This window comes from Sceloporus occidentalis, unplaced genomic scaffold, assembly GCF_023333645.1.
Source record: "Sceloporus occidentalis isolate IW3139 unplaced genomic scaffold, rSceOcc1.0.p SCAF_1, whole genome shotgun sequence".
Lineage (NCBI taxonomy): Eukaryota > Metazoa > Chordata > Lepidosauria > Squamata > Phrynosomatidae > Sceloporus > Sceloporus occidentalis.
The window spans coordinates 250161049-250300068 of NW_028316981.1; the positions used below are offsets into that span (position 1 = coordinate 250161049).

Consider the following 139020-nt stretch of genomic DNA (forward strand, 5'->3'; position numbering starts at 1 on the left):
AATTACAGTAGTTTGACATCACTTTAAGTGTCATGGCTCTAATCTACAAAATCCTGGGATTTGTAATTTGGTGTGGTGCTTAGAATTCTCAGCTACTGAGCTCTTCTTCATTCCCCTAAAATGTAGTTAGAGCTCTGGAAATTCTAACTACTTTCCAAAACAGAGATAGGAATTAACTAGTGAAAAACAAACCAATGAAGTTGGTGGACTTTCCAAGAAAACCATGGGTACCCAGACTTACCTGGGGATCCTCATTTGCAACTGAGTGACAGAGGCAATGAGCTGCAGGGAATTAAGGAGGGAGCGAGCCAGGACCTCTTAGCTAAGCAATGGGCTTCTCCTTACCAGGAGATGTCATGGTTTTGTGGGCTCCAGGGAAAGATGTGAAGAGACAGACAGATTGACTGGCTGCTGCAGAGATGGGTTTTCAGTCCAGCCTGATTGACAAAGGCTTCAGTCAGATCTGCTAGGGGAGATTAAAACCATCAGCCTAATCTAAGCATCGTTATTCCTTTCAGAAGCAGCTTCCCCTTCTGCCTCCCCTCTATCACAGTTTAGTTTCCTTGATGGTTTGTTGTGTGATAAATATTTTGCACGTTGTTGCATTTATATTTCTGTCACATGTTTTGGGTGGATGGGGCATGAGCCCAGATAAATAGGTGAAGATGGGTCTGTGCACCATCATCCAAAGTGATGAGGGGCCTTGGACTGAGGCGCTATGAGATGCAGCCAGCTCTGGCTTCAGACCCAAGTGATAGGAGAGCCACATACTGGCTTCCCGTTTCACCCTTTGAGCATTTAGGCTGAGATAGAAGTGGTTAACTTGTCAACAGACATGTTGTTCATTGAATGGATCTGTGCCTCAAGCCAAGGAAACCCTTTCAACTGTAATCTATAAATGTTGTGGATAATTTTATTCCATGTTGGAGTGTCTGGGTCTTCATTGGCTTTTGCTACCCCTAGTTACCACCAAGGCTGCAAAAGAACAACTTTTTTCTCCAAATTTTTATTCATCAATATAGTCATCCACATCCATCATTTTCCCTATATCAGTCATCTCCATAAAACGTTTTATTAATTACAGTATTTACAAATCCCCTTATTCCACCCACCCTTATTTCACACAATATTGGGCTTATTCTTATGGGCTAATCTATCTCTGGTACAACATTTAACAAGTATCCTTATACATTATTCTACCTTTCTACAACCAATAAAGTTCTTTCATGTAAATAATACTGTGTATCATTAAGTAATTAATAATTCACAGTTTCTACACCTCTTTCTTTTCCACATCTCACACCAGCTTATTATTTAATAACATGTTCTTAGTCAATTTTTTATACTTTATATATAATTGCCTTATACCAAATGTGCCTTTTACATTATTTTTCTACACTTCATGGCTTAATTACCAAAAAATTCAATTAGTCTGTGTGGGTTGTATCTCCTCATTTTTGTTTCCAAAGGTTTATTTAAACTGTAAACAGAATGATTGATTGAAGTAGGAATGTAAACATTAATGTCTTAATTCTGCAATTTACCATTAATTAATTAAATTATTTATTTATTATATTTATTTATATCTGCCCTTGCCCCCAAACTGGGAAAAGAGCAGCTTACAATGAGAGCCACTTTTAAAGAACAACAATCTTTTTAGTAACTAATGCAAAGGTTTTTTATAAAGTTTTCAAGAAGGAAGATCAGCTTGGAAGACTGTCATCTTCTTTCCATGTAAGCAGTTTTCCACAGCAGATACACCTAAATAATAAATAAATAATAAAACTTTAATTTTTATCCCACTTTTCTGTGACGGGACAATCAAAGTGGCTCACAACACATTAAAATATCCATATTCAATATTATATCTCAGATTCCCCCTCTTAAAACTGAATTAAACATAATACAATTAAAATTAAATATTAAAATATCTATTAATATAAAAATGTATAACAACAAAAATATAACGAGGGCAGAGTGGTGGGCTAACACATGATGTGGGGGACAATCATTCTGTGGCTGAGTGCTTTTATTCAGGAAAGGCCTGCCGGAAGAGATCCGTCTTAACAGCTTTTTTGAAGCTATCTAAACTGGCAATTTGACGGATCTCATCCGGCAAGCCATTCCATAGTCTGGGAGCAGTTAATCTGGTTTTTAAAGGCTGCAGTAGGTTTCCTCCCAGAGGACCTGAGTGTGCGTGGTGGATTATATGGAAGTGAGCGAACCCTCAAATAGGTTGGACCCGAGCCATGTAGGGCTTTAAAGGTGATAACCAACACCTTGTACTGTGCCCTGTAGGCAGCCAATGAAGAGATTTTAGAACTGGTGTTATTCAGTCCTAAAGACTTCATCCATCCCATGGCACTAAATTTTGAGACTTGTAAATGTTGAACTTTTGCTGGGATGTCAAAAATCATTAACAAAGTAATAAATCAATACAGTGGGCCTCTGGTATCCACTGGGGTTTGTTCCCAGGGTTCCCCATGGATACTAAAATCCGTGGATGCTCAAATATTAAATATAGCGGTGTAGTAAAATAGTGTCCCTTATATAAAATGGCAAAATCAAGTTTTGCTTTTTGGAATTTAGATATTTTTTTAATATTTTCAAGCTGTGGATGGTTGAATCTACAGACATGAAGAGCTGACAATAATAACCATAGATGACATTTTTCAGCTTCTGTGTGGGAAGTGCAGCCATTTAGCATAAGTTTAAATGACAGATTAGTATGAACTTAACTATTTCCCCTTGAAACATAAATATAACAGAAGTTAGCTTATCAACAATTGACTAACCATATTAATCTTTTCCTCTTAACTTTCCTATCCCTGTTCCTAAACTACAAATCCCAGCATTCCATAGGATAGAGCCAAGGCAATTAAAGTAGTTTCAAACTGCCCTCACGGTCTGGTGTAGATACACTCTTGGGTGGGAAGAACAGACACCATGACAGTTCAGTACCATCATTCTTTCCAGAGTCTCCTCAATAGTGACAAGTTCCAGTTAGGAACAATGCTACCTGAATTTGGTCTCTTTTGGATCAGAGAGCACTGAAGGCTTATGGTGTTGAGTGTAGAATCTATGGCAGCAGTTGTAGCTAATTTTCCCCCTCCCAATATATTTAAACCACTCTGCAATTTACCTTTTACAGTGAGGCTACTATGTAAATAAATAGTATGCCTAATCTCTTATTATTCTTACTTGTCTTTTCCAGTACATTTTGTGTTGTGTCATTCATTTCTTTTTCAGTAAGTGCTGGTGAAAACAGATCTCTCTGTAATACTTGACAAACTAAAATCCTGGGTGTTCTAGAAATTATAAATGGGAAGTAAGGATAAAGTTACATCAAAGAACATTACAGCCTATTTGTGAAAAATTCAGTGACTAGGTTTCTCACGTACTGTGCTTGGTTTTAACAAAAGCCTTTCTTGCAATAGAAGCATCTGTAGAATAAAGCCATGCCGACATCACTGTTAGAATCAGATGGTGCTGAAGAAAACAAACACACCTTGCTTCAGCAGTTGTGATGTCCAAATGAACATCTGTGTTTAGTGCCAGAAAGGGAAGGGGAATTACTATGGAACAAAGGCATCATATGTAAGACACATGTGCTAGGTCAAAGATGCAGGGCGTGTAGCCATTAAGATGCTGTTGGCCTATAGTTCCCATCCACCTTAGCCAATACAGTCAATGGTGTGGGATGACAGAAGTTACAGTCCAACAATATCTGGACAGCCACAGGTTTCCTGTCCTTTGTGGTTGGCTACTGACCTAAATACAATTTTTATTCCTTACTGGAGTGCAAAATCATAAAAGCAGACGTATAATGCAATTAAACTTTGTATGTGTTTATGTACACATGTAATAAAGAAACATACATGACACATCTGGCTCAATATGTATCAACAAATAACTGGGGCTAATAATTGGATTTGGACCAAGGTCTAATACCAGAGTTCTCAGAGACTGGGGCATGTCAAATGAAATTAGAGGCAAATCACTGTTTGTTTCCTCATTCCTTTTGAAAGCAATATTGTTAAAAGGTGAACGATTTATACAATCTGAAATAAAACCAAAGGCCATAAAGTACTGGATAAATGAGATCAGCAATATTAAAGCTATTACAGCCTATGACCTACAGCTAAATCAACTTGCTGGGCTATGCTCAAAATCAGATTCCTAATGATGCCAAAACAAAGAATTGCTATATTGTAACAGCCTTTGTTTTACTGTCTAAATGCCTGCTAACTCACTAGATGCCATCAACAGAGCAATGGAGGAAAAAATATGGTCCTATACATTTATGAATAAAGTATCTAGTTATAAGGCAATGTGGGAAAGTTGTTGGGTTTCTACTCAGGTTTGGGGATGGTTGGGGGAAATGGCAACTCTTTCTTTCTTTTATGAAATTACAAAAATACATATACAGTGGTACCTCGGGATACGAAATACCCAGGTTACGAAATTTTCAGGATACGAAAAAAACCCATAGGAAATTATTGTTCCGGGTTGCGAAAGTTTTTTCGGGTTACGAAAAAACTTTTGGTGCTTTTCTGCGCGATTTCACACGGAATCGCGGCTTTTCCCCATTAGCGCCTATGGCGATTCGGCTTGCGAAGGCTTTTCGGGTTACGAACGGCGCCCCGGAACGAATTAATTTCGTAACCCGGGGCACCACTGTAATTACATTGACATACTTACAGGTAACAAGGGGGGAAAAGAACAAAAAGAGAACAAAACAAAGAAAGAAGACACAATGACAATGACAACAACGACGACGACATCAACAACATAGGAATGCTTAAAAGTAGTCTATAATTTTACTATCGAAATACTTCCACAGTAAACTGTGTAGATTTACAGCATAATTAACTTGTGAGCTGTTCCACAATTATTCTGTACTCTGAAAACCTCCAATAAACAAGATCAATAATAATTGTTTGTGTAATAATAATAATAATAGGATTTATTTATATGCCGCCTAATCACTAGGAATCCAGGCAGCTTACAATAGAGGGGATAATAGACGGTTCCCTACAATCTAAAAAGACACGACACAAAAGGAGAAGGGAATGGTGGGGGGAGGGGATGAGGTCCAGCATTCTTCTCTCCCTCTGAGGCCTGGACCAAGGCAGATGGACTGGAGGGAGGGCTCTTCTTCTTCAGGCTGCCTGCCTGGTCAACTCCCTCATAGGCCGGAAGATGACAGTTATGGAGGGAGGAGTCTCTTCCTCCAGGCTAGCTCTGATGGAACTGGGCCTGCCTGGTCAACTCCCTCATAGGCCGGAGGATGGCAATTATGGATGGAGGAGTCTCTTCTTCCAGGCTAACTCTGATGGAGCTGGGCCTGCCTGGTCAACTCCCTCATAGGCCGGAGGATGGCAGTTATGGAGGGAAATGTCTCTTCTTCCAGGCTAGCTCTGATGGAGCTGGGCCTGCCTGGTCAACTCCCTCATAGGCCAGAGGATGGCAGTTATGGATGGAGGAGTCTCTTCTTCCAGGCTAACTCTGATGGAGCTGGGCCTGCCTGGTCAACTCCCTCATAGGCCGGAGGATGGCAGTTATGGAGGGAGGAGTCTCTTCTTCCAGGCTAGCTCTGATGGAGCTGGGCCTGCCTGGTCAACTCCCTCATAGGCCAGAGGATGGCAATTATGGATGGAGGAGTCTCTTCTTCCAGGCTAACTCTGATGGAGCTGGGCCTGCCTGGTCAACTCCCTCATAGGCCAGAGGATGGCAGTTATGGAGGGAGGAGTCTCTTCTTCCAGGCTAGCTCTGATGGAACTGGGCCTGCCTGGTCAATTCCCTCATAGGCCAGAGGATGGCAATTATGGATGGAGGAGTCTCTTCTTCCAGGCTAAGTCTGATGGAGCTGGGCCTGCCTGGTCAACTCCCTCATAGGCCGGAGGATGGCAGTTATGGAGGGAAGTGTCTCTTCTTCCAGGCTAGCTCTGATGGAGCTGGGCCTGCCTGGTCAACTCCCTCATAGGCCGGAGGATGGCAATTATGGAAGGAGGAATCTCTTCTTCCAGGCTAGCTCTGGTGGAGCTGGGCCTGCCTGGACAACTCCCTCATAGGCCGGAGGATGGCAATTATGGATGGAGGAGTCTCTTCTTCCAGGCCAGCTCTGATGGAGCTGGGCCTGCCTGGTCAATTCCCTCATAGGCCAGAGGATGGCAGTTATGGAGAGAGGAGTCTCTTCTTCCAGGCTAGCTCTGATGGAGCTGGGCCTGCCTGGTCAACTCCCTCATAGGCCAGAGGATGGCAATTATGGATGGAGGAGTCTCTTCTTCCAGGCTAGCTCTGATGGAGCTGGGCCTGCCTGGACAACTCCCTCATAGGCCGGAGGATGGCAATTATGGATGGAGGAGTCTCTTCTTCCAGCCTAGCTCTGATGGAGCTGGGCCTGCCTGGTCAACTCCCTCATAGGCCGGAGGATGGCAGTTATGGAGGGAGGAGTCTCTTCTTCGAGGATAGCCTATGTTCTAGAAGAGTTTCTTCCTGCCTTTTCGCCAGCATCTGTGCCTGGCATCTTCAGAGAATGCTTGCCTGGAAAGGACTTGGGTCTATACATTGTGTATATATTTCCAGGCAAGCATTCTCTGAAGATGCCAGGCACAGATGCTGGCGAAACGTCAGGAAGAAACTCTTCTAGAACATGGCCACATAGCCTGGAAAAAAAACCCAAATTATGGATGCCGGCCATTAAAGCCTTTGACTTCACATATCTCTATTTTGACTCAGAGAATAGATAAAAAGGTCAGATTCTTGCTTTTAATTTCTACTGCAATAAAGGTTCCGTTATCATCTTTAAAAATTTCCTTAGAGCTCAAATTATTCTTCACATAGATCGCTACTCCTCCCCCCCCCCCCCCTTATCTGCTGAGGAGTTGTAGCAATTCCCCAACTTGGGATTCCTCAGAAATTTTTCATCACTTGCCTTGATTTTTGTCTCTTGGATACAGGTGATATCACTTTTAAGTTTTTCAAGAGAGTGGAAGATGGTGTTACATTTATATTTAGAGTTTAAACCTTTGGTGTTCCATGAGGTAATCTTCATTGTTGTAGTTATAAATTATTCACACTACTTGTTGATAGTTTTTAATGAACTGCCCCAACCTCCCCTATCTTTATTAGTAACTTTATTGTAGTATTTATAAATTTAAAAATTTCAATAAATGTCCAAAAATCCTGGAGGGTCTTTTAGAACTTGATGTCTGAATCGTTTTCAGGATATCTTACAGAGTTTTTCCTTTTGACCAAGCTTCTATCCATTAATAGATTCTCTTCTCTTTAGCTGTTTGTATTTCCGTTCAACCCTAAGTTTAAATCTTCATTTTCCTCTTCTTCATTCCTATCAGATTTGTCCTTTGTTTCACAATCCTTTGATTCAGAAGGGGTATCTTTTCTTTTATCATTCTTTACATTGTTTTCCCTTCTTAGTTTTTCTTCCATATTTTTAGCCTTATCTACATTGTCAATTCTGTATCTTTTTTTGGAGGTAAGAAAAAGAGTCCTTCCAATCTCCCATCTATAATCAATTTTTAAGTATTTCAGCACATTGGTCAAAGATTTATATTTCTGTCTCCCTAATAAAATTTGCGGTGGAACACCCTTAAAGATCTTAGCTTCACAACTATTTCTTAATTGAGTATATATACAACAACTGGCTGGAGATGAATGTGTTAATAACTACATACAGAAATGTATATTAAATAAAGGTACTAAAGATAAAAAGGAAGACACTGTTATGAATTTCTCATCGCATTTCAGTGGGCAGTTATGCAGCAATAATACACAGGTATAACAATACAGAGTGGATAACCTATGATATTTCTGTGATATCTGTCCATTAGAATTAAGAGGGCTAGTTGATGGTTAGAAGGGATGGCTTTTTTCTCCTGTAGCCAGAAGAAAGTGCTGGGTGTCAATGTGGAAAGAGCAATATAATCTGAGTGAGACCGAGAAAGACATAGACACAAAGAGACGAGTTTGGCCTTTATAAGCATTTTAGAAAGCTTCCAAGGGATATGATGTGGGAGCAATGGACTTTGGCTGCCAATCAAAACATAGGTGCTTTCCACCTATGCTGAATCTTTATAATGCAATAATGAAACCAAACCTACCTATGTGCTGCACCTTCTACCGCTAACTTGTTAAGGCCCTCTTTGTGCATTTTATGTGTCTTTAGTGTTATTGCTCCATTAGAAACATTCTCCATTCACAACTAACTGAGCTCAACTGAGTCCAGTTAATGAAACATGAAACAATGGCGGGATACAAACCACCGCTTTGCGGCGGTCTGCCGCCGCCGCCGGTTAGTCCGCAGGGGAGCCGGAGCCTCCACACGGCGCGGCTCCCGTGCAGACTGAAAAAGAAGCTCCAAAATGGAGCTTCTTTTAGAGTCGCGTTTGTGACGTACGAGGCGCCAGGGGCGCACTCGCTACGTCACAAAGGACGCGACACGTCTGGACGCTATGCGTCCAGTACGTAAAGATGGCGGCGCCCATGTGGAAGGGGCGCCGCCATCTTGTACGTATAGGATACGTACTAGGGTTAGGGGGGTGCGGAAGCACCGCCCCTTCCTAACCCTAGTACGTATCCTATACGTACTATATGGCGGTTTGTATCCCGCCAATCTGTTCAAAATAGCACTTTTTTCTGGGGACGCTTCCAGATCAAGCTACTATTTTGCTGTTTCTCAGTCTCATTTGCTCACTGATACTGGGGGAGGGGGCAGGCTCTAGATTTTACCTCTTGTGCTTGTAACCTTCCTGTGTTTTCACTGTTTCTTCCATCTTTTTATCTTTCTACAAAGAGATTAGTTATAGAGAGAGAAAAAATTGAAAACAGCATAACAGTCTTTTGACTGGTAGCCCTAGGAATTCTCTGGTTTTTGCAAAGTCATTATGAATAAATCTGTTTTATCAGGGCTAAATGGATCTTCTGAAATGGGAGAAAGGAAAATGGGTAAAGACAAAGTTGATGATAAGAGAAAAATTAGTCCATCCATTGCCATGGATAATTATATCTGTCATATTTGAAAATCTTACACAAGAAGCTTGTAGAGAAACTCCCCTGAAGCTGATATTTGGATCATGTACTGCTTAAAATACCATATTCCTGGAAAAAGAATGTTAATATCTGCTAAAACGCAGCATGCCCTTGTACGATTGCCCATGAAAACAGGATAATAGTAGTTAGCAGCCCAGTTACCGTAAGTGAAAGTTGTCTCGTTCACTGAATAATGAGTTCTGAAGAGTAGGCATCCAGCTTTTATTCTTACATCTAGCAGACTAGTTATTACAAATAAGGGTTGACAGCAGTGGAACTAAGAGTGCTCTGTTCCCTGCAAATCTAATATCCATGTCAGATGTATTTGGCATACATAGGTACAATAAAATCAGCATCGAGTCATCATAATTCATAATTCTTTCTTTACAATTTAACTGCACGTGACAAGTGAGTTCTACAAGGTCAGCTGCTACAGAAAACTACAGAATTTGTAGACCACAGTAATATATAGTTCAGCATATGGCTTTTAAAAAAATGTTTTTCTATAGCGGTACACTATAAACCTGTGCTTGAATTGAAAAATAATAATAAAACCAGCCTACTGGAATATATTTCAGTGAAACATACCTGCAAAACCTATCTCTGTATTCTGTGAAACTCAAGACATAGCAAGGAGGCAGCCACATGTGATGCAGGAAATCCATGCTTAAGACTTCCTGTGGTTTTTAAAAAACTTAATAGATGCTGTGCATTAGATTTTGACTATGACACTAGAGAAGAGAGCTCAGCTTTTTGTCCCATGGTGTTTTACAAATTTGATTCTCACATGCTCTTTGTGTCACATTTTAACCCTCTCCTCAACTGCATTGTACGGGTAATACTCTCGATTTGGTCTTCTGTTCTGATGCGGAAAATCCGTGGGTGGAAATATCTGACATTTCCCCCCTGCCATGGACGGATCATTTCCTGGTTGAGGTGAAAATCAAGGACTCTACCCATATCCCCCCCGGGGGTGGTGGACCTATTAGAATGGTCCACCCTCGAAGGCTAATGGAACCTGACCGGTTCCAGGAAGCCCTAGAGGGACACATGGTTGGAAGTGACGGCGATTCTGTTGATGCCCTGACTGGTATCTGGAATACCGGTCTCTCGAGGGCTATACACAGTATCGCTCCCAAGCGCCCTCTCAGACCCGCTTCCAAACGTAAGCCCTGGTATACGGAAGATCTCCGGGCAAGGAAGCGGGAGCTGCGACGGCTAGAGTACTGTTGGCGGAAACACCTCCGCTTAGACGACAAGACTCTCCTAGCCCAACGGTTAGAGGACTACGGAGAGGCGATACGAGCAGCAAAGAACTCGTTCTATGGTGCTCGTATCGCGTCCGCGGAGTCGCGTCCAGCAGAGTTGTTCAGGGTAGTTAGGGAGCTAACTCAGCTCCCTCCTACCCTGAACCAGATCCTTGAACCTTCTAAGACCTGCTGTGACTTATTTAATGACTTCTTCGTGGATAAAACTTCTCGGATAAGCGAGGGTCTTAACGCCGACATTCAGGCAGAACCTAGCGTAGAGGTGTCCAGGGCCTCCGTGGACTTTATTAAGCTGGATCGGTTTGAGTTGGTAATTACCGATGATGTGGACAAGATCCTCGGAAGTGTTCGGAAGACAACCTGCTCTCTCGATCCCTGTCCCTCGTGGCTAGCAGCCCAGGGGGGACCGGCTGTAACTTCATTGTTACGCCGGATAATTAACACATCTCTGAGGGAAGGGCAATTTCCATCTGTTCTTAAATTGGCCCTAGTAAAACCTTTATTAAAAAAGCCCTCCCTCGACCCCCTGGTGTATAATAATTATCGGCCAGTTTCACTGCTGCCATTTTTGGGGAAGGTGATCGAGAGGGCGGTTGCAATCCAGCTTCAGGGGGTCTTGGATGAAACGGATTATCTGGACCCATTTCAAACTGGCTTTCGGGCGGGTTATGGGGTTGAGTTGGCCATGGTCGCCTTGGTCGATGATCTCCGTCTGGGCATCGACAGGGGAAGCGTGTCCCTGTTGGTGCTCTTGGACATCTCAGCGGCTTTCGATACCATAGACCATGGTATCCTTCTGGGGCGCCTGGCAGAGGTGGGAATCGGGGGCACTGCGCTCCAGTGGTTCCGGTCCTACCTCTCCGGGAGGTCCCAGATGGTGCAGCTGGGAGACGTGTGCTCCGACGAGAGGCCCCTTAAAACTGGGGTCCCTCAAGGAGCCATTCTGTCTCCCATGCTATTTAACATCTACATGAAACCGCTGGGAGAGATCATCCGGAGACATGGGGCGCGGGGTTATCAGTACGCTGATGACACCCAGATTATTTTCTCTATGTCTCCGACTGATGCAGTGACTGAGGATGGCGTCTCTCCTCTCGTGGCCTGTCTGGAGTCAGTAATGGGCTGGATGAGGGAAAACCGACTCAAGCTGAATCCAGAGAAAACGGAGGTACTTGTGATAGGTTCCCCTGGTCCAGGAATGACGGTGGTTCCACCTGTCCTGAACGGGGTCACGCTCTCTGTGAAGGACTCCGTGCGCAGTCTGGGGGTGCTTCTTGACTCGTCCCTTCACCTGACTGCTCAGGTGAATGCAACGGTCAAGAGCACCTGTTATCAGCTTCGGCTCATTCGCCAGCTGCGCCCATACCTGGCCCAGAGGGACCTTGAAACTGTGGTACATGCCCTGGTAACCTCGAGACTGGATTTCTGCAATGGACTCTACATGGGACAGCCCTTATACCAAACCCGGAAGCTTCAAATGGTGCAGAACATGGCAGCAAGGCTGGTTACTGGTACGTCCAGGGCCAGCCATATAACACCGGTTTTAAAAGACCTCCATTGGCTGCCCATTCGCTTCCGGGCGCAATATAAGGTGTTGGTAATGACCTATAAAGTCCTAAATGGCTTGGGCCCAGGATACCTGAAGGACCGCCTCTCCCCGTACATTCCGCCCCGCACCCTCAGAACATCTGGGCAGCAACTACTTAGGGTTCCCGGGGCGAGATTATCCTCCACCTCTAGGAGGTCCTTTTCCATCGCCGCCCCGGCCCTTTGGAATACGCTGCCCATAGAGCTCCGCTCAGCTACCTCCCTGGCCCAATTTAAACGGGATTTGAAGACCTACCTGTTTCAAATAGCATTCCCCGATTAAGGCCCTATAGGCCCCCCCCCCCCGCCGCACAGGCAATGGATTGGTTAACCCGGGGGCTTTTGCTTTGTTTTGTTTTTGTTTTTGCTTTTGCTTTTGTCCTGATTTTGTTTTTTGTATAATTGATGTAATTTTGGTATGTTTATTTGAATATTGTGTATTTTAACTGCTGTAAACCGCCCTGATCCTATGGAAGGGCGGTATACAAATAAAATTTTTATTATTATTATTTATTAACTGCACAGCTTTAACTGGTTTGAGAGTCTCTTGCAGCTGCTAATCATATATATTTTTAAAAGACCCATAATAGTTCCATTTTCCAAATGCTGCACAAGTATAGCAGGAGTTCGAACAATGGACACCATACAGGCAACTTCAGCATCACCACCACTTTTAAACTGCAGTGGCAGAGGATTTCAAAAAGAAAGTTGCTAGAGAGAAAAAACATTAAACTACACCTCCCCATGCACAGTGGTTCTAATCCAAAGAGGCCCTCTAGATTGCAACTCCCAGCATTCCTTACCACTATTAGCAGAGATTGTTAGATGCTGCAGCAGGGCAACAACATCTGGAAGACCACATAATTCACATCCTAGTGAATGAACCAGCATACTGTAGTCAGCATGGTGTAGTAATTTGGGTCTTGCAGTAGCACTCTGGACAACAAGGTTAAAATTTCTTCTCAGAGTTGGAAACCAGTGGGTGACCTTGGGCAAGTCAAACACATTCAGAGTCAGAGTCAGGCAAAGGCAACCCACTCTCTACACAAATATTGTCAATAAAACCCTGTAATAGGTTTGCCTTAGGATTGCCAAAAGTAAAAAATGATTTAAAGGCAAACACCAACAACCAAATGAATGAGAGACCTCCAAGATCCTCAGTCATCAACTGCCCTGCTGAGATTTTGCAAACTCAGAGCCATGACTTTCTTATTTGAGTCAGGGGCCTTCCTCTTTCCTTACTGCCTTCTACCTTATGTGTATGTATGTGGGCCTTCAAGTCACCTGTCGACTTATGGAGATACCATGAATTTCATAGGGTTTTCTTAGGCAAGGAATACTCAGAAGTGATTTTGCCAGTTCCTTTGTCTGAAATATAGTCTACAGCACTTGGTATTCATTGGAGGTCTCCCATATAAGTACTTATCAGGGATGACCTTGTTTAGATTCCAAGATCAAACAAAATCTGGTGCCTGTAGGGTATTTAGATGCCCACCTTCTACTTATTAAGCATTATTATCTTGAGTCATCTCTTCTCATGAGATGTCCAAAGTACAACAGTCTCAGTTTAGTCATCCTCATTTCTAGGGAGAATTCTGGATTGATTCGTTCTTCTTGTTGTTAGCTGCCCTCAAGTTGACCCTGGCTCATGGCAACCCTGTGGAGGAGAGATATTCAAGACCCCCTGTCCTCAACTTCTCTGCTCAGGGCCTGTAGGCTCAGGCCTATGCCCTCCCTCATTGAATCTATCCAGCTAGCATGCAGTCTTCCTCTCTTTCTGCTGCCTTCTACGTTTCCTAACATCATTGTCTTTTTTAATTATTGGTTTTCCCTCATGATGTGGCCAAAGAATGACAGCCTCAGTTTAGTCATCTTGGCTTCCAGAGAGAATTCAGGGCTGATCTGTTCTAGAACCCAATTGTTTGTCTTCTTGGACATCCATGATATCCTCAGAACTCTTCTCCAGCATAACTCAGATGAGCTGATTTTCTTCCTACTGGCTGTTTTTATTAACAGTTCAGCTCTCACATCTGTACTTGAAGATGAGGAATACAGTGGTTTAGATGATCCTCACTTTAGGGTTCAGAGTTATGTTTTACTTGATCTTGTCCAGTTTTTCCGTTGTGGCCCTTCCCAATCCTAGTCTTCTCCTGATTTCTTGACTGCTGTCTCCATTCTGATCAATATTTGAACCAAGGTATGGGAACTCTTTAACTATTTCAATTTTTTCATTGTCTAGTCTGAATTCTTGTAGATCTTCCATGGTCATTTTTAAAATGTTCAGCATTCATCTAACCATGGCATTTTCCAACAATAGAAAAGTGGCTCAGAAAATGTTTGGAGATGATTAAATTGGATAGGTTGATTTAATCAACCTACAGGATAGGTAATTTAAAGGAAGGATGGAACAAAGTCTAGGAATCGTTAAACTTTTGTAAATCAAAATGGTTTATCTGAAAATTGGTAGTATAATTTAATAAATGACTAATGTGTAATAGTTTAATAAATGAATCAAATATAAGATATGGTAGCAGTAATGAATCATGGACTCTTTAAATCTTTGAATAAGCATACGGGTCAATGAATAAAATGCCTGATTAACAGGCATAGATAGAGAATATATACAAAGTGGATAAAATGTTTTGTAAGAATACAACTTAACGTTGGTGTATAAATATTATACAAGCACAGATATATTCTATAGACAATATTTTTAGTTGGAATACTCAGATATTGACAGTAACAAATCAGCTTAAGAAAGAATATAGAATTAATACTGCTCTAACTGGAACCAAACATAAGTTTTAATAGGATATAAGGGGGAGGGGGGTTATTATATAAGTAAGATTAAAAGATAACATGTTAAAAAGCATGAAATATGAAATGTATATACTTATAATTTTCCTTTTTTATTTTTTTCATTTACTACACATTGTTTAATGTTTACTCACTGTTGTTAATAAAATTTTATTTTAAAAAAATCGATAGTCCTGACTTTGATATTCCTGGATAATTCTGACTTTGTTATTCAATTCTTTATCTTTACACTTGAGGATCTTATCTAGTTCCTTCATACCTGCCCTTTTAGATTCTAGTCTTCTAATTTCTTGACTGTAGTCTCCGTTCTGATTAATGAGTGAGCCATGATAAGGAAAATCTTGAGCAATTGGAATGTCTTTATCATCTGCTTTAAAGTTATGTAAATAATTTGTGGTTATTATTTTTGTTTTGTTTTTTAAATTTCCAGCTGTAAACCTGTCTTTGCACCTTCCTCCTTTACTTTCTTCCGCAATTGTTCTAAGTCTTTGCTATCTTGTGCTAATAATATAGTGTCATCTGCATATCTTCAGTTGTTTATATTCCAGTTTTCATGCCTCCCTCCTCTGAGTCTAATCCTGCTTTGTTCAGTCTATATTTTAAATAAATAGAGTGATAATATGCAGCCTTGCCTGACCCTCTTGCCAACTGGAAATCATTGTTTCTCTTTGTTTTTTCCTGACAATGAGCCAAAACAGACTGGCTCTAAAAGTCGTTGTCTGGGAGGCTTGGGAGTGTAACGTTTATACAGTACATGAGTTTTCAGCCTTTGTGGCTCTTAAACAAACTGCCTGGATGATTACTGTAAAGATTTTTGAATCAACTTTAAAAAAAACCATATTGCTTAACTAATTATCACGATCCTAAGTGACTGGATGTTACACAATCAATAAGGTTATGAGATGCAGTAGAAGTTCACGACCCAAAATGTTAATTACCTTGGCCCTTGAATGCAGCAATGCAAAGTCCTATTAGTCAATTTGAACACTTCTATTGCTGCTGTTGTCATTTTGTAGAACTGGTAATTGCTTTAGATCAAAGGTGGGCAAGTGTGCATTGGACTGACTATAATACAAAATGGACCAGATTCCACAGTTTGGCAGTGAAGTCCTGGCTTTCATGCCTGCCAAACAGGTTTCTGTAGTTAACTGAATCATCAAGAAAATATTCCTGTAGATTTTAATGACTGGAAAGCTTCAAAATAGAACAGGTAATAGACAGTTATAAAAGATGGCCTAAATCCTACGGCTGGTACCAGCAGAATAAAGCCATCAAATTATTTGGTGAATAGTACCTCCATACATACATAAACCCCATTGATTCAATGGAGTAACTCTAGCTGGGACTACCAATTGGATTTTAATTGAAATTTTAAAATGTTTAACAACTCTATTGTTCTACACCTAATTAGTGCACACCCATAGTCTTTAGCTGATAAGCTGCATTTAAATGCCTAAAAACTTGAAATGAAATGCTCAAAACAGTGCCTTTAATTGTCCCACCATCCTCTGTCATTACACATCTGACAAACTGGGCTTTTCCTCAAGAATGTCCATATCACATTGTGTTTCAGGTACCACAGAACTCTTCCTTCCTTAGCACTGTCATATTTAAGAGCTCCCGGATATTATTTTTACCTTTACAAAATTCATGGTTTCCTCATTTATCCGTAAACAAATGTGTAAACTATTTAATTGAGATTTTAATTTTTATTGAGGGCTGTACCTAAGCAGAGAGGTACTGGATTTTCAAGTCCATCCAGTGAGTTCATTAATGTCTCAGGCTGCATCTACACTGCAGAATTAATGCAGTTTGATATCTCTTTAAATGCCATGGCTCAATGCAATGGAATTCTAGGATTTGTAGTTTTATTAGCTATTTAGCCTTCTCTGTCAGAGAGCTCTGGTGCCACAACAAACTCCAAATCCCAGGATGCCATAAGATGGAGCCATGACAATTAGTGGTGGCAAACTGCATTAATTCTGCAATGTGGCATGAAAAGTTGTTACTTGTTACTGGATATTAAAAAGTAATTCATTGCCATTACCCACTGCAAGAGTCAAAAGGCATCTCATTGCACTACTCCTTGTGTGGTTCACACCTTTTTTAAAATTAATTTTTGTTATGGTAAAAACGCCCTATAATAAGGGTTGCATTACCCACAATGGCTTTGTTGGACAGTAAAAGAGTAAATGATGGAATCAAGCAAGTAATTAGTCAATTTATTATACCATGCCCTTCTCCTCCCCAAACAGAGACTCAAGGCAGCCCACAAGATCAAAGGAAATACAAATAACCAGATGTAATTAAAAACATACAATAAAGATTAACATTATATTAAACAAAAGCTTGATTTCTAGGTGCATATAAGATTACTGTGGGAGAGAATATGGAAAATGGGTATGGCAAACAAGTTAGTCAAGGATTCCTAATTATCACAGTTAGCCACAGGAGCTTTACCAAGCAGGGAAAAACAGAGTGAATTAAAGTCTTTAATAACATGTCAGTTGTAGTTTGCATATTTATGGCACAATTAATTCCACAAAGGAATGCATGAAGTGTGCTAGGCAAAAGATAGGTTTTGAATATTTCATTTAACATTTACTGTTAAATCTACTACTTTTAATGTGACTGATAATTTGAATATATGAAAATTTTAAAAGCCTTTACTCTCTTTTTGGTCTCTGTGTTGAGTTAAAGCGAAATGAAGCTTAGAGTAGTGGGTGAGTTATATTATATGCTACCAGCAAATTTGATTTTTACATGATAGATGCATAAAGGAACTGCTGTAATTCCAATTCTACTGCTAAATGGATAACTTAGTGTTATTAATTTGTACAAAGTGTGCACTAAAAAAAGAATTAAGCCAATTAAGTAGAAAGTTTTTAATGCTGTGTTGCAGACATAATGGTGCTGTGGAAGAAAAGAGACACAAATGAAATTGGATGGGGATTGATTCATTGTTCACTAAAAAGAAAAAAGAAGAAACAAGCAAAACGTTTAGGGATGTGAGTGCTGAATTCAATTTCCAATCTTATAATAAATATTTGTTACTGTTAATAATACCGTATTTGCTGTGTGAAAGTGATGCAGTTTGGATGATGATGGCCACTTGATCCAAATGCTCCTATCTCTGCAGTGTGAAAAAAATTGCCCTTTTTTCTATATAAAGAGGGTAAACAAAGTGTAACAGTGAGATGTGTGCAGGATAGGGTTGCCATAAGTCAGGACCTCCCAACCGGGACAAATGTAGGACAAATTTTTCAAATGTAGGACAAAATTTTTAAAAATGGAGGACATGCGAAAAAATTGGATGGGTTTTTAAAAAATGTTAATATAAATGCATGCTTCTTAGGCATGATCAAAATGGAGGACATTTGGGCATTATTCCTAGACAGATGACACAAATGTACTTCCCTTTCTGGCCAAACCATCCCCCTCCCCATTCCAAAACACACAACAGCACATTTGGGCATTGAACATGGCTTTACTTAACATGGCAATCTCTTGCATATTTTTCAGAGGCTTATTGCATAACCAAACTCTTTGGGTTTCACGCTGAACATAGGTTCACATAGCTATGCATACTGAATATGTCAAGGTGGTTTAACAAGAAGTGATTTGCCCTTGGGTTCAGGTGTCTTGCACCAACTATACTTCTCAGAAGTGTGTCTTTGGTCAAGGGACTTTGGTTTTTCTTCATTGTGCATGAGTTTGTAAAAATCACCTCAGAGGCTTGTTGATATCAATATCACCACCACCACCACCATCATCATCATCACCTGTATCATTGTTAAAGCAAACCTGTACAAATGGAATAGAAATCCTCTTCCTCCTCCTTCCTCCTCTTCTTCCTCTTCCTTCCTCCCTCCTCCTCCTCCTCCTCTTCCGCCTTGGCGCACTCCCCCTCCGCGCACTCCAGCGTCAGAGGCAGGCAGCCACCTCCGCCTCCTCCTCCTTTGCCGCCTCTATAGCCCCATGCACAAGCAGGGGCGAGTGTGCACTGCCGCCGGCCGAGGCCAAGGCAAGCGCCTAGCACGGTCGCATAGAAGCGCGCGAGGCGGAGGCGGAAGAGGAGGTAGGTGGCTGCCTGCCTGCTGCCGGTGCGCGTGGACGGGGAGCGCACCAAGGCAGGCAGAGGCGGAGGCAGAGGAGGAGCAGGAGGAGGAGGTGCCTGCCTTGGCGCGCTCCCCGTCCGCGCGCACCGGCAGCAGGCAGGCAGCCACCCACCTCCTCTTCCGCCTCCGCCTCGCGCGCTTCTATGCGACCGTGCTGGGCGCTTGCCTTGGCCCTGGCCAGCGGCAGCGCACACTCGCCCCTGCTTGTGCGCGGGGCTATAGAGGCGGAGGCGAAGGCAGAAGTGAATGGCCGGCCGGCTGCATGAGCAGCCACGGCCATACACAGGGCACGCACGGGGGCAGAGGAGGCGGAGGAGGAGGAGGAGGAGGAGGAGGGTAGCCACGGATGGGGCAGTCCCGCTTGTGGCTGGAAACCGGACCGGGACCGGGCCAGGACCGCCAAAAGCGGGATTGCCCCGCCTGCAGGCGGGATATGGCATCCCTAGTGCAGGAGCTCTTTCCCTCTGTTTGAAAGTGAGACCTTGGAACATAATTGTACCCTCTGGAGAGCAAGATTTCAGGATGGTGCCCAGGCATGATAAGCTCTCAAAAGAGAACTCAGTGTTGTGGGACATGGCAGAAAGATTTAAGCAAATGGCTTTGGACACTGAAGGATTGAAAAAGTTTAAACACTTGTTTTTTTTTGGGGGGGGGGGAATCCCAGTATCTTTGTTGCTTATATTTTTGCAGTATCAATATATGATCTGTGTTCAAATAATAATGTACATTATAACTTGTCTGTCAGTTTTAAAATATTGTTTATTACATTATTATAAATATATTCAAGGCAGTGTATGATCACCGTAATTAGAAGTGGTTCAACAAGCTTTGCTTAGCAATACCTTGGATCCTGAGCAGTCCTTCCTGTCAAAGAGGGAGTTACAGTTGGACCTCCACATCTGCGGCTTTGACATTTGCAGATTTGATTATTTATAGATTTGTTTAATATGTTTGCTTTTAGGAATCTCTAGTTCCTCCAACATGACTCTGCCGGAAGTTGGCCATAGATCACATTGGAGGACCTAGAGATTCTTAGAGAAAACACTTTTCTAGGCATTTGGATGTCCTCCAATGAAATTCTGTGATCACCTTCTGCCAGATGTTGGCTACAGAGTTGTGCTGGAGGACCTAGAGATTCCCAGAAAGGTATTGTTAAAGGTTTTCTTTTAATTTGCATTTTTTTCACTTTTATAGGGAGCCCTGCACCACTGATCCCAATGAATGTGGAGGGCCTTCTGTACAGCCCCATAAAACATAAAGGCTGTTCCAATCTTCTGGAGCAATTTTTTGAAGAGCCAAAGGAACAGTAGGGAGCAATAGGTTAACATTTGCCCCTATACCTACCTTCCACCCATAGACGTATGAGTGCAGTTCTGCCCATAGGAAATTAGATTTCAAGACAACAAATTTAATTTTCATATTTTCATCATTTTAGCTTTCTCTTCCTGGCCATGTTGGCTGGGATACTATGGGAATTTGAACTTTTAAATTTTTTGGTATCTGTCATTCAAGAAAGAAACAAACAAAGAAAGAAAGAGCGGCTAGGCTATAATCCTGAAACACTTAACTTCAAATACTGCATAAAGAAGTCAATATTAATCTACAGTAAGTGTTTCCCTGATGGTAACCTATAGCAATTAACATCCGGCAATGAGCCCATTAAAACCTTAGTCAGGCATTTGTGTTCTTTACATTGACCTTTCAGACACTGTGATTTCATAAACTTTTCAAAGTTAGGGCTTGTTCCAAACAAGGCATTTGTTGTGGAATTTCTATAGCTCCTTCACTCACATTGAGTGTGTGTGTGTGTGTGTGTGTGTGTGTGTTCCATTTAATATTGTCATCCATGTAAAAATTTCCTATATATTCCAATGCTGCTTACTTCTCCCCCCCAACCCCTACTATATGAAGTTTAGCTTTCTTGAGACATTTAAGACGACCCTTTCATCCTTTTTACAAAGAGTACTTTTGTCAGGCCAGTGACCTATTGGGCAGGTGAACTTATCATAGCTCAGCACATATTCAATATAACCTTTGTGGTGAACACCATTTATATCTCCAGTTTATTTTGGGGTGCTTCCAGATAGTCTGTTCAGGTAGACTAGATTAATTTGCTCTACCGCATAGTAATAATAAATCAGTATTCTTCTGCTGCAAGCTACAAGTGGAATTGCAATTCCACACAATCAAGGGATAATGTGCATTTTCTATGGGTACTATATTCTGCCCACACCACTATCCTTGGCTCTACTTAAATGAGTTTGGTTTTGACATGGATACAGGCTTATCAAACAGCTTAGCCTAATTACAATTCAGTGTATATTCACTATACCCCCTTTGAATGAGAGCTATTGTTATCACTCATTTATTTATTCATTTGATGAAATGTTCAAGTAGTTTATTTGGTACATACCCAAAAACATCAATGGGCTCATCTTTGTTTATTTTTAATCAGTCTTTTATGTTGTGTATTTCTCTCTCCCTTTATCTCTGGTTAATTTCAAATTTACAGTATTCTACACAGTGTGGAAACTAAGCTACAACTCCACTTGTAATGTACAAGGTTAGCAATTATTTATTAATAGTGGAGGTGTAGCCACACTATAGAATTCAAGTAGTTTGATACCACTGTAACTGCCATGACTCTGTCCTACAGAATCCTGGGATTTGTAGTTGGGGAACTAGAGCTCCCTGACAGACCAGGCTGAATACCTCACTGAACTACAAATCCTAGGATTCCATAGGATAGAGTCATGGCAGTTAAAGTGGTGTCAGACTGTTTTAATCCTGCAGTGTGGCTACACCCCTAGAGCCAACTGCCTGGAAATACTTGTCACGGTGCTTCCCACTCATCAAACTATTTTCCTATTGTGGCAGCCCCATGAGTTTTGTCACCCCACCGCTGCCACCAAATTATGTGACGAGAGACACCAAAACCGCTTATTTTCCTTTTTAGAATTCACTTTCAGATGTTATCAAGTTAGCATGGTTACTTATTTCAGATCTGGACAAGCTTGTAAGTAATTAACAATAAAACTTTATTTGAAAAACAGTTTAACAAGGGCGTGTTACAGACCGCCCAAAATGGGCGGTCTGCCGCCGCTGCCATTTGCAGCGAGGAGGAGCCCCAGCATCCAAACTGTGCAGCTCCTCTGCACTGCAAAAAAAACCCCCCAAAATGGCGCTTCTTTTCATGGCACGGTTATGACATCGCGAGGCTCCAATGGCGCACTCGCGACATCATTAGCGCTGTGTGACGTCCAGACGTATGCATCCGCGACGTCATAATGGCGGCCCCGTGTGGACGGGTGCCGCCATTTTGTACGTACCCAGTACATACTAGGGTTAGGGGCGTCAGGAAGTGACGCCCCTTCCTAACCCTAGTACGTCCTAGGGACGTACTATACGCCCATCCAAAACAGGCCAATGTTTCACTTGTTGCACTTAATTACACCTTGTTACTCCTCTCCCTCTCTCTCTTTTCGGAGAACTCCAGTTACTTTCACTTAGACCCTCACATCGTCCACATTTATTGTTATCCTTCTGACCTTGTATCTATACTAGCCCTCAGGCTAACCCTGTCCTTCACTTGGAGTGCTGTACTAGAACCAAGTCCCTCCCTTCTGAACTTGTTCCCTCTCAGACCCTGTCATAGAGCTAAGTCGTTCCCTTCCAAACTTTAGCTCTCACAGTCCCTACCCTCTGGACTGTCAATCAGACTCTGTCTGGAACCAAACCCTATCTGACTCCAACTGTCACTAACGGAATTCTTCTCCTCTTACCAGCCAACGTTCTATTGGCTGTTGTCAGCTGACTCCTGATTGGCTGTTGCTACCCTGGCATAATTCTGCCTATTCTTACCAACACTCTTGGGAGTTTGTCACACGAAGGAGATCGGGAGTTTATCCCATGAATATTCTGGAAAAATCACATAATTACACGAAACGATTTCACATGATGTCACACAAAACCCGCCATTAAAGTAGTCACAAAGAAGCATTAACACGCATCTTTTTTACTTTTGGGATTTCAGTGACAATGCATTTCCAATATTACTTTATTTGCGCAATTGCATGTGATAATCATTAGCGCAATTACTCACCATTTTCACTTTATTTGTGGTATGCTTTAAATGAGTATTAATCTCTCTTTAATGCCAAAGTGACAAACTCCTTAGGGATGGTTTGGTCCTAGACTCTTAACATTCTTGTCATATCATTTTTCAATGAGCTCCTAAGAAATGTTTTGGTTTAGGATCTGATTGATCTGTGTGGGAAACAGATTCCTTACTAGAGAGGCTGATGGCTTCAATACCTGATATTAATCTGAATTTAAAAGGAGGTATCCAAGGTGATCAGTTCTTTTCCTAGAACAGGTTCAGCTTTTTCTTTAGAGTTTGAACTATAACCCAGAGTGGATCCACTGCCCCATTGAAATTAGAGCCACCATTCAACACTGATGGAAAACAATTAAATGAAAATGTTGTTTTAAAGGCTGCCATTACACCATCATGGACCTATGTTTTCAAATGCATAATTTAAATGTTGTATTTGGTGTCAGCATACCCCAACCCTATATGCAAGATTCCATGACCATGGCAGCTGTGACTTGTGTAAGTTAATGTCTAAAACGTCTAGAGGACTGTGCTGAGAACCATTATTCTAAATTAAAAGGATTTAATCCTTAGAAATGATGTTACGCAGAACACAGATATCATCATCCATACTACTCCCTCATTCTGGATTAATCCAGTTTCTTGGCTTTTTATTTTAGCCAGAGGTCCTCCATTTAGACCACAAGTGGACAGTGTGCAGTCAAGTGACCAATGCAGTTCTCACTTTTTCCCTCTGCATTCTTTAACTGTAGCCACAGCAAAAGAAAGAACAACACAGAGCTCTGATGCCACAACAAACTACAATTCCCATAATTCCATTGCATTCAGCCATGGCAGTTAAAGTGGTGTCAAACCAGATTATTTCTGCAGTGCAGGTGCAGCCACATTCTCTCTTAAAGTGATACACTTTCTGTCTGGTTGCGTATTTTTAAGATGTCCTGCCACAGTTACTTCCCCACACTCCATTTACATAGAGCTACAATTAGAAATCCCTTGAGGGGATAATTTAAGTTCTCCGCCTTCCCATTAAATAATGTGTGTTACAGAGGATGGGAGGCATGGCAAAATTAATTGTCACCAATGGAAGCAATCTGGCTGCTGTTAACTGAGTGCCTTATCACCCAATCTTTACTAATTAGACCTTGGAACAGGAAGATTAAAAAACCTTGTGATTCTGCTTCTCAGTAAAGAAGTCTTTTTGTGGGCAATGAAATAGCACCATTCTTGGCTAAGTAGCACTACCATTATTATCTATTATTTATATATTTAAAATATTCATTATCTTAAACCATTGGGCAATTGTCCCAATATCACTTAAGTGCACACAGCCAATATTTTTCAAGGGATTGGATAACAAATTGAAAATGACTGACAATGCAGAGGATATATTTGAATCCTGGATCCATGAAGAAACAAATAATCATATCGATTTCAATGGGGCATTTTCACAGGGAGGTGACTTTCGGATTGCGGTCTTAAATTGCATCGGGAAATTAGAATTTGGGTGGGTGTTATTTAATGGATGACCAACTTAATTCACCTCTTCCCTCGTGCCATTGACACAAATCGGCACAGAATGAGCTGGGGTGAAAAGAAAAACCAAGGCAAAATACGACATGCGAGCACAGTGTTGCAAAACCATTTAACTGGTGAACAGAAAACACTAGAAATCAAGGAAGAAAAATCTAATGTATGTATATGCTAGGGTTATCCTGATTAGGTAGCATAACATTGCCTTGCTACTCCCTCAGAACATCATGCGCGGCAGGTAGAGATGTGGATTGGTAAAAGACTGTACCAAAACCAACATCTAACTGACATTAAATGACAATAGGCAAAAACAGATTTGCCTGCTGGAGACAAAAGGCAAAATCGATTCTCTGAAGAGAGAAGTTGACTGTACCACATATACATGAGCTATTAGAAAACTTCCTGAGAGATTGTTTGCTCATTCATTTCAGCAGTTGCCTGCCAGTGTTGCCAATAGTGATATGACAAAAGAGTGGAGTTATTACAGAGAAAGAAGCAATGTGTCATTTGCCCAGTTTTAACACACACTCCCCCTCTTCCTGGTAATAACTGCAGTTATCTGCCATTAACTGCTACGAGGACAAGCTCCCTGTCTCTCTTTGTCCCATGGCAACACACACACACACACACACACACACACAAATCAACAATAAGTTTATTCCAGCATGAAAAGCTTCAGCTGTTCCATGTTTGTCTTGAAGCCATAGGAGCTTTAATAGAGGAATGGTGGCAACCTATCTGAACGGAAGATACAGAGCTGACAAAAGTGGTGTCGGTGAATATTTTATAGCATTCGCTTATTGGGTTGATTTTGGCCACTGTGGACATGTTGCTGTTCAAAGAAGCCAAAACATTTCTGAATCTGACTAGCTCCAAATGATCTCTCATACCTTGATATTAGCTTAAAACTGGAATCTGGTACTCTGATACCTGGCACGTTAACAAATATTAGAAAGGCAAACGGAAATAAATGCACATATAAATGAAAGAGCTTGGGAGTGGGGCAGAAAAAAATGCTGGAAAAACAGTAAAATGTAGACAACATAAAATAGTTTTCCCTCCATATTTGCGGCTTTGATATTTGAGGATTTGATTATTCACGGATTTGATTAATATGTTCTCTCTAGGAATATCTAGGTCCTCCAGTGCAACTCTATGGTCAACTTTAACTAAAAGTTGCACTGAAAGGCCTAGAGATTCCTAGAGAGGATACACTACTAGGCATTTGTGGTCAGTGTCTCTCAGATGTTGACCACAGAGTTGCCCTGGAGGACCTAGAGATTCCTAGAGAGGTGTCCTCTCAGTAGAAACATGGTGTTTTTGTTATTTGCAATTTTTCCATATTCACAGGGGTCTTGTGCCCCTAACCCTAGCGAATATGGAGGGACAAGTGTAAACCTGCCTGTGGCGTATATCGTCCAAAAATAATTAAACATAACGCACATTATGTTTTAGTGTGGTGGTCCTTATCACACTACACTCTTATAGTGCTGCTATTCCACTTTTACTGCTGTCTGCCTCCTGTTGCATTCTGGGGCATGTAGTCCAGTGAGGCCTAAGAGCTCTTTGGCTGAGAACACTAAATGCTCCCTCTTTAAACTGCAAATCCCAGAATGCAACAGGAGGCAGCCAGAGCTGTTAAGGTGGAACAGCAGCACTATAAGTGTAATGTGATAAGGACTGGCCACATTGTGCTGCTCTTCCAATTTGACTGCTCTGTTTTCCTCCTGTTGCATTCTGGGGCTTGTAGTCCAGTGAGGCCTAAGAGCTCTCTGGCTGAAGATTCTAAACGCCCCCTCTTTAAACTCCAAATCCCAGAATGCAACAGAAGGAGGCAGCCAGAGGAGTCAAACATAGCAGCACTATAAGAGCGCAGCGTGGTAATCTAGCGTTATCTACAGATATGAAACCCCTTTCCCCCGCCTCTCCGGCAGGTGGCGCCGCTGACTCGCAACGCCACATCCGGGTACCGCCGAGCTGGGCAACGAAGCGAGCGTGGAACAACCGGAAGTGGAGGCGTGGCCATTAGAGGGGGCCGCTCTTTCCTGGCCGGTCTCTATGCTCCGTGTAGTTCTTCTAAGGCTAAGCCCTCGCTCGGAACGCGGCTCGGTTGCTTAGCGGCGGCGGCAGAGGCGCCAAAGGAGGGCTTTCAGGCGGCGTTTTCGGACGTCGCCAGCGCCTCCGGATCCCAAAGGAAGGAGCCTCTCGGACGGACGGACGGAGGGAGGGAAGGAAGGAGGTCCCGGCTGTGAGATGGGCACCAAATCTGACCAGCTGCTGGTTGTGGTTTCTATCCTGGAAGGTAAAAGCCGCCCCTTCCTGAGCCCAGCTGTGGATGCATCCACACTAGGGAGATAACCCGGTTTGGCACCGGTTGTCTTTGCCTTCCTCTGAGGCTGAGAGAGTGTGACTTGGCCACAGTTTACCCGGTGCGTTTCCATGGGGGCATGATCTTTCCTAGGCTGAAGTCCAAAGCATCTGAGGAAGGAGACTTCAGCCCAGGAAAGCTCATGCTGCCAACTTCTTTCTTTCAGTCGGCCTCACAGGCGCTACAAGGCCTCCCCACATAAGAATAGTAATAACAAATTGCATCTGAGGAAGGAGACTGAAGTCTAGGAAAACTCCTGCTGGCTCTGCATGCTTTCACCTGCGGAAATAACGCCTGCCAACCCATTTTGTGTCTCTTGAACACATGCTACAACTAGACTTACACAGTCAGGCTGTTATGGCAGATATGGGTCAAGTGATGCAAAAGGCCACGCGGGGACGTCCAGCGCGTTTTTTGTGAGAGATTAAGCATTGCTGACCCTCCTAACGGGTATATTTTAGTTAGTATAACAGATTTCCAGCTCCATACCTACAATTTCCTTGTCCCCAAATCCTGGGTTCATGGCCAAGAAGTTTATATTAAACAGAAGAGAGGAAGCGGGTGAAAGGAGGAAGATGGAAGCAGTGTCAAGAAGAACATATGTTCTCTCAATCTCAGGTAATTTAAGCATGTCAGGAGTAGGATTTCAAACACAAAGAGGGCATTAACAGCTGTTTCCATACACTCACACACACACACACACACACACACACACGAGCTTGGTTGGCAGACTAGCTCTGAATTTAAACAAATAGGAAAATGTAGATATGGTTGAAAATTATAATAGAAAGTACAATAGAAAGTACTTGTATTAAAGTACAGTTGGCCCTCCGTTTTTGCCAAGGATATGTTCCAGACCCACACTTGCACATATTGCGCATACAGAAGCTTGTATATATTCAAACCCCATAGGCTTGAATGGGTGTGTGCCTGTGCGCACGCCCCATTGAAAATAGTGGAGGTCACCTCTCCATAGATTTCCAATGTCATGGATCCCAGATCCACAAGTTAGGAGGAGCAACTGTATATAACATTAGTCTGTTCTGATGTGTCTAAGTATCTGTATTACATTTGCATTTCACTTTGAGTTTCAGTGTTATTTCCACAAACAGCAGAATAAACATCCTTTGTTTACTCAAGAACAGTTCCCATTGGGGCCCAAGTGTGCACAGAATTATAGCCATAATAGGTATATGTCCTTGTTTGGTGTCAGTTTTTCAGTGATGGCTGCCCATGGGTTCCAACTTGGTGCAGGAAGAGACGACTCAACCTGAGCTGGATTGGGGAGACATTTTTGCACATGGGCTTGCAGGGAGCTAGGGAACCATCTTCATTTTGTTACAGCATGCTGGTGTTGATTTCTGATGTGAATGATCTAGGCCATAGCTAGAACTTGTAGCTTCAAGTTCAGAGTGAGCTGAGGTAGATGCACCACTTCCGTAAGGGGCCTTGAGAGAGGGAACGTGGGCCGGCTCACTCTTGAAGTAGCCAGGCTCCCAGAACTATGATGTTGATCATGAGTGGCCCACGTTGCGGGTCTTCTAGATCTTTCTCCAGCAGATGGGATGATTGTGTTTCAGCAAACCTTGATCCTTGACTATGTCATGACAAAGTATTCTTAAAACAATAAATGTCTGGCTAGTTGAAGGCTACTGACTGTCTCTGTGGGATTATTGCTTTACTGTGGTTCACCATTCACTGCAGACAAAAACGTTTTTAATTTTTTGCAATGACTGGGGTAAGGATTCTGTAGAAACCAGTTCCCTTCTTTTCACTTTGAGAGTAGTGTTTTGTGTCATGAATAACTCAATCTTTGTAGATGCCTGGATATTTGTGATAACTGTAAGTTACTTTGCTGCTGCTAATGGATTTTGAATTGTATTGTTTCCGCTTGTCCCTGGTTCCCACATGAACAAGACAGGAAGTGGCCTCTGCAGGCACTGATAACCTTCTATACCAGTGAGTCCCGAATTTTGGCCTTTCAGATCTTTTGGATTTTGGCTCACAGAGTCCCAGACCATTGGCCAAAAGAGCTGAGGCTTCTGGGAGCTGAAGTCCAAAACACCCAGAGGACCAGATTTTGGGAATCGCAGCTCTAGACTATCTTAACTAACAACAGAAGTAACATCTTAAATGGAAGGCCTGTGACTCTGACATTGCTACTTGTCCTCTGTTGCATGATTTTTAACAGCATTGCCTGATAAAGAAGCCAGTGAAGCTTTGAAAGCTTGCATGAGGTAGTATTTGGGTATTTTACTTGGCCCAGTAAACACATTACTATTTTGTGGGTTTGGGATTTTGTTGCATTTTGTAAGTAATTGTGTCATGTTCTAATATTAGACTGTCAGTTTAATCCTAATTTATTTTTCTCCTTTTCTAGGACGTTATTTTCCCAAACGTCCAAAGCATATGCTGGTGGTAGAGGCAAAATTTGATGGTGAACATTTATCTACTGACCCAGTAGAACATACTGATCAACCTGAATTTGCCACAGAATTAGCCTGGGAACTTGACAGAAAGGCACTTCACCAGCACAGGTTACGTTCTCATTGTTTTCTGAATTATTTGATTTTGTTTGCTTGCTTCACATTTGTAGAACTCTGCTTACAGACTTTCCCCCAAGACTTTGCTGGAAGAGCCAACGGGCTGCATATTTTAATCCTTATTTGACATAACTTTGTGAAAGAAATTTCATATTATTTTCTTCAGTGGCAATCTGTGTTGTCTCATATGTTTCATGTCAAAAAATAGATTCCTCTTTAATTTATCTTGTTAAAGGATTTATTAAATAAACACAAAAGCAAGGAGAGCATAGTATCATCAGACATTCTGCCAGTCCCTTCATGTGAACAGTAACTTTCTGAAGAAAAGGCTTTTTCTGTTCATTGGGGAAACTTTCTTTTTCAGAGAACTCTTTTCATGAGTAGAGTGAATGTGCTTTCCCCTGTTTGTGTTGATTTTGTAATGCCTGAATTGGGTTTATATTCAGTTGTCATAATATACCTGGAGCCCATTTTAAAAAAGATTTCTATAATAATGGGCCATATTATATTGAGCACTATAAACATTATATGACATTATAAATACTAAACAGTGAATAAGATAACAGTCTGGAACAGTAGCTCACAGATGAAATCGGTTGGCAAGGATGTGCCACATATACCACTGGGGAACCAGAAAGTGGCAAACAAATTTATAAATCTTTATTCTTCATGGATTCTGTTTTTATTTTCTTGCAGATTACAACGTACTCCTATTAAGCTACAATGCTTTGCTGTTGATTCTTCAACTGCAGCAAAGGAAACTATAGGTTATGTTATACTTGATTTAAGAACTGCTCAGGAGAAGAAACAGGTATTATTTTTGACATCATATTGAAAGTATGATCCCTAACAAATATTCCAGAATAAGTTTTGATTAGGATTATAGTAGCAAGTACATTTCTATACCGCTTATCAGTGCACTTAAGCACTCCCTAAGCGGTTTACATTGTGTAAGCTAATTGCCCCCAACAACTCATTTTAGCGACCTTGGAAGGATGCCAGGCTGAGTCAACCCTGAGCCCATGGCTGGTATTTAACTTAGAATTTTGTGGTTTGTGAGTAAGTGGCTGCAGTACAAGCATTAACCACTGTGCCACCAGGGCTGAATCACAGATTTCTAGACTTAATTTCTCACTGGGCTGATCAACTGTAGTTTTCTTGGTACAGTTTTAGAGTGGCGTTTCAAATAACTGAATTGGGGCCGGCAACTTGTGACCCTCTAGATATTGGACCATAATTCCCGACATCCCTCACATTTGGATATTCAGGAGCTGATAGGTTACAGTCTAGCAATACCAGAATGTCCATACATTCCCAGTTCTGCACTAAATGCTGTTTATCCATCAGTCCCTGCATGTAAAGAATTGCCATGTCAAAGGTAACGCTAGACTAAAGCATTATTCCTTATTATTGTACTTTGTTTTCTTTGTGTTAGAAACTTCTTGTGAACATGAGAACATAAGCATGTGATGTCTACAATTATGAAGTAATTTCATAGAACACTGCACTTAGGTTTATCAAAATTACCTAAAGGACCAGATATGAAACCCCTAATGACAATTTGTGCAATTGTGTCTAGAAAGACAGCAAAGTTGTATGCATTTATGTTATCTCTTGTCCAGTTTGAAGGCTTCTGTACTAAGAAATAAGTATAATTGTAAATTGGTAGTTTGAGTCAATGACCGGCTTGCTAAAATGATTATCTGTTACAAAGTAAAAGTTAACAGAAGGCTGCTGTTAAAGGGATTTATGATTTTCCTTTGTCTTTTTGTAATAGGGTAAATGTGAAACAAAACTTTCCAACTATTAAGGACACATGTTATATATGTTTTATTTTGTGGGCCAGTGTTAACTAGCTTCTCCTCCCATCAAAAGAGAAGATCCATTGCTATAAGCCATTGTTATCCTGTGAAAAACAAACTGCATTCAGACATTTCCATGAATAAATGGAAATGCACATAGAGTAGCTGGAAATATTCTAAGTGTGATTTATAGCTGAAATTGCAATGATAAGGTGTAGATGTACACTGTTAATGCCATTTTAATGTAATGTGAATTCATGTCTTCCACTGATTATCTTTCATACAGGAGAGGGGACATTGTTTCTGTTCTTATATCTAGATCGGCCTAAAACCCTCCTTAAATCCTTCCTTATATTGGGGAAACTGAATAAAAAAGCATCGGTATAAGTGTTATAGCCATAATGACCAATAAGAATGATTTGTCTTAATTTTAAATGTAAGATCTCTGAAAATATGTTTTTCAGTTTGGCAGCATTTTATTTGATAACTATTGTATATTTACAATTTGGTGTACACATTTTCCTCAACTTCTTGTTTTGTATGAATTTCTGCAGCCACCAAAATGGTATCCTTTACTCAGCAACAAATACACCAAATTTAAATCTGAAGTACAACTAAGTCTGACATTAGAGACTGATACCAAAGCAACTGTGGATGGTTTTAAAGCTAAGGGGGCACCCCCCAGAGACATGGCAGGTTGGTATAATAATAAAATCTTTAACAAACACTATAGTGTTCTTGAAATTCTTAAGGAATCCAAGATTGTGTAAAATCCTAAGACCCTAAAGTATTATGATAATTATGACCAAACACTGGCAGAATGTTTTTGTCTTTGTTTTATTATTTCTGTTTACAGAAAATTCATCAACAGTTCTGGTGCTGAAAATGAATTGCTAGGCTCAGCATCTATCCAGAAGCACTCTTTCTTAATTATATGCATACCTCTACCACCATAGCACTATTGTGCCCCTTGAGAGTATTAATTAATCCTATATCATACAAGCCTAAGACTGACCTCTCTTGCTCATTTGATAGATGATTTCTGAGTACTTATGATCAATCTGGTCTTTTTAGGAACTGATGTCATGTTTGCTCATTTTTAAAACTGTAGGATGAATGCAGTTTGATACTGCTTTAACTGGCAAGGCTCAGTGCTGTGGAATTCTGGGATCTGTAGTTTTGTGGGCTATTTAGCTGTCTGTCAGAGCTCAGGTGCCACAACAAACTACAGATCCCAGGGTTCCATAGGATAGAGCCATGACAGTTAAAATGGTGTCAACTTGCATTAATTCTGCCGTGTGGCAGCAGCCTTAGGTATAGTGTTTTGCTTATAAAGGTATTGACTGTATACACTGATAAACTGATCTATTTAGATGGTTATCATAATACTGTACTTCCTAAAGTTAAAAAAGAAAGTATCAGGGCTAAAGACACTTTGGATTTAAATTTAGAACATATCAATGTTCCCTTTCCCTGTCCCCACATCTTGTGATACTAATTATTGGAAGCATGAGGATAGGGTACATTATATGTTGGAATCTGTTACATGAGGAAATACAATAGCATTTTGAAATACAAAATTTTTAATTCATTCCTACACATTCATTTTTTCTATGCTGTCATTTTATTTTCCCTATTCTTATTTCTCCATTCTGTCTATATGTTTATAATTTTATTTTTTATTGAAAATAAAATAATCAATCAGTCCTTGGTACTGAAATAAAGCCCAGGAGAAACGAACACATGCACGTATCCTAGTTAAGCTTATGCTCTTTATTGACTTTTCATCTTTCACCTTTATTTTTCCAATTGGTTTTCTATCCTAAAGCTTATTTAAATTATTTTGTCAAGATTAGTAAAGTACAACCTCAGTGGAGTGTTTCAAATGGTGAGTTTTATTTTCATTTCTACATTTTATAGCCTTACTCTCCTTTATTAGTTGTATTTGACATTTGGGGGAAAATAACAGAATGAAGTCAAGCTATTAACACTGTCTTGAGCATGGATGGTATAAATTTAATTCATTCAGATGAATATTTCTATGTAATGTAATTCCCTTTTTGAAATAGATACTGTTTCATCTCCAGGAAAGTTCAAAGTGCTGATTATGACCTATAAAGCTTTGTATGGCTTATGTCCAGACTGTCTGGACCATGTGAGTCTGATCTTTATGGGGTGGGGCCTTGTCTAGTGGGATATAGGAAAAAGCCTTTTTGGTAACTGCTCCTAGGAACTAGAACTCTCTCCCAAGGGAGGCTAGGTTGGCCCCCACTCTGCTGTTTTTTAGCCGGCAGGTTGAGCATCTTCTTATTTCAACAGGTGCTCAGCCTTTAACTGGTTGAGGCAGAAAAATACTCAGTGGTTGTGCTATATTTTTTTAATATGTAATATGTGTTGAATGTATGTTTGTTTTAAAATAAATTTTCAGTTGGATTGGTTGTCTTATCCCTTTAACCTTTTGTGCTTCAAACTTACATTGTAAGCCACTTTGGGTATCATAAATAGAGAAAGATGGGATATAAATTAAATCTAGATTTCAGAGTATGGAATGATTTATTTTTAAAAAAATAAGAGACATTAATTTCTATTTTCTCCCAGAGTAACAAGTTAGTTGTTACTTATTACTTTGAGAGAAATATACTCAATACTTTGAGAGTAATGTGGTTTTTATGTGCTGCTATACATTTTTTATAGTCATTTTACAACTGTACACTTAAATATATGGGCCCAAATTCTCCACCATGATGTTTAGAAATAGGTTAATCTTCTACACCAAAGAACTGCTGATATTGCGGTAGTGTATTTTTAATTAATATTTTATACAGAGGGCCTCCACATTTGGTGGGGTTAGGGACCCAGCACCCCTGGGAAAGTAGGAAAACTTCAAATAAAAAACACTATTTTTTTAAAGCTGAGAGCACACCTCTCTAGAAATATAAGTCCTCCAGCACAACTCTGTGATCAACATCTGCCAGAAGTTAACTCTAAAATGTGCTGGAGGATCTACAAATGCCTAGAAGAGTGTTTTCTCTAGGAATCTCTCGGTCTTCCGGTATGAGTTCTGGCATACTGACTATAGGAGGACCTAGAGATTCCTAGAAAGAACAAATGAGCAAATAATCAAATCCACAGTAGTCAAAATTACAAATGTGGAGTGCTGACTGTATAAGTTAATTACATTAGCTATTTAATTTAATTATTTTAAAGTATTCTTTAATGTAATTGTTTTATATAATTAATTGTTATACGCTCATTACCAATCCACATTACCACATTGCATTTATTCAGCACCATGAAAGCTCAGCACTAGTAGGATTTCTTGATGACACTGATGACAGGTATTCTCAGAAATTTCTCCATTGTAGGATATGAATTCACACTTCATACTTTTGTCTGAAAACTAACTGGAAAAAAATCAATTTTCTTTTTAAGTACCTCTGAAACTCCCCGGATTGGACCCAAAAAATCTTGTAGCAGTGCTGAATGAAGAAGGATATCATCAAATTGGACCGGCAGAATACTGCAGAGACTACTTCATTTTGTCTGTTACTGTTGCATTCGCCACACGATTAGAACAGGTAACAATACTGATTCAGCTTCTTAATGCAGCTGCTTTTTCTTTGCCTTAAAGACTGAACGCTGGTAGTATGAGAGATGGAAACCATTTCTGAAAATGGCTAATATGTTATTTTAGTCATTATGTGTATGTGCATATGTACGTATCTGAGTGTACGCATCATGTTAGTGTTAGTCATTGTACAGAAAGCTCCCTCTTATTTGACAGACTAGGGACCATCACACTGTCAAAAAGTGGAAATCATTGAAATGTGGAATCATTCTGTACTTTGATCCCTAACCGGTCGAATTAGTGCAGGAAGCCTGTATCACTGTTCTAAGGAATGATGTTATGGTATGATTTGCATCTGACCTGGCTGAGATTCCTGCCCTTGAGAAATGTCTCCTTCATTGACAGTGGGAAGGAGAGCAAGGCTCAAGGAATTGCTGTGTCCTTGTCTTTTCCCATTAAATAGGGCAAATAACGTGGCTGGTGCAATTGTAGGGTCACCCTGCCCTTTGCCAGCTAGTTGTCAGCAACAACCACAACACCATGCTCTTTGTCCAAACCCAGAGAGTGGAAGCTGTTCAATCGAGGCACCACTGAGTGACTGGGCTCTTTATTTCTCATCCTCCCCTCGTTTTGCCATTGTGCTGACTGGGACAAAGTCTAACAAAGAGGCAACTTACCACAATTCACTCTTAGCTAGACTTCACACTGGTCAGAGCCATGAGGGGAGGAGAAGGAAAAACAAGCCCAGTCACTCAGCAGTGTTTTGGTCAAACAGCTTCCACCCTTTGGGTTTGAACAAAGAACATGGTATTGAGGTTGTTGTTGCTGTTGTAATCAACTCTCTGGCAAAGGGCAGGACAACCCTGCAGTTATGTGAAGGGAGAGGCGGGAAATAAAAATAATAATAATAATAATAATTATTATTATTATTACATTGCTTTCCTTTGTTTAGTAAGAAAATGTTAGGGTTTCGATAGAGCAATGTCTCAGACCTCCATCCCACTGTCACCCAACAGGAACAACATCTTCCACCTTTCCCTGGGCAAGGGAGCGGAGAGAGCCGAAAGGAGCCAAAGCAGCCATCAGGCTGTACTCTTAGACTGTTTCGTAGGTGTGTGTGTGTGTGTGTGTGTGCGTGCGTGTGTGTATAAAATGGAGAGTCCACCTGGGAGAGGCCCCACCTACAATTTTTCAACCTTTTAAAATTACATTACTGTATAACCAAAAACAATTCCATGCATGCTCAAAGGAGTTCTCCACGCATCAACTATACAGGTTCTGGGGATAATTTAGAACAGTTGAAAGAACGAGTTGGTGGAAAATGAAGCACTGAAAGGGGGGAGACACTGCTATTGGAGTATCATATTTCCAATGTGTTGTTGGTCTTAAAAATAGAAAATGTCCAAAAGTCCCCCCTTTTCAAAGTTAGCATTTTTTAAATGGCAAGTAAATGCCACTTTGTGCATGAACCATCCTAAAGTATTAATGTTAAAAGGAAAACAAATATATCATTGTACCCTATTACTACAGGAAATCAGCAGGTAGCATTATTGTATTACTTCCTAAGTTAGAATAGAGCTTCCAGCTTTGAGATGATTGATATGTGGAAGATATCATTCTGCTACATTGGCTATGCTTAATAGTTTGATGGCTTTTCTAATCTTTTGAGTCTGTGTTACGTATTTGCCTTTAAGATAGCTGCAACTAAAAGTGTAAACAAATCTCAAAAGTACTGTAATACTTGCACTCTCTTGATGTTGAGCAAGCAGGGGAAATGGGCATGGTATCTGCAATCTGACCATGAGCTGACATCACTAATCCCTAGTGTTACCAATGTAATGAGAAAAATATTTAAATACTCAAACAATATTCCATATTACAAATCTGTCTATGTGAGAAATGCTGCTGAGCATTTTTAAAGGAGCTATACTTATTTCATTTACTCCCTTTGTTTATAATAGCTAATACCAACCACAATGAAACTTCCAGAACGGCAGCCTGAATTTTTCTTTTACTATTCACTACTGGGCAATGATGTTACCAATGAAACATTCACTAACTTGATGAATCCAAATTTTGAGCCAGAGAGAGCATCTGTTCGAATACGCAGCAGTATTGAAGTTTTAAGAGCATATTTGCTAGCTCATTCAAAGTTGCAGGTAAGCAACTATGGTTTCTCTGTTGTTAATTAGCTTTTAGTTGTTTATGCAGTAGTTTGGAGCTTCCTATAAAGTCCAAAATACAGTTTTAAAGAAAATAATCAAGTCATAATCCAAGAGGATGTTTTTGCTGGCAGGTATTCTTCTATCGTGCAGTTGGGATAGACCAGTGCACCTCCTTGCTATTGTCCCCTTGCTCACCAAAATCTGCACCAGAGAATGAGAAGTTCTGGAATCAGTTCTGGAACAGCATAGTGGGTTGCATAGAGAAGATGGTGCTCATCTGTTGCACTGGCAGATGAGCACCAGAGCAATGTTCATTTTATTTTTATTATTAATAGTTACATTTATATCCTGCCTTTCCTCCTGTGAGCTCAAAGGGGCATATATATATTCTTTTCCTCTTACCTTTTTCTTACAACAACTGGTTATTATTATTCTGTTTATTTATATGATGCCTTCCTCCTAACACAGGGACTCCAGGCAGCTAACAAATTTAAAACAGTCTAAGTTAAAACAGTATAAAACATTAAAAATACAAAATTTAAAAAACAATTAAACAATTCAAACGTCTGAACCAGAGTAACAAACTGAGATCCATTATTTAGTGACTTCTTGAGCAAGCTCCAAGTCTCTCAAGTCCCAATCCACTGTACCACACTGGCCCCCGTATATGTTTCGAGGCAAGAAAAAGGAAAATATTCAGTTAATATTGAGGTTGAATATCCCACAGTAGTTGACAGCTAATCATAGCCACATGTGTCATGCATACCGACATTTTGGACCAAAAGAAGATGAGTATCCTAGTCCAGCAGTGAAGGTACATGGGTTTTGTGTAAACCTGTATGGTAACATACTCGTGTTGGTAAATGTACAAAGTTGCTCTTACAATTACTGTGAAAATTTAAGCCTATGCACACTGTAGGAATCACGAAACTGATTCAATTTCTAGATCTGTTAGTAGAATCAGTTGAAGTTGGTTTGGATTGTTGGTTATATGGTTGGCTCTTGATATCTGCGGGCTTGCCATCCATGGATTTTAAACATCCACAGACACAAGCCTCATTTCTTTAAATGGACGCATGTGCATGCTGCCGCATTAGTCACCATGCACATGTCGTGTCAGCCATTAAGGATAATGTGACTCAAAGTCCTGCATTTTTTCAGAATGGATCCCCTGTGGATACGAATGGTGGATTGTACCTTTTAATACCCTGTAGTAAGGCCAGGTAGAGTTCGTTGCAAAGTTTTTGGAGGATACAGCAGTTTGGGTAAAATTAGATTCTTTCAGTAAGCTAACAAAGGTTTGATTTCTATAGTAGCTTCTCTGATACTGCAAGCGTATCCCTTCTAAAGATCTGTTTTCCCCCCACTTAGATGTAATCATTGGCTGGTTTGGTATAAATATTGTCTATGCTTCCTGTTGTCTATAGCCCAGTTGTTTTCAGGATGCTCTTTTGAAAATTAGATCCATCTTTGCTGTGGAAATCAATCTCTTGGAAGCACTGAGGTACTTCTAACTGGCTTGCTGAAGAAGGGAAATGTAGAAATCCAGCAACATCCAGTAACTATTGAAGGAGCATTCATTCTTGTTCCACCCAACAGAACCCGGCAAAGACTGCCCCCATTGCCTTTGGATACGGCACCCACTGTCGGGGTATCAGTATCTCTACAAAAGGATAGCAGAGTTTCACAGGTAGAACTCATTTTTTTCTATAACTTTGACTTACTTTTTAATGGAGCAGTATAATAGAAAATATTTAAAGAGTTGTGGTATTATAGCTATTTTGTAAGTAAATGACATTTGAATATTAATGAGACTACATTTTTTTCAGCCTACAATCCACACAGTTTCAATGGCTGACTCTGAAACTGTAAAAAGGGCTTTGTCTCCTACACAAGATAAAGAAAAGAGACCTGAACACACTTCCCATAATGCACTACCTCAGATTCATCATTCTCCTCCTGTAAAAGAGGATTCAACTGAAAGTGAAGTGGAAAGTCTTCAGTATGACAAGAATCCAAAGCCAGAGAAGAAAGGTAGGTGTTAAATAGACATTAATTTTATTAACTATAAAGCTATAGCTGTATTCTCTATTACGAATATATTCTTGGTAGGGTTTTTTTAAAAGATAAGATAGTATCTTATCTGTTGGAAAGAGGTAGGTGATGCTACACAGTAATCTGAGGAGGTTATCGCATTGCTTTTGCTCCTGCGATAGACTCGGAATGTCACTGTACGCATTTCCCCGTGGCTGGGCAGTAAGCAGCCCATATGCAACCCAGCTTCTCTGGGCTTCTCCTGGATCTGTTCAAGAGCAGGATTTTTCCATTCGAAAAGCTGTAGCAGAAGTCTGGGTTGCATACAGGCTGCGTACTGCTCGGTGATGGGGAAATGTGATAAAATCTGCCTCCTTAAAGATACATCCCACGTCTATTGTGGGAGCAAAGCAATGTGATAAACTCCTAAGTCAAGAAGACTGGAAAGATCCATTTGAGCTTGAAGGAGTGAGATGGTGTCAAAATACTATTTGGTACTTTATGAACAGAATACAGAGTTCACTTTAAGGCCATGATGGGGAGGCTATTTGAAATGTAGAGACCTTTCCTTTTCCATGTGTGTTAGCTTGTTATGTAACTCAGCCGCCATAACATGGCTAATCTTCAAATTGTCATACATATTTGGCAGCAGACTGGCAGGGTATCTTGAATTTATGTTGTTCTTTGTTGCTGCTAGTGTATATTCACTTCAGAATTTAGGTCTAGAAAGGAAAGAATCATAGAATGGAAAGGGATCACCAAGTTCTTCTGGTCCGTTCCCCTGTCCTGCAGAAATACACTGCATCCTAAAAGATGGCTATCCAACCACTGCTGAAAGACCTCAAAAGAAGTATTCATCACCTTCCAAGCCAGTCTGTTCCACTGCTGAATAGCCTTTAAGGTTGAGAGGTTCTTCTTCATGTTTATGTGGAATAATTTTTCTTGTAATTTGAATTCATTAGTTTGTGTTCTTGTTTCTAGAGCAGTGAAAAATAAACTTGCTCTGTCTTCTACATGACACTCCTTCAAATATTTAGGGCTAGCTATCACATCACCTCTCAGATAATCTCTTCTCCAAGCTAAACATGCCCAGCTGTCTAAGCCATTGTCCATAGAGCTTGGTTTACCATTTTGTTCACTCTCTTCTGGGCATGTTCCAGCTTGTCGCTATCCTTGTTGAAAACAGTTATATCTAGAATATTGTTGAAAGTATTCACATATTCATACCTGCTAGATTGTCTGACAGATACAACGTTTAGTAACATTTAGGAGAATATCATACATATAATATTTTAACAAAACAGAAACTAAAGTGAATTTCTAAAAGTTGTTTTGTTTTGTTTCCAGGGTTGAATACCCAAATACCTGTTTCCCAGAGTCAACACATCAGTAGTTCTGAATCTACTGCAGCACCAAAAGTTGCTGTTCCAACAGCTGCCCATCATTTCTGCTTCTCACTAGACCTAAGAACTATCCACAGTTTGGATACTGGGTTTCCAGTCAATTGCATGTTAAGGTACATCATGTTTTAGATGTTACTTCAAATTGCCGATCTTGACATATCTTTAAGTCACTATTGTTAGCTAGAATTATATTTACTTAGTATTTGAGGCCATAATTCACATGAATAAAATTTTGTTTATTATGTTTTCATCCTCAATAGGTACTCATATCCATTTTTTGGCAGTGCAGCCCCTATTATGACAAACCCTCCTGTGGAAGTAAGAAAAAACATGGAGGTGTTTCTTCCCCAGTCCTATTGTGCATTTGATTTTGCAACAATGCCCCATCAGCTTCAGGATACTTTTTTCAGGTGTGTACTGGGATATTATTTTAAATAGTTTCTGTATGTTTGGATGTATGTCTATGCAAGCTATCTGTCAATATTGAAATGCTTTGGAACTGCAGGTTAGCTGTCTTTTCTCATTCATAGGAGTGGTACTTTATTTCAGGTGTTTCATGTTTCATCTCATTAAGCTTATATAGTGTATGTTTATTTCATGAGTATGTTATGAATATCTATTTTATAGATTTATTTCCATAAGTTTTATATGTTTTAAATGTTTTATATGTTTTATATATGCTTTGTTGTTTAATGGCCTGTTGGCTGAAATAAATTTATTCAAATTCAAATTCTTATATAGTGTCTGCTAATGAATTTTGCTTAAAACCCCCATAATTGCATTCCTCAATTGTTTACTTTCCTTGGCAGTGTGGAAGTTAATTTACATTCCTACTGAAGGAAGGGATCCATAGCTGTACATTCTTGAGAAAATAATCGTCTATGTAAGGTCTCCATGCATTACGAATCCAGAGTAATGGGAGGGAGGAGTAGATACATTAGAACATTTTAGGATGGGCTGTTACTATTGTTAATAGCGAAATATTAAGGATAGAAACACCATGAGACAACAACTACATTATACATTTTAATCTAGCATTGTTGTTTGCTTTCAGGAAGGCAAATGATATAGTGATAGAAATGGTGTTAAAGTATGTAATTCAAGGGGTTGCACAGACAAACTGAATTTAAACAAGAGTGCTATACAAATCTGCAAACTTTACCCACATGCAGCCTAGGATCCTCTCACCGCTGTCTGCAGCCTCTGAGTGACCTTTCCAAGGGTTCTCAGAGTTGCCCTGGAAGCATTTAGGCTGCAGGGCAGGCTATAAATGCTCTAAATAAATGAACAATAAATTTATTGATGAAACTTTGTAGGAAAGAGGCTTCTCACTTATGTCAAAATGGTTTGTATGTGTTCTGTTTTGTTTGTTTGTTTTTTAAAAGCTGTGCAGGAGATGATATGTCAGTCAGAAGAAAAATGCAGATTCCTATCTGATGCTTACATTCTTTTGATATTTAAGGTTACCATTACTGGTGGAGCTGTGGCACAAAGATAAAACAACAAAAGACTTGCTTCTAGGAGTTGCAAGACTCCAACTTTCAAATGTTTTGGCCATGGAAAAAACCCGTTTTCTAGGTGCTAATGGGGAGCAGTGCTGGCGTCAGACTTTCAGTGAAACAATCCCTATAACAGCAGCACAAGGGTATGATATGATGTGAAAAATTGGACATCCTCTGTTAAATATTGTATTAGCTTATTGAAGGTTTGGTTTTTTTTTTTTTTTTTGCCTTAATCAAAATTTGACACTTATTTTTAGAACACAATTTTGCATTTCACTCTTTCACCCCCCCCCAAAAAAAAAACTACTTGAAAATGATTTTTTTTTAAAAAAGTGTTCCTTTTGATTTGGCCTCACTATAGGTCAGAAAAGGATGGTGAGCAGAATAGTTTAGGAGGCTGTTCACAACTGTCCGCTTGTGGTAGAGCTCTTTTTAAAAATAATCGTTATTTTTTTAAAAAATTGCCATCAATACAAATGCCATTCCCATTTACATTTATCACACTGTCACTTACAACATTTACAATTACATTTATCACATTTAACAAGTTTTATCATTATACCTACCAACATCTGCAATACATTCAACTATCATGCATATTTTCTAGTTAACTAAATCATATCAATTATTCTTAAAATTCTCCCAAAGTTTTGACTCGATCATAGTCTCTTTCCAAGCTTTCTTTATAAATTCCCTGTATTAACCCCCCCCCCTTTTTTTCTCTATCCGATTCTCATCCTTTCCTCTACGCTCACTTCTTGTTTATTTTCTCTTTCCTCATTCCTCTTCTTCCTTACCTGTGGTAGAGCTCTTAAAAGGATATACACAGTTAAATTTGCAGAAGTAATTTTGAACTTGTACATGTACTGTATCTACAAAGGCACCAAATATAGTTTTCTTGTTCTGTCCTTTGACCATTGCCTGCTGATTGTAGAGACTCAGTTATATCACAGAACCTAGTTATTGACTTGTGTGGTTTTCTAACACTGGGTGAATATGTCTGCATTTCAAAATAAGGTTTCTACCATCTAATTCTTAATATTCTAGCATGTTTCAACATTGTCTCCAAGGATAAAATATGCATAATAATTGTACCAGCCCTACTAGCCACTAGATGGCACTCCTTAAAACCTAATAATGACAAACACTTCATGTCCAATATTTTTTACGAACTCAGAGTGAAGAGGCAGTAGTAATTCACATTAAGCTGATTTATTTTAAAAGCCAGGATTTTTTACTCCCTCTAACTAGATACGTACGGTGTGTGTGAAGTTGAAGGCTTTTACGGCTGGCATCCATAGATTTTTGGGAGGTTTTCGGGCTATGTGGCCAAGTTCTGGAAGAGTTTATTTTTGATGTTTTTACCATATATCAAAGGAGTTACAGACAGAATAGGGAAAACTGGTGAAGAAACACAACCTCCATATGATCTACAAACTGACCACAAAAATCCAGCAAATGCTGCAATCAACGAAGGACCGAAAAGAATCTCTCACAGCCACAGGAGTTTACTGCATAATAATAATAATAATAATAATAATAATAATAATAATAATAGGATTTATTTATATGCATAGCATGCAGCTGCAGACAGGTCTACATAAGGACCACCAAATGCATTATTCAGACATGAATCAAGGAACATGAGAGACACTGCAGATTGGGTCAGCCAGAAAAATCAGCAGTAGCAGAACACGTTATAAACCATCCTGGGCATAAAATGCTATTTGAAAATACTGAAATTTTGGACCATGCCAGCAATTATCAGGTCAGAATGCACAGGGAAGCCATTGAAATCCACATGCACTTAGACAACTTCAACAGTTTACCGTAGAGTAAACAAAGTTTGGCTGCCAGTCCTGAAAAAACCCAAAATCAAGATTCAGCCACGCAAATGAAAACGACTCAGGGTCAGGGTTTTTCCCCAGCAGACAGTGGATCACTAATTGCCATTCAACAACAGACCAACACACAGATTAACATGTTAAATCACTTCCTTTCAACCAAGGATCACACAGTATATATACCCCACCCACTTCCATGCCAGCATTCTCTGAAGATGCCAGCCACAGCTACTGATGAAACGTCAGAAATAAACTCTTCCAGAACATGCCCACATAGCTGGAAAAACCCACAAAAAATTACTTATGGTATGTATTTGTATGGTAAACTATTTAAATTGGATTTTATGAAAAGCTGGAGAAGAGGAAGCTCAACAAACACAACAAACTGTACAAGACTTGCTGTGGATAGTATGTTTCATCTTTTAAAGATTTATTGACAGTTCATGGTTCTGTCACAATTTAATAGTCTTGAAAGAGACAAAGGTATCATATTTTATGAACAATAATTATGAAACAAGCTAGTACTCAATTTCCTATTTGGAAAAGGGTTCCAAGGGGAAGAAAACTTGTTTCCAGCCTGAATACAGTGGGAAAAAACGGAGAGGTTCAAAGCAGCATTCAGAAGGAAGAGCCTGAAAGTACACAAGATTGGAAAGAACAAAGGGACAGACATCAGACAAATCTAGCTGACAATAAATAACAGCCCCTGGATTGTTTGGGAGTACAGACTATAGAGACCCAATTAGAAATTGATGTCTATGATGTCTTAAAGAAAGGGTGACATATTTTGCTAGTGAAAAAGATGTCAGGTTCTTTTGCCCCCTTTAATATATGCTAAGCTCTTTTAGACCTAAGCTCTTTGTTGGCAAAGAGGAAAGAACCTCTCAGAAATATAAAGGGTCTTTTCTTCAGAAAAATAAATGTTCTTTTGGGTAATTCTAATCCTAAACTATTGGATGGAATTGAGTGATCTTTGACAATCTGAAGGGTGCCTGTAGCTATTTTGAACCTTCACTTACACACCACCACCACCACCACCACCAAAAGAAAACCCCACTCTACTCATTTTTCTCCATAGTTGAACTGTACATTCTGTACATGTATCTTATAGTGGAAGCCTCGCCTAAATAAGCAAAAATGTAGTTGTGATGGTGAAATTGTACTTGAAGCTTTACAGTAAAAAGATAACGTTTATAGATCCAATTCTACTGTATATATTATTTTTTGCAAGTTCAGTTTTCTTTTACATACATGTGATTGTTCCATTGCAAATAAATGACAATAGGTAGCACTATTACACTATTTTGTGTATTTCTTATAGGCCAAGCAACAAGATTGCAGATCTTTCATACACAGTGACTCTAGAAGATTATGGGCTTGTGAAAATGCATGAGGTTCTGGTGTCTGATTCTTCTTGTGTAAGTGGAAATACATCTATTTGTGTTTTGAAACAAACAATGTAATTTATTATTGCCTGAAATCATTTCCATACTTAGTCTTTAGGTAAGGATGAGCCAACGCTAGTTCCTCCACCTCAGCCACGTAATGTTTCTGAAGCCCAGCCAGAGCCACGAGAAACTCTAGAATATAAAGCAGCACTTGAACTGGAAATGTGGAAAGAGCTACAAGAAGATCTTTTTGAAAATCAGGTTCTTTTCCATTTTTTATAACTGTTACTCAGACTGTGGGCCCATTCTATAGAAGGAGTTATTGTTAAAATAATGTATTTTATGTATAAGAGTTGGTTACATTCTGACTTTCTGATGTATATGCAATGTTAAAACTAAAATGAATAATAAATTCAAAAAATGTGCAAATAACCCTATAATAAAAAAGCAGATGCTATTTCAAACATTAAATAAAACTCATGAACAAAGCACCTTCCTAAATAAGAATATGACTGGGGTACAATAAACTTATGCCAAAGATGATCCCAGCTACCTCAGTGAGGCAAAAGCATTCCACTGTTTAGGTGTGGCCATTTAGGTGTGTCCCCATTAATCATACCTTTGACATAGCTGGGATGCACAAGGGCTGTCAGTCAGATCTTAGGACACATACAAGCTGTATATGAGAAAATAATCCACAAAATGGTTTGAACTCAAACTACACATAGGGCTCTGAAATTTATCACCAAGACTTTGAATTCTTCCCAGAAAAAAATTTGTAACCAGTGCAGTCCTTGCAGGGCAGAGGTAATACAATTTCATAAATGAATATTCAGCAACACTTTTGTTGCTGCGTTTTGGATCAGTTGCAGTTTCCAAAGACTCATAGAATCATAGAGTTGGAAGAGACCACAAGGACCCCTGCTATGCAGGAACTCCCAATATTCAGGCCATTTCTATAGACCTGAAGTCTAGTTCTGTACAAGTCATGTATTGCTATGGTCATGATTGATCTCATCAGGAACAAGTAGATATGCTTACATTGTTGAGAAATCCCTGTGCCAGACAGATACATTCTTCTCCTTCAAACAAACACATTCAGAAGCCAGATTAGAATAGCTCTGCATTCATGGTCAACTTCATCTAAGTTATGTTTCAAATGAATGGATGAATGGGGAAAGGTTTTTCTTTTTTCCCCTGGTTTTATTCTGTTTTGTATAGAACACAATGCTTTAGGTGTAGGTTTGTGCATTTATGCAATATATTTGTGTGCTCGGCAGGCCTGTTATCGAACAGGTACTACTAAATACTAAATGCACCAGATTCTGCGCTTTATAGAAGGGCCCAGGTATTTTTAGGCATGTCTAAAAGGGGATGCAGTAGCTAACCAGTTAAGATGCCAACTCTGATGATCGCAAGGTCTCATGATGGAATGAGCTCTTGTCACTAGTCCCAGCTTCTGCCAACCTAGCAGTCCAAAAGCATATAAAGGTGCAAGTAGATAAATAGGTACCATTCTGGTGAAGGTAACAGCGTTCCGTTCAGTCATGTTAGCCACATGACGACAGTCCTATTTGACAACGCTGGCTCCCTTGGCTTAGTATTGGAGATGAGCACTACAGTTGGACACGACAACCTTGTCAAAGGGAAAACCTTTATTTTTAATAGGCTACTAAATCAAGTCACAGCCAGTCTGAAAGCATTAGGTATCATATGTTCATTCATATGTTGACATGAAGCAGAAGAGAATCTCTGTGAATGGTTTGTTTGTTCTTTTGTAACCAAGAAATATCTTCTGCATTTCCACTTCTTGCTATTAAAAGTTGATCCTCGCTAAGTGAGATGAAAACTCTTCTGTCTGATGGGCTATACCTCTTTTGTTATAATGCAGTTTGCCTGAAGCCAATGTCTTCCAGATGTTTTGAGCAATAACTGACAACAGCTACAACAGTCCCCTTCTTGGAATATGATTGTTGTGCAATATCAGAAATTTTAATGGTACAATTATAAGTTGGTTTATCACATAGATTCCAAACAGAATGCCATTCATTCATCTATTCACTGTATATGAGAAATTTATTAATGATTTCTATAGTTTCTTGCAAAAGGAAGTTTTCTACAATAATATTGATTTAATTACTGTGTATCTTTTCATATTTTTTCTATATAGGTCCTTTAAAATTGTTTGTGTTCTTTGCAGCTGAAGAAGAAGGAGTTGGCTCATATGCAGACTCTTGCTGAAGAGTGGAGAAAAAGGGATCGAGAAAGGGAAGCACTGGTAAAGAAAAAAGTAAGATTTCTTTTCCTTTAGATTTCTCAGATGTTGATGAACTATTAGGATTATTCACAGTAATGAGATGTATTTGTTTATTTACCAAAAGCAGGCCCAGAAGTGTTGTGCAACCTATAAATTATACAAAAACAAAACAAAGATAGCAAAGATACTCCACAATCAAAGAGATCCCCTAGAGATATCAAAAGTTGTTAAGAGTTGTTGAGCTGTATGTTTTCCCTTCTTGTTGAGGGTTGAAGAAGGGCAACTGATACTGTAGTCAAGATCCTATGCACTTCTACCATAGCATAAATACAAGGGGGCATTGTAAAGTTTTAATTATCACATTTTTAAAAAAAATGACAGAAAATTTGTTTTGATTTGTAGTTGTTAATTTGTAGTCACCATCCAAATTTATACATTTTCCCCAGTGTTTCTTGACTCTCCGAGTTATTGTAGAAATCTGCAGGTTGCACCTTTCGAGGATTTTACACTTTAGTCACTTCAGGCACAACTTGTCACAAAAATAAAGGACACAATGAGCTGATTTTCTCAACGTCATGCGCTTAGGGACCAATGATAACACTGACAAAATTTCATCAATATACCATAATAACTTCAGGGTGATAATTATTACTTTATGATACCCCCTTGTAAGGCGCAATCTACAGACTTTAATAATATCAATATCAGGTATTCGGAGGGTCAAGAAACGCTGGAAAAAATGTGTAAATCTGGGTGGTGACTAGATAGAGATACATTAACAACTACAAATCAAAACAAACTTTCTGTCAAAATTTTTTTAAAGATGATAATTAAAACTTTATGATATCCCTTCATATGCACCAGAACTGGAGCCCATAGTTGTGAAACCAGTTGCACAACAGCTCCATTCCCTTAAGCTCACCTGTTGCTATACAACCCCACTAGAACCCCACCAGTGGGAGAGTGAGGGAGAGGAACGTGTCTATCCTTGTGAAATGACTGGTTCCATATGTTTATAGTCTGGAAGTCTTACAGTACACTCTTGTATGTGTCTACCACCTATCCATGATTTAAATGGGATTGGACTTCAAGAAGTTTAATAAGATTACAGTCTAGGTCTCCTTTAAGTGTATTAGCAGAATGTGTGCATGTGTAAAAGCTGTCAGACTTGTTTCATAAATTTTCATGGGATTTCAGGCTTATTTGACATACTTTCATTGCAAGAATTTTTCTTCACTAAAACGAGAAATAAGTTTGTTATTTGTGCTGTATATTTGACACCCTGCGAATCGTGCCATATGTTTTATCTTTTTTGTGCTGGCCAAGTGCCATAATAAATTCATTCAATAAGTTTTTATTTATATTAGAAATATTTCAATTCATTCTTCCTTAACCTGCTTGTATTCTAGGTTGCAGAATATACAGTTTTGGAAGAAAAGCTTCAAAAAACTTTGACTGATTTAGAGAAACGTGAAAAACAACTTGTCATTGCTGAAACTGAGGTAAACATATACCAAAGAATGTATTGTACCCATGGGAAAACCAAATCTTTTAGTTAAAAATATTTCAATTCAATTTAGGCCTTGTGCTTCGACTATAATTATTGCCAGCTGTTAACATGTTTGGTACATAGTTTGGGTTGGACAGGTGTGGGTGTTCATTGGCAAATGGTGAAAGCCTTAAATATGTGAAAATGTTTAAAATGATACAAGTTAAATCTTGTATCCATTCAATACAGTGGTCCCTCACCTTACACGGGGATCCATTCCGGATCCCGCCGCGTAAGGCGAATTCCGCCTATGCTCGTGTGCGGCGGCGCAACAGGCGCACGCGCCCATTCAATTGAATGGGATGCGCCATCCCTTCCGACCCGCATGCGCCCTGCGGCTTGAGCACGTATGCTCAAGCCGCGTAAGGCGCACCCGCGTATGATGCAGGCGCGCTGTATTTCTGCACAAAAATTTGTAAAAGCTTTCCTTTTTAAACCGTCTGGTATAATATTAGTTGAGGAAACACTGGGTATAGCAAGAAATGAGGACACCCCCCTCCCCCCATAACTGTAAGGGTGTTCAGGAATATATGTGAAATATGTTAATCATTAGTTGTGCTGTAGTTGTGTGTTCCTCGCAGTCCCTTCCAACTCCTTGATTATGCAATTTTATAACTAAAAAGGGATGGCTCTCGCCCTCCCAGAGAATGGCTCTGAAAGGAACAGTCAGTATATGTACTAAATGAGGCAGTACAGGTCTATATCAGGAAAGCTTGTGGTGTTGAAACTACTGTTTTAAAACATTTTAAGCTCCAAAGATTAAAGAAAGACCTGCTAGCAGAGCATGAACGAAATTGCCAGGAGCTTCAAGATACAATTAGACGCATCAAAGAAGAGTGTGCACATCAGGTTGAACTGGAGAGATCAAAGATCAGGCAGTTGGAAGAGGACAAAGTTCATTTTCATCAACAAGTGAGTGAAATTTATTTTTTAAGGTTAGCTAGATAATTAATGCCAGAAATTGATACAATATTTTAAAAAAATGTTGACCAGAAGATCCAAGTTTGAACCATACCAATAAGCTATCAGAGTGTAGTGGTCCCTAAAAGCACCATTAAATGTGCTAAAAACCAAAAGAGAGATGTGTAGAAAATGTAAAATATTTCATGATAAGACTAGGAAGAGTTGCTTCCATTTGTAGGAACATCTCTGGATTGAAGGCCTTTGCACTCATGAAAGAGTGCCTACTGATCCAATCCATTAGTTCTTATATCTGGACACTTGGATTTCTGTTTATTGCATCTACATTTCTGTTTTTCACTTCTGCTCTGCTATGTTGTGAAGGAAGAAGTTGTTTAAAGAAATGCATTCATATTTATTCCTAGCCTTGTAAATTCCTTGACCACAGCAGACATTTATATGCTGCTTTCCAGTTACTAGTCTTAAGGGAGGTAATAATAATTGAAGCACTAAACTGTGTGAAAATACTCAGTCCTTAATATTTTGGTGGTGATATGTTTAAGATCAAGGACAAGATAAAGCTAGCAGCATGTAAGGCCCAACAGAAGAGTGGCAGAGATGCTGTAGACTATTCATAGGCATTCCACACAACAGGCAGCCATCACTTTTTAGTCTCTTTACTTTGCAAGATAGTGTTGCCGGTTTATGATCAGCCATAATACAGTCTGTGAGCCAAGTACTCTGGAATTGAATTTATTATGGCAGAAGGCCTTCTACTAATGTGTATTTTCATATATCATACAAGAATGTTTAAAGTTGAAAGTTCCATCTTTGAAAAATATCCTTGATTAATTTTGTATATTGCTATTATGAAATAAATGCAGTAACTTCAGGAGCATAGACTTGACATAAATTGCATTTTTGGACTTATACTTCTAGCCAGCACCACTATATTTTTCAGATGATAGTATTCAGAACATGCATCCTGGTTCATCTCTCTATGTATTCTCATAACATGAGTAGGGAGGTATTCAAGTTTCACTGTTTGCACGTTGTTAAGAGTCATTAAAAGCTATTTTAAGATGTATAGTATTATGGCTTCTGTTTGGTGACAGAATGTTCCCTACCCGCTGTTTACACTGTTGCTGTCCAGATGTAAAACTATTGAAGTACTTTTATTTCTTTAAAAAAACACAGCTGAATGAAGCAGAAAGCAAATTTAAGGCTCTGGAGAAAGAGTTTCAGCAATACAAGGAACAGCAGAGCACTAAACCAGAAATCCGACTGCAATCAGAAATAAGTATTTTAACATTAGAAAAGGTATGCCTCTGTTCTAACATTAGAAAAGGTATGTCTCTGCTGTTCTAATAAATGTCACACATTGATTGTTCATTTTATAATTCTCCATTCTTTTCAATAATTGGTAATAATATTTTACAGCAAATTAAAAAAATTATGCTTAAGAAAAATGTGAAATACACTTCATATGAAATTCATTCCCAGGCATGGAAAAGATAAACATAAACAGCAATTGAGTATGCCTTCTGAAGGTGTTGTAGCCTTGTCAGAGGTGGAGATTCTGAGTGGTGAAACAGCTAATGAGAACTCCTGTCCTTTCCAGTTCAACCCTGGTAGTATTTTCTAAATTATTGTATTTATGATGAGATTTCTAATAGAGGACACTTAAAAATGAGGTTCTGATTAAGAACAAATTTTGCTAATCATTCTGAGGCCTTGGTTTTACAGTTATTCCTATGTTTGCATAGAAAAAATCATGCAAAGTGCTTGAATGCAAACAAAGCATTCTTAATTCATGACATTTTAGCCATTTTAGTCTAAGCGAGCCCTGGGGATCTCTCTTGTTGTATCAGTAGAACTTAACTTCATTTAGACTTGATTCTTTTGATAGCGTGGGTTTTTTTAAAAAAAATTCTGACAGAAGATGTCTGACATTACTGAATGTATTTATTTTCTTAATTTTCAAAAGTTTGTGCCCTGGACAGCATACATGTAGTTTACTAAAACAGGCTCTTTTTGCTTGGCTGACAAGTAGTTCTTGTCCCTTTTGGAGGATGGTATTGCAAAGGATGAAGAAAGAGCTGCTGTAAAACTGTTCTAATTTCAGGCATGCTCTCAAATTCCCAGACAGTTACATAGGCTACAGCTTCAGGGTTTTTTTTTTGCCCTGGAACTGATTCCTAGAAACACTGAATTCTTCCAGTTAAGTTGGGATGTTGGTTGTTTTTAACAGTCAGATATTATCCACGAATGACATTGTGTATGAGACGGCCTACTTTATTTAAATTGTTTTATTTGTGATATCACTAATTACCTGATAGTGTAGCAATAGCAAGTACATTTTTATACCACTTATCAGTGCACTTAAGCATTCCCTAAGCGGTTTACAAAGTGTAAGCTAATTGTCCCCAACAATCTGGGTACTCATTTTAGCGACCCCAGAAGGATGCAAACCTGAGTCGAGCTTGAGCCCCCTGGCTAGAGTTGAACTTGCAACTTTATGGTTTGTGAATGAGTGGCTTCAGTAGAGTCATTTAACCACTGCTCCACCTGGACAATACAATAGGACAGTGTAACATATACAGAGTATACAAGTTTAGAACAGCACATAGGGGAAAACCAAGGTAAGATGTTACATCACGAATAAATTGTTTTATTTGTGATATCAGTAGTTACATGACAGTGTATCCTAATAGGACAGTGTAACATAATACAATGTATACAAGTTTAGAACAGCACATGGTTGGGGGAAAGCCAAAGTAAAAATCTTTTTTCAATAAATGTCTAAAAGGTGTCAATGTTAAGACTGTCATGATACAAACGAAAGATCATTCTACAGGGTGGGCAACATGACAGGCAAGGCCTGTTTTCATGTTGCCGCTAAACAGAAATCTATAAGCTATGGCATGGATAATAGGTTCTTCCCTGAAGATTGTAATAGCCCTAGGAGGTTGATTAATGAAGAGACATTTCTTGAAATAACAGTAACCCAAGTAGTAATACAGCCTTTCATACTAAAACTTTGATTCTTTGCAGACTAGCCTGCACAGAATAAGTTCTATCACAGGGCACCACAACTTTAGCACAGGTGTGATAGGTACATGGTAAAGCACCCCAATCCATAACCTGGCTGCTTCATTCTATATTAGTTGCAACTTCAAAACCAAATGTAAGCACAGTCACATGCAGCATTTATGACAGATGTAAAGAGATCTTGTAGCACCTTTGAAACTAACTGAAAGAAAGAGGTTGAGAGCATGAGTCTTCGTAGACTAAAGTCTACTTCCTCAGATGCATATGGTCATTCATGACAGTTATCCAGTCTTGAGGTTGGAGAGCATCTAGTGGCAATGATAGATTCTACAAATTGCTCCACTATAGCACCACAGCTATTAGGTATAGTGTTACCACAGTGCCCTCCCTGTAGTAACATGGAGTGTGTTTTTTTTTGTTTTAAAATGATGGTCAATAGTGTCTCCCAAACCCTCTGAAAGAGCTATTATGCATCTTGATGTGTTCTGGGGCTTTGGGCACTTCTTCACTTGTTTCAGGCCTGTATAGCCTATTTTCAAATAGATACTTCTTGTTCTGGAAAATAAAACTTGTGAGGTAGACCCTATAAATCTGCAAAGAGCAAAATGACTGGTAATGTTATCCCAGAGTTATCCTAGGTAATGTTATCTTAGGTCATACATGGGTTGTTTGTTGTTTCTGATTCACATCTAATTAAAGAAAAGTAATGTGTGTTATCAGCATAACTATGTACCTTTCCCTAATTATTATATCCAGAGCCTTCATATAATAATATATAATACTGAACACAAGATGTTATTTTGAAGCACCTCATAGAAAGATGGTAGTGGTACAAGCATATTGTCCACCAGTGTTCTTCTTTGAAAGGCATGAGTGTAAAAATGTCCCCCACCTCCAAACCAGAGTCAATGCAGGAGAATACCAAGGGCAGAGGTATGCAAAGCTTATGGGAAAGTGTGTAAGATTAACATTCCCATTGTTCATTTCCCAGTAAAGATAATCTATCAAGGTTACCAAGGCTGATTCTGTCCTATAACAAAGCCAGAATCCAGACTGGAATGGCCAGTGGTTAGAGATGATGTGAGTTGTAATCCAACAGCATTTGGCTGTAAGTTTCCCATACCTGTTCATCTTCTTTGAGGTTCCTTACTGAAAGCTTCTAACTTCAAATGCCAAATTCAATTTTGTATCATGGGCTCATGAAGTCTGAATGCGACTTCTATCTCTAGACCCAGAAGTTATGAGTATATGACTTTGTCTTCTATAGCTGAAGTAGAAGCAAGTATCGATAGAGAGTTTTAAAGGCCTAATGACAGTGAGGCCTTTTCTGAGAGATAAATCAGTTAATAACAGAGACAAACTGAAGACTTGAAAGGCATAGTCTAGCCAAATTAAAAGGCATATATTAGCTACAAATGTAAGGCTAAGACACAAAAAGACATAATAAATTAAGCAGATATATGAATAGCTAATGGTTGTTATATAAATGAATGTTATCTTTGATTCCTTTGTAGATGTTTAAAAACTGTTTACATTAACTGTCTTGAAATACAGACTTCACCCAGTTTCATAGTGTTTGACAATAAAAATAAGGCTATTGCTTAAACAAGGATATGCTTGTGTGCCACAATATTTACATCAAATTCCATAACAGCTTTAGTTGGAACAAGTTATACTAAACAATTTTTGTAATCCAAGTTCTGTATATATACTTGTGTAAAGATTATTACTACTGTTACTGTGTCCGTTGATAGTATTTTGTTCTTTATTAGGGAGACCTTGAAAGGAAGTTAGAATCAGCCACTAAGGCAAAGCTACATTACAAGCAACAGTGGGGACGAGCTCTGAAGGAACTAGCAAGACTGAAACAGGTATGTAACTGATAAGATGTATGAACAGCAGAATGAGATGGCATCATCCCTTGTGACAGAAGCAAAGCATATCATACTGGATAAGTCTAATAAGTTTAGCTTAGCAGTTTTACTATGATCATAGAAGGCATTGTGCACTTATGGGGTGGTAATATCTCTTCTTTACATCAGCCTTCAATTTTAGGAACACCTTTGAATTAAATTTAAGAATTTAGGAACATAAGAAGAGCTTTTTTGGTTCAAACCAAAGACCTATCTAATTCAACATTCTGTCCATATAATGGTCAGCTGTTCGCTTGTGGAAAGCCTGTATTAGAGCATATCAATTTATATTCAATTTTGGAGTGTGCATGGAATTCACTTTGACCCCAAGCTGACCTCTAGGGGCACCACCATTTCTCCAAAGCAGAGATGTCATGTAGGCAGCTTGCAAAGGAGGGGGTAGGAGCTCTAGAGATGAGACTGGAAATTCCCCACAGGAAGTTTGGGAGTTGCTAGACAAGAAAAACCATCTCCAAAAACGAGTACAATACAGGCTGTTTGTTTTCAGCCTCACACCTAATGGCCCAGTGATTAAGTCAGTGGTCATCTATCTATTCATCTGTTTGCCTTCCTTGATTGTGTTCAGATCCAAGTGCATTGGCTCAGTCTATTCTTCACCTTGATTTAACAAAAGCCCAGGTCTTCATACCCTTTGTCTTGGCTGCAGTTAAGCCATCAAGTTCATAGCCAGGGTCTACAAATTTTCTATATAAGCCTCAGTCTAAGCACACACTGGTGTGCTACATTCAGAATACATCCTGGCTTCATGTCAGACTGAACTCTATTTTAGTTCCCTCTGCCATTTCCTCCCACATTTCGGTGGCCGTGTCATCTCATCATCTATGTCCACATCTGGTTCCCAGAGAAGCCTTTGGAAGTAAGTGTCTCCTGTATATTTGCCTCTCAACTCTCTCCCGATTTCCCTCCTTTACTTTCATTGAGAATTGCGTGTGTGTGTGAATGTGTGTGCTCCTTTTGCTGTGTTTGTTTCCCCCTTTTTAATAAATATTTGGACTTAATTGGAACAGTGTGTCTCAATGTCGTCTCTCAAGGGATTCTTGTGGACCTCTCGTAGACATCTCAGGACTTGGTCTCGTGAGGGTGTTGTTAGGACCCTACCTCTCAGCAGTTGAGCTAAATTCGGAAATTCCCCTAAATAGATCCTTCCTAACACCTGCTAGTAAGACATGGGTGCACCTGCACTCTCTCTCTTTTTGTTTCCTAGAAACTGATACATATATAGGTGTATTGCCTCTGATACTGAAAGTGATAATGGTCATCCCAACTAGTAGCCAAACAATGAGGTCTTCTTTGGACTGTACTTGTATATTTTAGCTAGAAATAGAATCATAGAGTTGGAAGAGACCTCAGGGACCATCAAGTCCAACGCCCTGCCATGCAAAGCACCCCCACGAAATGGCCATCCTGCCTCTGTTTAAGAACCTCCAAGAAAGGAGACTTCATCAGACTCTGAGGGAGTTTGTTTCAGTCTAATAGCTCTTATTGTCAGGAGTTTCATCCTAATGTTCAGGTGGAATCTCTTTTCCTATACAGTGCACCCTTCTTTTACGCGGGGGATCCATTCCGGACACACACACACAACCCCACGTAAAAGAAATAGCACATATACTCAAGCCCCATTACAAGTAATGGGGCTCGTATTTGTGGCGGTGGCAGCGACATGTATGTCATGGGCGCATGCACCATTGTTTCTTCCGGCACATGACACCGCTTCTTCCAGCACTGCTTTCAGCATATGAAAGCAGCGTATAATGCACCCACATATGACGTGGGCACATTATAGTTTGCATCCATTCCTGTGTTCTAGTCTCTGGAGCAGCAGAAAACAAGCTGGCTCCATTTTCAATATGATATCCCTTAAGACAATGATGGCGAACCTTTTAAAGCCCGAGTGCCCAAATTTCAACCCAAAACCCACTTCTTTATCACTAAGTGCCAGCACAACAATTTAACCTGTTTAATTGCTTAATTAAACAGGTTTAATTGTTTAATACTGAGGTTTTAGTTATATTAACATCTTTTTTCTTAAAAGAAAAACACAATACAAACAACTTTTATTGAAAGGTAAAAGCTTGCACTTTACATGCTTTTGAACAATTAATGAACAATTACTGGAAGGGGAAAAGAGTAACTGGAGGACAGGAGAGCCACAACAAACTGGAGCAATGGTGGGCGTGCCAACAGAAAAGGCTCCGAGTGCCCCCTCTGGCATGCATGCCATAGGTTCGCCACCACTACCTTAAGATATTTAAGCATGACTATCATATCACCTCTTAACTTATCTTATCTTCTCCAGGCTAAACATACCAGATCCCTAAGTCGCTCCTCCTAGGGCATGATTTTCAGACCTGTCACCATTTTGGTCGCCCTCCTCTGGGCACATGTTTTATCTCTAGTGTCGTGTGGATTCCGCTCCTGGATGATCAAGATACTTAAAAACCATAATTGGCTAGCCTGCTAATTTCTCTTCTGTGTCAGAAGTTGAAATAGAATGGTGTTGTTTTTATTTCATTTTTTTTTACCCAGTAGGGTAATTATATCCTGTTCCATTTTTTGTCTGCATTCCTATAGATGATTGTTTGTATTACTGTTTCTTGCAAAATGCAAAGTGTATTACAAATGCTACTGCATCCATCTTTGTTTAATAAGTTTGAGAAAAGGGACCAATATTTCCATATTTGAATTGAGACATATTAGAATTTGAGCATTAGAGTTACTTAATTCATGGTTTTCTAAATCATACTCCAGTTAATCTGTATATCCATTGTGAGCACAAACTCAGTGACCTACACCAGTTCTTCATTGGTGATTTTGCTACAGGTACGTTAAGTTTATATAGATGCATTTATTCTTATATGGAGCCAATTTCATGGACCTTTCATTCATATTTGACTAATCTATGATGTTCTGTGAGCAAGAAGCTACAGCAAAACAATTGTCTAAAGGCTGGTTTGGATAATGAACTAATCAGTGATTGAGATTTGCTGCATGGCAGGGGGTTGGACTGGATTGTGGTCTCTTCCAGCTCTATGATTCTATGATTAATTACTTTTACTTTTTCATCTCTCTCTCTCTCTTTTAATATTTAAATTTATTAATTATACAAAAATTAAACAATAGAAGATGGCTATAAATATTTTGTTGTTGTTGTTAACTGCCCTCAAGTTGATCTCAACCCATGGCGACCCTATGGATGAGACATCTCCAAGACTCCCTATCCTCTACTGCTCTGCTTAATTCCTGCAAGCCCGTACCCATGTCGTCTATGATAGAGTCCATCCATCTAGCATGCAGACTTCCTCTCTTTCTACTTCCATTCACCTTTCCTAGCATTATTGTTTTTTCCATTGAGTCCTCCCTTCTCATGATGTGTCCAAAGTATGGCCGCCTCAGCTTTTTCATCTTGGCTTCCAGGGAAATTTCTGGCTTAATCTACTCTAGGACCTATTTGTTTGTCCTTTTTTCTGTCCATGGGATCCTCAACACTTCTCCAGCACCACATCTCAAATGCGTTGATTTTCTTTCTATCTTGTTTCTTAATTGTCCAGCTCTCACATTCATACATGGCAATAGGGAATAGGATGGCTTGTGCCCAGTTGTACATCTTTGCATTTTAGAATCTTTTCTAGTTCTTTCATAGTCGCTCTCCCCATTTCTTAATCTTCTTCTCATTTCCTGGCTGCAGTCCCGGTTCCTATCAATGTTTCATCTTAGGTATGAGAATTTTTTTACTGTTTCTATTTCCTCATTGTCTAGGTTAAATTTGTGTAGATTCTCTGCAGTCATTATATTTGTTTTCTTTAAGTTCAGCAGTAGGCCTGCCTTTGCACTTTTTCCCTTCATCTTCCTTATAGGTGTTCCAGGTCTATGGGGTTTTCTGCTAGTACTATGGTGTCGCCTGCATATCTTATTCCTTCCTCCTATTTTCACTCCTCCTTCTTCTGTGTCCAAGCCTGCTTTACTTACAATATGTTCCTCATACAAGTTGAACAAGTAGGGTGATAAGATGCAGCCTTGTCTGACCCCTTTGCCAATTGTTCTGATCTTGTCCTGAGTACAGATTCTTCAAGACTATCAGATATGTTGACTCCCCATGTCTTTAAGGGCATTCCATAGTAGTCAAAGGCTTTGCTGTAGTCTGTAAAGCACATGCTGATTTTCTTTTGAAATTCCTTGGTGCGCTCCATTAGCCATTGGATGTTTTCAATGTGGTCCCTTGTGCCTCTTCCTTTCCTGAACCCTGCTTGGACCTCTGATATTTCTCTCTCCATGTATGGCTGAAGTCTATGTTGTAGAATTTTGAGCATAATTATAAAAATGGACATTCAAAAGCACCACACATATATAATCCTATACAGATGAAATTGTTTGGAAAACATCAGACCATAGTGACAGCTGTTAAGGTGGTGGATTAACAGTTATATATTTTGTGTTAACAAAATCAGTAAAAGGGTAAAAGGAAGCCATTTTTCTTAAAAAGATTCTTGGTTTTGTTGTACTAAATTACATTTCATTTTATCAGATAGCTTCTCCATTAGCCATTGGTCCCAGACTCTTTTCCACCAATTATCTAGGGACACAAGTCGTGTCTTCCATGTTTTGGCCACTTCAGGTCGAGCTGCCATCAAGAGAAAAGTAATCAGCATTCTGTATCTTAAATATTTATTACTTATAGTATAGATTGAAAGTTCATATCTCTTAAGAAATAATTGAATGAGCACAGTAAAATCTTAGGTGACTCAGTTTTTGATCTACGAGATCAAGCCTATTAACATTTATTTCATGCTCTCTAGTAATTCTTAAACTTCTCTTGAATGTCTGTGCTGTACATGTTAAAATGAAAATGGTTTAAAGAATTCCCTATTTGTTTTGAATGTGAAATCACAAATTTAGGGGCCTTAAGGAACGTTAAGTCTGCTTAACTTTTGATGATTTGTGTTCTTTTTTTGTTTAAGTTGGAGTAATACCATGGTGATTTCACATTGATTCTGGTGAATAGCTTCGGGGTGGTACTTTGTGCCAGAAACTTGTCACATCAGGGCTCTCTAGAGAACTATACAAAACATTTCTGTTGTGAGAATTAAGCACAAAAAGTTGTATCTTGGATTGTTAATAAATGTTAATGACAAAACCCAGCTGGCAAGTCTTCAGAAAGGCAATCAAATACTTTGTTGCCATTGCCAAAGAAGTGTTTAAGCAGACTTTCATTAATCAAAAATGAAAAGTGTAGTCAAACTGTGAATTATAGATTCATGTCAAGCATGCAAGTATTTAGCATAATGTCCTTTTATTCTGTCTAATTGTTAGCCCTTTCTGTCCCTTATGCTTAGAACAAATAACATTTGTTTTCAATGCAAATGTTAAACATAAAAATAAAAATACATCTGAAAATCCTCATACTTTAAACCTAATTATTGAAAACATAACCCTCAATCAATGCTATTTTTTTTTTTAAAAAAATGAGCAATTATTAAATAAAAAACATTGAGGTCAACTGAATTTGTGCCTACCATACCTTTTAAAGGTGGACTTTCTAGTTTGTTCAGTGGTTGCAGCTGTGATAGCTAATATACTAGCCATGAAAATGAAGATGGGGTTGATCCCATGATACCCAAAGATGTTCATAAAGGTAAGGAGAAATGCATTCGTTGCATGGCCATAGATGTGCTGGAGAGTAGGAACAAACAGAGGGAAGGAGTCTTGTGGGAAGTAGCCATGCAGGGCTGTTTTGCAGCTTTCTTTTGTGATCAGTAATCTGAGATTTTTTTCAGCATATCCTACTTAACACTCATATCAGGTAGTTATAGTCTAGTTGTTACTTGTAGTTTGCATTGGGATAAGAAGAAGGGGAAGCTTTGCAATGGTCAGGAGCTGGCAAATGAAAGTATTAATGCTAGACTTAAAGCAAAGAAGAGCTTTGGTGGAAACATTTGCTGCAAGTACAACATGGCAGTGGCTTTTTAGTCAGGGAACCATATTTTATAGGGAAGTGAACGTTAACAAACTACCCTTTTCAAAACTTCTTTTTCTGTGCTCATACATTAAAATATTTTCTGTGCTCATGCAATTTGTTGGTAACTCTTTCAACCTGAATCTCTTTCTCCTTAAATGTACAGAAATTATCTATTTAATTATTAAACATTAAAAAACTTATTCTGAAGAGTGTGTGTGTGTGTGTGTGTGTGTGTGTATTTCAAAAGCACCAGTTCTCTCATTAGCCATCTCTTAGCCTTTCCACTATTCCTTAAAGTCCTGGACTGACCAGGATACAATAGGTCAGTTCCTCTGACAGGATTGTTTCTGTTAGTAGAAGCAGAAAGTAGGTGATGCCCCCCTCCCTGCCTCCCCGCAAGTGTCTGAACCAGCTCTAGAATGCAGATAAATCCTCCAGAACAGGTTCCAGGCAAGGCAGATGGCTGTGCACAAGTGGGAAAAGAAAGCCCTGTTGCATAGCCACCTGATCCCAAGATGGTAGATTTAGGTCTGTTACCATCATATCATCTTTCTGACTAGAAAAAGAAAGTGTAGTAAATAAGTAAGTAAGCAGAAGCATGTATTTGATACACTTGAAAATATGCATTTTAAATAATACATGAGTCTCTAATTTCACTGGGAATAAAACTTGAATTATGTTTTTACATGTTGAAATGAAAATGTTTCAGTGTTATTATCAGATGTGGGGATTCTGTATATATGGTCTTCCATTTAGGAAATTTGTAATTTGGGAGAGGTTTATTATGGAATTTCAGAAGGCAAAATAAAAATAGGTATGGATTTAAATATACTATTTTATATTTGATTTTAGGTTTTAGACAAGAAGATTACATATGCATGTTAATGTAAGAAATCCTAAATTGGAGACGCATAGCATATCGCTGTTGTAGTTATGGCTAGAAGAATGCTGCAATTCAGCTTTTAGTGATTACAAAGTGATCTGTCTGGCTTTTGAATGTTTCTGTAAAAACTCAAAGTATGTGCATTTAAGATAAGTGGTTATTAAAGAGTTTAAGACTTACCATTTTTGTACTCAGTGGATTTGCTCACAGCAAAACCAGTACATTTGTTTTAAACAAACACAGACTTTATTGGCTGACATAGGCTCTATCTTGTCCAGCCTCCTGCTTATCCTCTCAAAGTAATTAATGTGATTAATTTACAAGTAATTTAGCCAAGCAGAGGATGTAAATCTTTGTTTTAAAAAACAGTTAGAAGTCCGAATCTTGGTTAAAAACTGTGTCTTGAAAGCCTCCAGACCCTCCTACTGGCTTGTCAGCCCTGGGTTATTTTCAGAAAACTTGAGTTGAGTTCCTTCGATTCAGTTGAAGTTTTTCCCACAGAATTGCTTGGTATGTACAAGTGGGGGAGTGAATAGTGGCCGCTATTTAGCCATTGTTTAGTCTAGTGTATGCATGTTTACATCTTCTCTCTGGATTTATAAGCTGCTATGACAAAACAAAGGTTGTTCTTGCTTGATTGAAGAGCCTCTTAGCTCTAGCACCTGGCAACATGCAAGGATCATTTTGTGAATTGATTTTTTTTTTAATATTAGTGATTTACGACTTCTTTAAAAAAATTGTATCAGTTCCAAATAAGAGAGGAGACACTGTTGTTTTGTTTATTGCTATAGCATGAAAGATATCCCTTTCCAGTATTCTATAGAAAAACAAAACCTTATGCCAATGGCATTAGGAAAATGAGAAAGATATAAACAACAAGTATTCAATTACCCTGCTTCTTCCTACATAAATGAAGTTGTCCAATTAGTGTACCATGTTGTTGGAGTGCATAATTATGGACATGTATTTAAATTTAATAGAAGCCAGAACAAATGGGAAATAGAAATTTTAAGTGCAGCTTACCTGGTACTATACATCTTTGCTACAACAAGTGATCTATCATGGTCAAGAGAAGTCCAGTGCCCTGTAACAGGAAACTTGACTCTGGAGATTAAAAGTTCCCTTTCGTGTTCACTTTCTGATAGGTTAGTAGATGCTGCTATTAGAAGAGAATCCTTTATTGTCTGGTAACATTCTGCTGTGAGCCACATGGCTGGCATGAGAGGTTAGCAATCTGTTTTGCCATATCATCACACCCAACTTTCATTTTTTCTCACTGGTCTGGAGATTTATGATGAGAGTAGATTCTCTTCATGCACCTGAGAATAAGGACAAAAAGCAATGAATTACAGCTAGTTGTTAGTAGAGGAACTGTTGTGTGGTGGAACAAGATTCTTAGTGAAGGACATTCCATGCCTCTCTTAAATGCCTCTTCAGAGAAACTAGATAATCTCACTGATTGGAGTAGATAGCCTTGATTCCTTTGGTTCTGTGGTTTTATGAACAGCACTGAATCACTTGAAGTGCTATTCAGATATAATAGGCTGTAGAAAATTAGAGCAGTAGATAAATATTTTCTATCAATATGTGGTTAACATAAGGTAATTGTATACTAATGGGAGTCATTGACATTGCTCTCAAAGGATCATTGGGGGTGTGTGTGTGTGTGTGTGTGTACATATGGGAATGTGGGTGTATGGAAATAAACCATTTTAAACTTCTGTTTGTGCTGTTCTAGATAAAATAGCCCTTAAAATAAGTTGCTGAAGGATTAAATGATTAGTGTAATTGTTTAAAGACTTATGAAACACAAGTAGCCAAGACTTTCTACCACTTAAAAGCATGTGTGATTTGTGGGCCAGTTCAAAAATGTTTTAAATGTTACAGGGATGCCCCTTCAAATGGCACACTCTTTCACTGGCCCCTTAAAGTAATGTTGCCCAAATAACCAGACCAGCTGATAAATTCTGAACAGAAGCTGCCCTAGAAAGTTACAAGATACGTGATGTGCATTAAGCAGTTTTCAGCAACTGACTTGAAAGGATATGGTTTTCAGTAATTTTATGTGACTATTAAAATTATAATTGGATACTATGGTATGTTTCATGTTGCTTTGTATGAAATCAAGGTATTTGAAAGAATCTCTAGTTATGTGGCTCTCCATTTCAGCACCAAACATAGATAAGGTATGTTTTTGACCAAAAATCTGACATGCAGTGTTGGTTATAAACTTTCAATCAATTCACCATACTACAGCCTTTTCAAACATTAAAAGAACATCTTTAACTAAAGTTTTTAAAATTAAAACCTGTGGTTTTATCACAACTATGTTATGTATGCCTCATATGTACCACTAGATGGTTTGGACAACTTTGATTAAAAATTGTTTTAGGCCTTATAAAAATCTACATCATAGGCAGTTCAGCATGTGTTTTCCTTATTGTAATTTGGAGCAGGTGTAGAATCTTGGCTGCAGAAATAAGTTTCTTGTTTTCTTGATTATGTAGAAAGTTTTGTTTGGAATTTTGCAAAATTTAGAATTGATGCAAGACTCATCTGTCCTTTCTTCATAGTGAAAAAATGTCTTCTCTACTCCAGAAATGATGTCATAGATGTCAGTGTAATGTATTTACCCAGTGTTACCTTATTTTTTTGTGTTGCTTGTAAATTAACTTCAAAGGAATATTTTCCCCTTGCCGTTTTATTTATCGGCAGAAATGTTACTCTACTGTAGCATTTGTTGAGGGTTTCAGTGGGACTCTCCCATTCAGACTCCAGAGTCCGTTATTAAATTGGGTAAGCTATGAAGTAAATTTTGTGTACCTTTCTGTGAGATTTAATAGAATTTCTTTGCTTTTCCTTAGCGTGAGCAAGAGAGTGCGATGGCTCGTCTTAAAAAACAGCAGCAAGAACTTGAGCACATGAGACTTCGGTACCTGGCAGCTGAAGAGAAAGAACTGGGAAAGGCACAACGGCAAGAGCTAGAGGATATCAGAAATGAGCTGAACAGGTATTGTATCATTTGCTGGATTTTAACTTCTTCTCCTGAATAGGTGAAAGTTCAGCTGAGTCAAATTTAATTGGCTGTCAGTCCAGTAAAGGAACACAGCTTTCTGTCCCTTAGGTAATATTTGCCCATTTATAAAATGTAACCATCTTGTATTATAGGAAATCTATGCCAAAGGCCACCAAACCCAGTTTTTTTTATCTTGACTGCAGCAATATTACAAGAAGCCTTTTTTACCTCTTGTTTTAAGGCTTAGAGGATAGAAAACTGTGTTTAGAATCTAAGCAAACTTGTTTGCTACATAGAAAGACACATTAAGAGTGCCTTTTCTCATATTTCTGGTGAATATTGCACTTTCTGGTTTAAATAGCTAAGTGCTTCCAGTGCCTTTTGACCTTATTCTTTTATGTGTATTCAAACAATTTAGTTCTTATTAGAAATCATTCAAGTCACATAGACATTTAATCAAAGGCATTCTTGTCTTCTAACAATAGGCTGATGCAATAAACCAAGTGCTAAGTCTTTTAGTATTGGATATTAGTGTCTGTTTCCTTTCAGCTGTGATTTTCAGTTCTGCTGATTTCAGTAAAATTTCCTCCCTAAAACAAATTAGGTGGATTTAATGTGCATCATCTGAATGTGTTTGTCCCCCCCCCCCCCTTAGGTTAAAACAAGAGGAAGAAAAAAAACAGTCCCAAGATACTCAAGATGTTTTGGGGATGCAGCTGCAAAATTCTCACATACGGCAAGCGGATGAGAGTTTAGATGACTATCTTGCTCGTCTCATAGAGGAAAGGGATACCTTATTGAAAACCGGTGTGTATAATCATGAAGACCACATTGTAAGTGAGCTTGATCGTCAAATTAGTGAAGTCCTTGCTAAAAGAAGCAGAAGCAAGTAGCAGAACTTGCTGAACTGAATTTTCTTTATATTTTTTATGACAAGGATGCATACTTTAATGAATTATTACATTGTACTGGATTCTGGAGGATTTGCACACATGCTCTGTTTTTATCTCCCAAAGCTTACTACAACATAAACATAAACCTATTCTATTTTCAGGAAAAGCATGGACTATATTTTTAAGATTAGTTTGTAAATATTTCACTATTTATTTTTATAGGTGGTTGACTACATTTCCCCATCCTGTTGACACGGCTTGTTTTATTTATAGAAGATTTCTAAATTTCAGTTCTATATTTCTGTTCAATTTCTGGTTGCTTGTTTTATAAGTATTTCTGTCCTTGATTGTTTTTATACATTTGTATCAAAACGGCATATCAATAAAATTGCACTAAGAAAAGTTATTGTCCCTTTTTTTGAAAATTGAATCTGCATTTTATTTCATTATCTCCGAAGATGTTCATCCCATTGTACATTGATTTAAACTACTATTGCAGACATTCAGATGGCTGATTGGTTTCACCAGAAATTGTTTGATGAAGCTCTTAGTTTCTGCTAAAATGTAGAATCTTTAATGATGCCAGTTTAGTTCCATGTTTAGTCATTCTCAGAACAGGCCTGTTGAAATCAGTGGCATTTAGACTGTCAGTGAGTCTACTTGAATCATGGCTGCATCTGATTCAAGCTAAGCAGTGCTTAACTTATCTGTTCCTTTTCATGGGCCAAGTACAGTAAATAATGAGAAAATATTGCAGGAAAGTTTAGCAGAATATGTCCAGCTTTTTAAACATGTGTGCTCATTTCTCTGTCTGAACAAACTCCATGAATTCCTAAATAACAGTAGATCTGGTTTACAGGTATTATTACCTGCCCCAGTAGCCACTCAATATGTATTGTTTTCATATTGTTTTATTGCTGAAATTTATGTATGCCCTGGACTAAATCTAATGTTAGTCTTATTTGTTAGTCATGCCTAATTTATGTCCCATTGATTTCAGTGGGTCGGTTCTAGATAACATTTGATTTAGTCCATTGAATTCTATGAAGGAGGAGAGTGTTGTGCTTGGAAATCTACTGGATGTATTAACTTTGCTAATTGTGTACTCCCAATAAGGAGAAATCACACTGCCATTGGGATATTATTATGTTTAAATCTCCCTACCTAGAGATTCGACAAGTATAGGCAAAGAAGTCTTGAATGTAGCAATCCATAAATATATTGATGAATCATTCACGATGGGTTTTCTAATTCTAAAAAGGCACTTTAAGAATGATATATAGAAATCTAAGTAGATTGCACATTTACCAGACAAGAAGCTTTTTGTTATCTCCAAAACAGAAACATGAATAACTCAAAATAAAATAACTATTAAGTGTCGTTGTATGAGCTCTCCCCTCTGGTGTAATTGGAATGCATAATGTCCATTGGTTAATAGGAACCAATTTGAATATTACTTGTGCATTATTGGTCACATATAGTACTAAACAATATTCTCTTTGGATTGGGACTTCTTCGATTGTGATCAATGCCTATATTTTCTATTGTTATGTCTAATCCGAAAGCGCCTAGATTTATGCTATAGGGATTGTTGGATTGGTATGTTTGCTTCTTCTAGAAATAGGCAAATAACAATCTGGCTCCCTCCGTATGGTTTGCATGCTATAATTTAGGACTAAATCCCTAAATTAAATACCAGCTAGAAAAGACAAATTGAATCAATGGAATTTATGTAAGGGTTAATAGTGGATCTATTCTATCTGAGCCCAACAACTGGATTTAGGTCATAATTTTAATAAACGCAAAGGTCATAAGTGCAGCCTTGTTCATGTTGGCTATTCCATGTAAGCAGTGATACCAAAAGCAAGCTAACTCAGTAAGACTTAAAGCAGAAAATCTGAAACTATCACTTTAAACAAAATATGCATTCCTGCATGTGTCCCATCTAAACAGGCAGTATGTGAAGGCCTTGCATTAATTGTTGAAAACAGATAGTAAATATTTTTAAGTCTTCTACATACCAGTGCTGACATTGTAGTTTAGTATTATAAAACAAAACAATTAAAGTGTTGATTATGTCTGAACATTTTCTAAATAGAGTAATGGTTAACTTCTCTATTAGAGATCACATAGGCGCCTTACAGACGGGCCTAAGCGGCGCCGTCGTTACGCCAGGAATACGCGCGAGGGGCAGCGCTTCCGGACGCGCCTTGCCCCTCGTGCATATTCCGTACGGCAAGATGGCGGCGCCATATACAGACGGGCGCGGCCATCTTGACGTAACGGACGCGCAGCGTCCGGACGTCTAAACCTGGAAGAGACGTCGCGAGTGCGCACTTTGGCACTTGCGATGTCTCTTCTGGGTTGCCGGAAGGAGCGTGATTTTCGCGCTCCTTTTTTACAGCGCGGAGGAGTCGCGCAGTTTGGCTGCAGCGGCTTCCCCGCGCTGCAACCGGCAGTGGCCCAAGACCGCCCCTTTTGGGCGGTCTGTAACAGGCCATATTTTTGTATTATCTGTGGACTTCTCCCTAATAGGGAGCTTTAAAGATTTTTTTACATAAAGTTTTACATTAACAAACATGAAAATTTGCTGAGATCATTCATAAGAAACAAGAAGAAACAAGAAGCAGAGAAGTAATGTTTTTCTGTATACCTTAATTTTTAATTATTTGTACCACTTGCATTACAGGTAGTTTTATTGCATGAAGGAGTTTGTGTGTATGTGTATTACTGTTAAAAATTGACATATGAGGAATAATGGAAACTTATTAAAAGAGTAATAACTTGGAAATGTTAAATATAGCATTTGTGTTTTACTGATATGTGATCAGGAGAAATGCTCAATAAATCTGCAGTGTTCTTTTTATATATTTGTTTAATATTCAAGGGAATAAGTTTCCACTGAGTGGAAATGTGTGGTGCTGTAAAAAGTCGTCTTTCAAACACTAGAGGGGGCCTTAACATTAGATGAAGGCTGTCCATAAAGTCCAAAGTCTCTTTTAAGCTTTAGTGAGCATTAATTGAATGCAGTTTGTTCAGAGGTTTACATTGACCCCTTTGTGTTTAAAATTAAATTCAGTTATATACAGCTTTGGATACAGATTAAAATTAAAATACAAAGGTCTTAAATTAAAGATTGTCTTGTACAGTATACACAGTGCTATGTCTGAACAAAACTATTTGCGTATCTGCCAAACAGATCTGGTACCCAGGGATTCGCTTGCAGTTCCAAACAAGGATTTCATACAGATGGCCCAGTGCAGTCAACCTTGACAATCCCAATCGCTATAACTGAAGAAGATGGGCTGGGATTATTCTCTTCCTTGTTTTTTCACCAAACAAGGAAGGAATATTGTCAAAACCAAGAACATGTTTTGAATAGCATAAGTAGAAGATAAAGTGTTGAGAAAGATGAACCGTATAAACAGAGGCAATAGAGGTTTTTTTTATAACCAACTTTATTACAAAGTAATTGACTTAGAAATTGTTCAAAACTGTGTGGTCTTCTTACTTTAGTATGTATAATGGTTTTGGGATCAGGTGTGAATCAGAGTACTGCTCTTCCATATGTTGAATTTTTATTTAGCAACACCTATGTTTTTCTTTTAAAAACATTTTCCACCATCACCTTGGGACCTACTTAATGTTTTGATGGGGAAAAGCGGGTGGGGGAGAGAGAAAAGAATAGGTGGTTTAGGAATTAGGATTTGTGAGCTAGGAATAAGGGAGTTCAGGATTATGTTAGAAAAAATTAGAGGGATTATTTTGTTAATGTGACAGAAGAAATTTTGGTAGTTCTAGTATTTATATGTTTTGTTTCAGTTGCCATTTACATTTTAAGCCTTTAGGGCAATTGTTGTTTATATGTTGCAAACTCTTCCCATTCCTCAGATTTTCCTTGCAGAGAAATTGCAGACTGATTTCCCACTGAGTCATGCTTTCCTTCTTCCATTTTTCATCTGCCCTTCACTGGAAACCAGTTTAGACATTCACTCAGCTTAGACACTCTGTGGTGAGGAGAATGAGGGGAAGACTGAAAGGAGTGTGTCCACGCAAGCTTTGCTCTTCCAAGGTAAAACTATTCAGAGAAGAGAAGCAGTGCAATTCGGATAGACACAGAACTATTTAAATCATGGGAGCACAAGTATACAATTAAGTTATTAACTGAGTGTAAGGTATAATTGAATTCTGTGTCTACGTATCTTTTGAATTCAGACAGGACCAATCGCAACTCTTTAAAATGTTTCATAGATAATTGCAACATGTAGGCTTCTTGAGAGTGTTAGTACAACAGTTTGTATCTAATCTACAAATCGAATGGACACAACTGACAGAACAGTTTCCCACAACAGGCTCCCTATGCCTTGGGTATTCCACACAGCAAATTGTAGGGATGTCTCGGGAGAGTAAAGAAATGGAAAGTCTCATTTTGTAAGAAGTCCGTTAGAATGACATTCATGGCACCCAACACATTGCAAACTGCTTAGAGAGCACTTAGAACTATAAAGTGGTATAGAAATGTAAGTTATTGCTATTACTATAACATACTCTGTACGATTTTGTTGCTGGGTACTAAAAAATAGTGAAATCATATAATGCCATATCTAACATATCTGTGGTCATATCATTTGTTTTTACACCTGTCATTTATAGTGATAGTTTCTTTACCATTCTAGATGGCCATGACATTCCCCTCCCCACAAAAACAAAACATGGGTACTACTCAAAATGGTCTACAAAAGTTTCAGTAGGGTTGAGACATACATTGTTTAATGAAAGCTGGCAGCAGACAAAGCATATTTCATCTCTAGACACATTTTCAGTCCCTTTGGTATTCTCTTTAGGCATACTATTTTCAACACCAATATTTGGCAAACACCAAAGAATCCAAGGTTATTGTACAATGACCAAGCTAAGCCCCTTTTTAATGAGGTAAATATTACTACAGTTCATCAGTATAGACAATCAACACACTACATAATTTTGCTACTGTTGTTCCTAAATAATCATAGCAAGTCTTTGGTGTTGAATTGGAAGTCCCTTTCTTGCTGTTGTGCTAAGGAAAAAAACTAGAGAATGATGGCAGCCGTATACCTTGATCTCATTTCATTTGCTTCTCTGGAGGGTTGTATTTAGTGTTTTCATTACAAATGTTTTTACAGATGTTGGCTCTCCAGATATGAACTCTGTAGTGAAGAGGTGGTCAGAAGTTTGGCATCCAGAACAAAAAAAGAAATCGGTTCTGAAAGACTAATTTATAGAAAAATAATTTACTGTCTTTATGATGTATAAATGTAACTCTACAGAGGCTTTAAGATAGAGTAATTGAATTCCAACTAATATAGCAGTGTTTGCTATTATTTTTTAAAAAAGAAATCTGTCATTCATCATGATAAAGGACTTAAAAAAGCACCCATAAATAACGTTTTTCGAAAAGTTGTACCCACTAATGTATATATAAATATTATCTTATTCATTTGAAGTACCTATATTAATGTGGTCTTATTTCTCATATGCAGTGTTTTGACCCGTAACTCATCAATATATTGATATAGATGTGTGTCAAGTATCAGAGCCCAGGGGCACAGTTTCATGTGTAGGGTCTCCATTGTAGTGATTTTTCAACAACTATTAATTTAGCACCCAAAATGGAGAAAAATCTCTCAAACCTGTTTTTTTCTTTCAAGTTAATCAAAATAGTGACATCACTCTAAAGTAATGTGTGCTGTCCCCAAAATAAAAAAAAGAAGAAGCAAAAATAGGATTAGGTATTTTGAAAAGCTCATATAATTGGGTTTTCTTTTTAGTTTTCACTCTAAAGTTTTTATATAAAGCTAAGCAGTGACGTTAGTAATTCAAGTTGCACATACAGCGCACCCTTGGTATCCACTGGGATTGGGTTCTAGGATACCACATGGATAGCAAAATCCATGAATACTCAAGTCTCTTTAAATATAATGACATAGTAAAGTGGTGTCCCTTATATAAAGTAGCAAAGTGAAGGTTTGCTTTTTGTAATTTTTTGGAATATTTTCAATCCATATATGCTTGAATCTGTGGATAAAAAATCCATGGATATGGAGGGCCTATATGGATGTATAGTGTTCTGTTGTAGAGAAGATCATATTTCCCCTGTGGCCATGCATGTCCCCCAAATCTTCTAGAAGGTCCTTCATCCTTCTGGAGGTGATTCAGAGGACTGCATGTGCAAGGTGGAATCTATAGACACATGTCTTAGGCCCCATACAGGCAGGCCAAAATAAAGCTGCTTTGGGTCACTTTAGAGGTATGCTGTTTAAATGATGCATGCATATTATGAGTCCGGAAGCAGCTCCAAGCCACGATCCAGTCCTAAGGACTGGAGCACAGCTTCCAAACTCTTAAGACACATGCATCATTTAAACAGCATACCTCTAAAGTGACCTGAAGCATCTTTATTTTGGCCTGTTTGTATGGGGCCTTAGCGACCTGATGTATATTAAGGCAGCAATCTCTCTGGTACAAAAACTGCATCAATATAGCTAGAAGTATGCCCCATTGAAATCAATTGGACCTTCATCTGTATAGATGTATATCAGAATGTTGACAAAGCAGAGGTGGTGCCTTCAGCTCCAAACGACAAAAATTGCTTAGATTTGATAGAAGGTCATAATGTCAGTAGAGCAGCCGTTACTGCCTGGAGGAGTAGAAAATTTTGTGCTGTATAGAATATTAAAAATATTGGTAAAATAATAAAGCTTTTAGTATTTTAATCTCTATTTTGAAATCTTATGAGTATATTTTAATGATTTTGTAGTATTGTATTTTAAATGGGTTTATGTGTTTTTAATGATGCTTTATATTTTAAGATGCTGTACCCCACTTTGAGCCTTGAAGAGAGATGGGAAAGAAAGAAATGTTGTTGTTGTTGTTGTTGTTGTTATTACCATCATCATAATCATCATCATCATTCCGCTGATTAATGTATGTGTGCTAGAGAGAAAGGTAGGCTTGACAGTAAGGATTCCAAACCAGTTTTCTGATACACAGGAATATTCAAAATGATCACTCATTTATTTTTAGTGGAATGGAGAAAGAATTATGAAAGTGGCTTTATTATTGTTTCAGGGATCCATGGAAAATGGATGTTGCTGCTTAGGAGCCAATGTTATCCCCTTGAGCAGGATGCAAACAGTTTTCACCAGTGAACACCTATTCTTTGTTTGCCATTATTCTAGATCATTATGTGATAAACTTACCCATTTTTAAAACAATGCAGCAGGACAAAATGGGTTATACTGAACCCTAAAGGTGATATTTCATTTGGGAATTGTTTAATGTGGTAAATGGACAAAGGGAAAGAGTACAGCAGTTCCGCACAAATAGGATTTTATTTTCATAGTGTTATTTATGCAGCGATTAAACAGTGTGCAACTATTGTTCTTCTGAACAGGATTAATACTAAATAACACAGCAAAGCTGTTGCCTTTAAATTTAATTGTTTCGCATTTGTGATTGTAAAGTGAGAATGGGTCATCCAAAAATACTAAAGAAATTGAATATATTCATGGACTAACACATAATATAAATTGACTGCTTTCCCTGTATATCCCTTATTATACTGTTAAGACAATGTCATGATGTTAAAATTTAATTTATTCTTCATTTATGTATTTAATTTATAGCCCACATTTCCCCTCAAATTGGTATTAGATTTTCTGGTATGAGAGGTTTCACAATAGGATTTTCTTTAAAAAAAAACAAACAGCCTAAAATTCATTGTGTAATTTTAAAAGAAATATGTAGAATTCTGCTAAATACAATACTTTAAAATCTGGAATGGGTTGAAGGAAAACATGCATCTTTTTAATATGTGAGAACACAGCAGATAGCAAAATCAAAATCATATGAACATGCATTATAGAATGTCACACACTCTATTCATTTTTGTCCATTACAAAATTGTAACAATCTTATTTATTATTTTTCATTCCCTGTTCTATCTGTTTTCTAAAAAAATTACACATTTATAATAGTGTCAACATTTTGCATTAACAAACATAGTAATACAAGGAACAAAATACCTTTGTGTTGTACAGTAAGATGTCTGTACCTGTGTTACCTATGTTCATTCACTTTTCTTCCTTGCTAATGACTTGTTACTAATATTATATATTAGAGGTAATGTTTAATTTACTAACCTCTAAAATCAGCCTATAAAATTGGATTTGCACTATTCCAGTTTTATTGATTGAACAGTTGTGTTTAGATAAAAATATTTTAGTGTGCTTTCATTTTGTTTTTGACTTACTGTGACCCTAAGGTGACCCTACACTGGTTTTCCTTGGCAGGATTTGTATAGGATGAGGTATACTTTCATCTGAAGCCGAGAGAGTGTGGCTTGCCCATGGTCACACAGTATCTGAAAAAATAGAGACATAATACAATGGGCTCTTGTTATCTCTGGGCTTGCCATCCACAGATTTGAGCTTCTGTGGATGGCAAACACCGTTTTTCTGAATGGAGGTGCGGGGATGGTGGTGGTCCAGAACAGATCCCCCACAGATACGAAGGGACAACTATAATGTTAATAAAACCTGATCCACAATTATATTGGAAATTCTCCATTTGTAGGTGGTAAAATTAAGTAATGAGTAGACTTTACCTCATATTATTTAGAGTATGCCGGTTGAAATGCTCAATCTGTTCACTGGCAACTTAAAGAGAATTCTTAGAATTTGTTTCAAGAAATTCCTGCTCCATATCTATTTTTTAATTGAATAAATGATAGCATTTGGTGAAAAGAGAATTTTTTTGTGTTTTCCTTTCAGACTTTTGCTAAGCTTTGAATTACCATTACTAGATGATGACATAGGGTTCACAAATCAAATATAGCTTCCCACATAGATCCAACACTTACCAGACAGACATTGCCCTTTAGCCATCGGCAGTTACCCAATCAACCTGATTCTCTTAACTTGTGAATACAGCATTTTGAGCTACCACCAGGCACTTCTCAAAGTAGTGAGCCATAATAATTGTAATACTGTTTCAGTTTCTAACTTCCCCATTTGCCTTTTTTCATTCTCACCAGTTCACTACAAAGATAATTTCAGAAGCCCTGTGAAATTTGTCTACATTTATTTTTTAAGCAAGCAGATAACTATTTTCTTTCATTACTATAGAGTTTAGAGAGTAGATTTAATACCACCTCTTTCCATCTTGTGGGATGGAACTATTACACCATGTGCCTAGCTGGTAAAGTGTGCCTGCGCTATACACGGGTGTGCTTTACACAGACTTGAGCGTATGTGCTCAAGCCGCGGGGAGTGCGCGGGGTGGCACATCCCATTCAAATGAATGGGGCTTGAGCATAGGCGGAATTCACCTTACGCGGGGGGGGGGGGGTCCAGAACGGATGCCCTGCATAAGGCAAGGGCCCACTGTACTAAGAAAAGAAAGAGGTCTTATCCCCATGTCAGATTAAAAAATGTTTCTAGGGGTCAAACAATGATGCTTGGTGTGTCAGATTGTCAAGGGTTAAAGTCAGCACACTGGAAATGCTTAGATGTGTGTGTGTGGCTGACCATGAGCATCTAGCCTGGGAAGGACAAGACTGATCAAGCACAGCTGACACTCATAGCCACAAGGACACTTTGGTGTCTGTGTGCACTTGTACCTGGCTGATGAATACCTGGCTGGATTGCAAAGGGGAACCCTTTTGGATGTAACACAGGAACTCACTGAGTTTGGGAGACCACATGGTCTGAAGGCTATATAAACTCAGGGGCTTCCAGTAATTGCTTGTGGGTTGTTAGTAGGAGTTGGTATTCGTTTGTGATCTGTATTATAGCAGTGTAAATAAAGCACTTGAGGAGACTTGGCTTGTTTGGTCGTTTATCAGCTGAAGCCTGGCATCGGTTGCTGTATGTCCCTGGAGGTTCCTGCATTTCTTCAGTTCCTGGAAGACATCCAGTTGCTGTTATCTCTACTGGGAATTGAAACCACGTTTCTGAATTTGCCAGCTTACTCTGCCATAAGCCAACATTGGCTACAGGGCTCAAATGAGTTGCTGACATGATGATGGTGATGATGATGATGATTTATTTATACTGCGCCATCAATTTACATGGTATAACAACAAAAAACAGTGGATCCTGCCAGAGGCATATAATCTAAAGTGTGTCCATACACATACATACACACAAAGAGAAGGAAATAATAATAAAATGAAAATATACAGTATAGTTGTAAAGTAAATTATCTAGATAAAAGATAAAAAAAACAAAATAATATGAAACAAATTAACCAATACAAATATACAGGATTATATGTAAATTGTGTCCAGACAGATAAAGATAATCATTTGGAACAAACAGGGTTAAGGAGTGATTTTCCTTAGGAAAATAATATAGGGACAAATGGTTAATCATCATTCTCCTTCCATTCTGTAGTCCCAATCTAAAGGGTGAAAGAAGCTGCATTATGTAAGAGGGACATCAATCTGATTGTTCATTCCAATTAGTAGATCTACTGAATGAATACTGAAAACTGAGACAGTATTTTTGTAAATTGCATTGATTCAGTGGGTTTACTATAATATGGATTTAGGCCAATGCCTTTATGGGTTCCATTCATAACACTTGCTATACTAGTAGACCAGGAATGGGCAAAGTGCAGTCCGTGGGCTGCATGCAGCCCTTGGGACCCCCAAGTATGGCTATGGCAGAGCTCCTCTCCAGGCTAGCCCCACAGTTTAACCCCTTGAGTTCTTGTTATTACTCTTTCCCCTCAAGATCCATTCCTGGATTGGATACTTGGGCCTCAAGGTGATCCCCGTGTGGACCAGTGGATGTGCTGTTCTGTGGGTTTGCTGTGGTAAGCATGAACAGACTGTCAAACTTAATAGGAACAGCCAGACACAGCTGTAAAAAAAAGAGAATCAACAAGTAGAGGTTTATTAAGAGACATTGAGATAACACATTAACCTCTGAACTATTTTAATCATTTGCAGCTCCTCTGAACCCTGTTCTTCTCTTTGGCTGACCATCCTATCTCTTGTGCAGCCGTTTCCCTATCTCTCTGCCATCTTTCCCCTATCTGCCTTCTGTCAGAGACAAGCTTCAGTTTTGTATCTTTTCTTCCCCACAGGCCCCCTTTCACAGTATTCCTTGAACTCGGATTGACTGGGTCCCACCAAGCTTGCCAAGCTCCTTCCTTCACAATGGCCCCAGAAGCCTCCACAAAGCCCCCACATTGTTTTTTTTAATGGACTGATTTTTTTGGCTCAAAAACTACCCAAAACATGTCCCAACCACAGTCACTTGCTATCTTTGCATTTTCTAGTTCTTTCATAGTCAACCTCCCCTTCTATACCTTCTGATTTCCTGACTGCAGTCCCCATGCCTATCAATGTGTGATTCTAGATATGAGAACTCTTTAACTAGTTCTATTTCTTCATTGTCTAGGTTGAATTTGTCTAGATTCTCCATTGTCAATATTTTTGTTTATTTTCAGCAGTTGGCCTGCCTTTGCACTTTCTTCCTTGATCTATCTTAGTAGTTATTCCAGATCTTTGAGGTTTTCTGCTAGTATTATGGTGTTGTTTGCGTATCTTAGATTGTTGATATTATTTCCTCCTATTTTCACTTCTTTCTTCTGTGTCTACACCTGCTTTCCTTACACTGTGTTTTGCAATATGTGAGATAAGTATAGTAGCCTAAAACAGAGAAGCTACCTTTGAAAACCTAAAGGGATGTGTATACCTTGGGGGCTCTGTCCTAGTCAGAAGGCCCTGTCCTAATGATCACCAAGGTTGCTGACTGCAGGCCATCAAGCAGGGACATCTCATGACATTTAGGGCAACTTGGCAAGGTGCCCCACAATAGAACAGTTCTATCTTGATTTGTAATGAAACATGCCTCTCTTCCTGGTTTAATATCCAAAGCACTTACGAACTAATTTTCTCCTTTTAAAACATTCATAGAGGCTGGAAAATGTGTAGTAGATCATATTTATTTGTTAGTATTCATAAATATACTTCCATGTTACAAAGTCAACTGATTTTTCTCTCTGATTTTTTTTTTCAGTCATAGTAACTATTGTAATAGCTATTAAGCTACAGTGTTTGTGTGTTATCTTTGTCTGTTAATGTATCTAATTCCCTCAGTCTCAGAGGAATAAACCTGAAATGAAAGCCTGCAATATATTATCGAATCAAAAATACTTATGCTGAACAAACAGAGGATTTAGCTTAGATAAACAGCAGAGAGCCTTATGTCTTTTATGTCCAGAGCTCAGAACTGGAAGAAGAAAATGACTATAAATCATTGTGGTGAAACAACATAACATAAATGTGTGTTTATTTAAAACTTTATACAATCATTTCTCTGCTCAAGGCTTTTTTAAAAATACTCTGCTATGATGAGGCAGTGTGGCAAGCAGTGACATGACCAAGAGATATGGTCCTGCAACACAATTTGCTTGTGGGAAAACTGGATAACACTTATACAACAACTGTTCAGCTATAGCTGTTACAGAGAACTGAGAAATAAAACTGTAATAGAACCCCCCCTTTTCCCCCAAAACAGTGCGCCTGCATCATATGCGGGCACGCCTTACGCAACTTCCAGCATATGCTGGAAGCCATGCCAAAAGTTGCAGCGCTGCATGCTGGAAAAGGCAATGGCATGCGCGCTGCCGCCCATTCACTTGAATGGGGCTCGAGCAGCCATGATTTTTCCCTTATACAGGGGGGGGGGGGGTCCGGAACAGATCCCCCATGTTAGGGAAGGGATGACTGTATATGACTTTCTTGTAATATTCAGAGAAATAGCCATGTTGTTCTGGAATATCAGTATGCAAAGAGTTCTTGTAGCACCTTTATTCTCAAAGGTACTAGAAAATCCCTTTGCATACTTGTAATATGACATTCTCTCTCCAGTTGACTCTAGGCCCTTAGGGAACCAGGCTGAGGAATCATAGAATCATAGAGTTGGAAGAGACCATAACAGCCATCAAGTCCAAACCCCTACCATGCAGGAATTCACCATCAAAACACCCCCAAAAGATGGCTATTCAGCCTGTGTTGAAAAACATCCAAATAAGGAGAGTCCACCACACTTTGAGGGAGTGTGTCCCACTGTCTAACAGCTCTTACTGTCAGGAAGATCTTCCTAATGTTGAGGTGGAATCTCTTTTCCTGTAGTTTGCATCCATTGCTCTGTGTTCTATTCTCTGGAGCAGCAGAAAAAAAGCTTGCTCCATCCTCCATATGATATCCCTTCAAATACTTAAACAGGGCTATCATATCACACATATCATAACCATCTCTTTTCTAAGCTGAACATACCCAGCTCCCTAAGTCCCTCATAGGGCTTCATGGTTTCCAGACCCTTCCCCATTTTAGTTGCCCTCCTCTGGACATGCCCCTCCTTTTCAACATCCTTCTTGAATTGTGGTGCCCAGAAAAGTATTCCAGCTGAGGCCTGACCTATTTGAAATTTAAGAGGCATTGATAAGTGATGGAGTATGAGGTGTTGTTTTTCCAATCCTATTTTTAAAATTATTATTTTAAAATTAAAAGCAGAAAAATAACATGTTAATGGGAAATTTCGAGAAGCAACTTTTAAAAAACAAAACTGGTGGGTTACAGACCGCCCGTTTGGGGCGGCCTGCACCCGCCCCTTTCCCCGGTGTATCGGGGCCTCAGCTGCCAGAACGGCAGCCTCCGAGGCCCCAATATGCCACTTTTCAGGCCGCTTCCCTGCAGCCTGGAAAGGGGTGTCCTTGGGGCTTCAAGCCCCAAGGACACCCAGCGATGGCAGGGAGGAGGAGAAAGGGGCCGCTTGGCCCCTTTCTCCTCTGCATCACTGGCGCAGCCATCTAAAGGCTGTGCCCAGCGATGCAAAGCTGGAAGGAGCTCCGAAACGGAGCTCCTTCCAGGGCCGCGGAAAGGGCGCACTAGGCGCCCTCGTGCAGCCCCACTACATCACAACCGCGCCGCCTCGTTTGGAGACAGCGCGGTCGTGACGTAGTCATGATGGCGGCTGTGTGGAACGGCCGCCGCCATTTTGTACGTGCTGAGCACGTACTAGGGTTGGGAGTGTGCGGAAGCGCCGCCGCTTCCTAACCCTAGTACGTGCTCAGCATGTACTTAGAGGCCCGTCTGTAACGGGCCACTATTATGTCTATCTTCAAGACATATTGCTGTCATTTCTTTGTTCTAGCACTCTGTTCTAGCACTTTGTTCTAGCACTCTGGTGGAAAGCTATACAAGGGGCAAGGACTACTTTTTGACCCCTGCCCCCTTTTAGATTCCATGGACACATCTTGAGAACTTTGAAGTATACAGTCTCATGTGCGATGCACCAGCTCTATAGTATAATTCTACTTTGTGCAGTGATACATTGGCAAAGCACAACCATGGAGCCCCCCCATACATGCCCCCTTCAACTCCTGCCCCCTGTTGGACTGCAGTCCAACTTTGCTGCAGTCCCATACTGGTACTGGCTGTTTATATGCTGGTGTGATGAAGCACATTTTCTGCCTTGAGTCAGAGTATCCCAGCTTATTTTTGCTCTGGTTTTAGTCCTGGAGTGTGGCTTTGTTTTGCTTTCTGGTTTCACTTTGTGCATCAGCTAAACACCTACCTTTAAAGCAGTTAAAAAGGTAAAGGTAAAGGTTTCACGTGAGTAGTGTTCAACTGTAGGGCACGGTGGTCATCTCAGTTACTAAGCCGAAGAGCCAGCATTGTCAAAGACCAATCTGTGATCATGTGGCCAGCATGATTACACAGAATGCCGATACCTTCCCACCAAAGTGGTACCTTTTAATTTACTTGCACTTTTACATGCTTTCGAACTGCTAGGTTGGCAGAAGCTGGGACTAGTGATGGGAGTTCACTCTGTCACACTGCACTTGGGCCTCAAACTGCTGACCTGCCAAATTTGGAATCGTCAGTGTTGGCATCTTAACCATTGAACCATCACATCCCATTTCTAAACAAAGTGGTTAGAAGCTGCTTTATTTGGCCAGTGTGGTCTCCCAGGTCATGTTGCAAATCAGCTGTTTTATGAGCTTTGGGTAGTGGAATAATGCAGGAGAAAAATCACCCCCAAAAGCTGTGTTTTGTAGTGGATTTGGAAATGGATAGACTTTTTTTTGGGGGGGGGGGGGCATTCTGGGACCAGGACATGCTAGTCCACTTTTATCCCAAACTTTCCAACCCCTGTTCTGGGAGGAAAGGAGAGATATAGATGTAATGTATATTCCTGCTTCCCTCGTAGAACATGATTTAGCAATATGTGGCTCCCCAGACATTAGTAGCAGTCACCCAGAGGGTGAGTTCACCTGGAAGAGGGACTCAGATTATGACCTTTGGTTCTGGGTAGGTAAGCATGGAGGAGATGTGCTTATGAACTACATTATCATGCTACCATGATCTTTTAAGGCATTGAAAGTTGCAACCAGCATCCAGAATTGGTACTGGCAATGGGTCCGGAGCCCAGATATAATTATTTTCCTTGGAGACCGTGTTGTATGTCCCTTCACCAAAACAAATACGGTTGTTGAGCATATAAGATAGCACTTTCCCTGTGGCAGAATCTTGATAAAGTAATTTCCCTTAAAACAGAGGTATGTCTAGCCTGGTTGTGAAAATATTTTTATCCTGCTTTGCTCTGAGTAAGCTTTGATGGATAGTTTTAATTCTACTCTTTTTTTAAACAAAAAAAGAGTGGGGTCTAGTTTTAATTTTTAAAAAAAATATATTTCAAAATAAAAATAGCTGTAGGCCACACTAGGGCAAAAAAGCCACATACAATTGTTTCAGGTAAAAACACTGGAATCAGAAGATCAGGTACTGCAGATCAGATAATCTTGGAAAACAGGCATGCAACTTGTTTTTTGTGGAGGGGGGTTTTCAATAGATGATGGCTACTGTTATAATCAAGGAGAATTACAGTTAACATCAGTATTCTGTTTCTGGCTAATAGTCCAGGTAGATCCTTATTTCCTTTACTTCATAAATTTAAATGAAGAGGATGATAGAAAATTTACTGATTTAAGTGTTTTAGCAGATGTTTTGATACTCAGAATCAATTAAAGTCAGGGGTTGTTTTGCACTGATAGTATCATTAGCATTTGGCTCTGCATGAATGACTTTCAAGTTAGAGAGATAATGCTAAATCCCACCCCTGGAGCAATAATTCAGCTCCCTTTCTGCCAACCTGTATTCATATTTTGACATGGAAATCTGATCCTCTCTTTCAATAACTGCCCTCCAATTCAGTCTGATTGGGAGGGTTTGATTTTTAAAAAATTTAATTTTAGCGCTGACTGTAAGTGTTTCCTGATTCAGAGTTGATCCAAGAATCACATTTTCAAATAGGTATGGGAAATAACAGAGGACAGCCATGACATGTGCTGGAGGAGACAGGGTAGCAGACACGCTGCTATCAGTGGACTTAACAATAGTGTCTGGCAAGCCTCAGCGAAAGCTAATCTCATTACTGTTCAGGTTTTTCTTCTAAGGAACAACAATTAAGGAGGCTTCAGAGATATGAGAACTATTTTGATCCATTTTGCACACAGCACAACCTAATGGTCTTTCTATTTAAACTCTCAGTTAACACTATTACAGCTTATGTAGGGGGGAAGGGAATTGTTAGCTTTGACACAAGGTGTCTGTTTGTGGCAGATAATGAACATTTTAGAATATACTTACAAATAAGTCAGTGTTTAGCTAGAAATTTTGAAGACATTTGAGGCATAGTCACCAATATTTTTGCAGCTGAAAGGCAGGAAGGCTGTCTCTGTTTTACAAAACAATTGTTCAAAGCTGTTTCCAGAGAAAGAAAAGTAAGTCCAGAAAAGAGAACCAGTATCTTGCACTGGTTTGAGTGTTGGACTAGGGATCTAGGAGACCAAGGTTTAAATTCCCATTTGTCCATGGAAATCCACTGGGTGATCTTGGCATAAGTCACACTCTCTGAGCCTCAGAAGAATACAGTGACAAACTCCATTTGAACAAATCTTGCCAACATAGCACTGTGATGAGTTCACATTTGGATCACCAGAAGTCAGAAACAACTTGAAGGCACGCAACAAGTCCAAAAACATTATTTTAAAAGGATATATCTTTAAAAAAGGAAGAATGGGTGTTTGTTGGTCTACAGTTCTGGTTGTGATAGCAGTAGCAGCAGCAGCAGCAGCAGCAGCAGATAAAATAAAAGAAAATAATAAAAATAAAAATACACTTTCCCTGGTGTTCCAATCTGTTCTAAGGGAACCATGGGCCAGACAGGTAGGCCTGTAACAGTGGATTTAGAAAAGTTTATACAAGCAGCCAGCAATCTTTGTGAGCAAGCAACTCTGGCTGCCAGACAGCAGTATATATCATGTAAATAGATCAGGCACTGCCCCATTACCCAGTCTTTTTATTCCATAACAATTTGTGTGTTAAACTAAAGTATGCTTCTAAATATGTCATAATGAGTGTAACCAACCTATGTTTTTAACGTATATTTTGTTTTGTTTGCCTCATTTAAAACTATCACTGAGCGGCTTGTAGTTGAAAAACAAATGTTTACAGTGATACCACTGGAAGACAAAACATTTCTGTAAACTACATGTTTAGGAGCTCATTACTGAAAATGTATGTAGTATTTTAACTAAAGGCACTAAGTCCCAGTGGCAAGTTACCCACAGTTACTGTAAGGAAGCATACACAGATTCAGTAAGACCAGTGGCGGATCTATTTGCTCCCGCTTGTTTTCTTATAACAAGTTAGAACCTGATGCGGTTTCTCACACTGCATCGCATGCAATTAAAATTGACCACATTGCATTAATCACTAAAGAAGTGATTAATGCATTAAAATGTTTAGTTATAGAGAGGACAACTTGGCTTTGTTCCTAATGTATACAATAATAGAATCATAGAAACATAGAGTTGGAAGAAACCAAAAGGGCCATCCATTCCAACCCCGCTGTCATGCAGGAACTCTCAATCAAAGCATCCCCAACAGATGGCAGCATACACACCTTCAAAACACAATGCAATTTTAAAAACTCTTAATACAAAACTTAAAATACAATTAAATTAATTTTGATTTAAATATACAAGTTAAAACAGCATTTAAGATATTTAAAACATAATAAAATGAAAACACTGCACCCCATCCCATTATAAACTCTATCTGTCATCCCAAATGCCTTTTTACATAGAAACGTTTTCTGCTGCCACCAGAAAGAGAGCAGGGAGGGAGCCAATGGGATCTGCTGTGGAAGGGAGTTTCACAGTTTGGGAGCAGCCACAAAGAAGGCTCTCTCTCGAGTCTTTACCAACCCTTCCTGGGAAGGTGGTAGGACTGAGAGAAAGTCCTCACCTGCTCATGTTAAAGCATGTCCTGATTTATATAAAGAAATACAGCCTTTTTTAAAAAAAACAAAAATATTTTTATCTTCTAAACATAAAATACAAAACCTTCTGTTCTGTTAATAGACAATTACAATAATAAATTTTCTCATTATAATTCTACGACAGTCTTATATTACCTAATCTATATCTTACAACTCTTATAATGTCCTCTACAATATAATATTTACACGATATCTATATAAACTTCCACAGTTTTCTTGGCAATAAATCCTATCGCTACTGATTAAACATTCTTTGTCTTTAGCTTTTTGTGGGTTTTTCGGGCTATGTGGCCATGTTCTAGCCGAGTTTATTCCTGACGTTTCGCCAGCATCTGTGGTTGGCATCTTCAGAGAATAAACTCTACTAGAACATGGCCACATAGCCCCAAAAACCCACAAAAAACTATGGATGCTGTCCATGAAAGCCCTCAACTTCACATTCTTTGTTTTTGTTTTCCCCGATCAAAATATTTATCAAGATTTCCTAGGCACAATTCTTCATTTCTGTTACTATTTGTTCTTTTACCTTTATCATAATATTTCTCTTTTGTAATTCTCTGACTTACTTTGTCCTTGCCCTCACTTTCTGCAAACTTCTGTTATTGGAAACCATTCTTCTTCTGTCTTCTCTATATCCTTATGATTTAGCCACAAAGTTAACTTGTCTATTTCTTGTATATCCAATACTTTCAATAACCAGTCATCTAGCGTTGGGAGTTCTGCTTTTTTCCATAGTTGTGCTCTCATTATTCTTGCCACGGAGATAATATAGAATAACATTCTCCACCATTTCCTTTCTATTTCTGGGGGAATTGTATTTAACATATTGAGCAGATATATTTCTGGTTTTAATTGAAATCTAATTCCCTAAAATTTTTGAATTGTGTTATGTATTTTCTTCCAACTTTTTTTAGTTTAGGGCATCTCCACCACACATGAAACCAATATCTGACATTTCCAGCATTTGTTTGATTTTGTATTGTAAATTTTTGAAATTTTTAATGGGGTTAGATGCCATCTATGCTCCATTTTCCAAATGTTCTCTTTTACATCTTGAGACTTTTCTGATCTTTCTCGTGCATATTCCCAGTTTTCCATACCAATTACTCTCCCTATATCTGTGGCCCACTATCATTTCTTCAGTGACTGATTCAAGTTACTGTTGTCTTTTTAGTTGTTCTCTATATAGTTTATCCGTTTTCTTTCTCTTCTTACTCAGTAATATATCGTTGTATTAATTTAGGACTTCCCCCATCAGTTCCCGAATCTACTGATACTTCTGTTATCATCAATATTTTGTGAGTTACATAAGAAACTGAATAAAAGTTACAGGGGATCAGGTTGTTAGTCTTGCTGAAGTTGCAGGCCTCATAAATGGAGGTTGCATATGAAGAGTCCTTTTATTTGCTGCTTTTTATTTGTACTTTGTATATTGTTGTGGTGGTGTGTGTTCAAGCCACTTCCAGGTTATGATGACCCTAAAGTGAACCTATCACAGGGTTGTGTGGGGTGTGTGTGAGAGACTTACCCGGTGAGTTTCCATGGCCAAGAGGGGAATCAAACCCTGATCTCTAGAATCCTAGTCCTACACTCAAACCACTACACCTCGCTGGCTCTATTCATAACTATTCATTCATTTAATTAATTAATTTCTATGATACCACTCCTAGAACACTCCCATGCAGAAACTGACTCACATTTTTGTAACTGAATGATCACTGGATAGACAAAAATACATACTGATACTCTCTCAGAACTTTCCTTCTACATTCCCAATTACCAAAGTAAGGAATAAAAACAAAACCTTACACCTGTGAGCTAGAACTTTAATAAGTTTCAGTGGTCTTAACACAGGCGCAAGTTCCAACTAGCCATTTGAATTAATAGGATACACATTAGTGTTGACTTATTATTTGCCAGTTGAGTCAATGGGTCTACTCTAAGATTTAAACCAATATACAGTAATTTCCTATTAAATGCAGCAGGAATGCCAAATGCAACTTATATGGCTGCACTGAACACTTCAAGGGTCAGTACCTCTCTTCCTTCTCCTCATGATCATATCCCCACAAGAAAAAAAAGCCTAGCCCTTTTTAAATGCATTAATGAGTGCTTTAATGTTTGGCCGTGTGTATTTAGTAATGCCAGACTTAACTAGAATGGCATTTATATTGTACTCAGTCTCCTGTATCTTTCATAAGGGAGTTTTTATGTGTCACTTGGAAGTACTGGATAACACTCTTTATTAGCCTCCTGATACTGTAGCCCATCAATACCTGTCTAAGCCTGATGAGATCATGCTATGATTGTTAATCAGAGAGAAAGAAAAAGCAAAGAGATGGAAAATATCTTTGAGCAAAAAAATCCATTAAGAACTGGAGGATACAGGTAAATATACTGAATTTTTGGGTAGTATAGAAGACAGCTGGCTTTATGGATAAAATAAAGTTAAGATTAGATGTATGGTATTACTTTAATGGCTTGTTGTTTTTCTTGCAAAGCATGTGTATAATAGATCTTTTGCATCTTTTCATCTCTCTCATCTTATTCAAAACAACAACCACACTTAGAATAATGAAAACATATCATGAAATTTAAGGATGGTTGGGCTTCTATCCAAGTCAGCTTGTAGAACTCATTGATCATGATGTCCTTCCATAGTCAGGATCCAACCATTTCATTAAATGGAATAGGAAGGCCAGAGATTTCCCCTCCATCTCCCCATGCACCTGGGAAATAATCTAGTAGAAATATGAAGTCAAAGGCTTTCATGGCCAGCATCCATAGTTTTTTGTAGGCTCGGGGGACTATGTGGCCATGTTCTGGAAGAGTTTATTCCTGATGTTTGGCAGCATCTAAAGATGCCAGCCACAGATGCTGGTGAAATGTCAGGAATAAACTCTTCATACCCTCCCCCCCAAAACCCTACAAAAAACAATATAGTGTAAAGCTTTTCCGGAAGGGGTCCTAAGTTCATCAGTAGAACAAATGCTCTGCAGGTATAACACCCCAGGTTCTGTTATTTGCAGCTCCAGTTAGGAATATGAATATGGTAAAAGTGTTTTCTGGATCACCAGTGCCACGTAAAGTTGACAGTTCTGAGTTAGATGAACATAGTTTTACCTAGGTTTCCTATATAGAAATAATGACTGCTTATTTGATGTATCCATCTGCCTTTTTAAAATGCCTTAACAACCAGTTCATTCAGTTTTACTCCTTGTGGAGAAATAACTGTCTTTCCAAATCCTTTGTACATTTCCAACAATGTTTATAATGCAGTAGGATCTTATAGCACCTTTGAGACTAACTGTGCAAACAAAGCTGTAGCATAAGCTTTCATAGACTTGGTCTAGTTCCTCAGATATAAAGAAGTAGACTAAGGCCTGTTACAGACAGCCAAAATAAAGCTGCTTTGAGTCACAGTGGAGGTATGGTGTTTCAATGATGCATGTGTCCTAAGAGTCCAGAAGTCGCACCAAAGCCACGCTCCAGGCATGGCTTTGATGCGACTTCTGGACTCTTAGGACGCATGCATCATTGAAACACCATACCTCCACTGTGACTCAAAGCAGCTTTATTTTGGCTGTCTGTAACAGGCCTAAATCTACAAAAGCTTATTCTACAATGTATTTTGCAGTTAGCCTTAAAGGTGCTACAAGATCCCTTGAATACTGATGTTTCAGTATGCATACTGATATTCCAGACTAACATGGTGTCGCCGGGCCCCGAGTCCCTTCGGGGGGAGGTGGAGGTGGTCCCATGGGTTCCATGCTGAAGAGTCAGAGGCCGTAATATGCTGCAAGTAACTTTTAATAGAACTCAAAAGAAACAGGCCAAAAGGCAAACAACTGGCAGGTTCCTTCACCTTGCCGCGTAAACACTAAACTTAAAGTCCTCCAAACACAAGCAGAGTCTGGGAGATTGCCACGTGGATCTAGAACTCTTCGCACTCTCCGTCTTCGCGGCCATCTTGGAACCCTTGTCGAGCGCCACCAGGAATTCCCCTCTGCTGGCCAACACCTTCCCCGAATGTCCCACAGGAGTCGAGGTCCTGGGTGAATTACAGGGCGGGCTTGGTATGGTTCTGTGTTGGCCCCGGTAGGATGCGCCGGCCACCACTTGTCGAGGGAGCGATGACCCTCAGCTCTCCGCCCTGGGCCTATTCTCGGGCCCCGGAAGTGCAGCCGGTTAATTTCCGCGGCAAAGGCGTCACTCACCCGGGCCTCTATCCCTGCCTCGTACCCTGTCTCTCCCGGCCGCCACAGATTATCCGACACTCCTCTCTCTTCCTCCTCTCCTTCCTCCTCCCTGGGAGTTTCCCCTCTTTTATCCTTTGGCTCCACCCCTTCCTCGGCCCCTGCCCGAGGCCCAGCTGCTTCGCCCTCAGACGGCACTCTTTCCTCCTTCAAAGCTCCCTCTGGGTCCTCCAGGGCGTCTTCCTCCAGGGCGGGACCCCAACCCAACTGTTCTCCCTCCTCCACCCTCTGACTATGGCTATGTCTCTAAATGTTTATAATATTATCAAAATGGCATTGTGACCCCATATGTGCTCTTTGGAAAACTCATTTTTCTTCAGCTTAAAGCTTGTATATCCACTCATAGTTTTTGTAGTTTTGTTGTTTTCGTTAAAGCTGTGAAATTTTATTTAGTAGGTGGGCCAATAAGCCTTGGACAAATGCCTCACAGCATGTTAGAATTTAAATAATTTTCTGTGGCGCTTTTGTCTTATGGTTTTTCATAATCTTAAAGAATTTTGGTCCATTAAATCAATGAAAATGTAGTAACTCAAATGTAGATGTCACCCCCCTTGGCCCTCTGCATCCTACTCCTTCATCCCTCTCCTCCTCCTTCATGCCACCTCTCCCCCTCTGCCACCCTGCGACCCATCCCATCATCCCCTGACTGCTCCTGCATCCCCATCTCATCCTCTCTGCCACCCTGCGACCTATCTCATCATCCCCTGCCTGCTCCTTGAGCCCAATCCTGGCCCCAGTGACCCCCTATGACCTATCCCTTTATCCCCTGACTGCTCCTTAAATCTGATCCTGGCTACAGTGACCCCCTGCGACCTATCCCATCATCCACTGCCTGCTCCTTCAGTCCGATCTTGGCCCCAGTGACCCCCTGCGACCTATCCCATCATCCTCTGCCTGCTCCTTGAACCCGATCCTGGCTCCAATGTCCCCTGTGACCTATCCCATCACCCCCTGCCTGCTCCTTGAGCCTGATCCTGGCTCCAGTGACCCCCTGTGACCTATCCCAATACCCCCTGACTGCTCCTTGAGCCCGATCCTGGCTCCAGTGACCCACTGCGACCTATCCCATCACCCCCTGACTGCTCCTTGAGCCTGATGAAGGATAACAGCTAAGGAGGGGTCAGGGAAGGAGGACAGCGTTCAGACCCCCACTGAGCATGTGCAAGGGTTCCAATTCGAATCTTGAATCCGCATGAGATGCACCGGTGTGGTAATACAATTTGCACTCACTCCACTTTGTGTGAATCCGCATCACATGACTTGCCTTGGGTTCGATTCCCCCTCGATTCGGAAGGGCAACCAGGTGTGATAAAACATTCACGTTATGACGTGAATTTGCATAGCTGAACCAGGAGTCACCCCAGATCTGAGCTGCAAAAAGCCCTGTGTGATAAACCTCTCTGTCTCGTTGTGTGGTGATGATCTGGTACAATAACAACCAAACTCTTAGTTTAGTGTACAAATTACGAACAACCCAAAAAAGAAGGGAGATTTAATTTTATTTCAGAGGCAAAGTTAAAGAAAACAATCAGAGTTGAAAATGAAACAAAAGGTTTATTGAAATACAGTAAGCCAACCCTGGCCATAGCACACAGAAATAACACTCATGTGTTCCAATTTATTGCTTTAGTCTTTAATTTTGTTGTCTGACTACCTGGAGAGCCTGTTTTTTGTGGCTTTCTTCCATAAAACCAAATTATGTGAATTGCTATTTCTGTAGAAAAGCATCTCAGAATCACACATATCTACATTCCTTGGGGTATCCATACTTCTACGTGTTGGAGATATTAATGTATAATCTGAAAAATGGTGTTCTATTTGTCTTTTATTTCCTTCCATTTGCTTACCTCACAATATGTAGTTCACATTCAGGAAAGTCTAATGGGACAGCTAGCAATTCATGCAAGTGAAGTCAAGATGACATCAGGCTAATATATTCATAATATGCAATGCCAGGCAGGAGTGCAACATTGAAAATAAATTAGATTAATATACAGCTTTGGGGCCCTTTTACTGCTGAACATTGAGAGGGTGTAAGTGTCAGTGACTCCCTTAACATTTAAAGCAACTTAACCTCTAAATGAGGGCCAGGTATAAATATGACATATCAGCTGTTTGCTAATTGCCTTTATAGATTTAAATCTTGAAATTTACTTGTCAAATGCCTACAGAAGAAAGGTGAAGCATAAGCAAGATCACTAGCCTTCAAATGCAATCTACAAGTGTTTTGCTTAAATTTAACCTGTCTACTGTACTCAGTATTGACCCTAATGCTATTTTCTCTATGTATCTTCTATAGAAGTAATTTTATGTTACTTTGTCTTCCTTCCATCAAAATCTCTTGAATCTGTAACTCTAGTGGCCAATGGCCTTTGAATCAGTTCAAAATTAAATCTGCTCCAGGTTTTGATCCAGGCGGCATCCACATTGCAGAAATAATCCAGTTTGACACCACTTTAAATGCCATAGCTCAGTGCCATGAGATCTTGGGATGTTTAGTTTGTTGTGGCACCAGAGCTCTTTGACAGATCTCTCACAAAACTATGATTCCCAGAATTCCATAGCACTGAGCCATAGGATATATGAAAAAAGGAGAAGTAACATTTTATCTCAAGGATGTTATAGATTTGAGGAGGAGATCTATGATTTAGAGCAGGGGTAGGCAACCTGCGGCCCGCAGGCCGGATGTGGCCTAGTGAGCCCTTGGGACTGGCCCCAGCCCAGTCCTGCCTCCGATTGCCGCCAGGGCCTTTAGCATCTCGTGCAAGGGGCATGGTGGGGCAATTGTCTATAGAAGCCTCAGAAACATGCATTTATCTTAACATTTTTTAAAAAATCAGCAATTTTTTTCGTGTGTCCTCCATTTTTTATTTAAAAAGTGCCCTCCATTTGAAAATTTTGTCCTACATTTGGCCCGGTTTATTTATTTATTTAATTTTTTCAAAAAAAAAAATATTTATTTATTTATTTATTTGGCTTCGCCCCCCCCCAGTTGTCTGAGGGACAGCAACCCGGCCCCCGGCTCAAAAGGGTTGCCTACCCCTGATTTAGAGCATGGAAAACAGGCTGAGAGCCTTTGTGTAAAAATTAAAGATGTCAGAAACAATGTTGACCTCGTTGTGAGCATCTACTACAGAACACCTAGCCAGACTGAACAATTGGATGGTACCTTCCTAAAACAAAAGACCAATGAGTTTATCAAATGGGAGGAATTTCTCTTAAATTCGGATGAAAAGAAAGTGGGGCCAGAACTCATTCACTTAATGTCGCTAGTTTAGCACAATTACATGAATGCGCATTGCGTTCGAACTGGCTTCCCATTGCCTGAAAATAGCATGACATTGCCCGAATTTGCATGTGGCAGTCTATCACGCAATAATGTGAAACCACATGATTGCATTCAGACTGACTTCCCATTGCCCGAATTTGCATGTAGTGAGTTATCATGCAATAACGTTAAACCCCATAATTGTGTTCAGATTGCCATTGGATTATACTTCCAATTTCCCTTGTCTGATAAACTCCCAAATGTTCAAAGAAGAGAGATACAGCAGTAATGAGAGATTTCAACCATCCTGATATTTGTTGAAAGTCATATGCTGTAAGATCGAAACATGCCTCACCAACCTTGCAAACAATATCATTGTACATTTTAGATTTGATTCTACAACAGAGACGAACTGATCAATGGGGTGGAAATTATAGATGTCTCTTGTCCCCGTTTTCAAAAATGGCAAAAAGGAGGATCCAATCAACTACTGACTGTTCAGCTTGGTGTTAATATCAAGAAACTTTCTAGACCACATCATTAAACTGTCACTCTGAGCACTTAGGAAGAAATGTTGTGATTACTAAGAGCCAGTATGTGCTACTCAAAAACAAGTCTTACCAAATAAATGTTATTTTATTTTATTTTTTTAGAATTTCAAGTAAGATAGATCAGAGGAGTACTGTAAATGTAGTATATCGTGATTTCAGCAAGACTTTTGACAAGGTGCTTATTCTTGCAGGCAAGCTGATGACTAGTTTTACAGTTAGGGTGGTCAATAATTAGTTGGCAGACCAAAATCAGAGAGTGTTCACCAGTGGTTGCTCTTCATCCTGGAGAGAAGTAACTAAGCGGGGCCTCAAGTTTCTGTCCTGAGCCTGGTATTGTTTAAATTGTATTTGTAATTTTTATACAGTTTTATCGTTATGTATATATTGTATTTTTATTCTGTACTGGTGTATTGTTGTATTCTTTTGTTCTGTACACCGCTTTGATCAATGCGGAAAAGCGGTATAGAAATAAACTTTATGATGATGATGATGATGATGATGATGATTAATTTAGATGGTGGAATAGAAGGCATGCTTATCAAATTTACAATTGAAAATATTATTAAATGTCCTGAAGCTATCCCTTATCAAAAGCTGAGGAATATCTAGGGCTATAATTATCTAGGCCTAAGTAAAATGAATGTGGTGTCTGCATCCAACTCATTAAAAAAATAGTAAAGTGGCAAAGAGATGGCAGAAAATGCTTCTCACTCTGCACAGTGTACAAACCAGCCCCAGAACGCAGCTCAGGACCTCTGTCTCAAACCAAGGTAAATGGAAAGCAAGCACACAGCATAAACACTGCATAAAACATTTTACACACATATAGACACGTTATCTCCTCCTCTTTTAAACTTGGGAAGTCCCAGGCTAGAGTTTTATGTATTGTTCTTCAACAACAATCTCATGCAACCGGTTGTTCACCACATATGATGGTCTAATATTCCCATTAGTTGTGGCTGATGACAAAGATGAGAGTAGAAGGTTTACTCTACTATCTAAAAACCCATTCAGGAGATCTCATAGTGACGCTCTTCCTTCCCACCAATGTATGCCCAGTTTGGAAGACAACTCAGTTTCAGAGGCGTGTTTCCATTTGTTTCCTAGCTATTGCATTTATTTTAATGTATGCTTCTAGTGTTAAACATGTAACAGTATATTGTTCTAGTGTTTTATTCTTGCAAATTGTTCTTAGGTAAATATTTAATTTCATTTTAATTTATGAGTGAACCATCAAACTTTAACACATAAAAATTAAAGGGACTATAACACAGCCAGGGCCAAGAATGTAATAATAAAGGATTGTTCCGTTTGTTTATCTTTCTTTTTAAAGAAAGAGTAACAAACTCTGTTTAAATTCTCTGTCGTATTCTGTTTTACCTTTCTCCTGACCCATGCAATACCAATTAATGTCAGTTTAAGGACACACAGTTTCTCTGGGGAAAATTTCTGCACCTTAAAAACATTGTAGACTGGGAAACAGAAAGGATAACTGACATTTCAACCACTGTTATCAGCCCCAGTATCCAGGGAGTTCAGTGTGTGGTCACTGTCAGTCGATCATCTTCATCCATCAGACAGGCAGCCATTACTCTGTTGTTCAGCAATTTTATACACAGGGTGTGTTTGTGTTTCTCATTAATTTGTCAGCTTCCATTTTAGAGACATTCTTGTTCAATCAGTGAAAGTCAGAAGGTAAACCAAAATATTTTTGCAGACTGTATCTAATGAGACTATTTAGTCAGCTGTTGACAGCAAGTGTCATGGGCGACAGGAATAGAAATGAATGCTAAAAAAGATTAATTCCATTTTATATAAACATATGCTGGGTAACCCTTTGTAGCTCTATCCCTACTGAAAGTACCAGCACAAGCAGAGTGTGATGCTACCATTTGTATGGAGACTATCCCATAGGGGAACATCAGGGGATTAAAAAGGCATTTTCCCAGGAAAGTTGTGTGATGGGAGTGAAGATTTTCAGATGACGGATTTCCCTATGAAGGGTTGTTGCTGGAGCATTCCTGGTTCTTCTCAGGATAAATTCACTCAGATCACGATGTGTGTGAAAATCTTTGCTGTGATCATGTGACTTTCCCGGCAAAATGCCTTTTAAATCCCCTGATCCTCCCCCCCCCCATGCGATTCCCATGAACTGTATATGCCTTGTTTATAGTGGAAATTTTGTGGTCTTTCATATATTTCTCAATGACACTTTCCATAATCTTTCTTTTGGATATGCTAGCTAGGTGGGTACTCATTTTCCGACCTACAGAAGGATGCAAGGCTGAGTGGACCTTGGAGCCCCTGGGATCAAACTCACAACCTTGTAGTACAGGCATTTAACCACTGCACCACTAGGGCTCATCTTTAGGACCACATGCTCCCTAGCTCTTGGTCAGAGCCTTTGATCAAATGGTAGTATTGATTTTTCCAAGACTTCACCTTCTCTCACTTTACATTTGAGTTGGTACAGTAGGCTCTCTGTATTTGCAGACTTGCCACCCATGGATTCCAAAATGAGGAGGAGGAGGAGGAAGATGGTGGTGGGCAGCAAGGAAGAAGAGAAAGAAGAAGAGGAGGCAAACAGCAGTGGGCTGTTGCAGCAGGGGGGAAAGAGGAGGAGGAAGGCAGTGGTGGGCGGCGACAGCGGGGGTGGGAAGAGGAAGAAGAGGAAGGAAGGAAGGAAGGAAGGAAGGAAGGAAGGAAGGAAGGAAGGAAGGAAGGAAGAGGTGGTAGCTGAATGAGGAGGCAGCCCCCTGTGACCTGCTACAGTGAGCATGGCTAGGCGGGCTTTGCACAGTTGTGGTGGCAAAGTGCCATTGTCCTCAATGATGGCACAGTCGTGCCACCATTGAGGACAATAAGACTTGAGCATCTGCAGTATGTGTGTGTCTGGTACAGATCCTTCATAGATACAGAGGGATGACTGTAGTTGTCTTGGTGATCACCCACACCATATTCTATGATGATGGATGTTATAGTAATGATAATGGGAGGATTCTGGGAGTTGTAGTCCTAAAAAAGAATAGTGGGAGTCTCTGCAGATGCTTGTATCTTGAACATGAATCCTTGAGGATCTCTCAATGTGCTCTTATGCTCTTTAAAAGATTAGGGATGTGTTCCAGTCTTATCAACTTCTCTGAGACTAATGAACACGGACAGTGATGTTTATGTAAACCTAATGCTGTGTTAACTTTTTACATGCAAAAAATTATTCTAAACATGTTAATGTCATTTTTGGGCCTTGAGGTAAAATCTCATTTCAGAACTCTCTTGTTCCCATACCATGTTACAAAAAATAGAAAGGAGAGATTAATGGACTATTTCTGTCTGAAATTTCAACTATATTTGTCTTACAAATCTGTTTGACTCCCTTGAGAAGAATTGTCTTCTATCATTTCAAGGCTGGTAATTCCATTGCAATGACCTCTTGTGTTATAATTATAGCAACAGGAATAGTGTGTAGCCAGACAAAGTGAATATTACTGGTATCACTAGCTTTGTTCCCCCCCTCATATTATTATTATTATTATTATTATTATTATTATTATTATTATTATTATTGGATAATAATTGGGAATTGTTGGATAAACAAGATGGGAATTATGGGAGAAACAAAAACACACAACAAGAATGCAACCTGAGTGACTGAAGTGGTTAAGATGCTGACTCTGTTGCTTCCAAGATTGGCAGGTTGGCAGTTCGAGGCCCGGGTGATGGAGTGAGCTCCCATCACTAGTCCCAGCTTCTGCCAACCTAGCAATCTGAAAGCATGCAAATGCAAGTAGATAAATAGGTACCACTCTGGTGGGAAGGTAAACAGCATTCTGTGCAATCATGGTGGTCACATGCCATGGAGGAACTTACAATCAAAGCTTCCCCTGACAGGTGACCATCCAGGCTCTGTTTAAAAACTGCCAAAGAAGGAGACTCCATCACACTCCGAGGCAGTGTGTCCCACTGTCAAACAGCTCTTACCATCAAGAAGTTCTTTCTAATGTTTAGGTGGACCCAGTATGTCAACAGCTACATGGGCTTGCTCCAGCTTTAACCTCTTTGAGAGGTCCCACCACTGCGACAAGAATACTTGGTGAGAAAACAAGAGAGGTAGCAGTGACTGCTCCAAGATTATGGATTTCCCCCCACTGAGGTTAGGTTGCATCTCTCTATGCTCTCTTTCTGACACCAGACAGACTTTTTAATCTAGAGAGATTGTTAATGTAATGGGTTGTGGTCTTATTTATTTATTTATTTATTTATTTATTTTTATGCCACCTTTCTCCCCAAAAAAGGACCCAATGTGTCTCACAATATAAAAGCACATTAAAACAAATAATTTAAAAACAATTTTAACAACCTAATTAAAACACTACAAAGTTAAAATTTTAAGACATACAATAGTTAAAAACAAAATCTAAAAATGTAAAACATCCCCACCGCTCAAATAAAATCAGGCTTGCATGATTTTAAAAAGCTTGCTGCATAGGAATGTTTTAACCTGCCAGCAAAAGGCCAGCAAAGAGGGGGCCAGTCTAGCCTCCCACGGAAGGGAGTTCCACAGGGTGGGAGTAAGCCACCAAGAAGGCTCTATCTCATTTCCTCACTTTTGTCTGCACTGTGACTACTTCAAAAATGTTTTGAATTAATGTTTTAACTTTCATAAAACATGTATATCATATATTGCTTTCACTTGAACTCTCTCTTGAGTCTCACTTTAGACTTCAGGGAATCCTCCCCTTCCCTGGAGAAAACAGCTGAAGAAACTAGCGCTGACACTGGAGCATCCACTAGGGGAACCTGTAGTCTTTACATAACTCCCTGGGGGCTGTTGTAGAGCTTCTTCACTGACGAGTGACAAGGCCTGCTGACAGCTGGCTTCTTCCATTCCTCAAAACAACAAACAACACTGAACAATGGAAATAGCCATTAGCAATTAACTTTTCAGAATATTCAAATGATTAATTAATTTATTTTTCTGCTTTTCTACCACTTTCCCCTTGTTTTTTCTTATTGGGTAAAATCCAGTTTTGTACAGACTAACAGATTTTTTGTATTTGTATGCAAATCAGAATAGTTGGGCCCTTGGTATCCACGGGGGGGGGGGGTGGGGGGGTGGGGGGTGGGGGATCCATTCCACACAACCCCATGAATCCAAATCCGCAGATGCTCAGGTCCCATTGACTACAATGGCAGCACAAATCTGTGGATGGCATGTCCGCAGATACCGAGGTCTCACTGTATCTATTTTAGTCATAAAATGCTGCTAAGGTTCCCTGTCTGTGACCTGCTATGCCTATTTTGGATCCCTGCAATTGCCAGCAATGCCCAGAATCCTACTGGGGATTTAGCTCTCCATAAACACCATAGTTACAGATCTACACAGATATTTCCATCCCAAATACACCAATCGCCACAGATGGGAGTCTGTTCCTCTGTCACTCAGGAAGGAGCTGATGGACATTTCCATCCCTTTCCCATGAGCAATCTCTGGTGCAATAGGCAGAAGCAGGTCCCCTGTTGCAATTTTCCATCGTGCTGGAAATCTCTCACATAAGGATAGGTGGGATCATCAGGAACTAGGGCAGGCCTGCACAATATGGCCCTGTGGACACATGTGGCCTACCAAAGGATTTTGGGTGGCCTGTAGGGATGTGAAACAACTTCAAGGCTCCTCCACCACTCTGCCTCCTCCTGAGGAGAGGACCCTACAAAGGAGGTGGAGGAAGGGCTTTCTCCTGAGGAGGCCAGGTAATGGAGGAAGAGGAGGAAACTCACCATGCAAGGTTCCTCCTGCAAGGCTCCACTGCCCTGCTTTGTCCTGAGGAAAAGGACAGGTAGCAGTGGTGGAGGAGGATCGGTGAATGCCCACACTGCAAAAGGATGTGTGAACCCTGCAAGGCTGCCCATCATTCTTCTGAGAAGGCTGGGTGGCAGAAGAGGAAGAGGGGCATATGCTCACTCCTTAAGGCTTCTCTGTCTCCTGAGGAGAAGGCTGGGCAGAGGAGAAGGACAGAAAGGGTTCCCCTACTACTCAGCTTTCTCCTCAGGAGAGGACCATGCAGAGGAGGAAGAGGAGGAGGAGGGAATTAATGGGCCAGTACAGATGGCCCTTTAAGATGCCCTCGGGGTTGCCTCGGGGCGGCGCTTCCTCAGGTTGCCTCGGGGCGGAGCTTCCAGATGCCCCTCAATCCTAGCACGTGATGGGGGTGCCGCCATTGTTATGCAAGCGCCATGCAGCATCCACACGGCACTGCACAGTGCTTGCATAATGAGTGCACCAGTGGCACACTTGTTACTCTGCAGGGAAGCCATGTGGTTTGGCAGCTGCGGCTTCCCTGTGGAGAGAAAACAGGCACTGGCAGGGCACCGTTTTTAGGCGCTCCATACCATGCCACTATTAATTAATATTAATTAGTATTATTAATAATTAATATTTAGTTTAAGAAGTTTGGTCTATTTTAATTTTGTTCCTTACCTACTGCCAAGGTTTTTTTAAATTTATTTTTCAAACTGGGTTTCATCCCCTTCACTATGTTGTTTTTATAGTTCATAGATTTTTTAATTAATTTTATACAATAAGAAAAACATCCACTAAACATTACCGGGTCATCAAACACGTCTTAACGTCATTCTTGCCAAAGTTTTCCTATTATCCCCCTCCCCCCCCCATATTGTTGAGTTGTTTTCCCTGCAATATATATGGACAATCTGTCCATGATTGCAAAATCATTCACTTTAATCTTCCATTCTCCTAGAGTGGGTATTATATTAGTTTTCCAGTATTTTGCATATATCTACTGCCAAGTTGTGCAAACCTGAACTTGGAGCTAGATAGGGGTCATGAATATGAAAGAATTATGAGTGAATAACCCTAGGTCATGCATTTGTAACTGCTCAATAGGATTCTGGCCAATGTTGATCCTGGTGGTTTTTGTTATATGTGCAAGGTGACTCCACACAAAGACTCTTGGTGACAGAATTTGAAGAAAATCAGAAATTGTACTAAAGAATAACAATGTTTTGGATTTGGTACAAATGAGAGGGGAGAGATTTAAAATACTTGCTATGTGAATATCAGCTGACATCAGAATTGTTTCCAGAGTTTCATAGCCCAGATTCACAGATGAAACAGCAGGAAACTTGAACAAGGCCAAAGAATTTAAGATTTGGCAGAAGGAAAAGAGTGAGAGAGAAAAAACTAACTTATGTTTGGCTGGGTTGGATGCTTCTCCCTTACTGAAACTGATATGTTAATAAACTATTTGTTAATACTGAAAGCTAAGAGAAATCTTGAAAGTTTTAATTACCACTGAATTGCATGACTGTCTTCTCCATAAAGGCAGACCCCGAAGAATCCTTGCTCATGATTACTTTCACTCATCCCAAAGAAATCTGAATTAATATTCCTTTTACTGTGTTGTACAGAATTGGAGAGCTCAAGCTCAGAGCATTGCGACTATCATTCAAAGTACAATCCTTACTGTCAGTGCTGTAAGGAAGTAAATCACATCCTGTTCATCCCAGCTCTCATTTAAAAACTTGGCTTTGAAGTTGATGTCCATCACCCACCCTGGCTTTCAGAAATATCTGTGTTTGATCTGGTGCTTCTGCATATTCTATTAATGGAATGTGTTTAAATAGAGATATATCTAGAGGACTTTGAATGGGCTTACAAACAAGTAATGCAAAAAAAAAAGTGAGCCAAATTAATTTGATAACTTATTTACAATGAATAACACCGTCAATATAGTTCTTGTTTAGATCTGGCTGTGTATCTTTGGGTGGCTGACTTTGCATTTAGTAATGACAGCCTGATGATCAGCCTTCAAAGCATTGTCCTCTGCCCATGATTCAAACCTTTACATCTTAATGGAAATGGAACCTTAAATTATTGCTGGGTGGCTGATTGGAAGTTGCTGTACCTGTTTTCCAAAACGTTGTAAGTAAAAATAGATGGTATTTTGAAAATGGAAGACTATTGTATGAAAGTCTTTAGCAATATGAGACCTCACTGGAATAAGGCCATAAACTGCATTTATTTCAGTCAATTTTGCATTAATCAGTGTGCCTTGAAGATTATGTTCTCTGTTTTTATATTTAGTGGTTCATATATTATAAAAAGTGCCTTTAAGTGTTTTGAAAAAACACTTTAAAAATCCACTGTAGTGCCTTGGCAGCTGACAATTAAAATGTATTGCATTTACAACTTGCTTCTGAAAACTGAGTAATCCACAGTGAAGCTATTATTTATTTATTTTTCAAAAAATTGTCACCATCCAAAGAGCAAGCCCATTAAGTTCTAAAATAATAATGAATATTTTTCAGTAAAAACCACTAATAAATAAGTTTCCTTCTTTGGTAAAAAGAGGAAGAAAAAGTTGATACAGGTTTGTTTGAATTCTGTGTCCTGCATGGTGTGTGAAGTATGGCAAGAGACTAAAAAGATGACAAATGGATACAGTCTAACATCAAATGTCTGCTGTCTAAGGCCCGTTACAGAAGGGCAAAAAATATGTGCCGCGCACGTACTAGGGTTAGAAAGCGGCGTCCTTTCCAGACGCCCCTAACCCTAGTACACGCTCGGCGCATACAAAATGGTGGCACCCATTCTACATGGGCGCAGCCATTTTGATGTCATGGACGCCTAGCGAGTGTGCCATTGGTGCTTTGCAATGCCATTTCTGTGCCGCAAAAGAAGCCACTTTTTGCAGCTTCTTTTTGCTGCGCGAAGGAGCCACGCGGTTTGGCCGCTGGGGCTCCTCCACGCAGCAAATGATGGCGCCGGCAGACCGCCCTTTTGGGGCGGTCTGTAAAGTGCCTAAGATAACTATCTCCCCCCCCCCCCCCCCCCCCCGGTATCTTATTTATGAAATTCAACATCTCAGAAAATTGAGTACAGCTAAATAGACAGAGCTCTGATTTGGCTCACAGCCTCTTCCTGAAAATAGCTATGTTTTCTATGAGGAAGACAGCTCTTTTGTTCCCACTGTTATTAGACTCACTGGGAACTATGGGTGAGGCTTTCTCTGTCAGATGAACCTACCTCATAGGGCTCAGATGAACCAACCTCATTGTGCAAATAAAGTGAAGAGGAATAGAGCCATGTGGGCAATCTTGGAGGAAACATGGAATATATACATAAAAACAAAAACATGGAATTATATAAATAAAAACAAAAAACAAAAATAAAAACTTTGCACAGGGAGATTTACATCTGTGTTGCTGTTCCCACTACATTTTAAGGCAGAGAATCTCTCTGTGGCATTTAAATTTGATCTGAAATTCCCTTTCACCACCGATCAGGATCCAAATGGAGGTGTCTCAATTTCCTGAATTATTATTATTATTATTATTATTAAACTTTATTTCTAGAGTGCTGTAATTATAAGCGCTGTAAGGGAATTGAGCAATCCAAATCAATTTGATAGCTTATTCACATTATCAGAGATGCAGATCATTGCAGTTCTAAAAAAAAAAAAAAAAAAGAACTGCAAAGGGATCTGGTGCCAAATGCACTGGTTTAAATGGGGTTTTTGGTTGCCCCCCCCTCAACTGCACTGAATAGAATTGGTGCAAGTCTGAACTACAGGGAAATAATCTGGTTTCCAAACCGGGTTATTTCATAGTGTGAATAGGACCTAGGACACAGAAAAATGGATTCAAGCTACAGGAAAAGAGATTCCATCTAAACATTAGGAAGAACTTCCTGATAGTAACAGCTGTTCAGCAATGGAATATGCTGCCTCACAGTATGATGAAATCTCCCTCTTTGGGACTTTTTAAACAGAGTCTGGATGGCTATCCATTAGGAGTGCTTTGACTGTGTATTCCTGCATGTCAGGGCATTGGACTGGATGGTCCTTGTACTCTCTTCAACTCTGTGAGTCTGTAATTTATAAGGGATAGCCCCTATTTTCTGTTCTTTCAGGTAACAGAAATATGCTCGCGTAAGATATTCAGGGTTGGTCTAAATGACTTTGCTGCATTCCTATGCAGATCAGTGTTTCTAAACACAATGAGATTTGGGATTTTAGCAGCAACAAATAAAATTATACCCCCCTTTCCATCCTGCAGAGTGGTTTGGTCAGAATCTGCCCAGAGAGGTCTTAAGAGTTATATGAATAGGAAATGATTTGTCTTTTTAATCAAATAGATTGTGGGCAGAACACTAGTCTAGCCTGATAGTTTTGAAGCAACTCTTGAAATGAGGGCATTTCCAGAAGTACAGTACAATTGCCCTGCATCATTCATGAAACTATACATTGTTCTACACCTTCTTGTAGTACATTTTAAACACCTTCGCATGTTCTACTTCTTCTGTTCCCCCAACCCCTGACTCACCCCCACAGTTAGAGGGAAGTCAGAATGTCTGTACAAAATCTTTTCATTAGTAGTGCTAAGACAATCCAATGGGAAGCATCCTTAACCTGAAAAAGCAGGGAATAAGCTGACTTTTGTTTGCAGGAAATCCTGTGGCATAATGGACTTCTCGAGAAATCTGGGGGGAAATAGCAATCTGCTGGAGCACAGAGGTTACAACCCCCCATCTTATTTTCAGCCTGTATAAAAGAGCAAGGATTTCATAAATAAATAAATCCTCCAAAGCGTATGACATATGATAGCTGTCAAAATAGAAGGCAAAACATTATACTTTTTGCAATCCTTCTTCCTTCCTTCCTTCCTTCCTTCCTCCCTTCCTTCCTAGATTGCCCTTAATCACAACAATGTGGTGGCAGAGAGGAAGATTGGGGAATGTTTAAAGCCTGAACTCTAAAGAAGATGATTAAACACCAGGTCAACATTTATACAATGTACACTTCATACCTACAATAATCTTTCCCCCTTTCTTTCTTCTCCTTCTTTTATTTCCTCAGTTCCTGGATAAACATGTTCTCTTCCTTCCCTCTTTGTCCCCTTTGTCTGCTCCTCCTCCTGTTGTTTTTTGTCTGCTCCTCAAGCCAACCCCAACTCACTGTGGCCTCTCCAAGAGAACCTATTCCCCACTGCTCTGCGTAGTTCCTGCAAATTCAGGCCCATGACCTCTTTGATTGAGTCTATCCATCTGGCATGTGGTCTTCCTCTCTTTTTACTACCCTCTACCTCTCCTGTCTTTTCTAATGAGTTGTGTCTTCTCATGATGTGGTCATCTTGGCTTCTGAGAAGATTTCAGGCATGATCTGTTCTAGGACTCATTTGTTTGTCTTTTTGGCTGTCCACAGTATCCTCAATACACTTTTCCAGCACCACATCTCAGATGAATTGATTTTCTTCATATTGTCTTTCTTCACTGTCCAGCTGGAGAACTAGAGGAGGAGATAGTCATTGGCCTGGTACATACCTTTGGGAATGTCCAGAGCGGCGGCGGCCTAATTTCCTCTGGAGGGAAGCCACAGCTGCCAAACCACGCGGTTTCCCTCTGCAGGAAAAAGAACCAGAGAAAAGCGGGTTCTTTTTAAGCCGCAGGGGTGGCATAACAAGTGTGCCACTGGCGCACTCATTACGTAAGTACTGCACGGCAACATGCAGATGTCGCACGGCACATACGTAACAATGGCGGTGCCGATGTACACAGAGCACTGCCATTGTTATGCTGTCTGTATGTTCTAGGGTTAGGAACTGTGTGGTTGCCGTGCGGTCCCTAATCCTAGAACTGGCACTGGTATGCCACTTTATGGCAGTATGTACTGCATCATTATTTCTATATAGTTGGGAGACTCCTGTACATATACATGTCTGTTCATTAAAATAGGAAGGGGAGGGATAAATGGCAAAAATTCAAAACAACCCAGTGTGGACTGAGCATGCTTAGTATCTCTAACAGTTGCAGAATATTTTTTCAGCTCACGGTAATAGAAAGTAGAGAGTTACTTAAGCCTTTAATACTCAGATTTGGGAATCCCTCCATTTTTTTTAAATTACACTTCCCAGACTACATCAGCCAAAGGAACTGATTTCTTGAATTTAACTTTTCCAGGTTGTGTTGAAAGCTTTAATTATTTCAGAGAAGAATGTAGCAGGTTCTTGGGATACCTGGACTGGGGATGTGGGGTGATATTTTGTTACAGGTGAAAGCATAACATTTATCTCTGTAAGATAGACTGTTCTTGGCCATTTGTAGATTTTTTTACTGTGCACACCCCCAGAATCAGTGCCAGTCTTGTGAGGAGTGCCAAAAAACAAAAATCAAAACCACAGCACCTGAATGCTTCAGCTCAGGGCTTTTTGTTTTGGTAGGTTTTTGGGTTTTATCTTTGGTTTCTCTTCTGGTTTCAATTAAACTTGTTTGGTTTACTTCTTGTTATTATGTCCCCATGGATCATGTCCTACAGTGTCCAGTCTTTACTCAGGCTAAATGCCCATTGGGATGTCAGGAGGAATTGTGCCAGAAGACAGACTGAACAAGTAGTTACATTCACACATGGAATGCTCTGTAAATCTTACATTTTCCCCAAACAATCATTAATATAGATCATAATTTGGTGAACACTAATCAAAAAATTTTCCTGCATGTATACATTTGTTTTACACCAGGAGGATTTCTAAGTAATGAATACACAGCAAAGAAATATAGTGTGTGTAATATATTAGGAGAAGGCAGTAGGTAAACAAGCTGTGTCTGGTAGTAAGTCTGTGTGAACAAGTGGGGATTTATTTCAGAACAGGACCACACAAATTCATGCCTATGACAAATCTATCTATGTGGATGACTGTAATTCATTACATTCAGTAAAACTATCACTATTTATTTGGGCTCCTGACCCACAGCAACAGTAATGAAAAACACAGTGTTTTTATTATGAATGGGACTTAGGAATTGCAGATGTGGGCAGTGCAATCCTATGCATATTCTACAGAAAATGCCCATGATGTTCAATGGGATTCCTGGTAAGTGTGCATAGGATTCCAGCCTTTCAGTGAGAAGAAGGGGATTTCTGAAGGTAAAGGGACCACCTTATCAAAAACCTGCTGGGCTTATGCTATCAGTGGATAGAAGAGAAGAACAGTGTTTGCCTTTCTTTACTTTTCTATTCTGGAGGGTTTGTTTAATGATTTTCCTCTCATTGAATCTACGAGAGAGAAAATGTGTACGCCAGAGCCAGGTATGGGATATGTATTTCCCTCCCTTTATGCTAGGGGCATGACTTGGAGTCCAGTCTGCTCCCAATACACAAGTTCATCTTGCCTTAAAAAAAAAAGAGCAATGGGGGCTTTGGGGCTGGCTGAAAGTATCACATCTCCCCCTCTGCGCTCAGACTTCTCTCTTTGGGTCCTTGGAAGGGAAATCCAACAATGCTCTGATCCCCAGGTATGCACTCCCAAGGATCGTAGAATTTCAGCCTTTCCTGATTATTGCTTTTGATACCATATTTGTGTAGTTGTTAATGTTCTAAAATTGTTTTAGGGTTCTTTTCATTGTGTGATATTGCATTGTCCTGGCACAGAAAGAACAATAGTTTGTCACTTTATGCTTGCCTACCTGTTCTGAATAATCGAGTTTTGATCCCTTGAAGTAGTTGTGAAGTTGTAAAAATGTGTCTGACAGAAATTAAAGATTTGTTCTGAGATTTACTCTTCCTCACAATGTTTCAGTGACAGTCATATTTGGAACAGATAATCTACCATGTATGTTTAGATGGGAAACTAAAGAAATTTCCTTGTAGCATGTAATGCAATTTATCCCAAGAGTGTGGAAAGAAGGGAGTAATGTCCACCACTTTTTCACCTTAGTTCTTTAAGCAATGCTGTTTAAAATGGCTCCATCTATTCAGCTAAGGAGTTTATTACACGAGATGGCTCTCATGCAGAAATGGGATTTAAAAATCCATAAAACCTCTGCAAAAGTGGGTTGATTTTCAGATATATCGGGGTTAACAAGCAATAACGTGACATTAACCCAAATAGAAAATCAACAAAGCCCGCTCCTTTTTACTTTTGGGATTTTCCAAAAGTAAAAAGGAGCAGGTTTTGACAACTTTCCATTTGGGTTAATGTCATGTTATTGCACATTAACCTTTATATCATGTGAAAATCAACCTGCTTTTGCAGGTTTTCTCCATTTTCTGTTCAGATTAACTCCTGACATTGTATGAAAATCTGCCCTCTTTTGTGGTTTTTTTTTTTTTTTTGGCAGTTTAAATTCAGTTTCTGCACGGTATCTGTCCTGTGTGATAAACTCCTAAGAGCCAGACTGGGGGGGGGGGGGGGGGCAGTGTTAGATGGAGAACTAAGATGTGGGCAGTGTAAGGTTTGCACTGAACTCTCCCACAATTCTTTTAAGTTAAACTCTGCATTTCCACTTGATAGTTGCCTGTATGTTAGTGTCCCACAATGTCTGGCTTGCACCAGGCACCTGTTACTGCTAAATAGTCCACCAAAGACAATAAGGAAAGAGGACCTGGGTGGACCTTCTTGGGCTCAGATGGTAGAACCAGTTCAGGGTACACTATCCTCCTGCAAGCCGCTCTTGTCTCTTCCTTTTATATCCAATGTCCTTCTAATCATTAAAGCATTTCTTTTTTCTATTCACATTCCCAGTTCCAGCCAAAACCCTTTTAACCTTGCATTTTGAATTATGCATGTTAAATAAATTTAGCAGAAATTGCTTTATTTGCATAAGTTATTCTGATCACATTATTTGAGTCTGAATGGCATGGAATTCTAAACCCCCGGTAGACCCACAGCTACAAAATATGTTCTTTGTTGTAGGAACAGCAGTACAGTTTCATGCCATTGTCCCTTCCAAGGAACAACCACAGACTTCAAGCTGTCAACTATTAAAAACCAGGACTCATGGAATTGGTTACTAATTTGAGCAGTAATGTTGGCAAGCAAGATATGGTCAGGATAAGAAGCAGCAGAGTGTCCAAAGGAAAACCAGAAAAACAGGAAAACCAAAATGCTCTCCTGCGCTGTTCTGCCTTGGTTTTACTTCCTGAACTGATCTGTCCACAGGGGAAAAATTGGATATTTCCGGCCACATTGAATCACTTTAAAAAAACCACACAAAATATTGACAACACAGACTTGTTTATTTAATTTAGCCCATCCTTGTGGCTTTGTGGATTTGTTCCTTGGGGTTTTCTTTAACAATGAATGTATACTTTCTTCATGATGAACTCCCAATAATACCTTAGATCCTTATTATGAGTTATGATTAAGGCTTGCTGATCAACTTATTCTGCATTGTAATATTATGTCATGGTGGCTTAGTGGACTTCTGACTACAGTTAGTGACATTATATCACTTACATGTACAGCAACATGAGTGCCTATACATTAACTGTCTACTTATGGCAATCCCATGAATTTAATAGGCTTTTCTTAGGCAAGGAATTCTCAGTTTGCTTTGCCAGTTCTTTCCTCTCTAATATAGCCTGTTCAATAAATGAAAATGCATAATGACTTCTAAGGCTAGTTAAACAAGAAAACATGTAGCCCACTGGACTACAGTTCTCATTAGTTCTTGCCTTATGCTGACTAAGGGACTTGACAGACTGTCCTTTGGGTGTTTCTTGAAATAAAGGGCCTGAACAGACAGGCCAAAATAAAGCTGCTTCAGGTCACTTTGGAGGTATGATGCTTAAATGACACACACATCTTAATAGTCCGGAAGCTGCGCTCTAGTCCTTAGGACTGGAGCAAGGCTTTGGCGCGGCTTCCGGCCTCTTAGGACGCATGTATCATTTAAGTAGCATACCTCCAAAGTGACCCAAAGCAGCTTTATTTTGGCCTGTCTCTTCAGGCCCAAAACTTCCCCCTTTACACTGTGAGACTCCATCTTTCCTTCACACCAGTTTTCCAGTTATTTGTGCTCTGAGAGTTAACAAAAACATCAGCACAAGATCAGGTTGGAGAGGGCTGATAAAGAATGACCATTCCATGTCATTTCTTCTGAATGTCTTTGGGTACAAAAAATGAACAAGGAAACTTTCTGGTTTTCAGTTTTAACAACCTTTTTTTCTTTCCCTTTTAAATTTACTGTGAACATGGAAATTTCTCCTGGTTTCCAGATTCTGTGTTATGTTATGTTATTTTTTTTATCAGTATAAACATGGACACAGTGCTTTTTCTTAAAAAATAAATTCAAAGCAGTTTACAGAAAAGTTCACATGATATTTGCGGCATAATAGTTATAGTAAGCCAAGGGATTTGCAATAAGCTTCCCATTTGTCAAGTCCATGTTGTTAAATCTAACTTGACAGGCACATAGCGGCAGTGCCATCTACAGAAAAGTTTTCAATTCCATAATGTGTTTGTGGATTCAGTGACCACCCTGCTTTTTTAACAAGAGGTTTAACTCTATCCTGATTAGCTTCACTCCTTTGGCAACTGAAATCCAGTCTCAGTACTTATCTGTTTATGACTGACCTTAGTGGAAATAAGTGTATGAAAATGATGGAGGCCGCTAGAATTAAATTGTATTCCACATATGGTACTGTTTAATCTTATGCTTAACAAAGACATTTGTTCTTGCAAAGATCCAAATTAAGCATAGTTTGAAAAAAAATAGTTTTTTCTGTTTTCCATTTTAGTATTTTTAGAATTATTTTTGGACCATCTGTGATTCAGATTCTGTCAAGGATTGAAGAATCAGTGCAGGCGGCCTATTCCAAGTATGTCACTTTTGTAATTATGCTCTCTGGACAATCTTATTCAGATCTTTTTTTCTTACTCAGATTTTTTTATCAGTCTGTTTGGAATTGCTTGCAGACCATCAATTTACCGTTGGAACCACACACACACACACCCCAAGATGCAGAATATCACTTTGTAGGTCGTGATCTTTCACTAACTTTTGCCTCTATTTGTCTTCAATTCTACTGTCCCAAGAGGTTGCCGAATTTCCTAGGGAATGTGTTGTTGGTGGTGATTATTCAACAAAAATCAATATAATTGTCCCAGAATTTGAATTAAGGTAATTCAATCCACTTATTAAAATGTACTGCTCTATGTTCATTAGGGGTTTTGCACTTTCCATGGGAGTAGATGTCAGAGACATAGCTGTGTTAGTCTGGAATATCAATATGGAAAAGGATCTTGTAGCACCTTTGAGACTGACTATGCAGAAGATGAAGTAGACATGTGCATCTGAGGAAGTAGACCAAATCTATGAAAGCTTATGCTACAACCTCTTCTGCAGTTTTTCTCAAAGGTGCTTCAAGAGCTCTTTGCATAGGGTTTTGTACTGTGTGTCAATCCTTTCTTTATGAGAACATTTGTATTCCCTTGCACTGTTTGTTCTTTAGCTTGGTTGAATTATTCTCCCAATTTCATGACAGACAGACACTGATACCTCCTAGAACAATGAATTTGACAAATTACTCTAAGTTGGAAAGTTAATTTTGAGAATTAAAAACTAACATGCATATTTATTTTATGGCTATTCCCCTCAAATTTTATTTTTTGTTTTTAACCAGAGAAAAACACTTTTTAAAAATATTCTGAATGTTTGAACAACTGTAAAGAAAACCTTAATGAAAAAATAAAAGAAGGCAATGGGTTATCACTGACTAGTTCTTATACTCTGCCTTCCTTTGCTGAATTTTAGCAATAACATTAGAATAACCTTCTTGGGGAATAAGGTTATTTGAGAACAATGTTCCTGACAAAGATGAAGTACACTGCTGAGATTCACACAAACCATTCTGGGTTTCCAGGCTGAATGATTTAGTGTTTGTAGCAAAGTGTCCGAAACTTGGTTATTTTGGTTGTCAATTTGCTGGAAAGGACCGTCTGAGAAGTGGGGAAAAGCAAATAATTCTATTAACTGTTTCTCAATCAGTTTGGTTTATTTATATTTTAATACAGTTTTGTTGCAGAAATGAAAACTGATTCATGCTTAGATGCCTGTCTTGTGGCCCCATTAAAGTGCCTGCAGGGCCACTCAATATAGGTGTTATAAAGTTATATTTGTGCTGTAAAAAATGCCTTATTTCTCATACCATATCATCAAATATAGCAGAATGAGATATTCTGTGGTCTCCGAAGTGAATGAAAACAAGGCTTTACTAGGAAATGGTATGAGTTCCACAATGAATACTCAGGATCAATCATATTGCTAGCCCTTAGCATCTCACTATTTGAAACTGAGATTACAGCTTCCATTGGTTAGTCAGCTGGAAGACCAGTAACATTTGTTTAAGGAAAAGGTGATAGCACAGTGCTAGAGTGCAAATTTTGCATGCTGAAGGTCCCAAGATTAATCCTAGCTATCTTTGGGCAACCATTGCTAGTAAGTGTCAGCAGGAATGGAGCTAAATAGACCAAATGTCTGACTCAGTAAAAAGCAGTTCCCCGTGTTTCTAAGCTATGGCAAAGCATTTCAAAACCTCCACCAAGTACGTAAATGGATTCAGTGAGCAGTGTGGATAGAATCATGAAGCAACAAGTTACATATAACATAGCTAGCAATTTGGTTGGGGGGAGGGCAAGGGTGCAATGAAGCTAGAGATCCCAGAACTGTTTTTAGGGTAGATTGACAGGCAGGTCATTATGAATTATGTATGGTTACATGTATACTGGACATTCTCATTCACAGGTGTTTATTTGTGCCCCTACCGATGGATGCAAAAATCATGGATGGTCGTGCCACATATTATTCAGTTGTGGAGGTATGTCCATGTCCACGTCAGTAAGTGCCACTTTTTAATAAGTGCAGCAATCCATGGGCTGTCAAATCCATGGCTCACCAGCCTGCCAGTATGTTTTTAGATAACAGTAAAAAACACAGAATGGGGCCTAAATATCCTAAAATCACCAGATTCTGTCTGATCTTGGAAACTAAGCAGGGTCAGCCTTGTTAGTACTTGGATGGTAGACCACCAATGAATACCAAGTACCATAGACATATTTCAGAGGTAGGACTACCCCCCCCCCCCCCCAGTATTCCTTGCCTAAGAAAACCTTATGAAATTCATGGGGTAATCATACGTTGACAGGAGATTTGAAGGCACATGTGCATGCATGCATGTGTGCACGCGCGCACACACAGAGAGTACAGTGAATAATAACCATCTCCTCAACTAAAATGGTTAACAATGTGACTACCTTTAAGGCACTAACAACATAATGAATGCTTCTAGGGGGCCCCAGGACCAGTTGTTTGCCTTTTAATACTCCATCAGCCGTTACAGAACCATCAGAAATCTCAGAAAGCAAACCAAGAGTGACTTCTGGTCACCTCTGAGTTGGAATTTTGGCTGCTTTTCAGGTACTGCAGCTCTTCACAAAATCATGGGGTGAAAATTCTCCCTCATGGCCATTGCTGTTGCCCACACCTGCTGTCACGTGTAATCAGCAATGGGCTCCTTTTCCAATGCTATAATTAATAATGGAGTTAATTAATATGCTCTGTCCTAGTGTCATATTCAGCTCTTTCCCCCAAAACATGGCAACTAGAGCATATTTTGGTGTGTACTTTATGTATGTGTTTTCTTTTTTATTATAATTGATACATTTTTCTTTATTCAAGTATGTTTGTGTCCATTTTTCCTAACATGCACCTTGTTTTTCATGTGCGTTTATATCTGTGTTATTTGATACCCATCCACCAATGTTTGCAGTTTCTTCTCAGAGATGGGAAAATGAAGGGTTGGACACATATTAGTTAACTGTTTTGCAAACCATGAAGTGCATAAAATCTCAGTAAATGCAAATTTCTCACTGCTGGATAGATGGGTGGAACTAGGCAATTAGAGTATGTGAAGTGAGGTGAACACTGTAACAAGTAATTAATACATGTTCTAGAACATCAGTCCTTGATAACTGAGCAATGATCGTGAGATTGCAATTCTTGTACTGCAGCTCAGCTTTACTTTAGTTGCTTCCAGTGTTGGATTATGGCATGAAAAATACAGATGAAACCACATCTGGACTCTATTGTACTGGAGATTTTCCTCAGCAGTGGTCTTCTCTGCAAAGCTGTTGGATGTAATAGCAAGCCACGGAAAAGATACGATGCCAAGGTTCTTAGAGTTTAACATCTCTATAGAAGAAACCTTTTAGTAAAAAACAAAACAAAACTGCCAAGTCTATAGGGCCTTCTTAAATTCCCAAATAAGAAGTCAAAGAATTTATGGCAGCACTGTTAGATGTGGAGGCCAAGTAAACTCACAATGTTGATCTTAGTTGTGTTTAAATTTCTCCTGCTTTCTGGCACTATGAACCAGTGGAAAGAAATAATTTACTCATGATGCTATGAGCACTGAGGGAGTCAAGAATACTATGCTAGAATATTAAGGACATAATTTCTTGTAAATGATACAGACTTAGGCTGGCATTCTATAGGTGCTCTTTCCTTTTATTTTCTGCAGTGGCACTGGCAGTCGGGAATCCAAATATCACTCAAATAGCATGGAATGCGGCTCCATGCCAGCTTCCCTCACTATTGTCTTTTTATAACATTATAAACAATAACAAAGAGGTTTGACATCTGAAAGCCATATTTGCCAATTTGAATGTACAGCTTTCCATTGTTGTAAAAGTAGCATTTGGAGGGCTATCTGGTTTTTTAAAAAACTGTAAATAGTTTATTTTTATGTAGCTTGCTCTGGCATGAAAATATAATATACAAACATTCTCAGCTTTATAGTTTCAAACCCGCCCGCTGTTGAACTTGGGTCAGAACAAAATAAAAGTCACAAAATATAAAGTTCCTTATATAAGTAATGTTGATGTGCATTCTTAAAACATTAGGGCTCAAATGTATCTAGTTACAAATGAAGACTTTAGATTTACAAGGATTCTTTGATACTTTCAAGGGTCATATCTCAAATGCAAATTGAAGATCATGTCAAATCTTTTCTGAATGCATCCTGCCAGAGCACGTTATTTTGATTTGATGTAAACATACACACTATGATATTTATACTTTACGTAGTTTTAACATTTGTTTTTCCCCTTCTTTGAATTTTTTTTTCATGGCTGCTAACACTTAGCAGATTTAAGAACCATCTATAGAAAAGAAAAACTGTACATAAAACTGTACACATGTCACACCCCAACCAGTAAATAAGGGATTATTGGGCATATTGGATTAGGCAACAAAATTATGAATTACAAAGGGGTACCTTCAAAGTAAAATCTAAACTGCCCTCCTAATTAATTTGTTTTTGTTGTGTGCCTTCAAGTCGTTTCGAACCTATGGCGACCCTGAGACAAATATATCATGGAGTTTTCTTGGCAAGTTCCTTCAGGAGGGATTTGCCATTGCCATCCTCTGTGGCTGAGATAATGTGACTAACCCAAGGTCACCCAGATTTTCATGGCCAGGCCATTATTTGAACTCTGGTTCCAGAGTCATAGTCCAACACTTAAACCATTACACCACATTGGCTCCCATCCTTCAGTATGAGTCCCTACCAGGCTGAAAGAGAAAAATGAATCTCTGCTCCCTGATTGAGCTATCCTAGCTTTAGGCATAAAGGCTGGCCATGCATCTACCTTACACCCAATATAGCAAACACATTTAAGGGTTGTGGAGGGCTAAGCAGCACCATTTCTATACTTCCCCTAGGGCTTTGTATACTTGATCTCAGAGGCCCGTTGCAGACGGGCCTTAAAGTACGTGCTGAGCACGTACTAGGGTTAGGATGCGGCAGCGCTTCTGCACCCCCCCAACCCTAGTACGTGCTCAGCATGTACAAAATGGCGGCAGCCGTTCCACACAGCCGCCGCCATGACTACGTCACGACCGCGCCGCCTCCAAACGAGGCGGCGTGGTTGTTACGTAGTGGGGCCGCGTGAGGGCGCTTAGTGCGCTCTTTCCGCAGCCCCAGAAGGAGCTCCGTTTTGGAGCTCCTTCCAGGTTTGCGTCGCTGGGCGCAGCCTTTAGATGGCTGCGCCCAGTGACGCAGAGGAGAAAGGGGCCAAGCAGCCCCTTTCTCCTCCTCCCCGCCGCCGTAGGGTGTCCTTGGGGCTTGAAGCCCCAAGAACACCCCTTTCCAGGCCTTGGGAAAGTGGCCTTTTGCCGCTTCCCCGCGGCCTGGAAAGCGGAGGATCGGGGCCTCAGCGGCTGCTGCTCTAACTGCTGAGGCCCTGATTCGGCGGGGAAAGGGGCGGGTGCAAGCCACCGCTTTTTGGCAGTCTGTAACGCGCCATAGACACCCTATTTTTTTAATTCTCTTCCCCTAAAGATGTATCATCCCTGAAGGAGTACAGATATACTTCAGATATACTTTGTTTAATGAAGTAGATGTGTTCCTGGACATTCCTTTTTCACAGAAACCTTGGCACCAGAGGCAGGAATAATATGGAAAGAATGAGAATAAGTTCGTACATCACCAAAAAAAAAAGATGAGTTTGGTGTTTTTCAGCAAACTTTTTATTCCAAGGTAACAATCTGCACTCGTGACATGAAACAACCAGTTTAGGTAAGTCTTGCAAAAACAAAAACATTTTGAACTTTCTAGAGACCACTTGAAAACTTCATGCAAAATGCTTCCATGGATGAATTTTTATTTCTCTATTCTATTCTTCACACATACTCAGTAAGGGATTTTGGAGGTAGATGCTGTTTACCTTGCCTGTTGTAGGCAGGCAAACACAGTAGGATCAGCTAGAGTAGAAATTCATTCTTTCCCAGCTTAGGTTTGTTTGTTTATAGTTGCTGTTGTTTTTTGTTTTTGCATTGCTTAGTATAAACATGCTGCTGCAACCTGACACCAAAAGTCTATGTCTCTCAAGCCCTCCTTCACTATCTCTCCAATGCTGATGCTGCTAAAAAAAATCTTCCAGTTAGACAGAGTAGAGAAGGAAAAGGGAAGGCTGGGCAGGTATAAAAAGCCTTGTAAAAAAGACCTTTTTTAATCAAAAATGTTAACTGAAGAATATTTTTTCCCTTTATCCAAAGGAAGCCTCAGGATATTAAGCAAACCATAATCTAGTAACCTATGTCCAGAATTCATGCATAGCACCTGCTGTCTAACCATCCCAAAGGCAATGTGATATACCCAGGAATGGAGAAAGAGTGAGGAATCCCTTTATTCAAAGGTCAGTCTAGGCCAGAAGAGTAAAATGGTCCTAAGTAGCCTCCTAACAGCCATCAGCTAATTCACACTGACCCAAGGAAAAGCAGTCAGCTGCCCAGATCAGTTAACTGCAGAAAGAGGAACATAACATGATTCCTCCTTTCTTTTTTGCACACTGCCACTGCTTTTGCAGTTGGCTGCTCTCTCATATCTTCCTGGGCTGGGCAGAAAAATGCCACCCCACGCAGCTGTCAATTGGGGGTCAGAAAGAGATGAGAGTGTAACGGCAACAATGGTTTATAAAGAAAGAGTTGCCTGTCTTAGTGCAGGATTTCTTGTTTATCACCTTCACTATCCCCAATGAGGTATTAGAAATATAGTTGACAGTAAGTACAGGTAATGTGTTAAAGCTACATGTTGGGTGATTGGAAACTGTGATCATATGAAAAGCCTCCACTCCTTGTGACTTATTTCTCTCCATGTGAGCAGAATGATGGAAGTAATAAGAGAAGAGGAAGGACTGATACATGCCCCTCCTTCGTGATTACTGTCAGCTATATTTCTAATGTGCCTGAATAGAGCTAACTAGTTTTATGAAAATAATCACACACACACACACACACACACACACACACACACACACACACACTAGTTACATTTAGGGATGCAAATCCTCAACTGTTTCTTCCCTGTATGTGTCGATGAATAATTATGATAGTTTTCTAACCACTGTGGGAGAAAATGATTTTTTTTTTCCTCGGCAGTATTCTCCCCATATTTGAATGTTCCAGAGCACTGTGAATGAATTATTGGTGGGTTATAGACCGCCGCTTTGAGGCAGTCTGCCACCGCCGCTGTTTGCTCCGTGCGGGAGCTGCAGCAGCCACACCGCGCGGCTCCCGTGCGGAGCAAAAAAGGAGCTCCAAAATGGAGCTCCTTCTTGCGGCACCTCTGTGAAATCGCGAGGCACTACTAGTGCATTCGCGACGTCATAGGCGCTGCGACACATCTGGACGCTATGCGTCCGATACGTAAACATGGCGGCCCCCATGTGGAAGGGGCGCCGCCATGTTGTACGTATGGAATACGTACTAGGGTTAGGGGGGTGCGGAAGCACCCCCCCTTCCTAACCCCAATACGTATTCCATACGTATTTTTTGGCAGTCTGTAACCAGCCATTCTGAATGAAATAGTGCTTAGAGGATGGAGTAGGCAAAACATTTTTCCTTTGCAGAAAAAAGCATTTTCTGTGCAGAAAACAGGTTTTTGTGCAAAGAACCAAGTGTTTTTACATGGAGGATAATTCTCCTACAACAACATGAGATGTATAAATACTGGAAGAAAATTGTACAAGATTTTTTGTTAGTTTATTACTCGTCCAGATGGTTTCCCAACTGTCAGAAACTCTAAGGAATGAATAATATCAAAAATATTATTTCCATCCCTAAGTACAAAGTGCTGTACTATTAAGTACTGTATGTGTTACTTCCTGGTCCACCCCTAGATAACACAGAATTGGTTTATAGTCTACATACAGCACTGCTTATTAAAAACATAATTAGGATATCAGGCCTTAGCTACTATTTGTTTTAACGGTGTAGACGAATGTTCTCTCAAAGTTCAGTGCATGCATCCTTTGAAGGAGAGCACGATGCCTGCAGAAATAAGGCTGGCGTGACAAGAAAAAGAGAGGCTGTGTTTATTGATCAATAAATCACAGTCACTATATCTGACCTGCTGACTCCAAGTTCCTTAGGTCAAGGAACCCTATGCTATTTTGCAACTTCATCTCTTTGCTGAGCCTCTTAATCAAAACTATAAAGCTAGAAAGTACATCAAACAATCAGGACAGGGATGATTGCGCTGCTTATTTAAAATGACTGAGCTGCTGCCCATGACCAGTTCTCGGGGAAAAATTGCTTTCTTGGCTGTCATGGTGCCTGATGTTTTTTGTTTTTTTAAAAAACCCACACTGTTTTAGATTATGCAGATTCTTGCTGAAGAAAAAAGGGAGATACCTATAATAATACCTTCTTCGATTTTTCTGTGCATGATTCTGCAGCTCAGGGCTCTTACAGTACAACTCTCCTGTCAGTACTGACTTTAGTGGGTAAAGCACGTTTGCCTTGATCCATTGAAGTCTATATGAATTTTGGTACTGATTTCAAAGTGGTGATCGATTAGTAGTATTTTAAATATTGCAATGCTGATATTAAAGAGGGTTATATTACTTTTAAAAATACATGAGCTGAACAAAGGAAACATATGTATGTGTCATGTCCTATGAAGCTGAGATTGAGCCATAATCATTTTCAATTTTATTTTTTCCAAAGTCTGTTACAGCAAAAGCCAACCAGGGTCTAAAATACATGTGTTCAATCTCAGATTTTCTGTCATTAGTAAGAAAGAGAAGATTAGACAGAAAATATGCATTTCTAGCTTTAAAAACAGCTTTTTCTAAGCCAAAATTGGTTGAATTAACAATCAAAAATAGGTTCTTATCTCAACGTTTATGACTTAATAGATCTTAATTCTGACTTATTTATTTGGCTGTGCCTAAAATAATATTTGAAAGTTAAATAGTTTTTAAAAAAATACTTGTACTACAACAATTACTGTAAAAATCTTTCATCACTACCATAGTCCTGTAACTAATTGCTGACTAGCCTATCTTCAAACAACATTTGTGACTCCCTGTTGGCTGCCATTTGCTTATTGTCAAAGATAAAAGTTTAAAAACTCCAGACAACATTTTGCATTCCAATGTATTTATGGTGCTCTGATACTATACTGTTAAACCTGCTTTCAACTGTACATTGCAACTGCAGTCTTCATGTGTCATTTTGAGAAAGGTATTACTGTTGGGCATTTTAATATATTATCTGTGTATGTGCCTTCAAGTTGCCCGTTGACTTAGGATGACCCTACTAATTTCATAAGGTTTTCTTAGGCAAGAAATATTCAGCGTTGGTTTTGCTAGTTCCTTTCTCTGAAATATAACTTGCAGAACCTTGTATTTGTTAGCTGTCTCTCATCCAAGTACTAGCTGGGGCTGACCCTGCTTAGCTTCCAAGACCAGACAGGATCTATTCTGTTTCCCTTTCTAGAACTGTGTTCTAAAACTCAGATTAAACAATAGTCATACGAATTTTCTCAGTGGATGAATTCCTTTGTATGCAGAGAAATGGTTCAAGGGGATGAAACAAGAAAGCATGAATCATGATTTGTGATGGCATGCCTAAATCAAACTGATTACCTTTTAAAGAGGGCATATATAGACCCTCTTCCCTTGAGCAATTTTATCATAGGAAGTGCTATCAAATTTCAGGTTTGGGCTGGCTTCTTCTTGAATGGGCAATTAATATCCATTCACTTTACAAATGACCTGCTCATGAGGGGGATGAATATTTGCATCCTATTAGTTGATCCCAAGCAGAGTAGACTCACAGACTCAGTTGTTTTGGGCTATACTGGCCTCTTCAGTGCCAGAGGGAAAACTTGGCATGGAGACATAACTTGCATTCTACTAAAGACCTGGTACAAACGGGCCCTCAGTGACGCCCTTGTCACATGCTAGGGCTGCTTCGGGGTGGAGCGCCCACATGCCCCGCAACCCTAGCACATAATGAGGTGTAATAATGGCGGTGCCCTGTATACACGGGCACTGCCATTGTTACGTAAGTGCTGCGTGGTGCTTATGTAACAGGTGCGCCACTGGTGCATTTGTTATGTTGTCCTTGTGGTGTAAAAAGAACTTGTTTTTCACGGGTTCTTTTTCCGCCGGAGGGAAGCCGCGTGGTTTGGTGGCTGCAGCTTCTCTCTGGCAGAAAAAAACGTGCCGGCAGGCTGCCATTTTTCAGCAGTCTGTACCGCGCCAAAGTGATGAAATTTCCCCTTATGTAATTGGTATGAGAAGCAAGGGATGAAATTTTAGAGCATTACAGATTACACATTGCTTCTTGTTATTCCTGAATGTATTGGTTTACTCACATTTCACAGACTTCTAAGCAGCACTTAAGTAAAATTAAAAATCTGTCCATCTGTTTATAACTTTCTTAATAGAGTATACATTTTCAATAATTTTATTCTAACATATGAAACAGAATTTCAAGAATTTTCTCTCTGTTGGTGGAGATGATGGTTGGGATTGCTTTTATGGTTTTGTTTTTTCTAATTTGGGACTTTTAATGAAAATTGTATTAATGCAAAAACATATGTTTTGAAGTAGAAAATGGCATTTTTCTTTCTTTCTTTTTTGCACAAAAAACTACTGAAAGAAGAAAAATGAGGGGAAAGCACTGGACTTTTTACTGTCATTGAAAAATGAAATGCCGTGCATCATCTGGCAATTTTTCAGTGGGGTGCCTCAATCTGTCAAGACACTTTCTCATTGAGTATAAGAACATTTTTGAGCGCTTTCATTTTGTTTTTACCTCCTTAGCATGTAATTCCTCTTTCCTGAAGCAGGTTTCACATTAAAGCCTTGTTTTAAATGAGACCAGCCTTAGTGTGGTCTTGAAAAGATTACTGGAAACCATTCTTGCACAAGAACTATGAGGCTAGCAGAAAACATCAAAGGGAATCTTCCCTTGATCAGAAAGGATTGTTTTGGACATCACAGATCCTGATCATGACAGACTCTGTCCTTGGAGTGCAAGGAAAAACAGTAAGATTCCAGCCTTTTAGTGGAGGCTTACTTGGAGGAGGAGCCTCAGGAAACTTCCCAAATGCTGCTCTCCTGGTGGAGAGGGAGGCCTGCAAATGAAATGGCACTCACACTACTGGGGGCCTTCTGGGAGATTTTTGCAAGAAGAGGGACCAAACTAAGGGATTCCAGGATGTTAGGGCCATGTTTGGGACAGCCAAGACTCTGCAGGATCCTAAGCCATTCACCTGCCACACCCAATATATTACTTTTCATGTTATAGTAATAAATGTAAAATACAGAAGAAGAATTCAGAGATATAGCCATGTTAGTCTGTAGAAGCAGTATGTAGATAAAATAATAAAATAAAAAATAAAACTTTTATTTCTACCCCGCTTTTTGTGAAAACAACCAAAGCGGCTTACAATATTAAAAGAATACAACATATATACAAAATATTTTCCCCCCCTTAGAAAAGAATTAAACAGTTTAAGGTTAAAATTAAAACAATAACGGTGGGCAGAGTCATCAGATATATGTGGGGGGTCGCTACATGGCCGAGTAGCGGCCATGTACTCAAATAAAGACGTTGGCAACATGAGCTTTCATAGACTTGAGGAAGTAGATTGAAGTCTAGGAAAGCTCATGCTGCCAATTTCTTTATTTCAGTTAGTCTCAAAAGGGCTACATGACCTCAATACATACAGAATTTTTTTTACATGTAGATTATTTTGTTTAAATAAATTGTATTGTTTACAAAAGGTAAAACACAATTACATCACCATTCTACTTTAAAAACACAAGCCAAAATACAGATTTACAAAACTGAGGTCTCTTTCAAAACTCCAAATCAAAATCTCCCGTGGTGCTGTGGTTCAACATGTGCATGAGAATTGGAGTTTATATATTCTATAAGAGGTAACCACTTTTTCTTGAACTGATTGCAGTTCTTTGCCCCAGAGATTGTCCTGACATCATCTGTAAGCCCCCTCATTAACCATCCTTCCCAGAACTTCGTCCACCATTGATCCATAGACAGATGACCTGTTTTCCAGGTCATACATACATTCCTCACTGGAATGGAGACATATTGAATTGCAAAAAAGGACACCCTGTTGAGATACAAATGGACTTTAAATTTCCTGGATTTTGAAAATCTCCCCATTGCTGCATGGCCAGAAGGAGCCTGCCTGCAAAATATATCCTCCCCAGCATACCATCTTTACTAAGGAGTGAAGCAACATGCAGGCATCTGACTAACATCTCCAATTGATTTTTTTCTCCTGTTTGGTTTGTAACATCTTGCCTGATGAAGAAGCCCATGGAGCTTCAAAAGCTTGCAACAAGTATATTGTGCATTTTGGTTGGCCAATAAAGGTATCACTGATGGATTATTGTGCAGAAGACGTTGTAGAATAAGCTTTCATAGATTTAGTAAGGAATAATGAGCAACTGGTACTTTAGTTCTAACATCAACAAATTGCTTTTTAAAAAGGTAACACTGAACCCATTAGCTTTTCTGGAATTCCCAGTGGGTGTACTTAGAATATGTGGCCAACAGCTGCTCTTTCATTACTCCATTTCTGCAGGACCTGGAAGCCAGATAAAGTGTCTGGAAGTGCAGAAAAGACGTTTACAAGATAACTTTTTTTTACCTGTCACTATAAAGTGGTATATTTCTCCTCTCCATGTGTATTTACAAATGGGCACACCTCTCTTCATATATGCTTACCTCTGGACCTGTTTTTAAGTGGAAATTTCAAGAGGCTATATTTTGAAACTTTCCCTCTTCCAAGTCTTCATTCTCATAGCACAAGCCAATGGTATTGCTCCAGAGTATGTAGTTTGAAGCAATACTGTGAGTGTCTGAAATAACATTTAGATCCCATACAACAGCCCAGAATACTGTGAATTTCACTTGGTGGGCACTGCTGATCTCAGAGGAGAGGTATAGTTTCACACAGACTACATCTGGCTTAGCACTTTTATCTTTACAAAATATGAGTGATGGAAACATAAGACAGAAAGTGGACAGAAGCCATAGCAAAGGTTGCTCCCTGACTATAGCTGTGTGTTCTCATTCATTATACTTTCTAAGTGGAACATTAACTTTGAATTTCCTGTCTTTCTAGTGGTTCATGGGTTGTTTTTTCAAACCACAAAAAAACCCTGCAAATAATTTCCACTTATTCAGGAGAAGGACACCATTAAATAGATTCAACATGACAGCTCCATCACTTTGTTAACCCAAGGTGGCCAAATCATACTGTGCTCCCTGAAAAAAAGGGCCTAGGTTCAGGTTTTAGTTGACTATTATGGTATGAGTCATGGCCATCAGTGCCTAGATTATGGGAAAGAAAATTTATTCCACTGACTTCCTGTGCCAATGCAAACAAAAGAGAGTTCTTTTCTTAGAAAGTTCATTTGATGTAGCTGAATGGGGAGGGGTATTGTGTGGGTTTGTGAAGCCATGAAAGTGGTGTGCGATGGCTGATGGGAAAAATAAAATGAATGGCAGTGGTAAGACTCAGTTGTATGTGACAAGCAGAGTCAACAAGAACACAATAGTGGTGGGCAGAAGGGACACTGGGATATAATAATAGGTATCTGGATGATTTGATGTAGAGACTCCCAAATGTTTAAGAGCAGCTTCAACAAACCGAATCACCATTTTCATTATATTAGTGAAATTCATTATAGTAGTGAAATAGATGTATATGTGTGTAAGGAGTGTGAGGTCTGTTTAGCTTGGGTAACCAGACCAAATTTCTAGGCTCAGAACTCTTTGATTCTATGTGTATGTCTCTTCCTCTAGTAGGCACATCTTAGGGTTCTAATACAAACAAATAATCAAACAAAGTCATTCCTAGAAATCAAGTCAGTTTCCCTCTGCTCTGCAGACAAAACCTTAACTGCACCAAAAGGATTGTGCAAAAGTAACAATGTGGTATGGTGGTGCACCCTCAAACTGTCCCAAGGAGAATACCAGTTAATCTTCTGTTGTCTGACTTTTTCAGATGCTTTTAAATTATCCCAGTTTCTCCTTTTGGCTTTGTCCTGGATTACTTCAATTAGTGGAACCTGAGTGTAAAGTCCAAAAGTAGTTTGTACTCAGTTATGACAGGGTTTTTATCACACTAGCCTGTTGTCTCACAGTAATCATGTTGTTTAAGCAAATGGAAACATACTAGTATGGATACAATCACTATCCAACCTTCTCTCCAATAACACTTTGATGCCACTTTGGTAATGCAAATCCCCATAGTCTTCCACACTGCCTCACTGACCTCACCTTAATAATGCATGTGTGCTGTTTATTTTCCCTCATAATTACACAATTGTGCAGTTTCTACACTTCTTACTGTTTCCATTTTGCTCCTCAGATTGAAACCACATGCATATTCTGTATGGCTCATAATCTGCCCACCTCATTCACATATTTGTGTAGTGTTCCTATCCTGGTATGGCAACGCACTAATATATTTCAAATACCACACAATGAAGTAAAAGCAGCATTGTTCTTTTGTACCATGAAGTCCTCATTGTCTGGACACTGGCAGTGAAGTGACTGCATTCTGCTTGGGGTTAGGGAGGGAGAGAAGAAGAGAACCATGCCCAATCACACCACAGGACTGCCAACATATTGGAACTGAAGCAGAATGAAATGATGGCACCAGAAGCAATAGCTGAACAGCAATGAGACTGAAGCCATTAACGGTTGTTTCCTGTCAATGAAAAGATATGATCCAGTAATGATGGAAATGCACTGTAACAAGTGGAGAGGAAAGACCAAATATGAAACCAAGCCAGGACAATTATACAATAAACCTATCATGTGATAAAGCCCTCAGTGAGGGGAGAAGAGGGGAAGGGCTAGAAATATGGCCTTCTTAGAAGACTCAGGCAAAAGCAAACTTCTGCACCCTCTGCCGGCTTACATGTTCTTTCTCATTAATAACATCTTTCATGTAAACCACATTCTGATGTTGCTTGGTCACAAATATCCTGGTTTTCATGCAATGTTATGCAGTGTTGGAGGGCCTGGGATGGGCATCACAGTTATTCAATCAGAGGAAGGATGAGCAAGTCAAAAGTGATGGCATCAAGGATGAAGAATAGGAGAAGCTTTTCAGTAGATGTCTCCCTGACATGAAGGGAACAGCCAGGAATAATGGCAGTGAGGAAAATGAGAGGCCTGCACATTGAAGCTATTTTCCTCAAGCCTTTTCTCTGTTTCTTTCTTTTCTCATTTTCTCTTTCTTCCTCCCATTCCCCTTTTCTCTCTTTCTCCCAACCCCTTGGCCCTCTGTCTTCTGAAGGATCTAATCAGACAGCTTGCACAAGGCTTCTAAATTAGGCCAAGGATTAAAGATTGGTTAACCTGATCTTTCCAAGGCAGTCAGATCATGAAAGCAACAGTATCTTATCCCTGCCCTGTCCTCAATAGGGACAAATTATTTGGGACAAATAATTTGGAAGCTGGAGGTCCCATTTAATTATTATAGGTAATACCTAAGGATTAGAGCCAGTGTGGTGTAGTGGTTTGAACATTTTAACTATGACTCTAAAGAACAGGCTTCGAATCTTTGCTCAGCCAGAAAACCCATTGGGTGACCCTGGACAAATTACACACTCACAGCCTCAGAGGATGGCAATGGCAAACCTGCCAAGAAAACACTGAGATAGGTTTGTGTTAGGTAAATTAGAAATGACTTGAAGACTCAGAACAATAACAATACCTAAGGAGTTATTGTAGACTTGTCCCAAGCAATGATACTCCAGCTATGGGAAGGGGAGAAGGAAGAGCACAGCAGTGGCAGCTCTAACAGCCATTGTAGGCAGAGAGAGAATGCCTTTGTTTCGGTCATCTTCCTCTCCCCAAACTATTCCTCCTTTCATGACAAGTTGAGTATAGAGGTAGAGGGGGGTATGTGAACACATGGAGCTGGTGCCAAGCACTGAAGGTGGCATTGGTAGCCATGGGAATTTTTACTTTTTGCCTTTGGGCCACCAAAGTTCTCTAATTCCATATTAAAGGCAATGGCCATCACCATGGAATTTATCACACTCCTTACCGTCTGCTCTGCTCCCGTCACGTAAACATCACCGATCTGCGACGAGAGCCTCTTGGTGGGATCGCGGATGGAGCAACACTTCTGTTTTCATCATGGAAGCATTATCCTAAGTGTTAAAAAAGCTGTCCTTTTTTAAATAACGATTTAATCCATTATTTAAAAAGGGCCCTTTTAAAAACACAATAATGCTTCCATGATGAAAAGAAAAGCGTTGCACTATCCGCCATCCCACCAGGGGGCTCCTGTCACAGATCAGTGACATTTTCATGACCAGAGCAGAGCGGAAGGTAAGGAGTGTGATAAACCCCCGTGACAGCAATTTTGTTAATCATTTGGGCATTATGTGAAGAAGTACTTGCTTTCAACTGTGCTGCATCTTCTGCCAACAAGTGTAATTGGAGCGACCTAAGCACTATTGGAAACAGAATCAACAATCTCTCTCTCCTTCCCTCTCAGTGACTCCACTCTTTCCATACTATGAATAATATTATAAATGTTTCACCAAGTGCCCAAACAACAAAATCCAGCTTTGTCCTACCTTTAAGAGACAGAAATCATGTTGAAATAATGAAAGCAGTAATTCCAGTTTCGAGGACAGTTGCATGACTAGCCAAGATACAATAGAATAAGTGCATTAGGAAGAGTTAAGGTTTGGGTTGGGAAGTGGACTGGTAGTCATTCAGTTCAAATTTCCATGTATTTATTGAATTAGCTTGTTATTATTAAAAGTGGCTTTATTTTTAAGGCAGTATCAAAGAGAAGAAGGAAAAGAGCTGCTTATCTATTTCAATCTATACATGCAATAAATATATTCTTAGTGTGAAGCTGCAATGACTCAGGAGATTATCAGATAGATACCTGAAAGTGATGTGAGCAAAGTGGGATGCTTCCATCACAATTGTGCGATTGGGACAAGAATAGCAGATGATGTTGCGCGGCATCGCCATTATCCCATCCTTGTCTCATCATGGATGGGACAAGGCCTGGATAATGGCAACGTCATACAGTGTCATCTGATATTCTTGCCCCAATTGCACAATTGTGACGGGAGCACCCTGATTTGCTCATGTCATTTTCAGGCATCTGATAATATCCTCAGTCTTAAATCTAAGTTCATTTTATATTGTGAAACTAAAGTGTAATATTGCTAACAGTTACATTTGAGTAGTTTTACTGGTGTGACAGAAAAGATAGTCTGATGACTGAACCAGTTTAAAGCCGTGTGTTGAGAGCTTGCAGTTTGCAGCTCAGAAGCCAGAATAGTAGTGGCCTTAAGAGATCAGTTCCCTGTGAGAAGGTGAACTCGAGAATCTAGATTGTTCACAGGTCTCCAGAGCCTCCTGACCCTGCAGAGCTGACTTAGTTCTTACCTCCTTTTTGAAACATTTGTGTCTCATTAGTTCATGACAGATTGCACAGGTGGGGGGGGGGATGACGATATAATCTCTTGCAGCCAGACTCTGTACATATTCTTCCTTTAAAGATCTTTCCTGGCATAATGAAAGCTGCCTTGCTTGGGATGATTGACTATCCAGGCTACTTGTAAACCAGCAGGCAGTCTGTTGGCCAATTACCTGGATATTTTCTCAAGTACAGTAGTTTTATACAATTATTCTACCATGGTGGTTCTAGTGCTTATACAAAAGGTCGTATAACATGAGAATCGAAACAAAACAAAACAAAACAAAAAAGGACATATTGTTCACAGACTGAATGAGTGTTATTTCAAGTGAAATAAAAAGGGTGAGTTAATGCACTGATCATTGTTTCTTGACATATATGGCTGCAGTGCAAGCAGGTTCTAAAAGGCAGCAAGGGTCTCTCACAGGGGAGCTGGGTTAAAGCTTTCAGATTTGGTTTCAGAATTTTGTTTTTATTAAAGTATGAGATCAGATATCTAACACAGCTTGAATTTTTTGCCACGGGTTGCTGTACAGAGATTCTTATAAATTAGGATCTGTCAGGGAGGTTAAAGGACTGTACGATGGTGAATAATAATGATGATGATGATGATGAAAAAGAATGTTTAAATAATAGAATGCAAACTACTTTATGGCCTATAATCTCAAAAGGCAGCTATTTTTATCCTTTCCAGACTAGTTTTAGGAGGTGTAAATGCAGTCCCACTGGCAGCTCTCCATCTCCAGAAGGCTGAACTTATGCTCACTTGAATGGGCTCTTACGTTAGTCAGCACATGAACCTGAGAATGAACTCAGTCCTGGCATAGCAGCAGCCTTTTCATTAACAAAATGGAAATTATAGTTGCCCATGGGGTTGTACCAGATAATCTTGATCATAGGAGGAGAAAACCAAGAAGATGCCCAGAAGACCCTCATGCAGTACCACCACACTACTCTATCACATCTCATTTAAGATGTTAAGCAGGTCAGTCCTAGTTAGTACTTGGCTGGGAAACACCAGGAATCTCCAGCAAGGACTTAGATAGAAACTTGTCCACAACTTTGGAGAACTACTGACTGAGTTTAATGCACCAATGAATCTATAAGGTAGATTTCTCTGATCCTTTTGAGCTGCACCCATAAGAAACAATATGCCATGAACTCATATCTTAGTGGTGAATCTTAAGTAGTGTATTACATAATATTAGTAACTCTGAACGATATATGTTCTAATAAAAAGTCTACCAAATGTTTATGTTAGATTGGTTGTTATTTAACCAAAAGGAAGGTGAAGTGATGGAGGTTACTGATGGAAGAGGGTTTTTTTAAAGACTGCTTGAGGGACACTAGTTAGGTGCTGCATACCAGTGAAGGGTAATAATAATAATAATAATAATAATAATAATAATAATAATAATAATAATAATTTATAGCCTGCCCAATCACAAGGAATCTGGGCGGGTTACAGCAATAAAAATGCAGAGAATACAATAAAATAAAATACAATACAATAAGATAAAAGAGAGTGACGTAAGTCACAGAATTCACAGCTAGACCTGATGGAACTGGGCCTGACTTTTTCACTCCCTCCCAGGTCTAATGATGACAGTAGGTACGGAGGGAGGGTTCTTCTTCTTGAGGCAAGAATTTTATTTTAATTAATTTTAATTTAATTCTTCTCATTAAATTTAAGAGAAGAATTGGTGGACAGAGTGATGTAAGTCACAGTAAACAGCCAGAGGAGCTAGGTAGGGAAGGCCTGCCGGAAAAGATTTGTCTTAAGAGCCTTCTTAAAGGCTGTAAGAGTAGAAATGTTGCAGATCTCCTTCGGCAGGTCATTCCATAGCTTCAAAGCAGCAGTGGAGAAGGCCCTCTGGGTAACACAGGTTAGTCTAGTTTTTTTGGTTGAAGTAGATTCTTCCCCGAGGACCTTAAGGTGCAGGATGGACAGTATGGAAGAAGAGGATCCCTTAAGTATTCTGGACCCAAACCATGTAGGGCTTTAAAGGTAATCACCAACACCTTGTACCTTGCCTGGAAACTAATTGGCAGCCAGTGAAGGGATTTCAAAACTGTTGTTATGTGATAATTACGAGAAGTACCTGTAATTAACCTAGCTGCCATATTTTGTACAAGTTGAAGTTTTCCAACTTGGCACAAGGGTAGTCCCATGTAGAGCGCATTACAGAAGTCCAATCGAGAGATGACCAGCACATGTACTACTGTTTCAAGGTCTCCCAGTTCCAGGAAGGGGTGCAGCTGGTGTATCAGCCGAAGCAGATAACAAGTGCTCTTAACTGTCGCATCCACCTGAGCTGTCAGGTGAAGAGATGAGTCGAGGAGCACCCCCAAGCTGTGGATAGAGTCTTTCAGGGGAAGTGTGACTCCGTCCGGAATAGGCTGACATCATACCTAGGCTTGGGTTTCCTATAACAAGTACCTCTGTCTTACCTGGATTCAGCTTGAGTCGGTTTTCCCTCATCCAGTCCATTACCTCCCCAAGACAGGCATTCAGAGGGGAGATGCCATCTTTAGTCATTGCCTTAGTCTGACACATAGAGAAATATATTTGAGTGTTATTAGCGTACTGATAACACCCTGCCCCATGTCTCAGGATGATCTCGCCCAGCGGCTTCATGTAAATGTTAAACAGCATGGGAGACAGGATGGTGCCTTGGGGGACACCAAATTTTAGCTCTCTTTTAGAAGAGCAACTGTCTCCCAGCACCACCATCTGGAATCTGCCCGAGACATAGGACCGGAACCAGTGCCTCCGATACCCAACTCTCTCAGGCGTTCCAGAAGGTTGCCATGGTCTATGGTATTGAAGGCCGCTGAAAGGTCCATGAGCACCAACAGGGTCACATTTACCCTGTCAATGCCCAGACAGAGATCATTGACTAAGGCGACCATCGCTGTCTCAATTCCGTATCCTGCCCTGAAGCCGGTTTGAAATGGATCCAGATAATCAGTTTGATCCAAGACTGCCTGTAGTTGATTGGCGACCACCCTCTCGATCACCTTGCTCAAGAATGGCAACAACAAGACTGGTCTATAGTTATTTCTATTCAGGGGGTCCAGGGAGAGCTTCTTAAAGAGTCGTCTGACCACTGCCTCTTTGAGACAAGAAGGCAGGGAAGGATGCATTGATTATATTTTTCAGCATCAGCTTGACTGTATTACCCCCCTGGACAGCCAGCCAGGATGGGCAAGGGTTGAGAGGTAAGACTGCTTGTGGATGAACCCAACATCAGAACGATATGGATTCAAAGTCAAATGTTGCAGGATTACCCACATTTACATTCACCTTTTATTCACACACATCCACATGCAACAATTCTGAACTGTAGAAACTGATTTATGAAAAATAAGAAGGAAGCCATTAATGATATCAATAGAAATACTTTAATCAAATATGTTTACACATTGTATTTCCCCCTTTTAATGTATGCCTGTTTTCTTAATTTAACCCAGCATAATATTACAGTTTATAGGACTACCATTACATGCATGAATTAATTGGTCCTTTGCAATTTAAAATTTAAAATGCAAAAAATGCATATTTAAAAATTTATTAATTATTTTTAGGAAAACAAGCAACCTGTTTGCCAGTATAATTACATATCATTATTACAATGTCATTATTCTTTCTTCAACAAATTATGTCTTATTAACATTTTATTCACCTGCTGTTGCATTTCATTTTTGACCTTTCTTTGATTGCCTCACTTAGTAAAACTTTGCAAATTGTAAAACTAGACAGAAGTGAGGAAAGGAAGTGTACCATTAATTCGATGTCTTCATGTACATGATAGAGCAGAAACCTAGATACAAATGTGCAAACAACTTGCACATGACCTACTGAAAGGAAATGGGCTGCACAGTGGAATTTAGGGCAAATAGCTTGATGTTTGCTCCTCAAGTATAGCAATGCTCTTTTAATAATAATAATAATAATAATAATAATAATAATAATAATAATAATTTGTATCCCACCTCTCCCTGTATTAGAAAGTTGTATTTATTTCCTAGTATAATTTACTATTTTTATAATTCCATATTTTCATTTTTTCAAGTGCATTTGTTGGCTCCTCTTGAAGAAGACCAAGAACATCTTTAGAAAATAAAACTGTCAAGCGTAAAAGGGTAAGTAAAGAATAAGCAAAGAGCAACTACACTGACTTGGGAAATGTTCATTTCATCTTGCATAACAAACACACTGAAAGTTAAAATACACTTGCTGTGTGAAGCAACCAGGAGATGCTCAAAAGCAAATTCCATACTATCTAGTGCAAAAAGGCAGGTGGATAACTTTTCTTTTCAAATTTATGTATCTTGTCCATAAGGTGTTGAGGTCTGGTCTAAACCTACAGCAGATGGTAACATGGTAATGGACTTCTACCAAACTGACAGTGAAAGAGCACTTTTTGGAATGTTTTCCTCTGTCTAAAACCAACCACCACCACTCTTCAAGTAGACAACTAATATAATAGAAAGTAAAATGGAGTATTGATTTTATTCCCATTGTTCACAAAAGAGCAATACCTTCATTGACCAGCCAAAATGCACAAAATACATCATGTAAGCTTTCTAAGCTTTACTGGCTTGTTCATTAGGCAAAGAAATGTTTAAAATCATGCAGGAGAAGAAAAGTGATGATGTGAGAGTCATGGGCCTGTATTTTGTCTCAGATGTCACTTCTGTTCTCAGTTAAGATGGTCAAGAAGGATAGTAATGCAGCCAGAGACCACTCCTGCTCTTGGCCATGTAAGTACTGGGGACAAAGAAAGTATGGATGGATAATAATTAGATAATATGAGCATGAGCACCATTTATGTTCAAAGTATAAATGCATGTTTTTTTAAAGAAAAGATTCCCACAATATAAAATTTTGCATCTCTCCCACAAATATTTGTAACAACACTCTCAATAGCATAAAAATAGCAGTTACAGTGGGCACTTGCTATCTACTGGGGTTTGGTTCCAGGACCCAACCACCCCCATGAATGCCAATCCTTGGATGCTCAAGTCCCACGATATACAATGGAGTATATAAAGGTCTTTCTTAGTATAATTCAGGAATTGGTACAGCATGTCCCATCTAAGATAACTCCATATGTATAGTTCTGTAAAGAAATTCATAATAGTATTTGAAAGACTTTGAATTATTATTCACACTCAGGTATATTTTTGGGAGGGGAACTAGCATCCTGCTAGTAACATACACCTGTGTTTGTAGTTCATGATCTTTTTTCGGTCATTTTATAAGGAATACAACCTGATGGCCCTACCAACATAGTCATTTAGAGGCTGGGATGACCACAGGGCATTGGAGGAGCACCTGACCATGTACATAGAGCCAGATATTCAGGAATAAAGGCATCACCTGGGACTGCCAGGGTCCTCCAGAAGTCCAAGAGAATAACATAGAGCCTTATTGTTTGAGAAACGAAAGCCAACACAGCAGGAGAATAGCAGCTTTCTCTATGCCTCTCCATATGCCGTTTAGGTTTTTCCATTCTCTTCTTGAGGGAGACAGTCGTAGAAGCAAGCCCTTTGTCACACTGGGAAAAAATTAAAAGGTACAATTTTACGCACACTTCCTATTTGGAAAAGAGAATGGAAGTGCTACAACAGCATGTGGAGAGGCACAAAGAAAGCTGCTACTTTCCCCTTGTGCTTTGGCTTTCTTTTCTCATGTGATAAGGTTTGTAGTCATTGTGAACTGAGTATGAGGACATAGCTGGATACTTGGCTGTCACCTTCCACTCTCCAACAGCCACTAACTGGCTGTGTCATAGAACCGCAGCATGAGAAAGGTAGTTTTGATGGGAGTGAGAGAGAATATGGGATATAGTACTGCCTGGGCAAAAAGTTCGACCCTGATTCTCAATAATAATATGCAATAGTTGGCCCTCCCCATTTGTGGCTTTGACTTTTGTTAATTTGATTAATATGTTCTTTCTAAGAATCTCTAGATGTACCAGTGTGAATCTGCTGGATACTGACCGTAGAGTCATGCTGGAGGGCCTAAGGATTCCTAGAGAAAATATTTCTCTTGGTTTCTGTAAATCTTCCAGCATGATTCTGCTGGATGTTGACCATAGAGTTGTATCAGATGACACAGAGATTCCTAGAGAGATGTTCTCTCAGGCAAAAATAATTGTGGCTGTTTCTTTGCAGTTTTTCCACCTATGTGGGAGTCCTGCATCCCTAATTTGGAGGGCACACTATGTTGTAATATGGAATTACTTTATTATAGGTGCGGTACAGACCATGCAAATGCACCATGCTGGCGCCAATTTTAGGGTTAGGGGCCAGACAGCAACCGCACGGTCCCTAACTCTAACATGGTGTGGTGGTGGCCACACATCACCATGCGTCACTTCCATTCTCCAGTAGCGCACTTGTTACATTGGCCCTGCAGTGCAAAAAGAACCCATTTTTTCCTGGTTCTTTTTCCTCCAGAGGGAAGCCACATGGTTTGGTGGCTGTGGCTTCCCTCCAGAGGAAATTAGGCAGCCAGCAGGCCATCCTTTTTGGGTGGTTTCTCCGGCACCATTGTCACATTACAATCAGTTACTTCATTAATGGAAGATAGAGCAGAAGGCAGGGCTGAATCTAGACCCTCTCTCCTTTCCTTCTTTCTTAACAACAAAATCACTGATAATGTGACTGGCACTCAAAAGTACATCATTGGTTGGCATTTCGTCGTGTTTTTCCTGCCTCACACTGCAAAAGAGTGAAATTTAATAAAGTCCAATACATTCAGAAACAAAATAACAAATTAAATTTTTGATCACAACACAGGACCCTGCATTAGTGTTGAATTCATTGCCTACGTTGGATCCTAAGTGGGCACAGTGGCAAGAAGGATGGCGGCAGTGGAAGCAAAAAATAGCAGAGAAACAGGAAAACATAAGGGAAGGGGAAGTGTGGTTTAATATGCTAAAGAAACCCTTGCATTCAAAATCTCCTGTTGGACAGAGGTTTCTGTCTTAAGTATTTAAATGTGTGGTTTGCTGAATTAAAAACGTAGGACTTCAGAACTAACAAGATGACGTTTTTTAAAAGACCTCCCCAAATCTTTGGTGAGTAGCCTGAAGCCCACAAGCTACATGTAGCCCCATGGACTCAATTTTTCTAGGCCCCGAACTGCCCTGCTGGCACCTCCGCCACTGCCATCAATTACTTTTTTTAAAAAACTGCTTGATTTTCAGGATTTTTTTTGCCTGAAAACTGTGTAGAAAATCCCCAAACACATGAAAATGAATGAAAACATGGAAAAAACCTATACCACCCACACAATACCACAGCATCCCACTGCCCCCCTAGCTCTATCTTCCTCTAGCCCCTTTTATACTGCCAGGCAAAACTGCATTTTATCACCCTATCTGTTTAACCTGTGTGCTGAACATATCATACATAAAGCAGAATTAGACTCCAAAGAAGGAGGTATGAAAACTGGAGGAAGGAACATCAACAATTCAGGATATGCAGATGACCACATATTACTGGCAGAAAATAGCAAAGACTTGGAATGATTACTGAAGAAAGTGCAAAGGCAGGATTATACATGAACATTAAGAAAACAAAAATAATGGCCAGAGATTATTTACATAACTTTAAAGCTGACAATGAAGACATTGAAATGGTTCATGATTTTACATACTTTGGCTCAGTCATTAATTAGAAGGGAGTCTATAGTCAAGAAATCAGAAGAAAACTAGGACATGGAAGAGCAGCTATGAAGAAGGTAGACGTAGGCCTGTTACAGACTGCCAAAATAAAGCTGCTTCAGGTCTCTTTGGAGGTATGCTATTTAAATGATGCATGGGTCCTAAGAGTCTGGAGGTCATGCCAAAGCCACACTCCATTCCTAAGCACGGGAGTGCAGCTTTTGGTGCAGCTTCCAGATTCTTAGGATGCATGCATCATTTAAATAGCATACTTCCAAAGAGACCCGAAGCAGCTTTATTTTGGCAGTCTGTAACAGGCCAAAATTTTGAAGTGAAAAGATATGTGATTGAATACTAAAACTAGGATTGTCCATGCCATCAAATTTCCAATTTCTATGTACGGTTGTGAAAGTTGGACAATGAAGAAAGCTGATAGGAAGAAAATAAACTTATTTGAGCTGTGGTGTTGGAGAAAAGTTCTATAGATATGGTGGACTGTTAAAAAGACAAATAAATGGGGCCTATAGTAAATCAATCTTGAAATCTCCCTAAATGACAAGATGACAAAATGGAGACTGTTGTACTTTGGACATTTTATGAGAAGACATGATTCACTAGAAAATACAATAATGCTTTGTAAGGTAGAAGGCAGTAGAAAAAGAGCAAGTCCGCATTACAGATGAATAGACTCAATGAAGGAAGCCAAGGCCCTGAGTCTGCAAAACCTGAATAGGGCTGTTGATGACAAAGTTGTTGATGACTTGTTTTCTGAAGCAAGCTGATTTTGTGCTGCTCCAGAGACTAGGACATGGAACAATGAATTCAAACCGCAGGAAAAGAGATTCCTTCTAAACATTAGGAAGGAATTTCTGATGATCAGAGCTGTTCAAAACTGGAATATGCTGCTGCAGAGTTTGGTGGAGTTTCCTTCTTTGGAAATTTTTGAACAGAGGCTGGATGACCATCTGCTTTGATTGTGTATTCCTGCATGGCAGAAGGCTGGACTGGATGGCCCTTTTGCTCTTTTCCAACTCTATGATTCTATGATTCTTTTCTATGATTTGGAGGTCTCTCATTCATAGGCTCACTATAAGTCAAAGTCAGTTTGATGGCAGTTAACAACAACAGAGAAAACAGTGCTATTTGGGCTTGCTGGGGGGGGCACAAAAGTGGTACTGGGGATTTGGTCCCTGCCCCCATGAAGTCACTCATCCTGATGTAAATGTGTATTCAGAAAACCCATTCAACAATGATCACCAGCTAAAAACCTCACTCCCATTTAGGAAGATAAAATTATATCATTTTTGAAAAGAGAGACACATTGCAAGCTATCTATATACCTGGAGTTCAGCACAACCAAGTTTAAGCAAAATAAACTTCCATTTGAATTTGTGGCAATTTTAAAAATTAGAACTGACTTCCTATTTCAGCAATAACAACAATGACTGCAATCTGATGGATTTGTCCATAGCAACCGTCTTTTGCAGTTCCCATTTTATGTGGGGCACATACAGGAGAGGTGACATGTGTGAAACAGCTTTGCAGATCATGAGACACAACCAATATATTTTAAGTCCACACTTTCAGCTCAGAATTGTTCAGAGCTGCTTTATATATTACGTCCATAATGCAGAATGCATGAAGAATTAGCACTAGCACTTTTATTGGTGTGAGTGGCAATATTTGTGTCCTTTCTACAGCATGTAGAATTAGGCAATGGTACAGGGCTGGGAATACCTCACCATGTGTAGTATGATCATATCACTTTACTTCCTAGTTAGCTCTCTATTTGGGCATTGAGTTTACTCATTTGTTAACAATAAAAATAAGTACACTGTTAGACTAACAATAGAAATAAATACACTAACAATAAATATAAGTACACTAACTCTTGTCATCCTCCACATGTTGGAGACAAATATCTGCAGCATGAAGGCATCTCTTTTCATGGAAGCACCTCTATACATGGAAAATTAGGGTTCTACATTGCATTTGGAGCACACACAAGTATTAAAAGTCTTCCTATTTCAGAGAGTAGGAGACCTGAATCTAGGAAACACATGTGCAAATCTTCAGCGCTATATAAATAAAGCATAATAATAATAATAATAATAATAATAATATGGTATTGTACAAGGAGCTAGGCATATAAACAGAGCTTGTAAAATTACTTTTCTCTCAGAAGTACAGAACCTAGAAACACTCCACCTCAGCCATCATGACCAATTGCATGTTAGCTGGGGATTTTGAAAGGTGTATTTAAAAAGTAACTTTTCCAAGCTATGCACCTAAAGGGAGCTACTGTGTTGAGATGACTCATACTAACATCCCCATGCCAGCAAGGGAGCTGCCATTGTCATAGATGACAAAGAAATTGTACTTACACTAAGGAGGATAGTTTGCTTACTGTAACTGGTTCATACATATGGGCTTTGCACCTGTGCAGAGACACATCCAAAACCTAGAGCTGAGTAGGGTTTCTTTTGTAGAAATTCTACACCTGCCTGGTCATCACACATTCTCTCCATGTCCCAAAACCTTTTCTCTTAGTTTTGTGAGGTGAGCCCAAGCCAAAAAGTAGAAAGAACCCTGCCACTTCTGATTTTACTGTCAAGACAATAATGCTTGATAAATGCTCACAGCTGAGACCACATTGTGGCCTTCTAGAGGTCAATGTGGACCTTTGTTAGGCATTGAGCTAGAGATGGAATCATGAATCAAACCATCCCACTGGGGGAAGAGAAAAAACTATATAGCATACAATGGTAAATACCCAGGAATCATTAGTGGTGTTGGACCAGGGGTTGAAAAGGCCCCAAGGTCACATGGCCCAAGGTCACATGGGACAATCTGAAAAGTATACAGTATATTCTTCATGGTCTAACATCAAATCATCCTACCAAATCAGACAGCTCTTTATCTACTTGAAGGTTCTCTTATGCTGAGAACTGTGAAGACTGATGCAGGAGATTGGATCTATGAAAGAATGTAGAAGGATCTCTCCATTGAGATCTTTGAGAATAGGAAGACTGGCATGGTACTCCCATTATCTTTGCAGGTGAGCAGGTCTCATCCAGTGCATCATCCATTTTAGCATTAGAAGCACCTTCCTCATCAAACAAAGATCTTCAGTGCTCGATCTCACACTTTCCAGCACTCCTGTGCAGTGAACTGATGCATAATAGTGGAGACAAATTGCACATGTAATATCTTTGGAGAAACAATCTGCACTGTGTCTTTCTGTCTTGGTTTGCTGACTGGTTGGATGTGTACTTCAGGCTGGAATTCTTGGGGTAATTTCATTAGTAAGAGATGAAAGTGAGAAGACATGTGGGTATAATAACTGGCTATTTTGATAGCTAAAGGTATCAGCACAACTGCATAAGCAGCAACACAAAATAGAGATACACAATATATGTGTTGTTGGGGTTTTTTTGCTCCTTCTTTTGAGATGCCTCCACAACTTTAAAATTTTGGGGGATGCGATGAAATAAAGAGCCAGGACAATGTAGTGGTTTGAGCATTGGTCTACAATTCTGGAGACCAGGGTTCAAATGCTCTCTCGACCATGGAAACCCACTGGGTGATCTTGGGCAAGTCACATTCTCTCAGCCTCTGAGGAAGGCAAAGTCAAACCCCCTCTGAACAAATTTTGCCAAGAAACAGCCATGATAGGTTCACTTTAGGGTTACCATGTCAAAAATGACAATAAATGATGAAAGAAAAAGCCTGCACATTCCTCTCACAGAGGTTTTTAATACATTAAGAGGCTAGTAGAATGAATTATGTCTTCATCCATGATTGTTAAATCAACTGTTTTAAAGCCATCAAAAGAAACACCACAACACAAAATCATTCTGTATGAAACTACTAGAACACTGGATCAGTCATTGGAGGTGGCTGGGCCTTGGTGTTCAGTCAAATGGCCATCTGTAATACTTGTTCAGCATAAGGCCTAAGATTTACAAAGGGGGTGAGTGGATTTTTAACCAATGCAATATGAGATAGGAAAGGAGTAAGAAATGATGGAAATACTGGAAACAATGAGTCAGGCTCATAATCCTCATCAGATAATGTTGAAGTATGCAAATGTTCCTGATGTTATGTTGGTTCCAGTGCATCATCCTGTCATATAGTAAAGCAGTAACTGAAGGGGAAGCTGTTAGTGGCTATTGAGCTGATGCTTGAGTTACTTTCTGATGTGAACATAGCAGGAACATATTGCATATAGAGAACTGTAAAAGGGCTGATTGTAATATAGATGAATCCTTCTATATGGATAAGGCATGCTGCAACAATGGGGTAATGAGAGCACCAGGGGGAGCCTCTCCAAGATCCTGTGGATAGCCAACGTGATTTGTTAACCTCCGATGGTTGTCCATACTTGGTAAAAGGAAAGGTTATGGAAAAAATGTCACAGTCAAAGCTGAAACCAAAGTATGAACAAACACTGGAATCTTCAACTTTTGATCCTTTTGCTGCTGCTGCTGCTGCTGCTGCTGCTGCTGCTCCTCCTCCTCCTCCTCCTCCTCCTCCTCCTCTCCTCTCCTCTCCTCTCCTCTCCTCTCCTCTCCTCTCCTCTCCTCTCCTTCCTTCCTTCCTTCCTTCCTTCCTTCCTTCCTTCCTTCTCAGGCTGTGGGCCAACAACAAATTATTTCTACCTAAAGGCAACTCGCTGTGCTATGTTGAAATTTCTCTGAGCTCCAGGGCACCTGAACTGAGCACATTGGTACCAAGAATGTCTATCTCAAAGGTGTCAATACCGAGATTATATCGGTGCTGCTTGCTGCTGAACTAGTTGTGACTGAAGAATGTTAAGGCTGACATCGTTTTTGGATTAGACAATCAGAGAATTAAGGAAAGAGCAAGTCTAATAGAGATTGAAAAGTAAGCTAGATATATTGGGTGGCCCTGCCTGATCAAAGATTAGCAAAGATTCCAAAGAATGTGAAGGGAGCTGGGAAATCTGATTTTAAGCCCTTGAGTGGTAACATTTTGATTTGAGCCCTTGAGTGGTAACAATTTTGGCAGATGGAGCACATGTGAAGGTTGTGCTCCCCCCCCCCCCCCCCGTGCCCTGCTGAAAAGACAGTTTGATTGTCTGAGGGAGCAATTTTATCTCCACAGTAGGTTCATCTAATGAAGAGGGCCTTACAGATACTATACAAGGAAAGGAAAGAAGCCAGATGCTAGACAAAGAAGAAGAAGAAAACACTTTTTTAAAACACTAGAGAGTGAA

General features: G+C 39.6%; 1 protein-coding gene and 1 long non-coding RNA gene across 4 annotated transcripts; one reads left to right on the top strand and one right to left on the bottom strand.

The window, feature by feature from the left end:
* Positions 1 to 1291: 1291 nt before the first annotated feature.
* On the bottom strand, positions 1292 to 20369 carry LOC149323736 (uncharacterized). The gene is made up of 3 exons (XR_016277401.1): positions 20186 to 20369; positions 3202 to 3308; positions 1292 to 1761 (listed from the first exon to the last, which is right to left on the bottom strand). It is a non-coding gene; the product is annotated as an uncharacterized LOC149323736 (long non-coding RNA).
* A 1367-nt stretch (positions 20370 to 21736) lies between these two features.
* Positions 21737 to 65923, top strand: CEP120 (centrosomal protein 120). 3 transcript variants are annotated; one of them, XM_089491626.1, is made up of 20 exons: positions 21737 to 21857; positions 29234 to 29390; positions 30093 to 30207; positions 31753 to 31894; positions 34631 to 34776; positions 36728 to 36925; positions 38394 to 38621; positions 38761 to 38965; positions 40313 to 40481; positions 40629 to 40778; positions 41831 to 42013; positions 45036 to 45132; positions 45211 to 45363; positions 47303 to 47392; positions 48769 to 48861; positions 49659 to 49820; positions 51006 to 51128; positions 54632 to 54730; positions 64494 to 64639; positions 65301 to 65923. In XM_089491626.1, the coding sequence occupies exons 2-20, from the start codon at positions 29263 to 29265 to the stop codon at positions 65536 to 65538; spliced, it is 2865 nt and encodes a 954-aa protein (XP_089347752.1). In that variant the 5' UTR covers positions 21737 to 21857; positions 29234 to 29262; the 3' UTR covers positions 65539 to 65923. The 3 variants fall into 3 exon arrangements, with proteins under 3 accessions (XP_089347752.1, XP_089347759.1, XP_089347744.1); XM_089491633.1 differs by lacking the exon at positions 21737 to 21857 and adding an exon at positions 26609 to 26787; XM_089491618.1 differs by lacking the exon at positions 21737 to 21857 and adding an exon at positions 27307 to 27471.
* Positions 65924 to 139020: the final 73097 nt, after the last annotated feature.

Coding starts and splice junctions, on each gene's coding strand:
- CEP120 (XM_089491618.1), top strand. CDS start 27,375: ATGGCCAAGAAGTTTATATTAAACAGAAGAGAGGAAGCGGGTGAAAGG. Junction 38,622..38,760: donor AGGATAGCAGAGTTTCACAG/GTAGAACTCATT, acceptor CATTTTTTTCAG/CCTACAATCCACACAGTTTC. Junction 49,821..51,005: donor AAGTTCATTTTCATCAACAA/GTGAGTGAAATT, acceptor AAAAAAACACAG/CTGAATGAAGCAGAAAGCAA.